Below are 121,356 nucleotides of genomic sequence, written 5' to 3'. Positions count from 1 at the left end.
ACTAGAAATAAAAATGTAGAAAGGAAAATGGCATTAAAACTAAGCTGCTAAAATGATGCAGCATGCAGGAGGTGACTTTGCAGTTTATTATTAGCTCCGGTGTAATGTGCTGGTACTTTGCTGCTGAGATGTGCCATAATGGGCCCTAAACGGAAAGTCCTGACTGGGCATCAAATTCTCTTACCAAAACATAGTGCCAATGACATTATTATGCGTGCCTTACTGTTGTGGGAATTCCTTTCCTGCAAGATTAAATTAGAGTTTTACTCTCCTCATCAGGAATTACCTGAAAGGAAATTATTGACCAGAGAGATAAATACTGATCCAAACTGAATCACTAAAGAGTAATTTCTGTGGGTGCAGACATGACAATCAACACCAGAGAAGTATCAAGAGACTTCTGCATTCCAGCCCTTCTCATGGTTGTAGCATTTTGATGTGCTGTAAATAGCTGTGGCTTCAGCAGCATGGAACAGGATGTTGTAAACTGAAACACTTCCTAAAAAACACAATGCCTGCACAGGTGCAGTGAGCCAGCAGGATGACATAAAGCGTTATTCTGTGACGCTCATCCTCACAAATGTATGTGTCTCCTGATCCCTGTGGCCGTAAGAAACCCTTTGGCCACCTTTTCTCTTAGCATTGAAAACTCCAACACGCGAAGAATGTTTTCAAACAGGATGACAAGGCTACATCCTGCACGGATTTGAAAGGAATTGGTTGCAAAAAGCAGGCAACAGCCCATAATATCCTTCCTGCTCAGTTGGCCCTTCTATCACTGCTGATATCAATAGGGGAAGTCCCAAATAAATAGAAGCTTTAAATTTCCCCTGTTGTGCCGCATTCCTGTTTGGCATCTAAACCCCTATTATTTGCTATCCAATGGGGAGACAAATGGATCATCGATTAGCTCATGGTGTGTTTGAATTGAGGAATGTGAGTACGTGAAATTGCAGCACCATTAGGTCACCCTGGGCTCTGAGCTGCTGCAAGCCAACCTCACCCCACTGTTTTCAAGGATCTTTCCTATTCCCTGTGGAACACAAGTATCCAAAGTAAATGGATCTGGCACATCTAGGCTGTGTCCAGGCCAAGGGCAGATGCCTGCTTTGGTATCCAGTGAGGATCCTGATCCCTCCACAGACTGTCATCTCGCCCTGAGCACATGGCAGCTTTCTGCTCAGTTTCCATGTTGCTTCCTGCAGAAACCAGGCAGGGAGGAAGGAGCAGTGTCTGAGTTTATCTCCTGTACACAGCTGGGAAGTGACTGGGCTGCCCTGACCCAGGGGACTGGAAGTGCTTCTGGATCCACCAGCTGAGACAGGCCTCAGGCTGGTTCTCTGACAACTGCTTGGTTTGACAGGAAGAGTCACCCCCTGTATGTTGAAAACATGAGCCACACCTCGCCCTTGTTTGCCTCTCTCTCAAGATATCCCAGCTCTTTCCAGCATCTGTATCATGCTTCTTGACCTTCCAGCAGGAATGGCCCTCCAGTACCAGCCTTTCTCTCTGCAGATGGGGCATGTAACTTGGGTAGACTGGGGACAGTGGGTGGGTAGGAACAGGGCACTGCCTGATGGCTGCACAAGGACTCCTTGCACTCATGGTGTGCAACCCTGGGGGGTTTGGAGCAGAACAGGAGTTCTGTTCCCTCACGTGCTGGCATCCCTCTGGCCGTGTGGTGAGGGTCTGCCAGGAGTGAAGTGAGGGATCTGCTGCAGAGATTGGGGGTAGGTTTGGCATCAGCCCCACCAGGGCTCTGCTGTGGGCACCTCAGAGGAGAAGCAGGGACTCGATTAAATCTGTGGCTGGCTACAGAGATTTATGTGTTTTCTCTTAAATGTCTCTGCAGTTACAAAATAATTGTGTAACTTTTATCAGGTCGTCTATGTCTTATGTTTTCTCTGTTTTTCCAAGTTTCAAAGAGTGAAAATAGAATTTCTTATGATTTCATGGGACAAGACTCCTACAGTAACTGTGTCTTTCACTAATATGCTTTTTGTCAGCAACCAAATGTGACTATTAGTATTCATTTCCATAGCACAGGTCTCATAAAGAAAATGGCATAATCAAATAATGTGGCATTTTGTATCGTTTAATTAATGTAAAGGAAAGGCTGAGATAATTTACCATTCCATCATCCTTCAAATTAAAAATCTCATGCTTTAGGCCTCTACCCAGAGCTCCTCTTTGTTACTGTTAGGTTAAGGGGAAAAGGAGTAAGCATGGGGACAGGCCAAATTCTGATATAATTACAGTCTTTTAAAGGGTTGATTCTATTTTGATTAAGCATAGTGCAAATTAGAAGGAAACTCCACAGGCTTCAGGGGAGATGAAATGTAAAAACATCCGTTATAATATCAGGATTGTAGATGTTTATAAGAAACAGTGTTTGTGTCTGTCCTACATCAGTTTAGTTTGAAAAAGAAGGTGCAGACCCAAAAGTCTCAGACTGATGGTGATCACTTAATTTGTTTTCTTTTATATGTATATATTTTTTCTTCCTTATATCCATCTATCTTATATTTGGATAATTACACAAACCAACGAATAAGAAAGGAAATAAAAGAGCCTGCACTAAGTAGATAACATTATACTTTAAAAGCAAGTCCTTAGTGTAGCAGGCTAACCTAAGGCATTGACATGAAAATCAACTTTTAAGTAAAGATTAATATACTTTTAAAGTGTTCTCTGTAAAACAGAGTATATCAGAGGAAGTAACTAATTTTTTAGGAATGGCAAAGTGGTTCTGGATAAAAGGCTTAAAAGTGGACTTTGAAGTGATTATTTTTTTCATTAATTGAAGGGGTGAACAAGCTCAGAGCTGATGAGTCATTGCAGGAGCCTGATGGAATGTTGCTCCAGCTGTGTATTGGGATCTGCAGGTGCACATTTCTTGGCCCAGATATTCAAAAGTGGTAGGGAGGCATTGAACATTCAGCAGAATCTTACTAGATGGAGAAGGTTTTCTCCAAAGGAGAAGGGCATGGTGGCTAAACTACTCATGGCAGCATACAGTGCATATTATGGTATGGAAATGCTGTGATTTCTGACCTGCTTTGACTTTGTGCCTTGGTTTCTTTTTTTAGCAGTCCAAACACAATAATGCACTAGTGAGCAGGACCCAGTACCAAGAGATTCCTTGAATGTTTTCCTACTTTTTTTTTTTTTTTTTTTTTTGCTATTCTTGCCTCAAGCCTACACTGAAAGGGAAAGTGAACATCCTGGGACTGGAAACCAGCCAAAAGCTCAGGGACTTCTCACCTACAAGAGTTTGTTGTGGAGTGCCACAGAAAGCGTGTGCAAAAGATGTGAGCTATTGTTACTCAGTTCGTAATCTGAAAAAATGGAATCAGATCTGCTGTGCTCTGTAAAGGATTCTGCCTACAAAATTCAGTTTACCCTACTGGTACTACTACTACTCCAAAAAGATTAAAAATTATGTCTACTTTTAAACACCATGTATTTTAACTATGATTTGTACTTTTTATCACATATCTTGTTTTCATTATAAACAACTATTGAGAGACTTTCTCAGCAGGTTTTATGCTGCTCCTCCTAAGGTTTCCTTTAATCCCAAACAAGAGAAATTACAGTTGTATGCCTTTAATACAGTTTAATGACTTTAAGACCTTTCTGACCTGATCACCAGAAGAAGGTGACTGTAATCATGTAAAAATATGCAATGAATCTGGATTGAGTTGGATCCAATTCTGTCCATTAATATACAATACAGACTTTTGATTACATGATTTGTTAACATGATTCCTTACACAACCTTAAAACACTCATTTGTGACAAGTGGCCAGCAGGAGGACTTGCTTCTGCAAGAGGACTTCTGAAAACTTTATTGAATTTCCAACAGCAATAGCATGCATTAACAGTTGTGAATGATCCAGCAAATTTGCCATTCCTAGCACATTCCCTTTTTTTGTTGTTAATTTTCTGTTTCCCAACATGTGTCCTCTTTCTTTCTACCTGGAAATCTTGCCTGGGCAAATTTTTATCACTTTCTCTATTTGTCTGGGATTTTCAGCCTTCCTAGAGATTTGTGGTGAAAGGTCAGACAGTGTTTTGCATATGCCCTGAACTGACATGTGAGCTGACACTTTTGGGCCTGGCTTCTGTACAGAGGTCAAAGGCTTCTGTTCTGTGTGTGGACGCATAGTATGGATCTGTACCTCAGTCACACAATGCCTGCTGGGTTGGCATTGTACAGCCACCTTGGACCTGTGCAATCAGTTTGACACTTACAGGAAGAATTAGCTTTAATTACTGGGCTTTACTGGGGAGGCAGTAACTCTAGGAAACCCCAAAGATATGTATGTTTGTGCCACATAGATAAAGCATCTGTGCCAGAGCTCACCTGGTCCTATCCTCAACTGCACTTTTAGTCAACTTTGAAACTGTACTTCCAGTTAATGAGACTTGGCTTTCTTGAGTGCTTTCTCAAAGACAAGCTCTCATTGGAGATGGTCTCATTTCTCACTTGACCCAGCTCTAAGGTTTTTTTCAGGACTGCCAGAGATTTAGATACTGCTACCTTTTGTGGCTTATTGTGAATCCACATTTAATTATACCTGAGATCTCACAGAAATCCCAATGATCTCCTGTGACAAGATCATTCATTCTGTGACCTGCCAAGCATATGACCCTCTGAAATGTAGCTGAAACACTGAGGTATAGTTCCTTTTTCAATTGAGTTATTTTAACTGGAATTTAGAATAATCAGCCATTCTATTTCTTTTTTAGATTTATGTAATTATATAAGCACCACTAAGACTACAAATAAAGCCTTAGATGATTGTGAAACAGCAACGAGAATCCAAGAAAAACTCCAAGTTACCAGAAGAATGTTCACTCATGGACGGAAAGATAAATATTTCTAAGACTCACATCATAATTTTAGCAGTATCTGAAAGAATGTTTGTTTTTTTTCAGTTTATCTTTTACCTTTGGTAATTAGAAGTTATGGTTCTTGCCTGGAGGAACTCCGGTTTCTATTTGGCTTTAATTTCAGTGCATGAATGGAATGCAGCCTTCTATGCAAAATGCACATGCTGCCCCATGGCTTTCTCATGACTCAGGATGTCCTTGTCTGGTGCTTGGTGAGCTTGGGTTGGAAAAAAACCCCAAAACCCCCCCTGCATTTTGGATTGTGCAATGTGCTTTGCTTATGGAGGTACGGGATAGATTTGTACATAGATAGGACTGTTGGTATCATTTCCATATATGTAAGCAAGGTAAATAGATGTACTTACATTTTAATCATGGTTGCATTTATACTTATTACATGGTTTTGCTTCATTAACTCTTTCATTCTGGATTTTCAGTCAAAAAGGGGTTCCTTACCTATTCTTTTCCAGAAACACTATTATAGAGGAACAAAGATAAATATTAAAAAAGGAGAATCATCTTTTGCCAAGATAATACATCCTAAGGAATTTAGTCAGTTTGTTTGACTAAAATGTTTTATTTAAAGTCATAACTGCTTTTATGGCACACCAGCTCCCTTCCCAACTAAGCTACTTTGAGATCTGTAAAAGTAGTCAGAAAAACAGATGATACCAATTATAATTTTATCAGGAGCTGGTTTGCTGTGCAATTTATATTGTGTAATTACAGGACTCAGGGATCCAAAAATAATAAGATAGTTTCTCCCCAAATCATAAGAATCTAAGTAATAAAAATGTTGAGGCTGTTTTCATTCCTTGATGTTAGATACACTCTGTGTGACCTTCTACCTAGTCTGTGTCATACCTTGCTCTAAAAACAGCACATGATATTGTATTTCATTCTTCTTAAAAGTTCCCCGTGTCCCTGGACATTCAGCAGGTCTCTCTGACGAATCATCGGTTCCTGTGCAGTTTTATTCACATCAAGAATAGTTATAAGAATCCTTCCATATGTGCATTCAGCTAATCAGCATGAGTTTTCTCATCAGTGTGGTGTCTGTGTGCACAAACACATATTAGCAGCAGCTACTCTGAAGCTTGTGTGCTAAATGCTGTTTAGGCAGAAGTTGGTATCATATTTCTTCATTTAGCCTTACTGATGCCAACGTTTTGTAAAATCTGAATCAAACCTTGAGCTGAGGCTACAAATCATGGTATTAAAAAAGAATCAAATGTACTTTTTTATGTGTGGTTTTTTTTATATAACTTATCTTTATAACTTATTTAATAGTACCATGTGTTCATTCTTTTTGCAGCACAGAATTACAGACACCATTTTTTAAATGAAATGTAGTAAATTTCATAGATGTAGAGTGAAAGGCTATGTTGGCAGCTATATTGCCTTTGTAACATCATTTAAATTGTTCATACTTTCCTACCCTGCCAGCTATATATAAAGACATCCAAAGGGATGCAGGGGGAAAAATAGAGCATTCTGGGTAAAAAGTGCTTGAGAAATTGTCACGAAATCAGTGCCTAGTCTGAAAAAAAAAAAAATAAAAAAATTGTAATTTTAAGTGTAGATTCTACATTTTGGTATGTACTTAAAAACATAGTGAGGAAATATAAATGAAGAAGGTATAGTGGACTGAAAAAAATGATTAAAAAGCAAACCAACATATATTAAATTTCCAGAATATATCTCATTCCTAGAATGGCATGCTTAGTATGGAAATAGGCAAAGTCAGCTAGGATTTCTAGTACTGTGTTCAAGTGTTTACAGTGCCTTTATGTTAAAATGTAATGGGAATATTTTTTTAATTTCTAAAGTTTGGTGCCAAAATCACTTACATTTTTATTGTTAGACTAAACTACGGCTGCTAAAGGGCTCTTTTAATTTTGCCTAATAAAATAAAAATGAAAATTATATTAAAATGTTAAAATCAAATACAGTGACATGAACTTAGACATTGAAGGCTGAGTCGTATCCTCTTGCAGAGTTTAATGCTGATAATAATACTTTGCATTTTTTGATTCAAAGCACACTTGATTATCTACTAATTATCTACTGGTTGTCAATTATTTACTAATTTATCCTCAGTGACATAGAAGTGACTTCCATTTTATGCATGGAGCAATTTTGGTGGATCAGATGTACCTGATACTACATTCTGATTGAATGATACAGCTTGAATTTCTGAGCACATTGTTTTGCACTGGCAGTTAATAATTTGATACTTTTATGTAACTGAGTAAATGTGAACAAAGATTTTTAGTAATTAACTTGTATTATAAAGGATAGTTTTAAATTAATCAAGTACCAATTGAATTTGATCTATTTGACCTGGAAGTCTGCAGCTTGGGTTTTCTTGAGAGTTTTTCTTGGTTGTTTCTGTTGAGAAAAGTGAAGATAAGTTGCTTTCAAGCCTGAAGTGCACCATTTTACATCCATTGTGCACTTCCAGACAAATAGAAGTGGTTCCACAAGTAATGTGGGTCTCTGGACATGAGCCCTCATACTCTAATCTCAGGCTGTAGTGCACCTCACATGGTAAGGCAGACAGAATACATTGCACTGCTCCAAATGTAAATGCTGAAAAACAAAGAATACGAAAGCAAGAGACACGTCATCTCTACAGCACCAACTTGCCTCCTTCAGCAGGGATGACACCACACACCAGAAATGCAATAGCTCTGCAGATGGTGTGGGGACACTTTGGGAGCCAAAGCCAAGACAAAGCACTGAAAGCCAAACACTTCTCTTTGTTCAGACAAATACTCAGCTCAAGTCAGTTATACTGAGCAGGACACACTTCACATAAGCCATCCCAACATCTGTAAATATTATTTTCCTCCTTTCTTCTGCTTTCAATATGACTTGCATCTATTTAACCACCGCTAAAGGTTGGAGCCCTTTCTGCAGGATACTTGCAGCTTGCTTATAGTTTCTGTGGTGACAGGAGAGCGTGTATACCACTGCAGGCACAATCTACAGAGTAAAGTGTCAACAAAAGTCTTGTTTCGTGTACATGCTTACTTCCCCTCTTGCTGCAGGAACAGCTCTGGTGAACTGCTGCTCAGTTTGTTCACCATTCTATAGAGCCACACACAGCCCACGGCTGCACCCGGACTGAGTACAGGGAAATACTGCACTTTAAACCATTAGAATACAACCCCAGGGAAAGCAATTATTTCTGCTGTTTACTTCCCAGATTTTGGACACCTCAGAGATTATGTGTGACCAAAGCATTTCTTTTGAGGAGCACCAAACTCAGCCAGAGAGTGCCTCCAGTTCGCAGCCTGTGGCCGTGGCTGTGGTAAGGACAGGCAGGAGAGGGAGTAGGTAGGTTTGGATGGAAATAGTAGAGCTGCCCTTCTCTCAGCTCTGGCTGCAGGGATTTTCATTGCACTTGGCCCTTGCAAAGCAGGAGCCTCTGACCTAATCATTCAGCAGCTTTATTTGACCACACTCTGTCTCTCTCTTTAGGAAACATGATTATTGGGTCCTAAATGCTTCCTAGAGTCTTTCATCTTCCCTCTATCTAATTAATGCTAATTTCCTTGATGGTACTCCTAAAGTACAGTTGGAGCCTGGATGTAGATTACAGAGCACTTTACCCTATCAGCAGTAAATCAGACAGAGATTGTGAAGCACATATAATATGCATTTCCTGGGAGTTGTGAAGGGTGGAACTTTATCTTGCAGTGCATTAGTGCCCCTAAGATTGCCTAATACTATAAGGCTCTCAGTTATCATGACACTTGGTTGCTTGGAAATCCTCTTCCATTACATTGTATGCCTATTTCATTTTTGTAGACAAATCAGTTTGGCACATGTCAACCTAAAACTTTAAATTTTGTCTTTTAGATAGTTTTCAAGAGTGATTTTCCCAAGGAGCAAAATATGTTGAGAGGAATACAGAGGGCCTTAAATCATCTTCAGGGGGATCACCTTCATATTTTGAACCCAGAAGCATACCTGAGACATAAGAGAAGAATACACATAAAAACTAAAAGATACACTCAGCTTGCACTGTAGGAGGAACAATACAATTAAATTAATTAAAAGAAAATTATCCTCCATTTTAGAGATACTTGCCTCTAGTAAGAAAGGTATATAGGTTATTTGGTTATTTTTAGTGTAATGTTATACCATTTGACTATATAACTTATGCCAAATTGTGCAGCCAGCATCATTCCATGTATAGCTGAGAAGTCTTTTATGTGACAATCTATGACTGCTTGGACAAGCATGTTTCAAGGTGTATCTGGGTATGTACATGAAGAAGTGCAGATAGAATTTGTAGAACAAGCTCTGAATATGTCCAAAATGTTCTAAAAGCCAAACCTATCCCACTCTGTAAATCTGATATCAACTGTTCCATTGTCTGGTCACTTCTGGTGGTGGAAAGCAGAGATAAGTATGACTCTTTTGGCTTGGTCGTATTTTGTCATCACTTCTTACTGATTAGCCACGATTCCAATCAGCCCAGGGAATTCCCAGAGATTTAGTCTCTGCTATTGTGAACAGTATCCCTTTGATGGCAATATAACCCCCTCAGTACAGTTTAAAACTTGACTCGGATTATTATTGTAACTCTCAGTTATAGGATTGGCTCAGTCCCTCTGTATCTTCTCTTACTGCCAAGAATCAGAAAAGCTGTCAGTAGATCTTCCCAGGTAAAACACAGCAGCTTTTAAAATCCATTCAAGGAAAAAAAAACCTCAACCAAATTGACACTTTCTTCCACACTTCCCCACATTTTAACCTGAGTTTTTATATAGATTATAAAATGAGAACAGGATCAGAGCATATGTATATAAATTTAAGGGAAATGCTATATTGAGCTTAATCCAGACATGTTTTTTGAGCCATCATATATGAAAATTCATTTTTTTAATAATAACTTAGCTTCCGTGACCCAAATCCAAATTATTTTCAGTGTAAATTATAATACCCACATTTTACAAAATCTATGTGTTATTTCATTTAAAATGCTACTCCCTTTTAATGAAATACAGTAGCTGGCTCTTCTACTGAAAAAATCATTAAATATTTCCATACTGGCTTCCAGCTTGTCTGGTGTTTTTGCCTGGCAGAATACAGTGCATCTTTGTGTGTTATTAATGGGCTGAGCTTCTGGACAAGACCATGCTTTTTGCCACTGCAAGATTTCCTTACAAACAATGTGCTGTAAACCAGACAGGAACAGAAGCTTTCCTACAACCAGAGGACTATTTTTGACAAAGTAAGTTAAGTATTTTGTAGACAAAAGGTGAAATACCTATTTATTCCCTTCAGAGCATAAATTAAGCATTAAAAAAAATCCCATGGCAGATGCGAAACTGTGAGGAATGTGGAAGACTGTTGATCTTCAGGTCTGGTCTTAGGCCTGAATGAGTCCTCCCCTCCTTTTGGCTCTAAGATGAAGGATAATGGTGTGAACACTGCACGTGCAGAACTACACAGAGGGGTTGCCAGATGTGGGTGGTGCTGACAAATCACTGTCAAGTGTTAGAGGAACCTTTCCAGGAGTGCTGCAGGCTCTGGGATGGGAAATGTGCCATTCCCAGCAGCACTAGAAGACATGTGCAGCACTGCTACATCCCCCAAGCACTCCTGAGATGTCCCAAGAACTAAATACTGAGATACAGCATTTCAGTATTAGGCACCCTTGGTGCACTGGCACCCAGGAATGCTGTAGCAGAGCAGTGCAGATGAGTGTCTGCAGCTCAGCTGAGACCTCTCTGTACTTCATGGCATGCTCAGCACAGGTGGTGGAACTGGAGAGCAGCTGTGCCTGGCCCTGTGCCCAGTGGGCAGGAGCTGGCGGAGATGGTTCTTCTCAAATGGAGGACTTAAGAGGTTTCCTTGGCTGTGCATCTGTCCCTTTAATCCTCACTCCTACAGCTGAGCATGTCTTCTGAAATGAAGGCAATTCAGAAAACTGTCTAGAAACTGTCAGCCCTTTAAGATATTCATACTACAAAGACAACTTTTGGGGCATCTTCCAGAGATTGTCACCCCTGGAACAGAAATAAATATGTGCCTTGGTCTCAGCTGCAGTATGTCATAAGCCTGGGTAATGTGTTAGAGCTGGGTGACAGCACACGAGTTGTTGGGGACTTCATGACACACTTTCCCTTGTGCTGACTCCCTAGTGGGGTGCAGAGGTGTGTGAGGGAGCAGCTCTGTCAGACATGGACAGAAAAATTCTCTGAAATTACCTGATCTAAATTTGCCAAATAATGCCATGCCCCCTGAGAGACAACAGGAAGGTCTCATGGAGCTGAATATTTTATTGGCAGCATTTCTGGCTTCCTTCATTCTAGAGTGATTTGAATTGGGATAAAAACAGATGCAGGTGAAGTGGCCTCCTGAATCTCTTATTCATGAAGTTTAATACAATAAAAAGCAAGGCAAGAGTCACTCATTTAAACTGCCTCAATCACATTCACCACATTTATGTATTTAGCCTTCAGCAGTCTAAATTATTTCAAGTGTGCTTCTTCCTCATTTTTCCATTCACCCTCATCCAAAAACCTACCCTCCTTCCTCAAGATTTCTAGGTTTTGAATAAATAAAAGTGATGTTATCCATTGTTTATCAGAGTGAAGATCTCCAGCTCAGTATAGGATGGAAACTTAGGAGTCTGTCCCTAGCCTTGACTAGGCCACAAAGTGAAAGTCATACAAAGGTAAGAGTTTCAGTGTTAGTTTACTTAAAGGGAAAGGGATGGAGGTCTGACTGTGGTAGACTTGCATTTCCAGATTGCTTGGCATACGTGAATCTCCCAAAATGGTTTTGTGCTCAGTGGCTACCCCGTGCTTAGAAGTCCCATATCCTGGAATGACATGTAAAGAAATGAAAAAGGAAGCAGCAGAGTTGAGTTAAAACAAAACAAAACCAAAAACAACAACAACAACAACAACAACAACAAACCAACAAAACCAGCAGGATATGAAAATGTGTTGTTTTTTTAATGAAAGAAGAGTGTGGTGAAGGTCCTAATGTAAGATCTGCAGTGGAAGAAATAGCCTGTCTTTGATGATAAAGTTTTTATCTTTTTGGTTTTTTGCTGAAAGTTCTTCACTCAACATTGCAAGAAAATAGCATGACTTTTTTATCTACTCTAACCAGATGAAAATCCAGACTGTTTTTTTCTTAGCTGTGTATACCGTCAGCAGTCACTTGCTGGAAGCAACACCCAAAGCTGGGGAACATGCTGCATGTTCTTCAGCACCATCTACTGGTACATGCCCTATCCACCACTTGGGCACTGCATTACCTACAGCCTTTGAGAGAGTCAGGAAGAAAGAAAACAACTAAAATCCTCCAAGAGGCTGCCCATACATAGCAAACCTAAAGACTTAACCTGGCTGAATTGGTGCTTAAATGGATTTTGATTCTAATAAGAAACAGTAAAAATCATCCATTTAGAAGCTGTGTAATTGAGCTTAGGGTCATACATGTCCCCTAACAAAAACATAATGAAGGCCAGGGACAGAGTAAAACAGGTCAAAGTAAAACAGAACTCATGAGGTAATGGAAACACAAGATGAGGTTATCTGGGCAGGGAAAAAAGGTACAGGAAATGTAAGAAGATATTAACATAGAAAAGAGCTTTTGGAAGTTGAGACAGGATGTATTTCCTGAGATCTGTGCCTTAAAAATTGCATTCCTGAACAGGCTTGGACTGTTATTCTCTAATTTTGCAATACTCTTTTTAAAATATAAAACTGATTAAGAGGGAGTGTGACTGTATTTTTGAAAAGACTTTAGATAAATAAGCTTGGACTCCTCTGACTAGAGCAGCTCTACATACTCCTTCAGTAAGACAGATCTGGGGCTGGGTTTATTGAATCTCTATTGTCCTCAGAAACTCTGACATGAAAATAAAAAGGAAAATAAAATGTGGAGCACAACTTGCAGATACTGTAAGTTGGTGCAACTCACTGACATTAAAAGCACTTCCTGATTTGCTACAGTGGAGAAACATTCCACTCTGTTTGATGCCTTTTCTGCCAGTGGAGAAAACCCAAATTCAAGCACAGCCACTGAGTGAGCCCTGAAATATATTCAATAAGCTGTAAAAATTTTGTTGCTAATTTTCAGCATTCATTTAATTGACAAGAGGTAGCATGCCAAAGGTATTCCAGACAGTCAAGAATGAGGTTTTCTTGGTGTTTCAAAGTATGAAAAAAGAATAGAGAAAAATGATATAACATAATGTACTACTGACATATTTGGATAAATACTTGTTGATTTTGTATAAATTTGTTTATTTCTATATCTACAGCACTATCTTCATAGAAGCAGTACAGAAAGGTATAGTCTCCTCACCATAGAACATGATATCAAAGAAATCTATTCCAATAAAAATCCATTGGTAAAATGCTTCTATACACAACTTCCTACTCAAAGAAATTACTGCTTAAAAACTTTCTAAATAACACTCTACTTGATTGCAGCATCAGGAAAATATTGACAAAATGAATATTTTGCAGCATAAGCTTGCAGCGTCTCTTTTTGATGGCAATGCCTTTTTGAAAGATATTTCAAAGTTTTCAGCTTAGTCTTAAGAAGGCAAAATTTAAGCAAAATATAATTTAGCATCAGTGCTTGCTTATGCTGCTGTGGCAAACACAAATACCTCCAGTTGCTAAAGACAGGATAACTCAGTCATTTGTTGTAGCTGGGGAATCCAGCAAGCTGTACTTCCTTGTGATGTGTACAGGCTTGTGAGCTTTGTAAATTTTTTCAGATGTTTTTTCCAAAGGAAATAAAAGTTCCTGAGTCGTCTTCCAAAGTTAATGACTGTAGCTCTGATTGGCAGAAATGGCCGTATGAGTGGCCAACAGTTTAAAATAGATGTCAGTGAATGAACAGACCATTGGTAAAGCAAGACGGGATGAGAAGTGAGATTAGGCAGATGAGGGATTGAAATTAAAAGAGTCAGTAACATTCTTTGAAAAGGCCACTCATAAAGAATGGGCAAAGGCAGCTTTAGAAAAAATTAAAATTATGGAAAAATTTTCCTCAGAAGTTCTTCTGGAATTGATACAGATGAAGCTGTTTACTATTTATGTACTTCTTTGAAAAGACTAAAAGAAAACACTGGAGTATGCTTTTGGGGTTCTGAAACATTCAACAGGCTCCTCTGTTGCAGTGCAGTTTTAGCATGTTTCCAAATTTAGTCATTTTAGCAACTACAAGCTCAAAAAGTTGCTACTGTACTTAACTGAAGATCAGAACTTGGCAACATATGATTCCAGATGGCTTTAAGACAGATCTGGGATGCCCAGATAGGTCTGAAAAGTGTTTGGTGAACATATGGGTGTGAATGAATTGCCTGTAGATTTTGTGATACATTGATAGCAACACATTTCTGGTAAAAGACAAACTACTTGTTCCCGTTTAAAAGAAATGAAAGCATTGATAAGTGTTTGTCTTGGATGACAGAGAGTGAAATGTGCACCAAAGAATTTCCTAGTAGCATCTATATCTGAGGCAGAACAAATCCTAGAACTTTGTGTGAAAACATAAAACAAAGAAACTCCACAGCTGGAGTGCTAAAGCTGGAATTTGGCCAGGACTTGCAGATGTAATGATAATCACATCTTCCTTTAAGGGCTGCAACTCAGTGCGTCAGTCAGTGCTACAATTTGGTCTTCAAGTGCAGTTCAAAGTGGTATTTCAAACTACCATGTCTTCTGTCCTACAGGGACAAGTCAAAACATGACATTAAAGGAAGGTGCTATTCCTTGGTCTGAGCGTAATCAAAGAGATCTAAAGATTCTGAGAGTCAATACCTGAGCAGATGGCCTGTGGTAATAACAGATTTTAGCTCCTATTCCCTTCCCATTCAGTGTTTTACATATCATACATATCTTTTGCTGGTACTAGCATAATATGTCCTATATGCAAGTAGCAGAGCCCAGAATAAGATTAAGGAAGAGTAAAACATGCCTCCCACACGTACATATGAAGGATGGGATTTTTCCATGCGTATCAACAAACTCATCCAAGAATTACAATGAAAGGAATGTAGCTTCCTGTTAATAAAGCCAAAAGCTCGTGGCAAGGAGTATTTATAAATAATCCAGGGCTGACACTCCTACCTTTGGTTAGCATGGGGACATCTGTGCACCCAGAGGATGTATAGACAGAAGGGGGAGGACTCCTTGCCAGTCCTCACTACATGCCACAGGCTCAGCAAATCTCCTCACCTGCCCTGCAGTAATGCCTGTGTCGAGGTGTTGGCCCTCCTGCCCCAACATGCACCCACAGGAATTAGCTGTGGTTCACAAGCAGGTTGCAGTCTCAGACTCTGGTCCACAGTCTACTTCACGCACCCCTTCAGAGGAATTCACGCTCTGGTGAAAGTCACTTCCACTGCTAAAGTGGTCACTGGATAGACGGATGGGGAGCCCTGAAGGAAGACTCATTGAGGGGTAGGTTCCTACAGATCAGTAGGCAAATCACATTATTGTAGCAGGGAGGTAACTGTTCTAGTAGCTGTATTCTGTATTGCTTCTCTAGTTTAAATGTAAAACTGTGGATGACTTTCCAGAGAAAGCAAAAAGAACCAAGCATCCAGTCTCTCGTTTGCAGACTTCCAGCCAAGCCCAAATTTCTGGGTAATTCAACTACACTGTCTTGCTGCTGGGAACCTGAACACTCTAATGAAGCAGAGTAATTACAGCCATGTCCTAGTGACAGCTCCATGTCGTTGTAGATAGGCAGGGTAGAAGAGCACCTGAAACAGTTTTCTAGTACACAGCATTAATCAGAGGGTGGTTGAGAAGATTCTATTGGGACAGCATGAAGAACATTGGCTTTTGGAAGAAAACAAAGTTGGAAATTTCTCTTTTGAATAAAGGGTTAGGGCTAGACTACTTGTAGAGTATTCTATAATCTTTTTTTGATGGAATTTAATAAACTAGTATTCATTGACTTTTAACAGGAAATTTTGTTGTTCAACACAGCAACATATCCTTTTGTTAGTCCAAAGATCTGCATCTCAGCTTTCAACAGGTTCCCATGTGCTCCCGCTCGAAGGCAAAGGAGCTCACAGGAATACTGTCTGGGATTCTGCAGGGAACAGGGAGTCAACCAAAAGTGTATATAATGCCCACTTCAGTCAATATCCCACTGATATCAACTGGGATTATAGGAAGTTGAAGAATATTCAATAGCAATGCCTATTAACATTTTAATGAACTGATCATTTTACTTCAGAGGGCTGTTCATGGTCAAAGAAAGTTGAATTTCTTACAGTCACTGCAACTGCACTATAATAGATAATTTAGTCAGAATACACAGTGATATCTCTCCTGCATGTGGCATGTACATTAGAAATATAATTTACTTAATGGCAGTTTTGTCTTACCTGCAATCATTTCACCTTTTTAGGACAGTATTTGCGGGAACAGAGGAGTCATTCAAAAGGCATCACCCATTTGTGGCAATGAAGAGTACAGATTATTACACTTAAATACTACTTTTAACTCCTAGAATGGATATTTGAGTCTGTTTCAGTCTGATGATACCTGGGAGTTACTGGAGACTTTTATAAACTGAGCCTGTGGGCCTAGAGGAAGCATTCGAACCTACACTTAAAACCACTAACTCATCTGAAATTTTGCTCAAGCATTGAAACACACCATCCACTGTACAGCTAGGACTCACTGGCACCAGTGTATCATAACAAGTGGTCAAAGTAATTTCAAAGAATTCTCAATGTAGAGAATGCTTTGATTTGCTTTTATTTCCTAGCTACCTGTAAAAACTGGCTTTTTGCCTTGCTTTTGACTATGCTTCACTAGCTATGAATCAGAACTTTAAGTTTCAAAGGGACAACAGTGCAGCATTAGAATCAAGTTTAATTACTATCCTAGGAAAAAACTCCAATAAAACTAGTATGCAGCATTTGACAACTTCACTGGAAAATCCAAAAGCACTTATTCAAAAAAGTGCTCTCTAAATTGTAAGAAGAAAAAAAAAATTAAATTCTTGTAATTATATGGTTCTACTGAGCATTTTCAAGAACACCATTTTTCTTTTTCCTTCTTTATTTCTAGACAACTGGGAAAACATGCTTAATACTGGAAGCTACCCTGCTGGGATGGGTAAGTAAACAAATTTTGGCAGACTAAGTTGCTAATTATTCTGCTTGTTATAGCAAGGTAATTACAATTCTTGCTAAGGGTAAAGAATGAAAGACTTTCACATGTATTCAGTAGAATTTAATAACAAAGTAAGAGCATGTGAGCAAATTTTAATGATGTTGGATAGATTCAACTTCAAAGAGTGGCCATACTGAGGTCATTTAATTAAAAACTTATGGAATACTTGGATAAAAAAAATGCTCTTGGCTGGTTATTAGCCAAGAATATGTTCTTGACTGTCTATTTGCCAAGGTAACATGTATATGGCCAGTCTGCAAAACAATAACAAGAGTCTCCTTGTAACAAAAATGTTAATGGTTGAAAAACTTAGAAAGACTAAAGACTATTTTTAAATTGTGAAGAGCAGATAATCAATCAGCCTCTGGCTGCTTCTATGCATATCCTAATTTTATCTGAAAAAATAACTTCTGATACGGTCCATGCATTTCAAATGCAGACTGGAGAGTTGAAAGCCAGTTAAAAGGCTGGAAGAGGAAACAAAGAAACCTGAGCAGTTGCAGTTTTGCTAGGAATATCACTGGTGAGGTAGACTTACATAAACTATGAGGGCTGGACATATACTGCAAACCAGAAGGGTACAGACAAGTTTTCCTGCTGATAGCAGCTCTTTACCTAAATGCATTGTCATCTGGCACATCACTGCTACAGCAGCCATCCACTTCATCCTAAGCAGATGCCCTGACTCTTTCTCTTTTCTTTCAAAGTTTTGCTTTTGGAAAGTGTTTTTGTACAAAGACTCTTACAGGCAAAATTGCATTTCACTCCTTTAAAGGGCTTTCTGTGGCTTCCTGAGCAGCATGGTGCACCTGGTGACAGCAATTAGGAAGAGGGGCTTGGCACATCTCTGTAAAGGCAGGGATTATGCAGTGGTGCACACAGCAGTAACTGGAGAAAATGGGTTTCTATTAAGGAAAAGGGAAAGGCTGGGATAATGAGATGCTGTGGGAGATGAGGGCTTTCAGCAAAGTCTCTCCCCTATTCAGAGGCTGGGAGTGGATAGACTCATTGAAGGAGCAGTAGAGAAGAACTGTGAGAAGAAAAGCAAGTGTACCATAGAAGGTTGTCCTGTGCAACGTAGCCACTGATGGTTTCAAATATGCAAGGTAGAGGGTTGGAGTGTAACACCACCTTGCTTAACAGTGAATGCTGCTCCTCTTGCTGATCAGGTCTGTAGTTACATTAGCAAATTTTGTGAGCCCCTGCCTCTCCCTTGCACAGCAGCCATGCAAAGACCATGGTGCTTGGCTGACCCTGGGCTGATGCACAAGTATCCAGAGGAAATAAAATTTGAGTTCTATCTGATGGTGGCTTGGAGTCACACAAGGTCTTGGAAGATGTATAAACTAGGGAACAGCAAAACAAAGAATAATATCTATGAAATGTTCATCAACAAACATGTCAAACCATATTATGATTACCCAGAGAAGGGCTGGTACATCAAACAGGAGCTTGGCTTTCTGATGAGGGTGGCTTGTTGCGTGTGGGATGTTTGGCCACCGTCTTTGTGGGAGACAACAGACCTTGCCCAGAAGAAAATATGGTGAGGTGCTGTTTTCAAAGATCTCGGCTCACTCCACAGGAGCTGTTTGTGGCTATGATTTCTGTCATATTCCTTTATGGCATTTTTCTGCTTCAACAAAAATGTACGTTGTGTGTCTGCATGTGGGGAACTGCAGATGTGCTGGAGGAGAGGAAAAGTTCATTTCAAACTTGCACGTTGAAACACTTCATGCAGCGTGAACTTATTTTCTCTTTAAACTAAATATATATTTGTGTATGTTTAAAAAGTGCTGATTTTAACTATTTTTGTTTCTGATCTGGGAGCTCAAAGGGCGGTCATCTGAACAAATTTTTGCTTTTGACTGAGCTATTATTACACCTTAGAGACCTGAATGGTTCCAGTGTGTGAATTTGAAGGTAATTTGACTAGACATGTGGAATCCAAGATAGTAGAAGTACAGATAGAAACTCGTTTTCTTGCAGCAAAAAAAAAGATTTAGAATATAACCTGGCCTGAAATGCCAACTCAGCAACAAGGTGCCACAAAAATTTCTTTCCAAACATTATGGCATCTGTTAATGCCAGGAAACCTCACAAAAGTTAAAGAATGTGATTGAGATGTTCAAAGTAAGATCCTGAATTCTACTTCTAGCTCTGGTGATGACAGTTCCTTGTATGTCTGTGCAGGAAAAGAAAAGTATTGTTGTTACATGGGTAGGTCTACCTTGGCAGCATAATCCAGTAGCATGTGTGACAATAATAATCAGGACTCAAAACTCCAACTTATTAGCACATGCCAGTAACTACACTAATAACTTTCCAAGATTCCTGGCCATGTCAGTTTGCTTTTTAGCATGTCCCAAAGGCCAAGCCACCAATTCTTCTTGGCTGTCTCCTGTCCTTGCCTGCTGATGCTGATACAGCTGCAAACACCTTCCCTCATTTTGCTGTGATGCTCGTATCACAGTGAAAATACTGAGATCTGTAGATTTGGATATCTAAAGAGGGAAATTGATTTGCATTTCATTGTGATGGTATCTGAGCCTGCTGCCATGCTCTGGAGGATGAATCACGGGTGCTGGTTGCGGCGGCGGGCAGCTCTCCCATGCTCTTCTCGCTATCTCTGTCTGTCTCAGAGCACGCTCTGTCACCTGGGTGGCCGGCAAGGTTGGCAAATGAAAGCAGCATTTCAGAGCCAGCACACAGAGGTGAGGAGGTGTAATGCAAATGGGTAATTCAGAAGTAAAAACTAGGCAGTTGTTCTAAAGTAATAATTAAGATTTATCATGTGTAAAATTGTCTCACCACATCTAAACCAAGGAATGTTTTTGGAACACCTGTGCTTTGCCGTTGGAAGCTCATTTGAGCTGGAAAATTCTTCCTCCAGAGGCAATTTATTACCCATGTAACGGATGCTATTCTGTTGAATATGTAGCATATTGAGGTTTGGCTATCAGTTTCACTCTTTCAGCACAAAGTGAAAATATGGAGATTGTGGGTTTGGAAGAATCTCTTTTATTGATGTGGAAAACTGAGAATTTAACTTGGAAATTCCTTGATTAACTCTTGATTCTGTTTATTCAGGGAAAAGGCTGTTAATGTTGGAAATTAATTTTAAATGTGTTCAATAACAAATTCCCTTCTTCAGAGGCAGCTCTTGTTTCACCTTTTGATGGGACATCATTCCCTGAACAAAAAGTCTGTCTTTCAATACTCTGCTATCAAGATTTTATATTTTAAAATTTTGCAAAGTTACATACTTTGCAAATGAAAAAAGTGAAGGTCTGAGAGGCAAAAGGGGAACATTTACTCTGTCTTACTGATGTGGTTTTAAACTGTTGAGGGCAATGAAGAAGCCATCAGCTGTGAAAAAAAGCACACTGAACTGTGTTCCCTGAATCAGATTAAATCACTTGACTTTTCTATGAATGATTTGCAGTATATTTCCACAGTTTTAGAACACACTTCCCTGGAGTGCATGCCTACCAATCTGACTGATGCACAAGATTAGAGAAACTCTAAAACTAGAAATCTAATAACTTCATCTTTCCTTCCTAAATTTTTATTTGGAAAAAAAATTCTTGTTTTCTTTTGTATTTTAATTTCAGTAAGCTCAGCAAGACACATATGACTCTGTTCATTCTGTTTATAGAGCTGTGAAAGAATTACCTCACTAGACTGTTCGCATCTACCTGGTGTCTGATTATTTAAAAACACATACAAAAAACTGTGAAATGACTAATCACAAAATGAAATGAATTCATGTGAAACAGCTGTAGAGCAGTCACTGGTCTTTGAATTTCAAATGTTCCAAAGTGATCAGAATTCTACATTTCTTATTCTAGTTCTCCTCAAAATGATAATGGCAAGAATGTTTCTATTATCACTCCACAGTGGCTTGATTTACACTCCATTTAATTGCAGCAGTTTTGATATTGTTCTTAGTTTTGAATGGCTTGCAATTCTCTTTCTTTTAAAGTGAAATATAAGAGTTGCTTTATTTTAGCTGCAAATTAATAGGAGTTTTTAAGCAAAACCAGTTAAAAGTAAATCAGTTTGATTCTTCCCTGGTATGGATAGCCCAGATAAGCTTTTGTCTTGAGGCCAATCCTCTATCAGTCCTAAAGGAAGGACTCAATTTATGTGTTCTCTCCTTACCTCCTCCTTTGTACATTCGAATTTGGATTAATGTCTTTGCAAATGTTCTAGGGAAAATGCCAGATCTGCAAAGACAAAGAACAGGTATTGCTATTTTTGCAGTGAGCTTAAGTTTATATAATGCAGAATGACACGCTGCTTGTGCAAATGCAGCAGTACAAGTAAACAAAGTGGAAGGAAATATCTCAGAAGCCTACACCAGCAGATAAACTTAGCCATAAAAGGTCTGGAGAACAATTTGTGGGCTCTAAGGGGTAAGTGTTGAAATGGAAATTGGTGTGTTCATACAGTTTGTTGCTATTGGGAGAAAAAGAATAGTAACAGTACACAGCACTGATCAAATCCATTTCTGATGGTAGTTATTAAGAAAAATACTGAAAAACTATTAGCTCAAAGGCATGTGGTGACATGGAAGTGGCTTATCAGAATTGTATCATTCTGTAAACAAAGTGGCATACCTTGGATTTCACAATGACTGCTTCAGATGTGGCCTTTCAATTAAAGTACAAACTCTGTTAGTAAGGAAGAGACAGGTTGCTTTGAGAATTGTTTATCAAACAAATAGAAAACCAGAGCTATAGGTTTGTTTTACTTTATTTCTTTCAATTTTTTGTTTAATGCTGTATTTCATGTTGATTATATGGATACTTTGTCACCTATATTTGTCATTCAGGGTCCTTTTCCAAGGCTTGTTATTAAATCAGCTGCAAAAGCTATATTTGCTTCCAGCTGAGGTGACTGCTTCATTCTTGTCACGGAGGCTTCCTAATCACTGGCTTCCAAAAGCTTCAGTCTGCAGATAATAAAAAGAGAGAGACCATGATATAAACAGCAGGGTTCTCCCTTTCATACAAGCCTACATCTGTTTCCTGATTTATACAGGAGTGAGGAGAATTGGGCCTGTCTGGATTTTTCTCCTTCACCCTCCACTTCTTATTTTAGATTCTTTCATCAGCTGTGCAATTGAAAACAGTCTTCTTCCAGGCTCTCAGCATGGACAACAGGAGGTGTGAGAGTCATAACACATGATAATGTCAATTAAATCTCTATCCTGCGTCATTACCATACCTGTCTTGAAATTACTCTTTCCCTCTTGGCTGTTTGTTCAAAAGACATTGTGTTGCTGCATAAACCTGCCTCATAAAAGGCCCCAGTCCTTGTCTGAGGACAGTGACTGGAGTCACCCTGCCATGATGGACATCTCCTCATTCCTGAGGTGGACAGTGAATGACTCTGCTTTTTTCCACTCAGCATGGCTTTCTGTGTTGCCATTCAACTTTGCTTTTTTCCACTCATCATGACTTTCTGTGTTGCCATTCAACTCCATTCTCCTGCTCCCCTCATTGAGTCTGCCTTTGCACTCCTAACTCATTTGCACACTCTTTTGAGTGTAGAGGTGGAATTATCTTGTCTTCCAGCACTAGCCTTGAAGAGTGCACAGCACTAATCCAGACACCACAATTCTCCCGAGGTTTGGACACACAACAGTAAATGCTGTGCACTTGGGGTCAGTTGGGAACCAAAATGGCTGAATGATTTATCCCAGGTCAGCATGGAAGCACAGTGGGGGCTTAAGCCCCTAGTTTCCACATCCTAGGTAGCTTCCATAGACTACTTGGTTATTTCTCCCCTTCTGTGTTCATATTAGAGCTGGAAAGGAAGTGGTGCTGGGGCTGCTCTTGTGTCTTACTTATGTAGTGGGTGCTGTGCCTTCCAACCTCACCGTTGCCTCAGGTACCCCCGTGCAGGGCACAGCCTTACCTTAAATAAACTTCTCGGCATTTAGTGAGTAAACCTCTCTGATCATCTTACAGTATGCTTGTGCAACAACACAGAAGTTGGCACACATTTTTTCTCTTATGAGCCTACCTCCAGGAAGATGAGAAACCACAAGGAATCTGAAGTGCTTTGAACATAGGCTTTGCATGGAATTCCTACCATCTCTCCTGATAAACACTTGGAAGCAAAGTTATTTTCAGATGTCCCCAAAGAATATTTTCATCAGATTGCTGAGATCTTGACTGATAGCTTTATTAGTGAAAAATGTTGTTAATTGCCTGTTCAGCAGCAATAAAAATATGATGGCACATATTTTTTGGCCAGATCTTTCCGACATTTTTTTCCTTCCCTTCAGACTTTCCTCTGGCACACATGAATGAATGAACTGTGCAGCCCTTTGCCATTGCCAAGATCCTTCTTATCCTGCTTTGTAGATGAAAGGATGAGGAATCTATGGATCTGCTTTGCATTTCTCACTGCAGGCAAATGTCCCTGTTATCACCAAGAAACATACCAAGGCTTTGTTAGGATTTTAGGTACACTCTTGCTATGTTCAGTCTCAGGTGAGAGCTCAGCAGGCTGTTGCCAGCTGGATCTAAACCTCATGAGCACTGGAGGCAGACAGGCAGTATTTGAGACCTGAACATACTAAGCTACTGTGACACTGGCATGTGTGCCTCTTTTTGATCCATCTTACCAAGCTAGTGAACACAATTGCTAGTCTTAGGTCTTGAGCTGGATCTTGAATTCCACAGCCAAACCCTACACTTGCAGAAGTGCTGAATTAGTCTCCTGATTGTGCTGGAAGGTTGAATGTTAGTATTTTCAACAAGTTCTGTAAATTAGGTTGTTCAGAGGCATTTGTACTTACTACACACTTTTCAAAATTACGGCCTGTATATTACTTTGAAAAAGTAATTTTTGATCTGCTGATAAGTCAGTGGCACACAAAACATTTAATATGGAGAAAGGACTAGGCTGGAGACTTCTTAATATATAAAGTACTTCATTTCAACACAGCAGAGACAAAATGAGGGCCATTTCTACCCCTGCTCTGATGTCAGTTGACTGCTTACTTCCAACATGAGGGCTTTGATATGTAAGTTGTCTCTATTAAAAATAAGTAAGGATAACAACCTAATCCACTACCAGCAGTCTAACAACAGTGTTCTAGGGTTGAGTATGAATTTTCAAATGCAATTCAGGTGTGACTACAATCCATACAGCACCATTTTTCATTTTCCATTTTTCATCTTGTACATTCTGTACGAGAGATCATCATAGTGGGCTTACTGGAACTCACATCTAACATGACTTCCACTGAGAAAAGAGTTTTAAAATGTTTTGTGAGCTTCTTCACACTTTCCTATAGACTCCTCTTTAAAGTTGCTGTTCTATTGGGACCTCATTACTGAAAACAGCTTTCTTCTTTCCTTTGCTCTTAATACAAAGGATAACTCTGAAGAAGGAAAGATGTTATCTGCTTTTAAAATACATAGCATTTGAAACTGGAGATAAACAACATATCATAAGCTCTGGCATTACAAATATGAATGACAAGTATAAGTGTCACCTCTCAAAGAGGTGACATAAGGTGACACAGCTTTGAAAGTGACTGAATTCTGAGGCAATAGCTGAAGCCTGTGGAAGACTCAAATTCTTATTTAACTGGGAATTTCTCAGTGGTGGACATTGTCCTGTTTCTTGTCCAAAAGCTTCCACCTGATTCTTTACCGGTCTCACATATCAACAAGATTATCTACAGAGAAATTTGATAAGAAAAGGTGGCCTAGAGTTCTATTTTGCTTTATTTTTATTTAAGGTAGCTTCTGAATGGTCTTGCTGACACTGGAATAAACCTGGCTGACTTTTATCTAAGTTTCCAGGTAGGTTAGATTAGCTGTAATAGTTAAAAACAAAATCTGTAAACTAGGTTGACTGAAAGCATTGGCTCTTGGCTGTTCTGCTGTAAGGATTGTTCTTTACCATAGTAATCTCTGCAAAATGCAGCAGACATGGCTCTGCAACTACTGAAGTAGTGGGTTTCAGAGGCAATTTCAAAATTCGTTTACATTGAGAAAAAATGTTTCAGCAGAAATTATTTTTACCTACTGTTTTAAAAATACTTCTCAGAGCAACAGGAAAAGGGATGTGTTGCTCAGCAAGCCACAAAGCATTATTTAGTCCTTAATTTTCTTTACTATTTCTTACTTCTGGCTCTGCATGCAGCTTCAGTGGGTGCAGGCTCCAGCCTTAATGGCCAACATCCACTTCCTTTCTGCTGAAGAATCTAGCCCTACTGGCACTCCATTACAGTGAGCAGGAAAGAAAATATCCTAAAAAGTGCCCCAGCGTAAGGGAATGGGAGAGTAAGTGTAAATAAAGCAGAGGCTGGGCAGGCCAACAAGAAATGTTTAACATTCCATGCTCTCCACAAAGGGCAGGTCAAGGAAAGGGAATGAGTGGTTGGGATGAAGCACATGCCATGGATATTTTTCAAGTACATTTCAGCAGAGTATATCTAGTCACGTAAACATCCACAACAAACAGAACAGCCTTGTTCTTGAACGTGGCAGACCTCCTGAGGTCCCTCTGTATACACAGGAGATGGGTCTCACTATGCAGGGAAGCCACAGCTGCTGAATTCGCAGCTGCAGTTTGAATTCATAGACACCAATTATACTCAAAGTGCTGGACATTCTTGGATATGACCAGCTGAACAATTGCTTGCTCATGCCCATGTCAAAGTAACGTATTTTTGAGCTATGTGTGCCCTGAATGTCTGGGCAGGTAAGAGGTAGAAGAAGTGAATTTGGTGAAAGTTGTATCTCAGGGTTTGGGGGTAAGCTAAAAAAAAAAACAAACAAAAACCTTTACAAAGAATGAAAGTTCCATATGTAGTGTGTTGCATTGTGTTGCAACAGAGTTCAGTGGGTAAGACTTCTTATTCTCAGGTGCAATCCAAATTAATTGAATGAAAATAAAAGTTATTAACTTTATATAGACTTGAAGCAAGAGTTCAAGTCACTCAAGGCTTTGAATTTGTGAGGCTGCACTAATTTAAAACTCATAGGAGATTAAAAATATGTTTATTTTTGGTTTATATTGAAACTTAACCCATATAATATTGAATAGCAGTTGGGAATGTACACATAGGTCTTCAAAAAGCTGCAAAACCTTCAGCAGAGGTAAAATACATCTGTGAATTAAACCCTTATAAATCAGTGACTACCCCAGTCTGACAACTGCCATGCAGATATACAGGAGCAAGAACATGTCACAGAAATAACCTCACTCAATAGGGAAAACATAAACTGCACCTGCAAACAACAGAATGGAAAGGAATACTGAAAAGGTCAGATACCCACAAGGAAGACATCTTGCCCCCTTGCTTATCTGGAGATTATTTTGTTAACATTGTTTGCCCTGCCACCAATTGCTCTTGAAGATGCTGAAGTCTTCCCCAAGCATCCCATGAGTTCACACCATGCTGCACCTGCTGCAGAGGTTCAGCAGCGGCCAACAGGTTGCACTGGTTGGCATAACCTTTTATTTTTGGGGAATGAGGGAGAGGTAACTACATTGGGACTACAGATCTTGACTATGAGGGATTTCAAAGGAACAAAGAGAATGGAAGAGCTTTCTTAATTCCTCTTTGCAAGACTTGAACATGTCCCAAGTTAGCATTGATAGCTCTCTGGAATACCATGCATTTTTGGATGCCATGCTTAGAACTACCTCTGTCTTAGTGTAGAAGAATGCTGTAACTCTATTACCTGGGTCTGTCACAGTAACCATTTTCCTTTTTTAAAATTTTATTTCTTTTGAATTGGTTGATAGTTAGGATTAGTAGCTATTTTGCCTCGTGTGCAGTTTGAAACACCTTACTGGGTAGCTTGCATGGTGATCCAGAGAGAGGTAAGTTTCCTGGAGCCTAAGAGTTTAGCTGACAGGCGATTTTTATTTTTTTTAAGATGGTAGGGTTCAGAAATCTAACTGGAGTTCATGAACCCATTCTTCCTGTAACCGAAACCCATGTTTTACTCGGGGTTGATTCAATTTTTAAAATAAATGTTTTTCTAGTTACAGGGAAAGCCAGTTCTATGTATAAGGGGTAGAATAACACCCTTCCAAAATCCATGTGTCATGGGTGGGTGGCCTATATGCAGGATATGCATGTACAAAAAAAATCTAGCTTAGAGTAAGAGAGTTTTCCTCTCCCCATCTGTTCTCTTACACCTACTCCCTTGCCATATTTTCTGTCATCTTTCTGCCTTGTCACTGAGCTATATCAACGACTGTATTCTTTTAAACTAAGTTTGTGGACATTATTTTCTGTTTCCCTAAATGGAAACTGAGCTTTGATCTCACCAACATAGATTCTTTGTCCAGTTTCCATTTAAGTACCATTTACTTTTCTTTAATGGAGCTGGGTGTCTGAACTTTGATTACTGGCATAAACAGAGTGATAAGGGTTTCTTACTGCTTGGGCATGTCATCTATCCAGTCTGACTTACCAACAGCACCTACTGTCGTGAAGCACCTGGAATATCAGATGTTTCTGCAGACACACAAATGTGGAGAGTAGGGACATGCAACACAAATGTCTCCAACTTAACCCTTGAAGGAGTGGAAACATGGAAATCTCTTACAAGTGCTCTCCAGTCTTTATGTCTGAGTCTTTTGGCCCTTTTGCCCAGTGGAGTACCACTGGTGTCCCATCACTCCCAGGAATAGATCCTTTAGGACAGCAGGATTTTTCCTTTCTTGGACTGTGGTCATACACTTTGTATGAAATTCCTATTCACACTGGGGAAAATTCCATGTACAGATCAATGGCTGCACAATCTTAGGTATGCAGTCATCTGCCAGGAACAGACACTGATTTCTTTCATAAAGTAATGGAATTACCCTCTGCAAAAGAAAGATAAATCATTAAAAGCATGTTAGGACATCAGACAGGAAAATGTAAATAACCATATGTAACAGCAGCTGTTCCTGATCAGGTTCCATTCTTTGATCTTTAGAAAGATGGGTATTAATTAGCAGGGTCAACACTAAGCCTTTTCTTGGTAACAATGATCTTCTGAACCACCCAAATAATAGTTGCTTGTAGTTTTGCTAAGCTAAGCTTGTCTGGGAAGGATTTTTTCAGAGAAATGGGATAACAAAATTACCTTAATATAAACAATTTTGAAGTTAGGTCACGTTTGCAGTAGTAGATAGAGGATACATTTTATTGGTAACCAATCCTGAATCCTTTGAAATCTTGTATGAAATGAGTTCCAATCATACTGAAATTGCACGTAATTGCTATTGAGACTGCAATCACTGCTTGACATGAGTATCTACCTGCTGTGCCATGTTCCATCTGCAACATAAAAGCCACCACATTATGGACTCTAAGATTGCTAAACACTCCCGTTAAGCTGCATTTCCATTTTGTACTACTGGCTGGAAAAATTTTCATTGAATGCATTGGCTAAACTGCAGTCCTACTAATGCCCACGTGATAGGACCCCACGACAGAGTGCAGTATCAGACCCTGAGGCTGGTATCAAATCTGGAACAGTCAAATCCTAAAGCCAAGCAGCAAACCACATGCCAACTGTAAAATCCTGGACACACAATATGTTGCAGATTGGGGTCTGACTAGTCTCCAGCATGCAGTTTCTGATTCCACTTTGGAATTCAGCAGCAAACTGGAACAAGTTACACCTGCAATTTAATTGTGGGTCATAAAATTCACAGGCAACATCTTTCTTGTTGACATGGTATAGTCATACAACATCTTTTCAATGAAAGTCATAGCAACATGTATGGAGGAAGTCCACTGACAGAATGGAAAATTACCTTGATTTCTCCTATTTTCACACAGCAATAGGAATGAGAAGTTCAGGGTCTGTGATTATGTCCCTCCTGTCACAAGACATGCAGGAGACTAATCCATGTGCATTTGCACATATGTTTGAGACAAGCTCAGTTGGCCCAAGGTCATAGATTTAAGAATTAATCTTTCACAATTTCCATGGTCAACTGTTCGGAGAATCGTGGACATGCCATCTTATCTAACTGCTAATGTACTTTGACAGTAAATAGCTCATCCTCTCAAAAAGGATATGTAGTCAAATACACAAACGCTTCCTCCTATGTCTGACTGGAAGAGTAGAAAAAATGTAAACCCATCTGCCACTGGTTCATAGTTAAGGTCGTAGTGGTTGCATAGTTGAAAAGTATTACATTGGATGTCACGAAGGTAAAGATGTGGTACTGTTAAGAATAATTCTTCCTGTTCCTTAACACACACTGCAGAATCATAAGATTCTGTCCCGTTTTAAGCATGCAAAACTGGCCTGCAAATTTCAGCCAGGTCTTCACCAATTTATACATCCATCTTGTTCTCCAGGACCTGTCAGTTCCAAGGCAGAAATGCTAATGTCTCTGTGGCTGCTTGCAGCACCAAGCAAACACAGTGTCTGGCTCCATGCTCCCCACTCCACTACTGTTTCCTCCCTTTCACAGCCACACTCTATGCACACATTACTTCTGGGCATGACTCACTGCCCACCTCTCTCAGGAAGAACCTCTCATTGAGCCGGGGCTCATTGGATTGCAGAGTGTTTGTGACTGTGTCCCCACACTGAAACATTTACATAAAATGCTTGATTTGGTAAAGAGATGAGGTGCACAAATGCCTCAGCCACCTAAGCCATGCTTGTTCAAGAACCTAGCTGGAAACCAGCAAATGGTGCTAAGGAGTTCTTTAATCTGAATTTTGCAATTCATAACTAACATGAACAGACTTGAGTTTTAGGGGGTAATTTAATGCAAAGTCAGAGCTGTACCTTACTTTTGAGTCCCTTGCAGATAACATCAAATTATTGATGTTAAAATGGGTTGATATGTGTCCATTTCCTAAAGTGATACTTTTCTCCTCATCTTCATTCATGTCTTTTGTGCAGCCCTGTAAACTACAGCAAAGCAATATCAGCTCAGAGTGCTTGTGGCACTCTGCCTGCAGTGATGCTCATGTGCATTATGAGTAGGAGTGGAGAGGAAACTTCTAAGAAATAAATATGTCTGTGAAATGTGTTCCCTCTGTGTGGGGGTGGAGATGATGGGTTCCTTTCTCCTTTGGTAGATCCAAGTCCTGAGTTTGTAGTCTCTAACTATGAGGGGATAAAACATACAAATATTGTGTCTTCCTACACCTTCTCTGTTCTCCCATCATCCATGGCTTATAGACAGAGCACTGCTTGGCCCCTTTCTGGGGCTCCTAACTCTGTCTCCAAAAGGCTTTATTTCTGCCCAGGGAAAAAGGGGCTAATAGGTTAAAAATGTGGAGATGTATTTGGAAGAGTGAGGCCTGTAGTTCTTTCTGCAATTTTACACACTACTACCAACTAGTGCATAGCAACAGCCAACAACAGGGACTTCTCTGTGTCCCCTTCAGCCCGAACGCTAAGTACTAAAAACAGATGCTAATTGTATGGTTCCAGGAAAAAAGAAAAAGAGCCTGCTGGGGTGACTCAGGACATATTCCCACTGTTGTGCAAGGACAAATAGTATTTAGATATGTGGAGATTTGTCTGTGGTTAACTGTGGCTTGTTTGGGGGCAGGGGAAGGGTATGATGTGCATGCAAAAACTCACAAGCACCACCCTGAACTATTTTAAATCTTGGAGATGAAACTGGTGATTATCTTCTGAGCTGTTAGCAAATGGCTATTCAGTGCCATGGTGGGACAAATTGAACTCAGTGACAAATAAAGAATGAGATAATAAACAGAATTTTATGTGTTTCCTTTGAAGCATAAAACTTGCTACAAATTACATATCATTAAACAAAGGCATAAAAACTTATTGGAAAACAGAGGGTGGCAACACTTCAACAAAAATGTAAATGTGACTCTGGTGCATATATTTTTACCTGAGGGAAATCAATGCCTGTGAAAACACTCAAGACAAGAATGCTTATGAAAATGAAAACACTCAAGGCAAGAATTTATTACCCTACCATTTTATTTTTTTATTGTATTCTCAAATATCCAGTCAAGTGATAGGAATGCATTGCTCTGCATTGCAGTCACCCCTTTTTTAGTGCTTGACTGTAAGCTCTGTCAAGGAACTTAGTACAACATTTTACACCTCAGGTTAGACATTTTATTTGTTATTAGGCACCTACATAGGTAGGATCATTATCTTAGTGAATAAGCACATCAACAGAAAGCTTCTTTTAAAAAGTTAACTGAAGTTGCTAATTTAGGTGACTTGCAAGTACAAAAGCTTGACAATGGTGTCGAGATCCTCCCAGCACCTTCAGTTACTTTAGTGCAAGGAATTGCTACATGACATTGCATGCTGCAGCTGGTTTTTGTCACTGTAAAACTCCATATGCTGGAGTCACGTTATTAATTAAGAAATATTTTTTGGCACTCTGGTGTGACTTACACCCCAAAAGGACCTGCAGCATGCTTTGGTTCCAAGCAGTTAGCTTCCCCAAGCCCTTTGGAGTGTTTCCTTGAATGTTTGCATAACAAAATCTCTCACAGAACGGTTAGTCTTTTCCTTGGTACGGTCCTTCCTTGTCTCATCTGATTCAAATTCTGTCTTTCAGGCATCTTCTTCACCTTTTGGACAGACATTCTTTCTATGTGCTCTAAACTGCTAATAGGTTTGTTTATACAGATTGTAAAGGGTTGGCAAGAAGGAAAGCTATTTTTACAACCATTAAAAATGAAAATCATGCTCCTGACATCACTTTACAAACTAAACCTTCAGGTATTGAGGTCTCATTTCTTGCAATTAAATGTCAAGTTCATTGCTAGACATTATGCTACTCTCCAGTTCTAACCTTCAGGCTGCAAAATCCTTCCTTACAACCTCCAGACCAGACAGGACTCTGCTGTCAGGTTGAAGCCAGGAGTGAAAGAGTAGCAGCAGGGTATAGTGGAGTTAGCCCTTTAGGACTCTGCAGCAGTGGGAAGCTGCCTGTGTCCAAGGCCATAAGAGCAGTAGCAATCAGAAACTTGCCAGTGGTCATCAAAACGCCCCTAATGACAGAAGGCCACAACTTGCTGATCTCTGGCTTTGAAGTCCACAGTGTGACTGTCTGTGAATGGATGGAATAACCTTTATGCTGGGCCTGAAGATATTATTTTGTCTTCTTATAATGCACTATCCAGTCAGGGCTAGGTATGGAGGTGCAATCTGTATATATACACGAATTATTAAGGCAACCTTGACCTGAATATTTATAAGAAATGTCTCTGGCAGGCCTAAAGATCCCCAGTTTCTCTGCCTGTGTACATTTGGGGGTGCTAGTGGGACCGGCAAATGAAGAACCTGATATTTGAAGGAACCGAGACTTGCTTCCAAACTTTTAGCAAATTTAAGGCAACTGCAGGCACAGAATCAACAGTGGCATCCCACTGTGCTAAAGGCAGGCTGGGCACTCTGCTCGTGGGGTCTTCTGGTATTTGGGGCAACATCTCTATTGTCCTGCTCCTGTCCTGTTACAGCTACAGGTGGTGTTAGGTTGATACCTGTGAATCTGAGCTTTTGTTAAAAAAGAAAATAGTAATTTAAAAGAAAGTCCTCAATATGATAACAAGAAGTTTGAAATTGCAAATCTTAACTGACCTCAAACCATGAAGATGCAAAGGCTATACTTCTGGTTTACTTAGAACTAGAATTTTTAATCCAACTTTTGGTGGATGCCCAGCAATGGTCTCAGTTTCACCAAGTTGTTTGGCTTTCCTTGCACATGTTCTGCCACATAGTTCTGGAACATAATGTCCAACTTTGCTTCTCTTACCAGTGCTGCTGGAGCAAGAGGGTTTGCCACTGGGAGCTTGTGTTTACACTGGCTGCACCATGGCTCATTTTTGTGGTTCTTTCCCTCCTTCTTGCCAAATACTTAGGTTTCCCCTGCCAGAAATAAGAAGATGGGGTGAGTGAAGGGTTATGGGGTGAGTGAAAAGCAAAGATGGGGTGTGTGATGACAAAGGGAGCAGAACTGGGAAGTGTGGGGAGAAAAGGAGATGAGGAGGAAGCTGAGATATCAGGAATGCGTGTAAGACTCAAATGCTATGTGTCATTGAACCTCCAGCACTTCCAAGACAGAGTTCTAAACAACATTATTTTTGTCTGGCTACTATAAATCAATAAACAGGAAATGTGTTATAGTAATAAACAAAGGACAGGAAAAAGGAAACACCACTAATCAAACAGGAACACAGCCTGGGAACACGAAAAAGGAACAAACAAGAGTTATGTTTTGCCCAATTCTCACTCAGGATTGAGAATGGTAATGAGTATGAAAAAACATGGGACAAAAAAGAGGCTCTTGTGGCAGGACAGAAATGAAAATCAGCCTTCTCAGAGACATTTTGCGCCTTGTTTCCTGCTAGGAAAGAGGATGGGAGCCCTTGGTGCAAACTCTAGCTGCTGTTCTACCTCTTACACTGGAAGTTTTAGAAGGGTGTCTGTGTCTGCATATGAAACTGTAACTACCTCACCTCAGACCTGTCTGTTTTGTGTCATTTGCACAAATTTGCATCAACAGAATGAAGCTATTTAGCATGAAAATATGTTCAATACTCAGCAGTCACCAGAACCAGGCTGTGTTTGTGCTGGATGGAAAGTGAAAATACATTTTTTTTCCTGTTTATACATACATTTTATATATATCTATATCTATACACACACACACACACACATATATCTCCACATACATATACACACAGACATGCATTTCTTTGTGCAGGAACATCATCCTATTTCCAGCATTTCTAGGTTTTACTTCAGGGCTAGGGAGTATCCTTTACTGTAGTCTCTGTTCTTTTTTCATATGTTTGTTCTGTGTTTTAGCCACAAAAACCTCTTTAGAAAACAGAGTGTTTCTGTGGAGAAAATTTAGTAAAAAAAAAAGTCCAAGTGTTCCTCTGGATGTTTTTCCATGAGGTTCATCCTGAAAAGAAGACTACTTTCTTTGAAATATTCTGTTACAAATTTGATTGGTATAGGATTCACTTAATAATTCCATGGCTTTACGTTCCACCTAAAACACAGAAGTGAATAATGAAGAATCATTTGGATATACTTTCTTCAAATAGCATATTCATAATTAAAATGCTCAAAGGAGAAAATGAGCTTCCAGTGGATAAAAGCTATCAGCATTTGAAACCTGTGACTGTTCTTCATTAATGATCTAGATAACAAGGCAGACTGCACCATCAGCAAGTTTGTACAGTACCAGCAGGAGTCGTAGATGCACCAGATGGTTTTGGTGTCATTCTGGGAGACTTTGACATGCTGAAGAAATGAGACAACAAGAAATTTAGAAAATTCAAGAAAAGGAAATGGGGATCCTAAGGTACTTAGGCCACAAGCAGGCAGTGTGGTGGTATCCACTGAAAAGAAAAGAGGCAATGGGCAGACACTAAAATACATGAAATTCCATTTAAACATAAGAAAAAACTATTGCTGTAGGGGTGAACATGCATTGGCACAGGTTTTTCAGAGTGGTTGTGGAGTCTCCATCTGTGGTGGTATCCAAAAGCTGACTGAGCAATCTTAATTTACCAGACCCTGCTTTGAGCAAGGCAGAGGGGGAGAGGGGGAGTTTGGCCTTGATGATCATGAGAGGTCCCTCCCAGTGTTAACTGCTTTGTGATGGTGTCAATTAAATAAGAACCCATCGCAATAATGGCAGGCCGAAGATAAATGATTGTCAATTCACAGTGAAAGACAAGAAGGGGAACATTTTGCAGAGCACCTCTGGCTGCCTCACTTCCAAAGATACCAAAAAGCAAGGAGATGCTGCTGAACAGTGCTCTGGAGGTACAGGTGACTGGACAGCTGACATAAGAAGGGGCTAAGTAGTTGAAGATGCAATCTGGGACTTCCTCCACCAGACAGTACAGATGGCTGAACCAAGAGGCAGTGGGTGAGCCAAATCATGGGTTTTGGAGTAAGAGAAAAGAAGTACAGGTGGAGTCACAGCAGGCTGTTTGGAGAGGGTTTACATGCTGGCACAGTAGGTGTGGAGATATGGCTGGCTCCAACTGTGTGCCTCAGTCCTCTTACCTCTCCTGACTGAATACAGGGTTGTGTCCAGCCCAAATGGATGCTAAGCTGCTTGGGAATAGGCATGGGTCTGGCATGAGTGATTTCTCATTCAGCTCTGGTCATCACCTGCTTCTCTCACTTTTCCTCCCAATTGGCTTCAGCTGATTATCCAATTCCTACCAATAATGGCATAATTACTTAGATACTCATCAAGCAGCACTTTGGAAAGTACTACCCAGCACAAGAACGGCAGAAGGATAGGTTGAAGCATATCCATTTCCCTGGTCTCTTTTGAGTCCTTGTGCCAGGAAATAGAACCTTGGAGGTCTGGAGAAAAGAGACTAACCATGGCTGACACACAAACATTCATGACCTTCCCATGTGGTAGTGTAAAGAAAGGGTGAGACAGCACCCTCAGAGACCAAGGTATTTGCAGCTTTAGCAGCAGGCTGTGCCTATAGCTATATTACTCCATCTGGGAGACACGTGTGCTTGCTTTGCTAATGGTCAGGATGAAGGAAATCCCTCATCCTTCCTTCTGTGCCAGAAGCCTGACTCTGACAGGCTGTGAGCACATTTTATATATCTGCATCTTGCCTGCAAATGCCCCAGCTTCAGTCAACAGACATGTCTTTAACTGGCATCAGAAGGTAACTTTAGGTGTTCACTGCTGTCAGCTCATTTAAGCTGTCAAATGCAGACCCTGTTCATTAGTTTCTCTCACCATTGCAGTCTCTGTTGTCTGGTTTTGCCTTCCCAATACAAGTAAAAGCTTTGGCAGAGCAGCATGTGGGGAGAAATAAGAGGTTCCTAATGGACAGCCCAGCCTACACATCAAACCATTTCATTAGGCAAAGGGCTCAGACAGATTGGGCAAATAAAATGTAATTAAGCTGATTTCACTTAATTTGTGTACTAAAGGAACTCATCCCTGTTAAAATGGCAACAGGAGAAACCACAAGTTTTGCCTACATGAAACTGTGCTCAGGTCACAAATAGAAATACCAAGTGTGAGCAGGACATCTCTGAGCACCCAAAACATTGCACGAGGTTTATCTTCAGAGCACGTAAGGATATCATCATGTATCACCAAATATGTCTGTGATTTAAAATGCTAGTAAATTATGATTCTCAGACATATGAGCCAGATCTACAGCTTTAATAAAGTGCCATATTTTTCTTCAGGTCATAGTTTGAACCTATGCCTGATTCAGATAAAACTTCTGACACTCAATTTTTTTCTTGATCACAAGTATGAAGGATTTTGGTAATAATGGTTGAGCATTCACACTGGCCAAGTGCACAGCAAGCAAATCCTTTATGCAGTCCATTTCTTCTCAGTATTATTAGTAAAACTATTTGAAGCTTAATTGGTCTTTTAAGTTCTTGGCTAGGATTTCATTCTGCTGTCTGAATGAAAATAAAATTTAAAAACTCTAATGAAAAATTCCTGACAGATGTTTTGTGCCACTAAGCTGTTACAGGTGCAATACACCATCTCACTAAAGCAAATTACCCTGGCTCTGAAAACTTGAGACATTTATTCTTGAGTCCAAATTTTAAAACCTTTAAAAATCATGTGTTAGAAGTAGAAACCTGGGAGTAAAGCAACCCAAAGTCTGCGTAAGTTTGTTTTGGCAAAATTAGTAAAGAAAACAGAACAAAATAAAATACGATCAAGGGAAGGGAAAACCCACAAACCTAAAGGCACTTACGGTGTAATTTTTTCAGAGTAGATTTTCACCAAAACTAGTGCATAAACTCAAAACTTCATTAAAACATAAAGCCTGAAAGGCTTTAGTGGACAAGGCTCTTGTTTATTATGTGTGACTGTGATGTCAGTCCAGGTGAAGCCTGTAATGAAAATAGTTCCAAGATTTTAGTCCAGTTTATTTGAAGGTTAACCCAAATCACAAATACTTCAAGTCATATAACACCCATGGGCAAGGCCATGGTTTCTTCCATCCAGAAAGCCCTAAGATTGTATGGACAGTACATATAATAACCTACAAGTAGTATGTGGGACAGTGGCTCAGTAAACAGGTTAAACTATGATCAGTAGTTTGGAAAAGATGAATGGCCAGTCTTTCCAGAAACATGTGTCTGTCTTTGGTGTGAAAAATATTCTCCAGGTGTGAATGCCCTCAGTTTTTGCACAAACAAGTACCTGAGATCATCTAATGTGCAGTTTTGTCCTGAGTGCTGTGCACACTTATGTCACACATGATGCAGAACATTAAAAAGTAAAGAAAACAGCATCTTTTTAGGTAATATGATAGAAACCCAGAATGGTGAAGAGGAAGGAGGGGAACTCAGCTGAGACAGGAAACTCACCCACATACCAAAATTTTGACAAGATTTTTATGAGATGCTGAAGAGAAACTCCTCTCAGGATGCCTCATAATGGGCCTGAACCAGCCTCCAAAATCCAAGTATCTCACAAACTTCTTTGCACAAGCCCTAAAGAAGAAAAAGGAGGAGAGAAGAAATTCCTGATTTTGATTTTGAAAAGAAGGAATATTTTCTTTCACGATGGAAATTTTTTCATATGCTACCTCTGTCTGTTGCTGCCTGGGAAAGAAAACTGCAGGGAAATTTTCTATTAACACATTTATAACTTCACCTGGGCTAAAGGAATTGCTACAGGCCTTTTCTATGGCTCAGCCACTGTGCACTGAGGGAATTGTCACACACACGTGCACGCAAAAGGCAGCATTACCTTATTATGGTGTATGCACTACAGCCTTAGCAACATACCTACATTAAACACAATCCTTTGCTAAGGAGGTTTTTATTCCAATGTTTCAGGAAGGAAACCAGTCTCTTGGAAAGCCTTCATTTCAGATTTCTAACTCAGGCTGTCAGGGGTGCTCTGTGTGCCTCCAGCTCTCCCTTCTCTCATGTCCTGCACTAACAGCAGAGGAGATCCACTACTCCCATTTAGTACCTGGGTACCTTGTCAGATATTGTGTATGGAGTCTCTGGGTCTTCTGGAAGCGGAAATGCTGATTGTGAAGCCAGTGGAACATGCTGGGAGACAGAGCAAGACTTTGGGGCAGGTGAGACCTTATTCTGTTGGCTGCATGCATTTACCTCTCAATATTCATCAGCATGTGCCTTTTCCTCAGCAGAGCTCCTAAAACCAGGTCAGACCGTTTTCATGAGAAGAGGGTAGTGTTATTATTTCTTCTACATAAACTGAAAGTCCCTTTTGGGAAAGGTGCGGGACAGATTCTCATGTTTTCCACAGGTTTCACTTGTTAGATGACTCATGAGGAAACACCTTTGCCAGGAACACCGTGTGTCAGACCCTGTGACTGCATGAACAGAAAATGCCTACAGAAGCACACCTGCAGGCAATGTAGATCTGCTAATAGCTTGTTTAAGAAGGGCTTAAACAGGTAACAGCATGGACATATCCACACTTCAGTAGTTATGACATGCTGAGAGGCAGTAATTTAGGCAGGCAGCTCCATTGCCTCTCCAGGCAGGTGTGTTGGAAAAGCTGCTTGGAGATTTGAGGGCTGAATTCAGGTAGCTGAAGTGGCAGGTGGGTGCCTCAGCCCCTCTGGAGCCTGATCCTCCCATGGTTTGCTAAATATAGAGTAGGAAACTGAAATTTTTCTGCATGACTGAAAGAGAAATTGTGCTTTTAGCAAAAAACCCCACACTGCTACAAGTCCTTGTGATTTCTGCAAGGAAGACCATGCCACAAGCCCAGGCAGCTGTATCGCAGCACAACCTTTAGAGACAGATTTATGGAGCTCTGCCACTGCCCTCCACTGAGTGTGAGCCCCTCCACTGCTTACACAGTAACATGGAGCACATTCAGACTCCAGCTAGCCCTCAAATATCCAGCTTCAGATGTATTTTCCTGACCCATTTCTCATCACTGTGGCAGTCTTTGGCTCTGGTTTGTAGAAGCCAGCACCAGAAGAAACTGTGCATGGATGATTTTCCATCTGGCAACACCAGACCTGCCCTGCAAAGTAGCAAGTTAGAAAGACTTCTGCTAAAAGTTGCCACCTAAATTAGCTACTACTAAATTCTTTTAACTGAGCATTTTTGCACAATGTATGAGGGACCCAGAGTTGCCTGGCGGCTGGAACTGACTCAGCCCAGGTTTCCAGGCAAGTGCTGCCTGCCTGGCTGTGGTCCAGACCTGAGTACTAAGTCAGCCCCAGGCTGAAGTAGGAGACCACACAATGGTGTGGTGCTTTGCTTTGGGTACACACAGATTCAGGGATACAGTGTACAGGCCCTACTAACAAATGCAGAATAAAACAAATCCTGAGGTCTTCTATAATTCAACATCTTTGTAAATGTAATGAGCATTGATAAATTGTACAGATATCCCTTGGATTTTATTTAGAATTAGAAATTTTCATATAATTAAAGACTTACGTTGGTTAGGACATTCAAAGACTGAGTAAAAGGACTTACATTTGAAAGCCAAATGCCATATGCTCCCTAATTCCTCAAATTATCTTCTCTGGAGAAAAGTAGCAAACATATCTGCAGTTCTAAACATTTCTGCAGTTTTAAACCAAAGGAGGAATTGATGCTATTGTCAAATACTTTTTTGATGATTTATGAATAAGAAATGATGGCAGAATGGCACTTGAGTCATGGCCAGCATATGAGGGGAAAGAAGAGATTGCTGGGCACAGCATAGCTCTCTTTCAGAAGTTCTCTGAGTCTTGAGAGGGTCCTCAGAGCTCTCCTTCCCCATAAGCATTAATTAGTTTGTTGTTATTGTAAATTATTTATATTTTGAGCATCCAATAGCAGTTATGCATTTTATATTAGACCTTTGTTGGAAACTTTATCTCTACTGTTCTTAGACTGAACTATTGTTTTATTAGACAATTCCAAATAAATTGCCTTTAAAAAGAAAATATATTTTTGCAAGATTATTTTTTAAGGGAAAACAAATGCAGTTTAAAAAATGTTCTCTGTGTTTCCAACCTCATTTTTATGTTTCCTTCCTTCAAACTAATTGCTCATTCCTGACCAGTTCTGTTTCCCAGTATCCCATCTGAACATCATTACACTCTGGATGTATTCAATACTCATTTTACCAACTCAGAAAGAGGGGCTAGTAACATACTATTTTCTCTAGCTTACTTTTATTCAAAGAAAAATAATATGTTACTACAGGGACCAATAATTTTTTTTGTTCTGGCTATTGATGTTATCATCTGATATCCATCAATGAAGCTTTTTTTTCCTGTATCTATCCATGTATAATTCAATTGTCTGGAGAATCAATGTGGACTTTTAAAAATAATTAAAACACTGTACAAGCTCCTTTATAGGTGATAGCAAGTGAAAGCCTTGTGCAATTAAAATATCGGAGCTGGTGTGGTTTGTTTCCCAGATGTGCATATTCCACTTCTCCCTTAACTCTCTGAAGACCTCCCTTTGGCTCAGTACAGCAAGTCTATTAAAAAACTCCCCTGTGACATCCATGTTAGTGCAGAACTGCTTGGCTACTAGAAGGATTCCAGAGTTGATGTTTTCCTGTTGGATGCTGGGCTGTGACATCAACTTGTCCCAAATCCTACCTTTCTGGTTTAAACTGCTCTGCTTTTTCGTACTTACAACAGTTTAATCTCCTCTGGCAGCTTGTTAGGTCAGTGGAGAAATTTTTGACTCTTTCATCTGAATATCAGCACATGTTGGTTATGTAGGATGAGGGGAGGGCTTTATTTGCTGAAGGCTGCCTCTCAGGGGAAGTTTATTGCCATATTTGAAGAACTGAGGATGTTTGTGTAGTACAGAAGCCAAGCTGATCACGATAAGACCCTGTGGGGTGGAACACCAGGGTATTTTCTGTGTTTAGTTAAACTCTCATATCTGTGAGTTATTTAAAATGATGATTAGATTTTATTGAAGACTTGTGATTCCATTTTCTCCAGAGGCCTATAAAAATGAGGGTCATCTTAGTCTATGAACAACTCATATTCCAACGCCAAGATCTAAAACAAACAAACAAAACACTAAAATCTAACTAAGACAATAGTTGAGATCCTAAAGACCTATAAATTAATAAGGTTTCCAGAATGAAGAGAGGGTGAGGTCTAGGAGAGTAAATGACTTCCCAAAACAATGTGCTAAGCAAGCCAAGGTCAGATCTAAGGCTTGCTGAAGGCACCAAAAGCGCTCTTTTTAGTCGGACATGAATCTACATGAATCTAAGGACTGACTTAGAATGAAAAGAATGAAAAAGAACTTCAATTTCATATACATGAGACTATCTTGACATAGATCTGTGGTGTAGCAGAAGTTACCAGTGGCAATCATTGCTTGAACAGTAATAGGAACCCTTGCTTTAGTTTGTCTCATCAACACAAACAGAAAGAGCCCACAAATACATGAGGCAAAACTACTGCCAAATTCCTGTGTCTCCTTGCTGAGGGATGCTTATATGGTGTGTGGAATAGGTACAGCACTGTGTTGTGCACACAACCACAGTGCTGAGACTGCCACCCTGTTGAAAAGTGCCGTTCACTATATAGCTACCATACAGCTAAGAAATATTCATGCTAAACATTAGTCCTGTTGGAAAGAACCTTCCATGTTTATGACAGTCACCAAAAGAATTACAGATGTGCAACAATTCTGTACATTTTGAATCTGAAATACTCCACAACTTACAAAACTATTAGTTCCATCATTTCCAGGAAATCTGCCCTGTTTTTTCCCATTGGCTAACACATGAATGACTTTCATTTCTACCTAACCCACACTGTTTTCTAGTGACAAACACAGAAACCTCTCTGTAGCAAAGGTTGTAGTCATCTACCTATATAAACTATGGAAACACAAATTAAGTGAGCTCTATAATACTTTGCTAGTTGTATGTTGGATGTTTTCCCGTGCTAAGCGTCTCTGTTTCTGTAGGATCACAATTTCACACCACTTGCATATCTGCTTTAAACAGCCATATAAATAGACATCGTCTGGAGAGGAGAGGAGGGGATGCAGTTGATGGGATTTTGACCAAACCATCTACAATGAAGAAGGAATTGTGTGTGACAGAAGAGGATGAATTTGTGGGTTTAGATTTGTAGTATTAGTTTAAAAACCTTTCTCTAATTAAGAATGTTTTAAAAGTCAACTTATTCAGAGTTTTCATTTTGCAATATCATACTCAAAACAAAATTGGGAACCTAAATATCTAAAGATGTGCCTCTGATTTTCATATATTTGAATCTTAATTCATGAGCACCCATCTGCTACTCTTGACTATTAACTAAAAATAAATAATGGTATTAGGAAAAGACAATTATTTCTCAGGGGGGTTTTTTTGTTTGTTTTGGAAAATGGAACTTACATGGTATTCTAGGGTATTTTTGCTACATATGCTATGTTAAGGACTCTGAGAAATATAACTTCAAGCACCAGGGTTTTTTCAGTTCTAGAGCTGAGGGATTAAGCAGCCAGCCAAAAAACACCACAGAGGAATGTGTTGAGGGAATAGCAGTTCAGGTAGATGGTTTGGCATGTTTCCTTCCCTTGCACTGCTAAATTCCAGAGGCCTGTGCTTGCCAGGACTCAGTGCAGCCTTCTGCATAAGTTACAGCCTGATAGGGCTCCCAGATTCACTAGAGTCACACACCAGAAACCTGCGAGCAATGCTGCAAAAAAATGTAACTCTTTGAAAACCAGATACAGTCTGCAGCAGTAGAGAGGCTGATACTGATATTCTCACAGTATGCCCAGAAAATCCCTCCTCATCAACCCCTTGCCGTCATCAAATTAAGAAACCTTTCCAGAGTCTCCAATAAATTATTATTTTTTTGGAACAATATGTCTTTCATGGGGGTGGATAGCTTTTGTCACAAATGCAAGACCCTGAGAAGTTTTCATTTTCTTTTAAAATGCTTTAGAAGTTCTGCAGTAATTTGTTTAGGTCCCTTTCTGGCTTTATCTAGTTTTGTGAAATACTTTAATAAAGGAAATAATTCATTAATGGTGGTAGACTTTAGCACAGGTCTAAATGAGGAAGGGAAGTCTGGGTTCCCTGTTGCTGATGATGGCAGTACATAGGAAATCCTTGCCCAATCCTCCCACCCAGTACTTGGCATGGACATGGTCAGAGAGCAAGAGGTCAGAGCCCGGGGAAGCGCTATATTGAAGGTGATTACGATTTATTAAGGCTATACACAAACAAATCCTCTGCACTAATTAGGAAGACTGGCAGAGGAGGGGGTAAATTGCAGCTGAAAACGAAGACAGGAAGGTGAACTGATAAAAAGTCTCCCTGACCAGCAGCTTGCAGGCACTGCTGTGAACACTGCCTTTTTCTGTCCCATGCTGAACTACCAAGTTAAAATCAATGCTGCCCATTGCATGTCATGGTCTCAACAGGACCGTCGTTTCAGCTGTCATCTCTAGAGACTTTACTCAATAGGAATGAACTTGAGCAATATAAAGACAGAGGAACAATAGGGACATTCCATAGAATTCTCCAAAAGTTCATGCAGAAGAAAATACAGGCTGTGTGGCTTTAAATTACTTGTAGGTTGTCTCTGTAAAATACTGCTACAGGAAAGGATCAAGGCTTTTCAAAAGAGCAAAAAAGATCCTTTCTCACATTACTTCCTTTGGCATCTAAATATTCCTTTGTCTTATATTTGGAGTGACAGAACCAGGTTTTCCTACTTTCACTGAACCTCAAACCTCTCTGTGATGGAAAATTGTCTTGTTTAATCTTTTCGCAGTGGCTTACATGGTCTTTGCCTTTGTTGGTTCACTCTGATTCTATAGTCTCCATCCGTAAAGCACACTCAGTGTAGCATTGTCTTAAATTTTGTCTGCTGTTCTTGTTACTAGGAGCATGATTTCATTGATGAATGTTTATAACACAGCTTGAGGAATTTCATCCTCCCCTGGTAAACTGTGTAGGAGATTGCCTTAATGGACAAAGAAAAGAAAAATGTCAGCTGGACTTTAGCCAGAAGCTTGGACTTGCTTATAAAGAAGAAAATACAAGAATAAGCTTTTGTTGCTGTGTACAGGAGACATACTTAAAAAATATTCACCTCTCTTCTCACAGAATAAAATGGAACCAGTGAAAGATTAATGTGGTTTTCACTATTTTATGTCAAATCGCTTAGTTGTGACAAGCTTAATTCCACTTCTTGATCAGATGTCTCACAAGGCTGTACTGCTCTATTTTCTCCTACAAATACCTCTAACTGGGAAAATAAATTACAGATGGCTGTGAAAAAAATGAAGACAACTTAAAAGTTGTGAGAAGAAAAAATGGTCATATGTTTCATTCACAGGTGTAAGGAATCCAATTTGAAACAGCAAATCAAAAGTTGAAGCCGAGTTTTACCTTCCCTGAATAGTTTACTTGAGCAAGACTTGGGATATGAATTCAGCAAAGCCATAATGTTAGTTTGATTTATGCTTGTTCAGTTTGTTTAATCAAGCCCTGAATAAAGACTTTGGAGTTTGAGCTGTTCTGAAGGGTACGTGAGACTGGGTGTTCCTGTGCTTAAGTAGAGCAGATTCTAACCTATGCTGAAGAGAAGCAGAATCACCCTGTGTTATCTGGCTAATCTGTTGTGTTGCATTTATGGTAAAGGAAATATACATGCTATATTTCACTGCTTGCTGAAGCAATCTGTAGATGCCTTGTAGTTTTAAAGAAGAGTTTCAAACAGGATGCAAGCATCGCTGAGCTAGCAGCCAGAACGCACTAATGCCTTTCTCAGCCTGAGAACAGTAATTTGGAACTATGAATCACTCTCTGTGTTTCTTCCCCTCAGTCCCTGGTGGAGGTGAAATGCCTGTTAACTGTATTCCCATGGAAAATGTTATGCCAGGAGTGGAAAAGCACAGCAGCAATAGTCCCATGTAGCTGATGCAATGATTAGAAGTCGATGGGTGGCTTCTGCCAGTGCATCTATAGCACCTTATCCCTGCTGCTTCTTCTGGGTTGGAGAAGGATGGATGCTCTTTTGGCTGTTGGCCTTGTCTGAGGTGCTCTGGAACCAACTGCTCTTTGCTTCATTGGAGCAAAGAGCCCTGGAGAACTGAGGTGTTTCTCCCACATTTCTAGAAAAGACTAGCCATCCAAAGTGGAAATGTGACCTTGAACATACGCCCACGTGTCAAGTTCATAGGTTCCCTCACTTTCCCTGTTGAGCTGTCACGAAGCCCAGAAAGCATGTGAAATGCTGATAGAGAAAGCCAAGTAAGCTTGCAGGGGAAGCAGGCAGCTTGGGATCCTGCCTGGCTTCTCTCACAGCCAATGTGCTACTCAGAAACCTGTCAACTACAGTTTAGGTTATTTTTTTTACCCAGTGGAGAAATTTGCTGTCAGAAATTTCCAGCCAGCTCTGCTCTGTGCTGCTACTGCTGCTCCAAATGAGAAAGCCAAAATGGCCCAGAGTGCCTCACACAGGGAAGGTGCTGGACCTTGGGAGCCCTGGCATGACAGCAGGTCTGCAGTCCTGGCTGCCACAACCCAACCACGAATGCACTTCCGAAATGTCAGATGTTCCCTCCAGAATTACGTGTGCGTGTTCACTCCAGCGTGGCCGCCAAAACAGCGCGTGTGCCTCGCCAGGGACTTCAAAGGCTTTTGTACAATACTCTAGTCCTCTGATAAAAAGTTCTGCTTCTTATTAGAGTCCTAGTCCTGGTCAATATTTTTTGAATTTAAGAGGAAAGTGAATTCTTCTGGGTTTTTTTGGCATAAAGAAGAATATGCTTTTAAAAAAATTAAACTGTTTAATAACTTGCACTTTTTGCCCTGGCTGTCTGAAATAGCCAAGCTGGACAATGGTGTCTATCTGAAGTATACAGAACTACCAAAATTACCGGGTCCAAAACTATTACCACTGAAGCTGGGCTCTTCAAATGAATCGGGACAGTGGTCCCAATTCATATTGTAAAAGTGTTATTTTTACAACACTTTCTTACAACACTTTTTTAAACAAAAGTAACACTTTTACAGTATTCCCATATTGTATTTATTTTCTTAAATAATAACTCTCCATGTAGTACCCTTTTCCACATATTGGAAAGTGAAACATGATGAAAATTATAATGAAATGTGATGAAAATATCTGTTTAGTGCACTAAGTTTTTTACTTTCTCATGGTATTTAGAAGTAGATATACAAAGTAAATTAAGTAGGATCTGAGTAGTAACTTGCCTGGTTAATAAAGTGCCTATCCTGATGCTGTTTTCTAGCTCAGTTTGAACTAATTTTTATTATGCATTACTGTTGAACAGTGATTGTGGTCTTAGAACCAATCCAGATAAAGATGGCCATTGCCTCAGAGTAATTGAAGTATTTTTAAAAAATGGAAAGAAAGATGCAGATAAGAGAAAATGCATTGAGAAACCCATGTTTGTTTATAAATACTGGTCAAGCTTGTTTGCTGCAGCAGACTGCTGTTCAGTACAACGCTTGAGGAGAAGGCAGCCAAGATAAGCAGGGAAGTCACCACAGCTTCGTGATATTCTGCTTATCCTCCTGTTTCAGTTCAAAATAGATTGCAGGACATTTTGCCAAAGGTTGTAAATAAAGTCACCCTTTTTACTACCAAAGAGATAATGAGGATCACATGGGCTGGCCTCTCATATAACGCAATCCAATACGTGCCTCAAATAATTTCCAAGACAAGGATGTCTTACAAGTGGCAGAGGTCAGTGTAGCCTAGGCACATAAAGAGCAAGTCTGAAGTCTACAGCCTGAAGCACTTGGACAACTACTGACACTGAACTTGAAGAGTTGTTCCCTTTTCAAGGGGCCTTTCTCCCCAGAGAAGTTACAGAAAACTTGTAGTTATGTATCCTGGTGACACAAATAAATTCAGGAGGTAGGAATCTAGGTCATGACTACCTTTGTTGCAGAGACAAGCTCTCTTGGCATTTTAAATTTTACAGAGACTTTGTCCACCTTCTTTGCTTCTACCTTTACATTTGTGGTTATTCTACTTCTGAGCATCTGTTCTACTGCTTCCATTTCTCTTTAGATTTTTTTTTTTTTGTGTTTGGGGTTTTTTGTTTGTTTGGTTTTTTGTTGTTGTTGGGGGGTTTTTTTGGTGGTTGTTGTCGTTTTGTTCATTTGGTTGGTTGGTTTTTTTTTTTTTTTTTTTTTTTTTTTTTTTTTTTTTTTTTTTTTCATATAAAGGGACAGCTAACACAGAGCCACACCATGATAATGCACTTTCATTCAGATCTACACTAGAAACAAGAGCACAAACTACAAATATACACTGCTCTCTTGACTAGTCCTGAGATATCTGATAGTCTGCCTCTGGCACAGGTACAGGATACAAGGTGTTGTCTTTCCTTCTCAAGTTGTGTCTCTTGTACCCTTTCTCCTACATCCATTGCAATTAGAGATACGCTTCCATAAGATGAGCCAAATCGGTCATTTTCTCCTTCAGCTCCTGCCTGGTTTGCTCACAAAGGGCTTTGTCTTGAGCTGATTCAACCCATCAACCTGGCAGGACAGTGACAACAAACCCGCGGTTTTCTCAGCCAAGGCAGTGAGCGGAGCTATCAATGAACACCGAATTCAGCGCAAGGAAGGGTGTCCAAGTACTGCTTTAGGTGGCAGAAGGAGCCCGTAGCACGCCGCTGCCATCTGATCTCTCCAAACGCAGCCGGACGAGTGAGGAACACCGGGGATGGGCGTGTTTTAGGAGGTTTCCTCCGGGCTCCGGGAGAGGAACAGGGAGCGATGGCGCCGCGGCGCTCGGGCGCCACCCAGTGGTCTCCGGAGAGGCGGAGGACGGGGCGGCGATTCCTCAGGGACAGTGTCCTGTGCCGTGCTGGGCGTCTCCGAGAGCCTGTGGTGTGTGCGGGGACACTCGGGGACACGGCAGGCTCCGCACCCTCCTGCCCCAGAAGCACGCCCGCCACGCGTGGGGCAGTACACGGTGTGTCCCCTGCTGTGCCAGGCGGGGCCCGTCCCCTCACGGCAGACCAGGCAGCGCCATTGCCCGGCTGTGGTGTAACCCGGCTCCTCTGACAGCTCAGTCTGCCGGCTGTGCCTGCCATGGCCTTTGGCCAGGTGTGTGCTCTGGCACGGGGAGCCCGTGTCCCGCCTCCCCCGGCAGAGCCCGGCCCGGCCCCGGTGCCAGGGGGGCTGTGGCCGCTCTGGGCTGAGGCAGGAGATGGCGGCAAAGGCCGGGGCGGTGTGGCCGTGAGGAAAGTGTTGTCCCCAGGACTGTGTGTCACCTGTGGGCCACGCGTGCCTCACACCAGCCCTGCAAAAGCTCTGCTGTTGGGAGGGCGCCAGGCTGGGCATGGGGAGCCACTTGATCCCGGCGTTGCCTTGGAGGCCGCCAGTACCCGGCCTGTGCCCTGGCCTTCCTACCCTGGGGTAGCTCGGTGTGCGCAGCCCCAGCCTGCCCAACAAACTCCCGCCTGCAGGCCCGCAAAGGCTGTTCGTGCATCATGGCCCACAGGCGTCACTGCATCGTGACACTGCCATGATACTGTTTTTAGTGAAAATATCAAAAAATTTTCAAATGTTATTGCTCAACATTAGTTTGCAGCTCAACACAAATGAGTAGGCAGTACCCAGAGATGAAACGGATTTCCTGTTCTGCATGTTTACAAATTCCATTTTCATCCTCATTTGGGTTAATGCCACCGTAAGTTTAAAAAAAAACTCACCACATTTTTTAAAGCATTCTTTCTGTATTTTGGGATCAAGTTCTGATGCAAAATAGTGCAATGGATACCTTATCTACATCATTTGATGCCTCACATGCTGTTGGCTCTTCAGAGTAACTCTTGATGAGTATCAGGCTTGTTCAGGGTATAGTGATAAATTTTATGTATACTTCAAACTTCTTGCTCAGTAGGACTTGTAGTTGTGTGAGGAATACAGATTTATAGATTCCTTTAGAAGTGTTTTAAATTTTAAAAACTGTTTTTAAAAAATAGGAATGTGAGAAAAGGATTGTTTCACAACTGGAAGAGAGACCATATTTTAGTATATATCAAATACATGATAATACTTTTGGGAATTATTTTCTTGCCCTTTGGGAGGGCAGGGCTGTATTTGACTCTTCTAGGTGTTTTGGTTGCTTAAGTCCTGCTTTCACAATCCAAGACTATTGAGTAAAATATAAAATATTTATTTTATGAAATCAGATGAACTTGAAAAGCTGCTTAGTAACTTGGTAAAGTGGCTTATAACAGTAGGCAATAGAAGTCTGTCAAATATCTTATGTGCCTGTTGACATACAAATCTGTATTTCCATGTGCTTTTGAAAACTGGAAAACAAAAAAACAAACCCAGTAAAACATCTTTCAGTTGTTGGTACAATTTCTTCCTAGCTCTGGAATCTTACTCTGTTTTTCTCAGAAAAAAACCCCACCCTGGTATTTTGGTTTGAGTATCAAAGCACATGCCAATGAAAATGCTTCTAAAACAACTACTGTGGCCAAAATTCTGCCTGTTTCAAAGAAATACTGTGATGCTGCCCAAGATGCTTTTCTCTCTTTTCATTAGATATGGATTTTTGAAATTGCGTATTGCACAGTCATGCAGTAGCTTTAAATAGTGTCTCCAAGAAGTGACAATAAAAGAAACAGTTTCTCTGCTTCCGAGGACAGCAGTTCTGCTTGTACTCCCTGGGACGGGTTTTGTTACTTCTGCTAAAATGCAGTACAAAGTTCTGGACCACACTGAAGAGATCCCAAATTGCAATCTGGACCACACTGAATAATGGTTCCGCATGTAACCTAATGGATTAATCACACTAACACAGTTTTTCTAAATTGGAAAGAAACATGCAGACATTTAAAAGGCCATGATTTCAATTCTTGACAATGACTCAATATCAACTTTTGCAAGTGCTGCAGTTGCTGCTGCCTTTTTTCCCACAAGGTAGCAGCACTGTAACTATGAATGAGCAAAGGGCTTGTGAGCCCATCTCACCAAAATTCAGAAAGGCCACTTGGTTTATTTACTCTTTAGGAATCTGCAGCTCAGAATCACAGGGAAAGTTTCTTAAACACCAGGATGGGGTGCAAACACCAATTAAAAGAATAAAAATCTACATTTACATTTTACTTTAACAGACTTATCTCCTCATGAAAAAGCACATCAGGTGTCTTGAAACCATCTGCAAAACTAAAATGCTGTGTACATAAATATATTTGTGTGTGTATATGTGTGGGTGCATTGCATACAGCAATAATCTTGTCTTGTTATTGTATATAGCAAAACTCTTTTAAGTGGTTAGGTGTTTGTTTATGCTTCCCCTTAACTCACTGGGTTTCATCACTTTTCCTCGTGCTTTCAGCTGCACTTACGGATCATCATTGTTCAGAAGTGATCCCTTGATGGGATCAGCCAGCACTCAGCAATTGCCAAGGGGAGGTGCACTCCTCCCTGTATTCTCTCTGTCCTGAATGATTGTGTAACCCACATCAAACTCTCCCAGTGTAAATATGTATGTATACAGTAATGATTTGGGTTGGGTCAGGTGTGCACCTCGGAGGCAAATCTCCCAATTGTCCCAGCTTGGCAAGCTTTGCTTTACCATGTACCAGGCATGGAACACCTGGTTACACTTTGGGAATATCCATTGCAGAAGCACAGCCAAGGCACTGCAGCAACAAATGGGCACAGGCTGGAGTTGGCAAAAGTTAACCCGAGGCACAGCATGGATGTCATGGCATCAGCACCAGCTGTTTGGCCCAGAGGCCCACTCCTGTCAGTCCTCACTGCTTGCTAATGTACACAAAGCCTTAGTGCCCTAGATGGAAACTTGAAATCAGAAAAGAAATTTTTCTATAAGCTCACAAGTGGTAGCAAAAAAGAGGGACAGAAATGCTGGAAGAACAGACCACATTGTCTGGAAGATGTTTTGGGTTTTTTTTAATGTGAAATTGCAGACATCCTAGGGCCATTAGGTAATATTTACTGGAGTTCATAAAGGGGCATGCTGCCATTTGTAGGTGGAAACAGTAAAGCTCTTCAAAACACTTCAATATGCTCTGAAATAGCAGAGAAGCTATTTTATAGAGAAGCTGAAATAAAAGACATTTCATTCAGTAAAAGAAAATACAGAGGGTGATGTGGAATACAGTGTGTACACACACATCTTTATAAAGAGTTTGATTCTTTTGGAGTTTTGACTCCCAAGGAACATATACATATACATGTAAAGTATACATTTATACACATATATTATTTTTCTTTTTATAACTGTTCATATATTTTTCCTCTTTTTACCCAGGCACTCCAAGGACAATTTCTCTTTGTGAAGAAATCAAGCAGTGCTGTGGAATTAGATCAGATGTAGCCTTGCTTATTTTTTTCTAATGTTGTCAACACAACATATACAAACTCTTTTGGGCTGCCAACTCTCATGTCTTACATTAAGGAAACTGAATCATGTACCTTGGCCTAAAAAAATTAACACAGTTTGTATAAATGTATTTTGATAATGTCATTGAGATGCCTGAAGACACAAAGAAGCAGGAACAGTACGTACTTTTTTTTTTTTTTCTTTTCCTATTTGAAATGCCATGCCATCAGTGACCATTTGTACTTAGCTGAAATTGCAGCACTGGATCCTATCAATGCAATAAATAAATAAACAGATGGTTGTGAGTGCAGTTGAACTAATGAAGTCAGGTCTCCTATCAGGTTATAACTTGTAGTTCTGTTTGTTCACATCTGATAAAATGTGAGCTCTGCTTTAGCTTTTCCTATCCTTGCAAAATGCTTTTCGCCTGTGTGGATTCTCAGTTGTGCACCAAGGGATTAGCAATCTTCCCCATAGCAGTGACTCTAATTCAGGGATTTCTTCTTTAGACAATCAATGAACTTATGGAAATTTGTTCAAGTTTCTCTGTTGAATTTGACTGAGATTGGCCAAAGATTCAAAAATACTGGGGAGGAGGGAGAGGTGTAGTTACATTTGTATATGCAGAGGCTTAAAGGCAGAGGCAGCCTCATCTCCCCAGGGAACTGTGCTAAGCAGTATATATTTATTTCAAGAAAACAGAAAAGATCAGTGTGCCATTTATAAAACCTATCTCCTTTTAACTTCAATTGATTAATTTTTCATTAGGGGCACTGGATAACTGTTCAGGCCAAAAGCAGCAGAGAATACTGACAAGTCTGACAGTGAGTGCTTTCCTTTAAGGTAAGATATAATTTTCTTTATTTTTATAGCAAAAAATTCAGAAGAATTCAACCAAACTCGACAGAACAGTGATTTCTGACTGTTCTGACATCCAGACAGGATTTCTGGCAGGATGGTTGCAAATCTGGTCAAAGGTATTTAAGCTTTCACAATGTTTGGTGACATATTAACAATGTTTGACTTTACGCCTACAAGCCAACTGCTGAAGTAGTAAGTATGAATTGCTACTAGCTCATTAAAGGTTTCTGTTTCTGTATCTGTTACTAGCAGCAGATTAATCTCTGGGGGGCAGGGGAGGGAGGGACATTTCAGAAAGAGCAGCATATCACAAAACAAAATAGAAGAATTACAGCTAAAGAAAATGATGAGAATGGTAAAATCCAAATGCTTTCTGTACAGAAATGAAACCACCAGTAGATTATGTTTCACCTTGTCTGGAAACAGCATGCATCCATTAATTACTACGTAATGAGTCTCTGATCCATTGCATATAATCACTCAAAAATGTGCTTTCCAATATGACACAAAAATGCTGTCCAAGTTCAAAATTTTCCAAAAAAACAGTAAACTGCCTGTCTTGGTTTTACAAAAATAGTGTTGTAAGAAGGCTGGTGCCCTGTGCAGGTGTGTCAGTGTCACAGCACTGGTGTGCCAAGCTCATTCCTATGCATCTCCCTGGGGCTAGGGGTGGAGGGAGGCAGCATGTTCACAAGGTCTTGCCACTCCAAAGCTGCTGGCCTTCTTGAAACTACCTGGAGTGGCCTTCCAATACTTCAAAGAGTCTACAGAAAAGAGGGAAAGAGGTTTTTTAGTTGGGCAAATAATAGTAGGACAAGTAGGTTTAGATTAAAAGAGGAGAGATTTAAATTAGATGTTAGGAAGTAATTCTTTACTCAGAGGGTGGTGGGGCACTGGAACAGGGTGCCCAGAGAAGCTGTGGATGCCCCATCCCTGGAAGTGTTCAAGGCCATGTTGGATGCAGCCTGAATGACCTGTTCTAGTGAAAGGTGTCCCTGCCCATCACAGAACAGCTGGAATATGATGATCATGAAATTTAACCTTTCAACCCAAAGCACTCTATGATTCTACAATTCTATGATCTTGACATATTTGTTCTGTCACAATTGGTTGAAATTAAGCTCCATGTTCAGGAGCTACTGGCTGGAGAAGGTCTCATGGTATGGCGTGTCAGAAGGGCAACACATGGACAATTTGGGTTCATAAACTTTGTGTTCTTAGGAAATAAGGCTGAAAATACACTAAAATATTTGGGGCTAACCATTTTATAACAGATGCTGGTCTGGACTTGTTTTTTAGGACTTCAGGTACAAAGTTTCTTTTGAACTAGGGAAAATTCAGAAGCAGAAGAACAGTACTTTTCTAAAAACATTTATTTCAGTTTTTTAGAACATATGTCATATTTAGGCCAATTGAATTATGTCTGATCTAGGTAAATTAATGTTTATTTCCCCAGCTTGGGAAGCTGCTGTGTTCCAGCAAGTTTCTACATCTATGCAGTAACTTCTATGATTCCAGGCTGATCTGCCTGGGTAAAACAGCTGCAGGTAAAAAGCAAACAAGGATTTGGCAACAGACAGGTGACCTGATTTTCACAGTTGCTACATATCCAGACAGCTGTAGATGGTTGTTCTCCTGGGCCATTATTTTTGAAAACAGTCTCCTTGTCTAAGGCCTGCAGCCTGAGACAGTAGCTTTGGAAAATCTTTGAAAATACTCACTTAGCTTTTTGTATCCATAGTATTTTGTTTCAGCTCTGTGCTATGTTTGCCCTCCAATTAATTCTCTTTTAAAATCCTTTCCTGTTTTAATTGGCTTATAGAAGGATTTTGGCAGACTATACTGAAAAAAAAGAAAACAAAAATTAAAGGTTTTCCAACACATTTATATTACCATCTTGAACACTTGAAACACTATCAGCATATGGAGATTTCTGTTTTCTTGTTCCATTTTAAAACAATGAGGGATTGTGCATCTTAAAACCATTACTTATAGTGAAATTTGTTTAAATATTTTGAGTTTAGTGAAGCTTCCATAAAATTGAGGAGATTTCCATCCTTGGCTTAAAAATTTCAAATTGCAAACATAAGAACAGATTATACTTTTTGTTACTGTTGTATTGTAACTGGGAAACCTGTAAAATACTGAAACAGTATTCATTTTTTCATTCTAACAGATTTCTACCTTTATCTCAGATTGTAGTTTGGTCTCATAAGGGTAATTTCATCCTCAGGTTCTTAATGAAGAATTAGTTATTGCTGTAATTGTTTTAAACTAAATTCTTTGGAGATAAATAGACATTAAACAGATTTACAATTGCTTATTTGTACTAAGACTGAAAATTCTTGAGTTCTTGGTACCTGTTTTAGGTACTTTTTTTTTGTTTTGAACAGCACTCTTTTGACTTTTTAAAGGCAATTAGTATGTTTTTAAAGAATTGTGTTCATTTGTTTCTGATTGATATAGCTGAGGACAATTTCAGCTGTTGAAGAGCTTCTTCTGTTGCACAGACACAGAGGCTTCCATGATGGTTTCCTTAAACCCTCACACAGAAAAACATGAGTTTTATGTTTGTAAATGCTGTCAGGATGTTGTGCACAGGCCCTCCACAAGCCTTCAGGAAGACTAATGGTCAGAGCAGGTTGTCTGTAATGATCCTTCTTCCATTCAAGGCCAGAAACAGGAGCCAGATCCTTTTGACATAAAGGGCAAAGGACAGTCTTATTAGAGTCAGTAATAAAAGTGATCTCAGATGGGGCAAAGGAGCAATACCTCCCCACTCCGATAAATCCAAATTCTGCCCCTCTACTCTGCCCTGGTGAGACTCCACCTGCAGTTCTGCATCCAGCTCTGGGGTCCCCAACACAGGACATTGAACTGTTGGAATGAGTCCAGATAAGGAACTCCAAGTTAATCAGAGGGATGGAGCACCTCTCCTATGAAAAATGCTGAGAGAACTGGGATTGTTCAGCCTGGAAAAGAGAGGAAAGATGGGGCAATACCATTTACGGGAGCACGGAGGGACAGGACAAGGGGAAATGGGTTCAGATTGAAAGAGAGTAGTTTTAGACAGATTGCCCAGGGAAGCTGTGGATGCCCCGACCCTGGAAGTGTTTATGGCCAGGCTGGATGGGGCTTTGAGCAGCCTGTTCTAGTGGAACGTGGCACTGGAAATGGATGGCCTTTAGGGTTCCCTTCAAGCCCAAACCATTCTATGATTCTGTGCTAAGTTCCTCCAGACTTTGGGCAATCTATAATGTACTTCGGTGAAACCAGCTTTGGGCCCTTACATGGCTCAAACTGCAATGAAGCTTTTGTGCCGGGACCGCCCGTCTTCCTGGAAAATGGGCGGGGTTTTCGCCGTGATTTTGCAGCTTCAGGTCTCCACCAAGGCAGTGGAAACACAATTTCTCTATGGCCTAGAAGTAGCAAAAGATTAAACCGGTGCAATCGAGCGGCCCCCAGACACAGGAACAGGTAGATTTGCTCTAGAGGGGCGCGTTCCGAGCCGTGTCCGTGGCAGGTGCAGGCCGGGATTCCCAGCGCTGGGGATCCCTCCTCCGGCGGGCAGCGCGTCACCGGGGCGGTCAGGCCGGCGGGGCCCGGCCCCCTCGATCCGGGTATCACCGCCCCCTGTGCCGCGGCGGGAGAGCTGCGGGCTCCTGGGCCGGACGTGCCGCTGCTCCCGGCCCGGCTCGGCCCGGCCGTACGTAGGTACCGGGGCGGCGCTGGGCTCGGGGCCGGCGCTGCCGGGGCTGGGGCCGGGCTGGGGCGGCTGCGGGGCAGGAGGGAGATGGGCGCGGGGCTCCGGAGCCCCTGGGCGCGGTGGGGCTGGGAACCGCCGGGACGCCCCTCCGGCCTGACAGCTGCGCTTCTGCCTCTCTGCAGTGCCGCAAAATCCGATTAGATGAGTTTCTCGCGTTAAAACAAACAAATCCCGGGATGCCGGGACGGTTCGGAGTGAAGGCTGAGGTCCTGCCCACGTGCCAGCGCCCTTCACACTCTCAAACCCACTTTTTTTTTGCTGCCTTGTATTGCAGAGCCTGCAAAAAGTATAACTTTGTGTCTGCAGTTCTTCCTGCCTTACACTTTGGTGATTTCAGAACAGAGTAAGTCGCTTGCGTAGAGCAGGGAAAACATCCTAAACTCTGTTATTGTTGTCTCACAATTCTAGGAGCGTGCAGAAATGTCTCCCTTCGAAAATAAAGGACTAATACTGGGCATAATGGCAGGGACTGCTGGATTAAGCCTGGTGCTGGTTTGGTACCGCAGGCTCCGGAAGCCCCGCACAGCCGTGCGTGTTCGTGCCTTCCAGGATATAGGTAACAAAATCAGCTCTGCGGGATGGCAAAATGAGGCTCCCAATGAGCAAGGAGCAGTAATGGTTTTACATGGAAGGCAACTGCAGATCCTAGAAAAATTGAATGGCCTGCTGCTAAGCGTGGATGAACTGAAGAGAGAGGTGGAATTTCTGAAAGAAGCTATTCCAAAACTTGAAGAGCTTGTTCGAAATGAGCTTCAAGGAAAGGGTGATGTTCAAAGGGTTAGCCCGTCACACAGAGCAACGAGGCGGAGAAAAGCAGACACAGCTTCTGGTGCAAGAGAAACTACCAGCTCTGAGGAGGCAGAAAGTGAAGGAGGGTGAGTTAACGATAATTTGTATATTCTACTGTACGCATGCAGTGCAAGTTGCATCATTGCCTATATGGAACTGTAAGCAGGAGCCCTGTAAAAGTTTTATATAGATTTTATACTTCTGGAAAAAAAAAATGAAACATTCAGATTATCAGTTTTTAGATCAGAGAAGACTCTTGGTGACCATCTCTGAATCTGCACTATGGCTGAAGTTGGCTTAATGCTAAGCATAATACAGATTTTTAAAAATTTTTTTAAGGGTGTATTTGGTAACACTGATGCAGTATTGCTACATAGCTATGCAATGAGAGGCAAAGTTCAGAATAATGGTGTAATTTTGAAAGTACTTCTAGTGCAAAGTGTCTTTGACATAGTTTGTTCAAACTGTACGAATGCTAATGTGCTTTTCCTGATAATTGTTTTGGTTTTGATCAGCCTCACAGGTGAGTTATTAGTGTTCTGCCTAGAGGCATTGCATCCTATGGAAGCTACATCTGAGCAGAACCTCTGTACAAGTGGCAATGTTTATGTATATGTGCTGTTGTATACACTTTCTGGTGGCTCAAAAAATGACCTTGAGGAATTTAGGGTACTGACTCAGTAAAGCAGAAAGTTCCTAGTTTTGACCACATCTTGTAGTCAAGTTGTGTTAATGGGATCTTTTATTGTCATGAGCTGGGGAACACGCCTGGGGATGATGTCTACCAGGAGTCAGGAGAGGCACCGTATTTTTGTCTTGACATTAATCTCCTGTAATTACAACTTTGTTTTGGTATAATCAGATTAGATACTTACATGCAATTTACTAATACTATGTTTATAGCAACTGAGTTTTTTGAGCCACTTGTCAGCGTGTCTTACAGGTCTGTGTAGGCAGCATTATGTCTGTAAATTGCCTATCTTATGTCAACTTTTTCTCTTTAAAAATATTTTAACTAACTGTAATATTCTGATGACAGCTAACATGCTGCATATTAATGGAATTCTATATTTAAGAGTTTCCCCACATTCATTTTCAGTTCCTCTGAGCAGAACTTCTTTTTGTGTTACATCCCAACCCACATGGTTCACAAGTCTTGTGTTTTGATACCATATTTTAAGACCTGTCAGTTCTATTATGAACCAGTTCTTTATTTTAAGTATTCAGGATTGGCATAAGTATTCAATGACATTCCTCCTTCATCTGGTATAGGAGCATCTTGGTTCTCTTAGTTTCTTAGATTATTTCATCCATTGGTTGGTTTGCAGAGGCCTTCATGTTACGAATAAAATATTCAGAGATGCAGATAAGGCAAAGGGACTAGTTTACAAATTACAAGGTCCACAGATGCAATGCAGGGGTTATTCCACATGTAACATTTGAGAAATTCTGTTTTCTGATCAGGAGTGATGTGTTGCTCTTTGAGAACAAGCCAAGGAAACTTGTGTGTTCAGGTTCTGTTGTGTGACGAGGAAGCTGATGTGGTGATCCAATACAAGTGATTATAGTGTGCAAGAGCACTGAATGTGTCCTTAAGAGAGGCCTTCTCTGAGAAGTATTTGTGTACAGTCAGAAGCAAGGAAGATAATTCAAGGTTATACTTAGCATTAGTCATTTGGCTATGTTCTTTCCCAATGCTATTTTTCAATCCATTTTGAAAAGAGGTGGGCTTTTTTCCTATTAACACCTCGTACTTGATGTGCTTGTTTTTCACATCTTCTCTATATTTGAGATAATTTGATTTCATTTAAGTAAATAATTGATTAAAAAAAAATCCTGACGTGTATAGTTGCAATATGTATAGCTTTTCCTGAGGTCTTCTGTAACTTCAATGACTGTGGTGAGTGGCCAGGAGGATCTGTAGCAACACTTGGGTTTTTTCCAGTTGCTGTATATCACCACTTCATATGCTGTAGGCATTACACCCTGTGCATCGTTTTGTACTCTTCTGTGGTGAATTCCACACACAATGGTGCATTCAGGTGCTTCTTTGTGCACTAGAGAAAAAAAAAATTGCCCTTTGTTACTGATAAAACATTTTTTCACCTTTCTGTACTCCCATCTAAAGTGCGTGCAATGTGTTTCACTGCCTCAGCAGCAATTTCATGATCTAGACGATAGGATTTTGCTTGAGTTAAGCACTTCTGGTTTTAATTGACAAATGGGTAGATGCTGGGAATTGACAGATAAACTAATCTGAAGAGTTTTATGGATTTGTGCTGGATGACTACATTGGTTTCAGGTTTTTAAACTTCTTCCAGAAAAGCTTTTAGTACTCCCAAGTTTTTTCATTAAGTATTGGAAGCTGACAGTGTCTGATAAGGCTCTCACTGCTTTGATCTGCTCTGGGCATATTCTCAATGTCACTGTTGGTATTCAACACCCTGGGAAGAGAAGCTTTCTGTTTTGCCTTTCAAAAATGATGTATTTCTGTAAGTTTTGAAATATGACATGTGTTTTAATAAATGAGCTATATTTTTGCGTAATGCCAGTCTGAATGGAAGGTGCACTGAATGGATGAGACATTAAATAGTAAAGAGTCTGTGGCTTCTAATCTGTGCTTTTCTGTATGCTATTTTTTTTAGTTTGTTTCAGTTCAATGTCCTAGTGAAAACTTCAATGTTTAACATTTGAGAATGTGTAACAAGCACTCATTCATTTACAAATACAATAAATTGTGTCCAAATGATCACCTGAAATGGAGCATGTCACCCAATTCTCCTCTTTGTGATTTTTAAGTTGTTCCCTCCCTGATATGGCAGTGATGCACCCTGGACATCAGTGTCATGTTTGGCCCCCATCTTCATCTGGCTCAGCATCCAAGGTCTTCAGATTGCATTGGACATCAGGCACCAGAAAGATTCACTGCAATAAATTCTTTTCTGACAGATGTTCTATTTATACTTTTTCCTTGAAATAGTTTAGTCAACAGGAAAAAAAAAATTCTCTTGCCTTCTTCTGAGTATCACTTCACTTAGCATTTTCTAATCTATTTTGCTGTTCATTTATTTTAAATGCAACCTTCAGTTGGCTTAAGAATCCAGTTTGCCAAACTTTTCCTTGAAAGCCACTTATCATTACTGATGGATATCACTTTGCTGGATCATGCAGATTTGATCTAGATCCATCTGTGACATATAATCACCTTTCTGTGGAATTAGCCAGAGCAGATGAGAGGGTGTTTGTGTCAGCTTGTGATTTTTTTCTAAGTTGGCAGGGAGACGCCAGATGATATTTGATCTGTCTAAAAGCTGAAGTGTTGTGGACAAATGATACCTGGTTAGGCCCAGTGTCTGCCAATCTACAGACACCCCAACACAGTTTTTGAACCACCCAAGTGTGTTTATAGCACAGGGGTGTTTTATACCATGTAGCTCAGGGTTTGTTTTAACCCAGTACTAGGTGCTGGGATTTACTGAACTGCTTTGCCACAGTGGAGTGTGTCTCCAGCACAGTTTCCATTTGTTCTTTGAACTTTGAACAGTCAGTTGTGATACAGCTGGGTCCTGTTGGTTGATCATTGTTCCTCACATTCTTATCACTGTTTTTTTCTTTTATTTAAAATCTATTGGTAATAAAGGTGAAAACAAGTTGGCACTGACTCCAGACATTTTTTAAATGTTCATCCATTTTCTCAAATATTGATCAATGTGTTTATCACTTGTAAATGCTCGCTTTTCCGTTTGTCATCTGATAAAACCTCTTGCAGGAAAATGCCAGGTAAAATTGCAGATTTCTGCTCAGTGGAATATTTGTAAAACAAACCTTAATTACTGTTTCTTGTTTTCTGTTTATTTCTTTTTTGGAGTGGAGTTATCAGTCCTTCAAGTCCTGGAGGTTTTAAACTGTGTTAAGAAGAATGTCCACTTCTGTTTGTGTCAGTACTGATTTTAGTGCTTTAGAAGGCGTAGAGGTATAAGACTGTTAGCTGCTTTGTTGAAGGCAGATACTGCTCAACAAGGAATTGAAGTTTGTGATGTTCTAATCAGTGTTTAAGAGGGTCTGTTCCACATTTAAATTCTTTGAGGGCTCATAAAGCAGGTAAATAGAGGAGGTAGGAGAGAATTTGCTAGGACAGTGGAGAGGAGGGAATGGGTAAGAAATGACCCTGCTGTCTCTGCTGTTTTGTAATTAGCTCTGTATGGGTTGACGTGATCTGTTAGATGGTGACACTTTTTCTGTGAGTCTCCCAGTAAATATATGACTTACCTATGTCATGTGAATTCGATGTTTGGCCTCAAACATTTGATATTTTGTCATGACATTTTATGAAGTGCTGCTGGAAATCTCTGCTGGGCGTGTTTGGACTGACAGCCCAATGGATTTGGGTGTCAACCCAACCTTGTATTTGTCATCAAGCCATTATATTTTTGCTGAGAATAGCATTTTCTAATAATTATTTTTATCTGTTATCTAACACTAGAAGAGTAGTGATCATAGAAATTTTAGCAGATGTTTATGCAGCAAAGGTAGAGAATACAACTTCAACACTGACTCTTCACTTTCATATCTACCTGATTAGGTACATTTGGTGCAGTGCCCAAATTCCTGTAACTCAGGGTATTGTCTTTACTGCTTAGTTGTTGCTCTTTTATATTATCTAGTGCCCTTATTTTCGGTTGGGAATTGCCCAAATCCTCAGTGCATTTATCTTTTAATTAGGGGGAATGGAGTATCTAAACCATGTGAGGAAAGATATTTTCCAAACACACTTTACGTCATAGAGTTTTGTATTGGAGCTAAATGATTGTCCCACTCTCCAGGAACTCCCTTATACATTTGATTAAGTTGGGGCTCTTAGAAGGGCAGCACTGGTGTATTTCTGTGTCCACTTCAAAATAACTATGAAAGAAGGATAGGCTGTGTTTTTAAACAAGCTTCAGAAAATGAAAATAAGTGTTCAGTAACTGAATATAGTCTCTGCAAGTTACAGCATAGGATGTGTCATCAGCTTCAGCATCATCAAGATTATGTAAAACAAATCTGTAGAAACATTTGAAGTTTCCCATCTCTGTTCTGCTCCATGATATTTTTTCAGTTTGAACATGTACACGTGGTCTGTGTATATATTGCTTTATCCAAATGTATTTTTGACTCTTCTTTCCTGTGTCACTGGTTAATTTTGCAGCAAAACTGTCATGCCACATCTAGCACTTCTGTACCTTCATAAGCGGTTGTACTTCACAGTATATTCACAGGCTGTAAGTGTATCTGCTCTGATACACTGATCTGTTCTGAAAGCAACATATTGAAAACAGAGTATTTGAAAGCCATGATTAATAACCTTCATTTTGACTGCTAGTGTTCTGTCCTGGTTAAATTTCTGAAAAAAGAAACAGATTTTATGTATTCTGACTGTCATGGCCTACTTTGATTATTCAGTTACTTAATGTGTATAGTACATTCCATGCTTTTTGTACTCAGAGTAACCATTTAGAAAATCTCTGAACCTGGCAGCTGATAGGTTTATATTATTACTTCTCCCCAGAATAGTGTTTTCAAAAGGGGAAATGCTGGAGATGAGGCTTCTCTGTCCATTTTTAGTTCATAAGCAAAAGGCTACTTTTTAAAAACAATGTCATCAGCTGCTCCTCTTTGAAATTGGAGTACCCTAATGTATTCTCATCACTTTGGACAGTAAGGCCACCTGCTTATCTCTGTGTGATATTTATGCTTTTGCAAATATTTCTTTGCCCTTGACTTGTGCTGAGTACTTGTGCACTAAGCATCATGAACTAATATAAGCTCTTTTCCAGTTTCACATACTCTGAACTTCAGAATGCTTGGAAGAAATAAGGAATTTATAACAATGGTGTTATTTTTATTGGCTTGTATTTAGATCATGAAAGTGTTTAAGAAAATATTGTATAAGGGATTGTCATAGCACTTATATTTTGGTTAGTAAGCTCATTCCTTTTTCAGAAAATAGGGAAATTGAGGTAAAGAGTTTAAGAGGCCTGTTCAGGGTTACAGAACGTGTCTTAAAACACATTAATGATTTCAAGTGCTCTGAATTTGAAACACAAGGCTACATGTGTTTCTAATATGTATCTGTGGTTTTTTAATGGAGTATTAGGCAACAGGACAGTATAATTACTTACCTGTTATGTTTGGAATATGACTGTGCTGTCCCTTTGAAGATAAAGGTTTTGTAATAATAACAATGAGCTTGATATCATTAATAAAAAATCCTTTGTTGTTGGACAAATGGGATAAATTGTGCTCTGAATTTTTTGCTTTTTAATTTAACAGTGCCCCTTTTTTTTTTTTTTGAGAAAAAAAATGATTATTATTTTCTGTGATTTTAGTTACCTTACTGCTCATACTGATTCTGAAGGAGACTCCGAGGAAGAAAGGAGATGTATGAAATCACCTGATGCCATAGTGAAATCAGAAGAAGATGAAGACTTATTTAATTTTTTACAGCAGGTTGACAGTTTGCACAAGGGTTCAGAGGATGATAAAAGGGAGGGCTTCAGACTGCTGCTGGAGAAAGAGGACAAGGTATTATGGGTAAACTAAATATTATGTCCTGCTTTTGAGAACTAAATAGAAGCTTTAAAATGCACATAGAAATGGATGATGAAATTTCAAGCATGTTTTTAAAATACAGTCAAAAAGCAGTATTTCAAAGTGGTATCAACATTCATGTTGTGTGGGCATAGAAGTTCTACTATTTTATATCTCATTCAAATTCAATAACTTTGAGGCTTTGTTTGACATAGGAATTCTTGCATAAAACAAAGAAAAATCATGAGCTTTTTTTTTTTAATGTAAATTATACTTACTTCTGCTGGTTTTGGAATAGTCTGTGTGAGAAAATCCTGTAGAATTAAGTAGTAACCAGACCTACTGTTGTCAAACGATGAGCATCTAATCTGCTCACACTGTTCTAATATCCTTCATGTGAATTTTTCCTTTGACTTTACTGGGCCTATATGTAACTCCAGATGAAATTTAAAGGTGGTTTGATGTGCAGTGCTCAGTTCAGTGTATCATTTTATTCTGGTTTGGGAAGCATTAGTTCTGATTGTATTTTCATCTGAATATTGGAACACCAAGAAAGGTAAATGAGATAATGTGAGTGAGTGTGGTGCTTATGGCTTCCCTAAAGAAAATATACATCACTTAGTTCAGAGATTTGTTGTGCTTTACTGGATTACCTTGTCAATGTTTTTATTAAAAGAGGTTTAAAGTGGTTTATAAAATAAAACCTCTTTAGACAATCTAGGGTGTTTCTGAAAGCTTCTCTTTTGTTCATGTAAAATTGGTCAATTGGTTCTCACATGAACTACACATAGTATGTAGAAGGATGGAAAATTAACAAAAAATTATGCCATCTTCTGATTACTTGCTTTAAACTTGTTATTAATTTTAAGCATTGTGAAAGTAAACTGTTTAAATCACGTTCTGATCAGTTTAATTATGTAGCTGTCCTCCACTTTCAGTACGAAAACTGTGTGGACTTTCTTTGGAGGCTTGCACGTGCTTATGGAGATCTGTTTGAGATGACTGCTGATGCTGAGGAGAAGAGGAAATATGTAACTGATGGTAAGAGGAAAAATCTTTATGAATAATGCCATATGAGTGTAGTGAAACATGCTTTAAACTTTGGTTGAGTTTTCCAATATAAGACATTTGCAATCCAATAAATGAGAGCATTTGTACTGTAATGATAATATTTTGTGCAGTAAACCACCACAGTTTACAACTTCAGTTCATTCTTTCCTTGATGAGAGATCCAGAATCAGTGGCAGAGGAGTATTATGGGTCATAATTGGAGGCTGTTGTCTCTGCAGATTGTCTTAAAATCCTGTGTTTTGTTGAGAAACAGATGGATACAGAATGTGAAAACTCCCAGATGCTGTCAGCACAGTTTCTTAATTACATCTTTGGGAGAGCAAGAGGAATAAATAAATGCTGAAGTTTTTCTGCTTTCCTGTGGTCAGGGAGCACTCCTGGATATCAGCAGCCTCTCTTGTGGTGATGGTGGGGATGAAACTTTGTCAATCTGGAGGAACTGTTGACCAGAAACAGAAGTTGCACGTGACAATTCATTTTGCTTCCAGACATCTCTCCCCATGTGTCCTGTTTGACATCTAATCTCTACAAGACTTTAATTTTCTTCATCATAGCGCTTTTTTTTTTGGTTGCTTTTAAAAGCATTGCCCTTTCTTTCACTGTCTGGATGGATATTGGCTAGTGGAACAGTTTGTTTCCCTTTTTATTTTGGGTCTTCTTTTTATTACATTAAAACCTACATCTTTACAATGTGTCACTCTCCTCCAGTCAAGGCACTGCTCTTAATCCTTTTTGCCTTATCTTGGAGTACTTCTCTCTTTCTTTTATCTCTCCATCGCCCCTTCCTTTTTTGCTGCACCAAATCAGGTTTTGTAAGTGTAACCCAAGCTGAATTATTTTGTCTTTTGTGACACCTCTCATTGACTTTTTCTTCTGTTGACAGTGACAATGTCACTGACACTGCAGTTTCAGCTCTCCTTTGTCATCCTTAAAGGGAGTGTCATGCCTTCATGCTGTTGTAACATATTCCACAGACAACCTCAGTTTGTTCAAGGTCCTTCCTTTTTCCAATCCTTTTGTCATCTAAATACTCCTGAAAACTTGCACTATCTTAGCAACTTAATTGATACTGTCTTTGCTTTAGTAGCAACATGGCTTTGTACATAAATCCTACAGTGCAGTGAGGATTATGACACAAAGTAAATGAAAACAGTAAATTCTGTTGTTGGATCCTTTGCTTTTACCAGTGATTGGACTTGAAGCTGGCCAGGACTGTGGGGGACAAGAAAAAGAGTTTCTTCAAATGTATCAATGTCAATAGGCAGCGTAAAAATAACATGAACCCGTTACAGGATGAGTGTGGTCACCTCTCAAATGGGGACATGGACAAGGCATAGATATTTAATGTATTCTTTGCCTCTGTCTTCAACATGGGTGATGGAGCAAGGGGTTGTCAGTGCCCTGAGCTGGAGGACCGTGGCTGCAAGAATGAGCAATTCCCAGTCAGCCTGGAAAGTGTGTAGGATCTGCTGCTCTAGCTGAATTCCTAAAAATCTGTGAGGCCTGGTGGGATTCATCCAACAATCCTCAAAGAACTAGTTGGTGTCATCTCAAAACCTCTCCTGATGATTTTTGAGCAGTCTTGGGAGTCTGTAGAGGTCGCAGCTGACTGGAAGCTGGCTGATATTGTCCTGATTTTTAAAAAGGGCAAGAAGGAGGACCCTGGCAACTACAGGTCTGTCAGTCTAACTTGAGTGTCTGCTGAAGTTATGGAGAAGATTATTCTGGGAGGTATAGAAAAACATCTGGAGGACAATGCAGTCGCTGGTCACAGCCAGTGCAGCTTCATGAGAGGAAAGTCCTGCTTATCCAACCTGATTTCCTTTTATGACAAAGTACCCTCTCCAGCTGATCAAGGGAAACCAGTTGATATAATATTTTTGGACACTTGTAAAGCTTTGGATACTGTCTCTCACAGGATTTTTTGGGACAAAATATCCAGCACACAGCTGGATAAACATGTCATGGGATGGGTGAGCAATTGGCTCACAGGTCAGGCACAAAGGGTTACAGTGAATGGGGTGACATCAGACTGAGGACCTGTCACTGGGGGAGTTCCACAGGGCTCCATTCTCAGCCCTGTGCTCTTGACATCTTCATAAATTACTTGGACATAGGACTGGAAGGGAAACAGAGCAAGTTCACAGAGGATACAAAACTGGGAGGAACTACTGAGTTTCTTGAGGGCAGGGAGGACCTGCAGAGAAACCTTGACAAATCAGAGAGCTGGGCAATCACCAACTGTATGAAGTTCAACAAGTCTGAACAAGGTACCAGATTCTGCAGTGGGGCAGCTACCCCTGGATGTATGGACAGGCTGGGAATGAGATGCTGGAGAGCAGTACCACAGAAAGAGACCTGGGGGTCCTGGTTGATGACAAGCTAAACAAGAGTCAGCAGTGCCCTGGCAGCCAAGAGGATCAACCCTGTCCTGGGGGGGCATCAGGCACAGCACAGCCAGCTGGGCAAGGGAGGGGATTGTCCTGCTCTGCTCTGCACTGGAGCAGCCTCACCTCCAGTGCTGGGGGCAGGTTTGGGTAACACAATGCAAAAAAGATGTTAAGCTATTGGGGAGCTTCCAAAGGAGGGTCATGAGGATGGTGAAAGGGCCTTATTGGGAAGTTGTATGAGGAGCAGCTGAAGTAACTTGGTCTGTTCAGCCTGGAGAAGAGGAGATGCCTCATTGCAGTTACAACTTCCTCATGAGAGGAAGAGGAGGAGCAAACATTGATCTCTGTGGTGCCCAGTGACAGGACCCAAGAGAATGGCCTGAAGTTGTGTCAGGGGAGGTTTAAGTTGGATATTAGGAAAGGGTTCTTCACTGGAGTATGGTTAGGCACTGGGCTCCCCAGGGAAGTGGTCACAGCGTCAGCCTGAGAGAGTTGAAGGAGCATTTGGACAATGCTGTCAGGTGCATGGTGTGACTCTTTGGTGTGGTCCTGTGCAGGCCAGGAGTTGGATTCAATAATCCTTGTAGGTCCTTTCCAACTGAGCATATTCTGTGATTCTGTAACTGCATGTAACCTCTGCTGATGAACAATAATGGCACAGCAAAAGACAGAGAGAGATAAAGAATGATGGAATGAAAGTGGGTCTTAGGTGTTGAGTAACCAGCCTAGTTTGGCTCATTCTCACAAAGTGGGGGTGGCGGCAACCTTTTTCATCTCAGTTTTTGGAAGTGCTGCTGAGGCCTTGAGACTGCAGGAGAGCTGGCGGTAGTTTCGTGGTTATTTTTCATTTCACTGGGTTGGAGGACTGTGTATGCTATTCTTTGTTTTTATGAAGTTAACTTACAATACAGAAATGTCAGTGCAGCTTAATTGGTTGCAGCTGAGACTCTGCAAACAATAAGAATCTCATGTGAACTTCTTACTGGGAACGTGGGTTTGATCATATCGCCTACTGTCATCTTTATTCAGTTTAAAGTGGAACTTAAGGGAAGGCTTTGTGCTAGAAAGGAACTTTGACTAGCTTATTCCTGTACCCAAGGCAAGAAACAGCTTTGGTGGTTCTTTTGACAGGTGCTTGTCTGACCTGCTTTTAAGGCTCTTCAGTCTTACAGACATGACAGCTTCCTTTGGCAGTCCAGTCTAATCCTTCCGTGATTTAACTGCATCTGAATTGGATTTTAAAGGAAAATACTAAAATTGCATATATAGTTTATATATACTTATATGTAAGTGTATGACTATGTAAATGAAATAAAGCCAGGATGTTACATTGTTCATCTAAATGTTTCTAAGAACAGGAAGCAATTTCTTTGCTGCTACAGTAAATTAGATTGCTTTGTTCTTGGAAGTCACCTAAAACATGGAAGAGTACAATAAATCCTTTCATATATTGTACTCCATTTACAGGAAAGATTAAAGCTGAGAAGGCTGTTCAGCTGGATGCTGGGAGTGCTGAGAGTCACCAGTGGTAAGTTTGAGAAAGTTTCTACAAACTTGTGTGCATTTATTAAGTTCAAGAAAAAAATCCCCAGTCTGACATGAGTTTTATGAATTAGTCATTAATATTTTTTCATAGCTTTATGAAACTCAACTATCACCAGTTGCTGCTAAAATTACATTGAAATATTCTGTGAAGCATTTATTATAGCATGTGAAACAACTCAATAACCATACTTTAATAAGTACCAAGAAACATAGATAAGAGTATTTGCTTAAGCCACTATTTTGTTGCTTGGAGAAGCCATTTACCTTCCCTTTCAACAATTCACAAAATAATGTAATTTGACCTTGAATTTTGTCCTTTCCTTTTCTTGTAAGAGCCTAAACTGTAATAATTAAAAATAGAGATAGAGGACTATGGAAATTTGAATTAATTTCTCAATTTTTGCTTTATCGTATAGTTTTTCTCCAAGCGTGACACTTAGTTTAGTTTTGTAGACCTTGCCAGAACTAACAAACTCTGCAAATGTAAATATTTTTTTATCAAATCAACATTATCAGGTAAAAGATAATTCCGCTGAGTTCTAGCTGATAGTTCCTCACCATAGTATTTTATAAGTCAATTTTACTGAGCTCCTGATTTCTTTTCTAATATTATTAGCTTTTCCTTTCCATTTTGGTTTCTACAATCTTCATTAATTTTTTTCTTTGCGCTTGTGGGATGGGAATTCACTAAACTTCTGCATATCTAAAACAAATATTTTTTACCCCAGGCTCCTTTCACAATTTAAAAAGAAGCAACCACTTCTGGAACTGTTCACTAGAGTCAGTTTTGCCCATTTACTCTTGCATGAGGGTGAGATTAATTTCTCCTGAGGCTCAGTTGACAACATCTTCATTGCCTACAAAGGGAGTACATGTCAGGTATCTCAGGTTTAGATACTTGATTAGACACAGACGTTGTCATTTAATTAGGTAATTCTGTGTCTTGCTTTCTCTCTTTCTGAAAGCAATTTACAGCCATTTTTGCTCTTTGCTTCACCACAGTCATGGCCAATTCCTCAGGGTAGTGCTGATTTACCCCTCTCAGTTTGAACTCTGTGTATAAACAACCACAAAATCACATTTAAGTATGAATCCTGCGCCTCCCTTCCTCCTCAGCCCACAAGACTGACAAAATATCCTAGTATAAATACAGCTTCACTGGCAGAAACTATGCTGATAAACCCTTACATATTGTTCAGAGAGATGTAGGTGGTCTGCTGGACTTCACATGTGAGATCCTGTCCTGGCAGGCACATCTAGTAGGGAAAGAATCCTGAGTGTAAGGAGATGTGTTCCAGAGGTTACCTCAGAAAGCTGAACTGAGATGTTTAAGAGGAAAATCTTACATTTTTTGAGCTACTGCTTCTTGTAACAGGCAAAGGATTTCTGTATGGTTTGCAGTTTTCATATTTCATGTATCTGGGTTGCAAGTGAACATGAGGTTTTTATCAGTTGTTGTTCAACTGATGTCTTTCTAGAAGTATAGATGGACACTACAGATTAAAATAGTTCTCTATAAATTTTTTTGAGAATGTATTGTCTGCTTGTCTTTATTTTCTGACATCTTTCTGACTTGCTGCAAGATTTTTGAAGTGTGATGTAAGTGTAATGGTTGTGCCCATCTAATTGAGGTTGTAAGTACTGCGCAGAATGGGCTTCCATGCTCCAGAGGGACATTGGTATGTTTTTGTTTAGCATAAAAGTAGTTGTTCAATATCTACTGTGGCTCCAGTAGATATTTTTCTGCTGTGCTGCTGCTTAACCAGTTGGACTTCTTTTGTAACTTTTTTTAAAATCTGTTTTATTCTATTTTATTCTTTATGAAGTGTTTAACACACATTTAATTGCTTTCATGTTTATTTCCGACCATTTCTCAGGTTGGAGGCCATTTAGGTTTGTAAATGCATTCCTTCCAGGATTAACATTTTATTTCAAAAGTGGTTTTTTGTTGTTTGGGTGTTTTAAAATCATTGACTTAATTGATGAACTACTGGAAAATAATGGACCCAGCACTAAACTTTGGGTGACACCTATAGCGATGCTCAGGTTCACATGAACCTGGTTCTGCAATCTCTACAGGTGATTTAATCTAAACAATATTTCCACGGTTGGTTTTTTGAGGAACATCAGGTAGGACAAAGTCAAAGGCCACATAAACAAGGTATATCTCATTTGCTGCGTTCCTCTCATAGTCCAGGCTTTTTATCTTGCCAGAATTATTTTTTATACTGTTTGTTCACAAAAATCTTGTGTTAACTGCTTTGTATGTTTATGCTTCAGGTTAGGTTGTGTTGCCTGTAACACTTTTCTTTCTTCTCCTTCTCCCTGAGAGCAGCCATGTCTGCCTTTTTCTTGCTGTTGGGGCTTTCTGCATTACCCACGAGACTTCTGTAGTCAGCTGTGTGTCAGATCTATATAGTTTGAGTCTGGCCTAATGCAATTTTTTCCAGTTTATCTAAACATTATTTCACATGTTAATCCCCATGAACAGGAAATAAGACTTCAGGGAATCTTCCCTGTAAAAAAATCTGTTCTCAAAATTGTACCAGAGGTTATAAAAAGACTGTGTATTAACAGATAACAGTGCAATACAATTAAGTCATGAATAAATAGTACGTGAAATCCATAGTTAATAAGAATATTTATACGAGAGGAAACAACTGAAAAGAAAAAAAATAGAAAAAATATTTATACAAAAAGACACTAGGATCACTAGTGGTTGGTCTAGATCAGAGCTGAAGAGCAGTACCCAGGCCCAGACAGACACTTGGATGTTGTCTCTGTCATCTGTGCCTGCATGTGGGCAAGGGCCTGATCCTGCACTTATGGGGGATGGAGAGTTGAAAGGCAGCATGTGCCCTTTGATGTGCCAGGGTATTTACAGGGCATGACAGATACCACACTTTGGGGTCCCTACACTTCCAGGCCATCATCCGCAAGTGGTGAGAAACCCTAGGGCATCTCCAGTGGCAGTAGGCACCTGTGTCCAGGCAGGGATCCTGTGAATTGAATAGGGTCTCTGCTGGCTGTAATAGGAGATTAGATACACAAATGAGAAGCTCAGCATGAGTGCAAGCTCAGTGTGAAAGCAATGCTGTCTCAGACCAAAATCCTTCCTTTCATTTCACTGCCAACAGAAAATTTTCTAAAGCTGTACAAGGTAAATAATCTTAGCTTCTGTAAGATGAGCCCATCTGTTTGTGGCATGTTAAGGCTATGTCAGTCTGTATCAGCTATTGATGACCAAGCTGTTTTTCTGACCTTGACTGAAGAAAGTTTTTGTTGATTTCTTACTAATTTCTGAAGGGTTTTAATATTTCCTATCAGCACAACTGAGGTTTTCACTCGTGTTTGTTATAGCTGCTATCTATGTTGTCCACTCATACATTATTTCTAGGGTTCTCTTAAACTGCTTAATATATTATGGCTTACTAAATGAGTGAGGATTAAATGATAGCCTATTCTTTTCCTGGTCCTGTACCTTGCTCTCTACTTACAGTTAACCCTTGTGGAGCAGAGGGGATATAAGTGAGGAAGAAATTGAATTCAGCCTTGTTGGTTTCATCTTTTGCCATTATTTCCTCATTGCTAATTGTTCTGCACTGTCATTTCCTGGTTTTTTTTTTTTCCTTCTGGTGTATTTATAGAACCTCTTATTGTCTTACCAGTATCCCTAGCTTAGATGTGTACTCTTGTTTTCATTTTTAGAATCAATTTCTTTTGGGTTTTAAGTTAATTGAGAATTCCTCACCGGAGCTGAATTGATCTTTAAAAATATTCCCTGCTATGACTAAAGGGTCATTTGCAGCTGTGCTGTTGGATATTGTCTCTTACTGAATCTTCTATAGAACTTTTTCTAACATGGCATTTCTTAACTATTTCATTTTTTCCATTAAAAACATACACTGTGCCTGTCATGCAGTGTTTAGGTCTATGGACCCATTTGGAAGTTTCTTTGGGAAGCTTATCCCTGCTGCTTGAAAGCTCCATTTACCAAATAAGCAAGGTCTTGTGACACGTTGACCCACAGAATTGTCCTAGTGTAGACAGAGTTATACAAGTAAAAACATCCCTTTTCCAGAGCAGGTTTTTTTCTGTTTTGTGGAACTGCTATAACGAGTCTGCAAGACAGAACACGTTTTTTGTGTCCACCAACGGAATTTAGTGGGATGGTTCCATGAGCAAACCTGCTAATATAGGCTTAGAGTTCAGCACTCTTGCCTTACTTTTGATATTTTAGAATAAAATATCTTCATTTAAGAACAAAAAGATGCCATGTATCTTCTTATTGTATCATCTGTATTTTTCTGTAAAATTGTGTGATAAAATAGATCAACACTCCAACTGTTCAACGTACTGACTAGAATACTAACAAGTAACCAGTATTCAGCCTCAAATTAAATTTGAGGAAACATATGCAGAACAAAGAAAGCAAAATATCTTGAAGTAGTCAGTTGGTTTGGTAATGAATTGCAGCTGCAAATAACTTTCATATCTCAATCCAGATTTTTGAAAACATGTGATCATACTTAATCTCATAGTTGCCAGTGAGATCAAAAACCTTCAGACTTTTTGAATGCTGACCTCTAAATAACTGAAGTAAATGGCAACACTGGAAAGGAAAAACATGGCTTTATTATTTGTATAAACACCCTAAAGAAAGACATGGTAAATATTCTAAGTGATTTGTGGCTTTGTTCAGCCAGTGTCAATTTTTCAAGTTGTGGAGGAACTTGCATACAAAAGTTATCATCAGCCATTGCAGGTTCTCTTGTTTTTTCCAGGCCTCAAACAAATTCATTTTGTGGGTCAGTGATTCCCAAGGGACAGCTGTGAATCCTCACAGCTCATCTTGGATCATGGAGTGTCTTTATCACCCAGATTTTAATTAGAAGTGCTATGTGAACAATTTGGTGCTACAGTTCCTTTATAGTTGTGCTGCTTTACAGCTTTATTGTTACAGAAAACAAAATGTAGATGCATATGAACAGTGCTTTTATTTAAAACTAAACAATCGCTTTTAAATTCTTCTGCAAAGCCAGTGATTTTTTTTTTGTTTGTGGGAGGTTTGTTGCTGTTTTTTCTTTAAGAGTTTGGGGAAGAGATCTGGAAGTTTTCTCTGCTGTTGTGCAGATCCCCACACTTCCTTTTTTGTTGATGAGAACTTGTTACAGGCTTTGCAAAGAACAAAATGTTACTGTTATGGCAAATTTTCAGAACATTTTCTTAAAAAGGTCATTCTTTGCATTGAGCTTTGGTTTGTTTGCCACAAACAAACTTGGTGCTGCTCTTAAATTTGTGTTACTCTCTAGAACTCACCTGTTGATGGGAGTTACAGAGACATCTCATTTAAGTGCAAATGAAGTTAGCAAGTGGAAACACAGTATCTTTAAGGGAAGACACCTCCTGAACACACCACCTCTTGGTGAACACACCTGGAGTTTTCTGTCATGTGTATGAGTGTTAATCAGAAGCACAGATATTTTCCCAAGCCCTGGGTTTTCCATGGAGGTGAATTCTAGAGCTTAGGGACAGTCTCTCACTGGCAGGCAACACCACAGAAGAGTAGTACAGGTTGGTTCCATCAAGGACACAAATAATCATTGTTATTTGGGTATTTTGATGATTTTACACAAACTTCCCACAAAAAAGTCAACATTCCATCACAGTAATAAAATTCTAACATAATTTGTCAGGTTTGTAAGGTGTAATGGCATAATAATTATTCTCTAAAACAAAACTCTTGAAAATTTCAGAATATGTTGTAGGGTATGGTCATACTAGCAAGAACTTTTAAAATTAGGTCTTCACCTGTTTCTAACTGAATTTTTGTAACCTACTGCCCCTAATTATCCCTTATTTAAACTTAGATAAGGCAGATAACTTGCAAGTGACAAGAGTCTATCATACAGTTGGATTTTTCAGGAATGATAGTTTGTGCAGAAATACAAGGTTTCCAGCTAGTAGTTATTTGCCGTGTATTTGATTCATGAAACAACCAAAGAAATTTTACAGCAATCTTTATTGTTAATTATGTGTAATCTTAGTCAGTAATCTTTGAATTATTTAATAGTTTTTTAAAAAAGAATTTAAAATTTCAAATTCAGACAGCATTTCTCAAAAACTGTAAGCTGTCCTGAAGTAAGTGGATCAGTGAAACACTGCAGCATACTCATGCAATGCAAAGGAGGAAGGTTTGACATGTGAAAAGATCTGTTTACTACAAGCTTTTTGCCAGAATTGTCACAAGGAAATAATTCTGACAACCTAATGATCCCTATTACATTTCTGTCAAGGAGAATTTTTGTGTTACTGTCTCTGAAAGCTGTTGTTTCACTCTGTTTCTACACTTGTGAAGACTATCCTGCTAATTTCTTCAAGATTGTATTTCCATCTGTAACAACTGTCTGTTATAAAAATAAAAGTTAAATTTCTGGAAATAGGAATTTAACACTGTTGTGGGTTTCACAGCCTAAGGAATGCCAGAACATGGCATCCACATGTTCTACTAGTGAACTTCTGTGAATACACATTAACAGCAGCATTTTCCCTTGATTTGGTGTTCTGCATGTGTTGCAATAAATTAAGCCAGAATTCTTAAAGTCCTTACCTTTGAGGTTTTACAAACCAAAGTAGGGATTTGTTTCTCATGTTTTTGCAAGTGTTACCTACACAAGTGTGTGCTACATCTGATGTTTCCCTGGAGCTCAGCTTCAATGCTCTGGTGAATTTTTAATATGAAAAGTGTATTTCTGCCAATTTCTACAGTGTAGACTCAATTATATTCCAAGAAGAAGGAAAGGGAAATGAAATCTCCATTAACGAAAAAAATCTCTTCAAACAAAAAATCACCTAAACACTTCACTTTGCACCTTGGCACATCTTACTTGGTGTGTTGGCAATCTTAGGCATTCTCAGCCACTGCTTCCATATCCCCATGTGTTTTGATTATGTTAAACCAATACTTTACCTTTGTATGGAAACTTTGTGTCAGATGCATATTTTTAGATTAAATATCCTGGTAGCGAAGTGATACAATATGAAGTATGCAAAGCTGGGATCTCAGGAAGGCCAGTGCAACAGGGATCACAGTCAGTAATTTAAGTTGCAAAATCTCCCTATGCAGAAGTTGATATCTCATTGAAATCATGTCAAAAAGAAATCCTGTGGGTCTCACTGCATTGCAGAGACTGTCAGAATATGTAAGTGGGTGAAACTGGTGAGTGGGGGAGTTGAGGGCTAAAAAACGAGATGGCATGCACAGAGCTGAGCTGTGCAGAGATGGGGAGATGCAAGAACACATTCAGAACTGGAATGGAAATGAACTTTCTTTTCACTGGGCCTCTTATGTGCTTCCCACATGTTAGCCTTTGCTCACACACATTAAATATTTCTCAGATGAGGAGGAGGGAGTGAAAACTATGAAACACACAAATTAAACTTTGGTGGTGGTAAATATCACAAACTCTCCTCCCATTTGCAAAGTTTTGTCAGACACAGTTAAGAAAAATTGATATTTTTCTTTCCTAGTGATACTGGGATGCTAAAATGGAGATCTAGGTTTCTAAGTGTAAGCCCTATACCCACACATTTCCAAATTCTACATGATATAAAAGATTTTTTTTAAATTTGGGATACATAAAAGGGTATATAGAAGAGGAAGGAACAAGTCTGGGAAGATGTATGTTATTTCTGATTTTTGCCAAGTAAATTTAAATTTACATTAGAAATTTATCAGAGGAAAGATAAATAGTGTTGTATTTAAATGCCCTAGTGTGGCTTCATCTTCATTTGAGACTTCAAAATCTTTTCTGAAAATCTGTCTCATGTAGCATAAGTTGTGGATGACAGAGTCTGAAGTGTTGGTATAATTTTTGATATTAAAATTAAAATTGGCTTGATAAAATTATTGGATCAATCTGCTTCAGTTTTTTTTTTTTTTTTTGTGTTTTTTTTGGTTTTTTTTTTTTGTTTTGTTTTGTTTTGTTTTTTTGTGTTTTTTTGTGGGTTGTTTTTTTTTTTTTTTTGTTTTGTTTTGTTTTGTTTTGTTTTGTTTTGTTTTTTTGCAATAGGTAAGATACGGCCCTTACAGTTTTGCCTGGCCTGAATACAGAATAGAAATTCTGTAGCACCAGAAGGGAAAATGTTAATTTACTTTGATCAGGACCTTCTGTGTGAGGGCTGTATAGGTACTTGGCATCCATCTCTGTCAGTTAGAGTTTCTTGCAAGTCTGAGTTTCAGGACATCATTTGTAACAGAGCAACATGGTGCTGACTGTTATATTGAGTTTGTTACATTGTGTTTATGCTTAATAAAAGTTTGTTAATTGTGGTGATTAATCATATGCTTCTACACTGTATTCAGTAATTTTTCTTCCATCTGGGAATAACATTTTTTACACCAGCTGAGGTATTGTGTCTGTCTTAATGAGATAATTACTGTTGTGTTTATCAAGATGAATGAGTCTGGGACTTGTTTTTTTGCATTACCCAGGAGTAACATCAGCTCGGCATATAGGTCATTTCTGGCAGCTCTTTGCTGATACAATTTCCTCTTCATTTTTCTCTGAAAGCTCTGTAAAAGCAGCACTGTGATATTTAAAGAGTGCGAGGGGGGTAATGGCTGTGCAGAGAACCAGTATCGCTTGCACTTCTAACAGACATGTAATTTTTACCCATTTCATTAGATAGTTGCATGTTGTTGTGTGATCATCTTTTTAGTATTCCCCCTGTCACCACGAGATGGGGCAGGTGACCAGGGAGCGCTGGGGCTGTGAAAAAAACCCGATACAAACTAGATGGAAGTGTTCCTAGTTACTCCCTGCCTTGGTTTCTTTGGTCATTTTCTTCACCATCAGAGTGGTGAGACATTGGAGCAGATTGCCCAGGGAATGGGAATCCTTGGAGGTGTTCAAGGCCAGGCTGGAGGGGCTTTGAGCAACTTGGTCTAGTGGAAGGTGTCCCTGCCCATGGCAGGGGTGTTGGAATTCAATCTTTAAAGTCCCTTCCAACACAGACCATTCAATAATTGACATTACCCTTTGCACCATTGAAAATAAAAGTTCGCCTTGTGTTTTAAGCTCTTTGAAAATTATTTAAAATGTGTAAAAAATCTTTTCAGGAAAGAAAGGACAAGTTTTTTGTTTTGTTTGGGGGATTTTTTTAGAAATGAAATTAATATCCAAAATGACACAGAATTTAAAAAAATTAAATTATTATTTTTTATCAATTGACTGTCTAGCCCATTTCAAAAGTATAAAATTAAAAAAAAAGAAACCAAAGTAAATTTAAAAAAAAGAACCACAAAACCCCAATAAAGACATTAAAGACATTTTTATTTTTTCCTTGGAAAAATAATGGATATTTAAAGTTAGTAGGTTAGCTTACTTTTAATTCAGTGAAAATTTCATTGGGATTTCCCTCCCAAGAGATTTTAGCTGTAAGTAGAAGTTTTTCTTTGAACTAGTTTAAACTAAGGCCCTCTTTCTTGTCACGCACAGACAGGGAAATACTGCAAGATGCTGGATTAGCTTGTTCGCTTTTCATTGTTTTCTTTTGTAGCAGCAATCCGTTTAGCTATGGTATGCTGAGTTTATCTGATTAGCACTTAATGAGTGAAGGGAATAGGGGCAGTGTTGCCTGAATTACTTAACCCTAATAAAGTTTTCACTACCTCCCCCCTCTTTCTAAATACCTGAACTTTCCTGACCCCCACCCCTTGCCTTTTCCCTCAACTGCAGCTCATTCCCATAGGAAACACACTCTGGCTGCAGCTCTGTCAGCAGTAGTGCTGCCATTAGCTGGATTTTGTCCAGTGCACATTGGTCACAACAAGCACCCTGCTCAACAGCGTTTGACAGTCTGGTTGGAGCTCTTAAAACTCAACTGCTGTTCTGCTGACTCCCTGCCTTACCTGGGAACACTTCCTGACCAAAAAATGCAACAACATGTAGCATGAGCATTTCTAACTTAAAACCTTTAAGTATAACTGTAAGATATAAAATAATTTGTTGGGTTGTGTTAGCAATGACATTTTAATGAGGATTCACTGGAGCTTGAATAATTACATTATATAAAGAAATTCAAGAAAGCTGATGTTTAATAGTGCTTAAAACTTGTGTGTGCTGTACAGATTGTGATTGTGTTACCATAATTCAATAAGCTTCTTGCATAACTCATTTCTTGCTCTTCAACTTGATTTCCCTCTTTTAGGATTCTTTTTTATTTTCATTTGGTGTTGCATTGTAAAACATTTGATTAAAAAAGCAAAATTCTGAAAAATAATAGAAAAATAACCTACATGAGGTTTTGTTGCTTAGCTATTTCTTGGTGGTTCTGTTAGTTTTATACAGAGGTGCAAAATTGTCTTAATATCAATGAAAATAGGTTCAAGGAAACTATAGTTGATATCTGTGCAAGAGATTCCTTATGCATAGAGGTTCTATAACTTTTGAAGAAATAAGAAGAAAGCAATAAAAATTTAGGTAGAATGTCAATAAGATACTAGCGTTGCTTAGAAGATCTGAATCTTTATAGGCTTACCGCTGAAAATATTTTCACTTATACCTACTTAACAATACAAATATTTTATAGAAATTATCTCACATTTCTTTTACCACTCAGTGCCCCCGATTTATGATAATCACAGTAATAATAATAATAGAAATAATAATGATCTTAGCAATAGACATCTAGTAATAACAGTAGTGATCCTGTTAGAGCAGGATGTGTGTGTATGTTTTCAAATTTCAAAGATGCGAGAAGGATGTCAGAAGTGCAGGAATGCACTGGGGTACTTGAGAAGGGTAAAAGGCAACTGTGAATATTTCTGAGGTGTGTACAGCTTCCTACTGGGCACACCCTAAGCATTTGCCTTCTTGAGTGAGGTTCTGCAGCTGGAAGTGCTCACGGTCCCAGTGAAGTGCAGAGCTCAAAGTGTCAAGGGGAACTGCTGTCAATGGTAGAGCCAGTCTGGAAGTGTCACACTCTGAACTAAATGGCTGACATTTTGGAGGAGAAATCTGGTTTTTCACTTAACTGACAATCCAAATAATGTCATTTAAACTTCTCCTTGTTTCCATTGTTTTGTTTTGGTTTGTGTTCTTGTCTGTTCCTAGATATGTATAGCTCATGCCAACTTCCGTCCAGCCATCCAGATGGAAAAAAAACAGGTGTAAATGTGTGCATTAGGTATTGAAATATTTTGTAATTTGATTCAAAGGTTTATTTAAATCACAAAAAGTATGTGTGTGTGTTTTTCTTTTCCCCTCTCAGGTTTGCAATTATGTGTGGCTATATGTCTCAGTTTGAAAGTGTACAAAACAAAATCAGGAATGGTTATCTCTTTAAGGTATGTTTTTGTAGGATTTGGGGTTGGTTTTTTTAAGCTATTCCTTTAAGTTATTTCCTTATATACTATAAAAGTTAGATTATTCCAGCGCAGTAATTCGGCCTCACAGGTCTATTTTGGTGCTGAAGTTAAATCAAAAAGGTTATTATTATGTATACAAATAAATTATATGCTTGCAAAATATAAGAATTTTGGTATGATTCTGGGAACAGCATTAAGATTTCTGATTTCCTTTGTAGTCAAAAGGGGGAGGAAAGGCAATAACAATTCTGTTTAGAAAATCAAAACATATGAAATAGTAAGTGATGAACTAACAGAGTTCCTGCAGTCATCCTTCATGTCGCCCTTAAGTAGTGTTTGTTTTGACACTGTAATTGTGTTTTTTAGAGTTAGCTGTTTGTGTTACATGTGCTACTCTCCCCCTCCTTGTCTCAGCATGGCTTAGACACTTCCCATCCATCCCTTGCCCTCCAAGCTGGCGTCCCCCCTTTGTGGGTGACAGTGAAAGGCAACAGACATGTTGCAGTCCCTGGGGAATGCCTGGGATGGGCTCCCCTCACATTATGTCCGTGTTAGGACTTGGAGTGTGGCGGAGCTTTCCAGTGAGAGAGCATTAATTACATCTGAGCCGTGCCAAGCCAGCTAAGCTCCGAGCACTGGGACAAGCTGGGAACGAAGGGAAAATGACAAATAACACAAGTGCTGCAGCTGTTCAAGGATGGAGTTTTAAAAGAGTCCACGGTGTGAACAGTAGCTGTTTCAGGGATGTTTTCCTACTCACGAGTAAATCCTGAAACCTGTTGATTTGGGAAAATGGTAGTATGAAAACATAGCTCCTATCTGAATAGTTTGTGGATATGATAATATAATAGCCTCTAATATATGTGTAAGTCAAATACTTTTGTGACTGGCTTAATTAGAAAGACAGATATGGAGGGGCAGGGAGGAAGAAATGTTTGAATGAATTTTTTTTTTTGAGAGGCAAAGGGTAGGCTGAAATATTTATTTTTCTTCCGACTCAGGTTGAGCAATAAGAGCTTTCTTTGTATATTAAAAAGAGAAATAAAGGTATTCATGACCTGAAATGAAAATGGTTTTGGAAGAAGAACCTCATTCGATACTTTATAGGTTTTGTAGTTTCACTATAAACAGAACCATTTTATTTTCTGATGGGTTACAGTTCATTTTCACATTATAAAAACAGTTGGTTGTGTCAAATACCATTTCATTGGGGCAGTCACATTCCAAGGTGGAAGGAACTATGCTTCAGTAATGGGTGCTGGCATGTAAGATCTATTCAAGAGTAGTTGCTTACTCACTAATTTGATCTGTGGCAGTTTCCTAATACTGACTGTAAATGAAATGGATTAAATTGAAGTTGTTGCCTTTTTAAGACAAAAGTTCTTGAATTATTTAACTGAACTTAAGAGTTATTTAGTCATGTTCTAAATACAGCATGCCTTCTTGCATTGTGTGCAACGTTGCTAAATAATTTTGTGGTTTCCCTCTGTGAGGAAGGGATTTGCTACTTAAAATATTTTCAGGTTGTTAGCAGACAATTGCTGCAGAAGAGAATTTCTGAGTTTATTTCTGACTTGCAGCAAACTACTTAGAATTTAAGCACACTTGCCAAACAAGCATCTAAAGTGATACTAATTTTCTTTCCAATAGGAGCACCTAGACAAGGCAATTGAACTTAAGCCTCAAGATCCCTTTTTATATTACCTAAATGGAAGATGGTGCTATTCAGTAAGTTGTGTTTTATTTACCTAACATATGAATCGAGTATACTAAAAAGTGATAATTAAATTGTGGGACTTAAGACAAAATAGGTGTTAAGTAGATGTTTTGAGCTAAATGAAGCAGAAATCTACAATTCCTGAGTTCAATACCAGATGCATGATGCTCACAGCTGACCATTCCTGAAATATAATTAGGGAAGCTGCACTTGTATGGCCTTTGTTGTGTTCAGGTTTTTTATCTGAATGAATGAATGAATGAATGAAAAGTAATTGATATTTGGAGGGGAGGAAGGATGACCTCTTGAGTTCACTTCTTTGTTCTGCCATAAACTTTCTGGGCTGGGAGTGAACCTGGCCTGGTATAACATAGCCTTGTGGTAACTTTATTTCCCATCCATAAGTTAAAGGCACTTGCATGCTGTGTGATTATGTCTATGGCAGCAAGGCTACCATACTGGCTTGGTAAATTCCAAGGGAATGTCCAAAAAATATTCTTGCATAAAAATCTATAATTCACTGATGAGTTTTGCAAGAGATGCAGTTTGTGTCATACCAGTTCAACAGGTGCTTTTAAAGATTGTTTTATTTATGTATTTTTATTTATATTTTATAAAGATCATATTAGATTGTAGTAGATTCTGTAGTGATAATTACTCATCTATGAAAAAATAAGGTAATTGGTTTACAAGATTAACTGTTAATAAATTATTTAGAAAAACTGCGCTTTAATAAGAGAGTTGTCTTTTTGGTAATGCATATCTTTGAGGGCTCAGCTGGCTGCCCATACTGGTTCATCTCTAGGTCATTGAGGAATCTTTCCTTGGAAGAAAACATTCTTGCATTGTCTATGCTGTAAAACATCACCGTGAGTCTTCTCAGCATAATGACTGCTAATGCACAGGGAATTCCAGCCAAGCTTTTTTCTTTCGGATACTTCCAGTGCAAGTCACTACAAAGAGCCTGCAAACTGGAAAGAAGCATTTGCTGTGACACATTGCAGACTTTGTCTTTATCTGCAACAAGACTTAATGCAAAGTAATCTTTCAGCAGTTTTTCTGTTCATGTATTAAACTTTCAAAGAGCTTTCAACAGCCATGTTTTTTCTCTGTTGATTTGAATAAGGAATGACACTAGCTTTTTCAAGGAACTTGGCTTTTTGCTTTTTGTCAAAGTGTACTCTTGAATATCAGCATTAGCTATGCAAAAATAAGTCGCTGAAGATGGTCCTATGGTATGCCTGCTGTCCTGCCTCTGAGAAGCATCTCTCTCACCAATGATTCCTTAAGCATTTTTGTACTGTGCTGTGCCCAACAGCTAACTGCAGCTTCCATTTATGCCAAATACTCCCAGATGTTTTTCATGGCTTATTTCTTATATGAGCTGCTGCTTTTTGGAAACACACAATATCAGTATACCTCATTTGGTTCTTATTGCACTTTTTTTTTTTTTTTTAGTCCTGTTTCATTTTCATGATAATCACCACTTCCTGACTGAGTAATAATGCACGTGGTTGGTTTCTTGTACTGTATTGTTACAAATTCATGTCCCACACTTGCAACATCTATGCATTGAACTACTAAACATTGACTACTAAATATTGAAACCACAGATTAGCATTTGCTTTAGGTTATGACTTGACCTACATTTATTTAAGTGAAACAATCTACCTAAACAGATGTAGCCACTGAAATATGTAAGGATTGATTTCAGATTTCTGTTGGTGGTGGTTTTTTTTCTTTTTTTCTTTTTTTCTTTTTTTCTTTTTTTCTTTTTTTCTTTTTTTCTTTTTTTTTTTTTAATTCTTGCCTTCTGTGACTGCCATGACAAAATAGCAACCTGAAACACACAGAACAGATTTTAATACTCTAAATAGATGCAAGTATAGGACTGAATAACATCTTGTTCAACTTCTGGGGCTGTTAGCTCTTAAAAACTTACTGTCTTTGCACACTTTCAGTAGCAAGATGAGGTCATTTGGAAACATTAGTTTTGAGGCATTTTTTTTAACTGTAGCCCAGTGAGATTAGTAATATCCTCACTAGTTTTAGCAGAGTGAGTTGCTTTCTGTGCTGATCCACTAACTCAGGTTTTGGCTGTACATGTGGTATAGGTAGTCATTGGAGCTTGTGGAAGATATGCCAAATTCCTTGCTCCTGTTCTACAGACTGTGAACTTTCATGCTGTGGTAATTATCCCAAAAGAAGACTATTGGCTATAGCTTTGATTCCAAATGCTTTGTCAAGGTAGAGATTATGATGGAGTGTTGAAAAATTCCTTCGTCACTTGTCTGTACCAGTACCTGTAGGTTGAGTGCTAATGCTCCTCTTAGATGCTCTGTTTTTATTGTTCAGTCTCACTGTTGTTGAGGCTGGGAAGGTGTTGCCCATTGTGAGAGAATTAAAGCAGAAAAGGGATGATTCAGCCAAGAAGGTTAGTTTTTTACATGTACCCTAGCTGACTTTGGGATCAAATTAGTATTGGCCACAATATTTGTTTTTTCATAGGTATTGCTTCCAAGGGGGTTTTTGTCTAATTTTGTCACATAATTCTTTTACTGAAGCAGTGTAGTTTAAAAAGATAACAAGTTTTTGCTATTTATTAGGGTTTGATAGCAGTTTTGTAAAATCTGATGTACTTAAGTCTTCCTACTATAGTCAGATATTTCCCATTCACTCCCAATTTAATGTTAGGGGATCTTGTTACTACTGTCTAGCATATGCTTTTTTTGGATGACAAACAGGAATTGCATAAGACACTGTAAATGGGGATGCTTTAAGTCTAACTCAGGGTTACAGTTCATTTTCACAAATGAAAATCCATTGAAAAGACTTTGTGGTAAAAAGTATAGAATCATAGAACTGTCAATGTTAGAAGAGACCTTCAGGATCATCTTGTCCAACTGTCAATCCTGTCACCCCTAAACCAGTGGAGGAAAATGCAGATTTATTGAAGGCTGAAATCTATATGCAAAGACTGCATGCTGTACTAGTAAAAGCTATTTAATTTGTGGAGTTTAATCTGTCCTGACTGCCATTTCCCACCTTCCTCAGTGTAGTGCAGTCCTTTGCAAGGAGCAGTGGTACAGCGCTGCCAAGTTTCTTACTCAGTAGTTATTCTTGCTGGGCCAGAAATGAAGCTTCTGCAAGGTGTCGTAGCACCTTCCAGCAGAAAGGATGGGCTGGGTTTTCACTGTCTCACAGCAGCTGGGGTCTGTAATGCAGAGCCAGTGACAGCTGTACACTACCTTGCCTGAAAATCAGGTTTTTCTGTTTCTTATTTCTCTTACCATTATATAGTCAGTAGAGCTGTACAAAAGAGGAGGATCATAGGATCCTATCAGATCTGTTAAAAAATTACTTCTGGTATCACAATCAGGTAGGCAAGATTTTCACCAGTCATTTCATAGATGTCATGGTGGGCAAAATTTTGCCTGTGAGACCTGCTGTGTATACAGTAAGTGAATGGATCTATGGTGCATGGTATATAAGAACTATTTCCTTAAAGTTTTGGGCACAATTATCTGATAATTCTATTTGATTGTATGTTTGTGGGGGAGAGGTGAGAGGTTAAGTGTTTAAAATGTTTCAAATAGCTTATAAAACTATCTGGTTAAGACTTAAGTCTGCTTGCCATTACAGGACAGGCACAGAACAGCTAGCACCCAGTATTTGTGAAACTGAATCAGAGTCCCTGGTAAATGCTAGTAGTGTGTTAAAAATTAAGTCTCCTGGGATTTTCTTTCTGCATGTTGCATGCCATGTTTTGGATTTTTCTCTGGTGTATCCCAGTGTCTGTTTGGGTTACATCGGGGAACAAACTGATCCAGTTCCTTTGTGTGCTAAGTGGGTTTCTCTTACTGGAAAGTGAAAAGCCCAATTCAAGTTGGATAAATACCTAAATGCCTCTAAAGATTGTCTGGGTTCCTCAGCTGGCAAGAAAGAGAATATTTTTGTTGGAAGCCAATATTTCAAAATTGGTGTCCAGTTACTTAATCTCTTCCAGAAGTCAAAACACTGCAAAATGATTTAATACAATTTTGCATTAATACATTGTAATGAAAAAGAAAAAGAAACTCTCTGGGGGTATTTAATTAGGTGCCATTAATATTTTACTGAAGCTGGATCCATGGTGTGATTTGCCTTTATGGAAGACAGTTGTGTGATATGTCTTCAGTGAGCTATTAGCAAAGAAGCATTGGAAGAGGATGTCCTTTAGGACTGAAAGTCATCTCTGGATGGTTTTGCAATTCAGGCGGGTTAGTTTCCTTTGTACCAACATCCTGGAATTTGAAAGGAGCTGTTAGTGGGGGCAGGGTTTGCTTCTCATAGAAAACAAACAGAACATAAAAATCCAGCCAGTGTTTCAGGATATATATATGATTTTTGCTGATCCTAGGCTAAGGAAGAGAAAGGGATATTTTGAAATTCATTTTCCCAGTATTTAGGGGAGAATCACATTTTTTGCCTTGGCCCACAGAGATACAGGAGGCCTGATGGAAAAGTGCCGAGTATGAATTTAAAGTTCAGCCGCAGTTTAACTCTAGGAGTGCCTTCCTTCCATCCTTGGATATAATAGAGGTTTTCTGTAGAATAAATGGATGACAGCTTGTTGACAGATCTGTAGGAGAGGTTGGTTGAGACAAGCATCTCTCTTTGCTCTGGGATACTGTAGAGTGGCCTCCTCTCCTTGGCAAAGGCCAGGCTGTCAGAGTGACCCCACTACCTTTCAGCTCTAAGGGAGACCTGCAGCTGGCTGATGGTTCCTCAGGTTTGTTACTCTTGAGTGGGTGGGACTACTTCTCCTTATGTATGGCAGCTGGGGAGTGATGTTCCTTGAGTGACCCAGTACATTAAAACCTGATATTCTGTGGAAACAGTGTTCCTTGCAGTGCTTCTCTGAATTTTCAGGCTTCTGGCAGGACTGACATCAGGGTTTAGGAGACCTAAAAAACCAAAACTCACTTAACATTTGGAAACCATCTGTAGGGGAATACCAATCTTCGTTCCTTAATTTTGTTGTTGTTGTAGCTATTACTTGCAACAGTAGCTTTTTGACTTATTACCTGCTACACTCTACCACTCTTGGAAGTGAAATCATGGTTCTGCTGCAGTTGATACCAGTTACCCCCTCTTTATACTTGATTTTGTACAGACCGCCAGATACACTCTGCACTGTTGGAGTAACCTTGACTGTAGCAGTCAATTCTGCACTACACTGGAGCATGTTACGCCCAGGGTTCCGTTCCCTGTGCTTGCTCACAGAGAGAGACTGATTAATAACTTGGTATAGTAGAAGTGAGGTTTCCATTTCATTGAACATGGTGTAAGAGTTACTCAAATAAAGTTATTTCAGATTAAAGACTTATGTGCATTTGGGGGAAGGGTATAATTTCCTGCTCATTATTGCTCTGGGACACAGAGTATTAATGTATTTGTGTATTACATATAACAGGTCTTTTACATTTAACCCACTTCCGTTGTAGAAGGGTGCAGACAGACTCAGGTGGGGCACAGTTAAGCTGTTGTGATGAGATTCACCTCAGCTGCCTTTAGCTATCCCCAGGGTCTGTGCTCCTTTTGTAATTGAAGGAAAGAGAGAAAAGAAAGGTAGGAGTGCTCACCCTAGGCTAATGTAGTTGAAGAGGAATTGCCTAATCAAAGTGCCTCCCTGTATTGACCATCCAAGGAACCTGTACAACTTGTGTCGACTAGACACTTCATATGGAGGGCTAGAGTTGCTGCAACAAATTCATCAAGCCAGTGGTGTATAAGTCTGACTGCGGAAACTTTCAGAACTTGCACAGAACTCTCAGATTCTTTCTGGAATAGTCAAAAAGTAAAATGCTGGATAGCGTGCACATTGAAAAAAACTCACTATTGCCATAGAATCATAGAGTCATTAAGGTTGGAAAAGACCTCTTAAGATCAAGTCCAACTGTTAACGCAGCACTCTCCTGTTCACCACTAACCCATGTGCCCAAGTGCCACACACACACATCTTTGAACACTTTCAGGGAGGCGGTTATATCACTTCCCTGGGCAGCCAATTCCAGTGCTCGACCAACCTTTCAGTAAAGGAAATTTTCCAAAGATACAGTCCAAACCTCCCCTTGTTGTCGTTTCCTCTGGTCCCATCACTTGTTACCTGGGAGAAGAGAAATTAAACAACCTCCTTTCAGTGTGGGTGTTTTTGTGTGAATGTGCTTACATGCATTTCACTTTTAAACGTTCTAGCTTGATGGGATTTGTGAAATAAAAATGGCCAACTGCATATATGTTTGGGCTTTTTTAAAGTTTGAGTAGTGCAAAGCAGCACCCAAGCCAGACAAAATAGAGACTGAAACCTCAGTAAATCAGTTCTGATTAAATCTCATAAGAAAATAAAGTAACTGCCAGGAAGAACTTATGTTTTCAATAGTTAATTGTAACTCCGCATGGAAAAACTGCAGTTTTGTTTCCTCATTATTGCATAACATCAGACACGAGTGTGGTAATTGTATCTGTGCAGTGTGTATCTTCAGGGAATTATGCGTTCTTGCAGAGAACAGTGTAATACATTCCATTTTTTTTTTTACCCCCTGTCTTCCTCCATCTTGATGTGATGGCCCTAGAAATATAGAAACCCCCTTCCTCTTCCAAAAGAAGAGAGAACAAGGCAACAGTAGATTGATGTGAAGAAAACAGCACTTTGGCAAAAAGTCTTTTAATAACTCTTGCAGAATATGTCTCAAACTATACAAGAGTGAGAGAAATGAAATGGGGAAAGAAATTATACGCATACCTACAACTAGAAGTTTTAAGCAGCATGCTGCAGTTTGTAAAACAGTGGGAAAGCATTGCAGGGGCAACATCTTGTTGCTTCAACGAGTAAGAACTCCATGATTGCTGGAGAGGTTTTGGGAAAAGCATTTTATGTTCTTAGAAGAAGCTTCAAGAGTGAGATGTGTGAAAGAGAATGAAAACAAAAGCTTTATTTTTGTAATATTGTTTCTGTCTGGATTATAATTTTTGCTTTTGTGTGAGACACTTACTGATAACATGTAACAGATAAGGCATTGGGATGCTGCTGAACACCTAGCAAGACTTGAGCAGGATGCCTTCTGTCTCCAAGCAATGCTGCTATTATGTAACTAGAGACATTGGGGCCAGATGAGCAAACATGATCCTGTGTGTTTTCCTGTTGCATGCTGACCTGTATTTCTAGTCTTTGCAATGGTATTTTTAGGGCAGTTTGCAGCAAGAAGTATATAGAACTTGATGTCTGTTCAAAGGAGAAGCATTCTGGTTGGTAGCTGTGGATAGTTATGAGAGAGTGGATTCTTATATTTTACAATTGTTAACTGACACCTACTGGAAAATGGCTGGATGTAGGTGGAGCTGGTAGAGGGAGCAGCAACAGCCCTGCAGATATTGAGAAGCCAGAGAATGAGGGAGGAATAATCTAAAAGCAAGCAAAACCATTCTAAATTTTATAGCAGTAGGAGAGACTTGACTTCAAGGTGGAACTCTGTTATTTGAATTGCAGCTCCTTCTCAAAAATAAATGTCCCTATGTGATTCATATTTCATCTCCAAGTCTCTGATGAGAGGTTCTCTTTCTTTGCCTCTGTGTGCCTCCTCTCTGTGTTGCCTCTGCATAGATCAGGCTAGAAAATACAGAACCTTGTTTTTTACCATTTTTGACTCATCTGCTCTGTGACAGGAGCCATCAGTGCTGTGGTTAAAAGACTGATGTGAAGGAAAAAAGTCCTGACTTTTCTTCACAGATGTGGTAGAAGTGTCCAAAGAAAAGTAGCTTCCCTCCTCCACTTAAACAGGCTCTTCTTTCACATTGCATTTCTTAGCAAGTCCATCCTTTGCAAGAGTTGTGAGGGTTGGGTGATGGATCCAAATACCTTATGACAGTAACCAGAGCAGGTTCTGTCAGGTGTCAGTGTATGTAAGGGAAGAAATCATGTGCATTGTGTGGCAATATGACAGTTCCCTAAAGTCCTTTTATAGCAGCTCATCTTCCTGAAATGAGGAGAGGTCATTGGCAAGTATTATTTGTCAGACTGGAAGAGCTAAAAATGAAGCCTATTTCTTAGCAGTGGTTGTCACCAGCTTCTCTGTAATAAATGAACTTGTTATACAAGCTCCAAAAACTTCACATTTTTACTGCAGCAACAGCTTTTTGTAACATAGGGAAGTAGTCAAGTGCATAGACTATCATGCAAAGCTGTCTATCTCATGAAAATCTTAACAGGTTTTGAGCACTATTTCTAGCCTTAGGTTTTTTAAAAAGGCAAGTTGCTGTGAAACCTAAAATGTACTTTAAGCTTTTAACATGGGAGTAATCTCATATTGAGGATATTGGTGTTTGGTTATATGACTCTAAAATCCAAAAGACTGCTTTGAGCTGGCCAAATTGACACTATAAAGCATTTCTTTACAGGTGCTTTCCCAAAATTCATTGTGTAGATACTACAATATAAAATATAGCATTTACTGCAAAACTGAGAAGCAGCTCTAAAGAAATCTGACTTCTTATTTTTATTTTTTTTAATTCTAGGTAGCTCAGTTGTCTTGGCTTGAAAAGAAAGTAGCTACTGCTCTCTTTGGGACTCCACCAACTTCAACAGTAGAAGAAGCATTGCAGAATTTTCTTAAGGTAAGTCCTAGCCAAGGGTTTTCCTGTGTTGCTGTTTACCAGCTCTTACATATGAGTAGTGTCAAGATGCTTGTTCAACAGGTTATGTTCAGTAGCTATAAATTCAGGGCTCTTCTAAACACCACTGAACTTTCTATTAAAATATTTTTTTTTCTTTTCAGTTTTAAAAATGATTTGGAAATGAGTGGTTAGCGCCTCTCTTTTCTTTATTTAGTTTCAGGAAATTCTCCAATTAATTGCCATGGTTAATAGTTATTGAATTGAATATGATATGGATATAGATTAGTTATATATGCTGTTGAAACAAATGAACCATAGTGATAGTTGCTGATTTGCCTGTTTCTGCAAGAGGGTTGACATAGGCAAGGAAAACTTTGACATTGTGATGCTTCTCTTTTTTCTGATCTGGAACTTTTTTTCATTGAATTTCAGTAGAAGCCTTTTCTACTTGAAGAGATGAAGTGGCTTTTGTAGTGAAGTAGAGAAGAAAGCTCTGTCATGTTTCTGGACATTGTATTTGAAAATAGTTATGAGAAAACACCACATGAACAAATAAGTCTATCTTTAGTGCTTTCCGTATGAATAATTTCTGCTTCTGGAGCTCAAAAGCATACAAGCTTTTCACATGACTGGATTCAAGGCATAAACTTCTATCATTACAATTACTTTCAGAAGGTTTTTCAAATCAATTGGACAGGCATATTTTTCTCACTATCAAAAGTGCTTCTTTTCTGTGTTCTTAGTCTATTTAAAGATTGAATGATCTCCTGAATTTTGGACAGTACAATACATTACCATCTTCCCAGTTTAAGAGATTTTATCTTGAAGGTCAAATTCCACAAGTGGTAGAAATAATTTGAAACATTTGCTTTAGCTTCAGGGTATTTTGTGGTTGGCTGCAGTGTGACTGTGGTTTTGAGTCATCTTCAGCAACAAAAATCAAATTACTGTCTAAAAAACAACAGTTTGGGTTTCTTTTTCAGTTGTTTGATTATACACAATTGTGGTGAAAGCAGCATTGTTTTGGTCCAAGGGTTACAGCTACTATAAATTTCACTGATGTAATTTTTCCCTCCCAGAAGCTGTTTTTTGATTAAAAGATGCTTTTCATTAGTAAGGGTTATTATTAGTAAGGGTTTTAATCATCTTGCAAGCTTCTATATCCTTGATTTGTTTAAAAAAATATTATTGAACTTTTTTTAACTACCTGAACTTTTCAGAAGATGAATATTTGAAAAGAAGGGTGAACCCAGACCTAGAAGATAAGAGTCTGTGGAAGAATAATTGTAAAATTGATAAACACTGTTCTTTACTCATTACACAAAGCGTGAATGGTTGGTTGCTTTCTTATTTCTTTGATGAGGAAATAAATATTAATAATCTAGAGACAGTAGTATCTTTAAAACTACCCTTTAAGTGAATGAATCCAATAGATGACCCTAGATCTTTACAGAACACTTAGGGAGAGAGGAGAGCAAGCAGTACAGAATGTTTTCAGGTTTTCACTATCAGCATCTCATGTGCTTGGTTTAGGGTTTGAGTTTTGTATTTTCTTGTTTTCTTAATTTTTTTTTTTTTTGAAGTGCTACAAAACAGATTGCATTACACAGAGTAGGGATGATTCCATTTGCTGTTTGAGGAAATGTAGTGCATTACTAAAAATGTTACGCAGACCACATCAATCTCATTGTGCAAGTTTTATGTCACTTTTCTTTCCTGTTTTTTATTATTTAGGCAGAAGAAATGCATCCAGGATATTCCAAATGCAATTATGTGTATTTGGCAAAGGTAACCAAATTCTTTTAAAAATAATGATTTGTAGACTCTGGTGCTCTTACAGTGGTCTGATTGGAAACAAAATGTTTTTTCTTCTCAGTGCTATAAAGATCTTGGCCAGAAAAACAATGCACTGAAGTACTGTGATTCTGCACTGTCGATTCTCTCAGTTACTAATGAGGTGGGTATTGAGAGTGATAACTTGTTCCCTGGTGGCTGCTCTCTTGTCTTTGGCATCCATTATTGCACTGCTGGTAACAACATAATGTTTCAGTTTTTCCTCTGAACACAGAACATTCCTTTTTTCCTCCACTCTAGGCTGGCTCATTACAGTTGTCTGTATCAACAACTTTAAAAAAATCTTTGTTTGGGGAACTGTCAGGGACTTGTCTGTATCAGAAATTGAATTGTACTCTTTGTAATTCAACCCTCTTCATTAGATCATTTTGAGTATAAGCAGTTGAGTGTGTCACTCTAGCTGTGCTGAAATTTTGCCCCAGACCTATGTTTTTCTCTGGTGAAAGCACTCTGGATTTTTGTCCTACAGTCTCTATCTGCTCCTGAAAGCCTCTGGTTTGTGATTCATGTCAAGGGCAGTGTGTTAACTACAGCAGAGGCAGATGGATTATTCAAGATTGGCTTTCTCTGCAACCACAGGGCAGTTAAGGAGTCACAGTTCTTCAAGTCACATCTGTTGGCATGTAGTTTGTTTTCAGAGATTACTAGATTCCTCCTGAGGCCCATTAGAGTATTTTAGGCCCATTGGAGTATTTTTGGTATGTGGACACAAAATTTCTACAAATATTTGAGAGATTTTTAAGTCATTTAATTTCTCAAATATAAACCAAGTCATGGCAAGAAGGTTCACTCTGTCTGATCTCGTGTAGAAGCAAGTTCCATGACTGACCTGTGACTGGAAACATCTTACCATCCTAGAGCATGACAAGTTCAAACCTGAGCTTTTTAGGCCTAAGGGACCCCCTTTGAGCACAACAGATGTGGTGTGGAGAAAGAGAGGTGATTCCTGAGAGGAATTGGCCCCCTCCCATTTAGTTCTTTGAAGTTAAGGAAAAAGACCATTAAATAACTCTGTAACTTGATTGACAATAAATGCTGTGTGTGGAGCACTAACATGTTTATGTCAAGTGTTCCTGCTGGGAAGAAAGACCCCTGCGTGCCTCACCAGCCACTGCTCCTGGGTGGCCTAATTTTTGGCCTCAGTTATAATATGTACCAATCATAAATTAAGTAATCATTGCTTAATTTCAGTGTTTCTTTAAATATGTATTGATACTGATATGACATTAACAATGATTTAATTCTCTTTATTCTTTACTTACTGTTAAAATATACCTTCAGCTTGCCTAATACAGAACATAGGAAAGGCTGCTATAAATTATTTGTTTAATATCTCATCATATTTCTGAATTATCAGCAGACCTCAGAAAGAGAAGGAACCCTGAGGTGAGGGCAGGAATTCAAGAGGAGTCTGAGGGATAGGTGTATGTATTCTGGCAAGCAGGGTGATGATGAGAATACGAATTACACTGATTTGTGAACAGAAGAGCAAGCATCAAATGGGCCCCAAAAATCTTCTTGTCCATCTGAAAGGGACAAGATGATTTCACCCCTCCTGTTTTGACTAATTCTGTAGATATCACAGATATGTCTTCCTTGTCTTGTTTACTTGAGATGTGTTTTGAGTTAAATTTAGAAAAAAAAAAAGTCCAGAGGAATATGGCATTAGGGCAGTAGTCTGTAATTCAATTTTATAAAAACCAACCAACCACTCAGCTCAGGGTAAAAAAAAAAAACAAGTGCACACTGAAAGAAATTACTGTGAAATGGAGATCTGGAACATGAACTCTGCTGTTGCTGACTGTTACCTCAAATCCCATCTGAATTCGAATATTACATGTTGTTTTGGTTATTGTGTTACAGAAAGACTGTTACTGATTTTTGGGAAAACGTGTTGGAAGTAAAGTGGTTCAGGGCTTGGAGCTGTATGTAGGAATAATATTTACTGAGATTAGTTTAAGAGGGGAAAGAGACTGTAATAAGACTGAAGAGGCATTGGGGAGAGAGTAATAAACAGATGCTAATAAAGTGCCTGAATTGACTGCAGCCCTGTAGAAGATGGAGTTCATGGTCTGAAAAAAGCACACAGATCAGCAGCAGTCTGAGGATTTCTTTCTGTTTGCCACAGCTCAGGATCTCAAGGTTGTCAGCAGTGTGGTGTTTTGTCACAGTCATGTGAAACCCATCATTCCCAAGTGTAATCATAGTTTCTCATATGAGTTTTCTCTTTCTTCAAGCAGGGGAATTCCTTTACTGTTTTTAAATGTTGGCTTCTACTGAGAAACATATATTTGTATAAAGGCATAAAATCAGGAGCAGACTGAGAGACAAAGTTGCTGGAAAGGTGCCACATTGAGGAAATGTATAGTATTTCATGATACAAATCATCCTGCAGAAAAATAATCATAGACAGTGGTTTACTTTTTATTGCTTCTGAGCATCCACAGTTTCCAGTGACTTTGTGAATCAAAGGTGCTTGGCATCAGTAAAGTAGCCCATAGCTCATTTTAATCCTCAGGTCAAATTGTCAGCTGCTGTAACTCAGGACACTTCTTTGACACTTTTTCTAGGATTCATTTCATGTAACATTTCAAGTTAAGTTATCTTATTTTTGTCTTGAATGTTATGTCACATCCAAATATCCCTTCTGTACATCTGTTCTACCATTTACAGAATTTGTTTTAATTCAAGGGGTAAAGGGGCTTCCAAACATAGCTAATTCTTGTTAAAGAAAAAATAAAATCAGATTGCCTGTTTCAAACCTATTCTGAATCTTAAAATGGATACATAGAAATTATAAAAAAGAAACAAGTTCTGATTGATTGAGTCCTGTAAATTAAGAGTTACAGGAGGATTTTTAAAAATAGGACAGACAGTTTTTAAAAATAGTTTGGCACATTTTTAACTTACCAGTCAATGCATTTTTTTATTTTAAAAGGAAATATGTGAAATTTGGTTCAAATTACAGCTGGAAAAACAAAGCTGATATTACAGTGCAATTTTAAAGACCTTTCTCTGTCCTTTCTAAACATAAAACCTCCAATGAATCATGCAGTCTTTCCTTGGCCATAAATAGTGTAGAGTGGTACTTCACTGCTGGAGGTGCATGGGACATTAAGCTGTCCAGTTCTTCTCTGTTTGCTACCCAGGTGGATAACCTCAGGGTCCTGGGAAACATTTGCCCCTTCAGTAAAAGAGGTCCCAATGTTCAGGGCTGCTGTGAGTTGTTGTTAAGTGCTTAACAGCTGCTCTGTTCATCCAGTGGATGTTTCATTACCCTTACTGAGACTCACTGCTTTGTAGTGTGCTCAAAACCTTGCTGAGTGTGACTACATGAAGGGCTGTTGAAACCAGATGTGGTGGACTATTGTGGTGGAAGAAAATTGCTTTTTTTAATTTGAAGACAAAAATGTAATTTAATTCTGAAATCACGAGTGTCTGTCTTGCATACAGAAAGACAAGAACAGGTGTGTGTGTGTGTGTGTGTGTGTGTGTATGGTTAAACACATGGTCCTTTGCTTGTATGGGGAATAAGACCCTAATTTCTTGTTTATAATAAAGATTGTTGGAAGTTTTCAAGGCTAGAATTTCAAATCTCAGTGTAGGATTATAAAGTAAAATAGTTGCAGAATTATTTTTTCTTGTGTCTGGAGACAAGCATGAGCATGAGAATGAACTCTGTGCTTGTAGGACCAGTAAGCTCACCACAAAGGAGTTAACAGCCTAGCAGAGAAAGAGATTAAAATTTCAAGGTTCTAGTCTCTATTACATTTTTTTAAAAAAAATTAATCTGAAAAGCATCAGTTGCATTACAAAAAGCGTAGTCTTGGAAGAGATGAAGACAGGAAGGCAGGAAAAATGCAAAGGAAATCTATTTGCACTGAGTTACTGAAAGTCTTACTTAAAATGTAGATTAAAAACTTCCCTAAAGCTAAGAAAGTGTTTTACAAAATCATTGGTGATTTTGTGCACTCCATCCTTCCCAGTAATTAGAAATTACGACAATTCAGAGTTGAAATTAACAAGTGAGAGAGATTTAGATATTACAGAAATTTATGATTATGGCATTCAGTTCTTACAGGTGTAGAATGGCAGGAAGCAGAGACTTGTTAAAGACTGCCTCAGTGACATCTGAAACTCATATGGAGGAGGTGATAAATGTAATAATAGGCAGCAACAATGGCTAAATGTTTACACAAGAATGCAGTTGCTGAGGAGAAATCATGCTCATACAATTTTCTTACACTTTTTTTTACAACACCATAATTGATCTCCCTGGCTATTAATTTCATTTTTAATATTTTCTGTAAGTAAAAAACGTGGTAGTTACAGAGGAATGGAAGAGAGGTCAGAGTATAAACTTCAGCACCCATCAGCCCTTCTGTTCCAATAGACCATTTGTGCGTCTGGATTTTCAAGATTTTCCAAGAAATATCCACTCCAGCCACCATGGATTGGTCATATGAGCAGGCATATGAGTTGTGGTATTTCCAACATATTTTATTTGAAGCTACTATTGTAATCTGTCCTTCTAAGTAAGACTTTGAGGAGAAAAAAGTAATTTACTCTTGCTTTTAAAGTGAAGATTACAAATTATGACTTGTTTTTGAAAAAACTACCAATTAAAACTGAGTAATTTGGGCTAATCTAATAAAAGTGTTATTCTCATCAACTAGAGTATTTTCTTTTCACATCTTCAGCTCAAATGTGTTATTCTTTTCAGAGAATACTCGTTGCTTTAGATTTTTTGCACATTTGTCCTCCAAGTGGCCAGCAAGTCAGTGGTGTTTCAGTTGAAAAATAATGGATGTGTTCAACTTTGTGTTCATTTTGAATTCTAGGCTATTGTTTTCCTGCTAGTACTGTTTTTGGAGTTAAACAAGAATTTCCTAATAGCTACCACCAACTCACAGCTAAAATACTTCTCGAGTGTGCTTAAAAAAACTATTCCTTAATTATGTTTTGGATACAATGAATGTGACTGCTTCAAGCTCAGGGAATGCACTTTTTAAAAACTTATTATTAAGAAATCAAATTTCAACCCAAAATTCGAGGGGAAAATGAGATATTTGTTAAAGAGTTGCTAAAATAATTTGCTACTGCCCATATTTTACATTATTTTGCACTTTAAAGAATAGTCTACTTTTCTCTTAGTGATCAGATCAATTTTCTCTCTGCATGTTTTTGAAGTCCTTGAAAAAAGGTTTGTTTGCACTGTGTACTTATTTCTTCTCTCCCTCTGAAAATGATTCTGAAAAGTGATGAAGATATTTTTGATGGTGTCACAGTTTCATACATGACTGCTAAATATTCTGAATTGTATTCTGCTGTTTTGTAATTTTTCAACAGTAGTCCTTGAATGAGCTGAATTTTTTATTCATATTCTTCTGGGTGTGAAAGGGTATTTTTCCTACTTCTTGAAGTAATATCCAAAAATCTGTAATTATTGACAGCTGCATATTTTAAAGCTGTGCTTGCCTTGATCCTAAAAGCCTTGAGAAGTTATGATTAATCCCCAGAGAAGATAGTGACAATATGAAAGAACATAGAATGCCCTGGCTTATGACATACAGCAGTCATGTAGAAGGTAGCATGTGGATAATTGCATTGGTGTATTGCAATATTGAAGGGGGAAACTAATGGTATTATACAATTGTTAGTGCACACTACAGTCACACCGTGAGAGTCTGTCAGGAAACTGAGAAGGGATAGGATAGCATTTAGTTTTGTATGATTTATACTGTCCCCAAGAGCTATTGCTCTCTAACAACCCTTGTGCATGTTTGGGAGTCTCTTCTGCTACAGTTCAGGATTTCTCCTGGAGCTGTGAGGGAATGATACAGCTGTACCCAAAAGCAGGAGTGTCTCTCAGCACCTCATTGCTGTTACCACGTATCAGAGTACAGCTTTGGACCACCCTTGCAGCCCAGCTTATTTAATATACCATGCTGCCCTGCTGACTTCAGTGAAACCTTACAGGATGCATGTCAGCTTGGGATTTGGCAGTGGTTGCACACAATTATGTTTTCGTTGGCTGGTGTAACCATTTTGGTTGTGGTCATGGGGGTGTAGTGTTCTCTGTTGACAGTTGGGACTTTGTCAACAAGTGCACACATCTGCAGTGCCTGGGTTGAGTGTGTTACCACATAAGGAAATAATTAGCAGAGATGGAAGGTAAAATCATTATCTTTCTGTCTTGGCTTTAATTACCATTTAATTTTTACATGCACATTTATATGTGTAACTCTCCATGTATATGTATCAGTAAATTTTTTTCAGCGAAAATGAACTGTCAAATTGTGGACTACTTCCAGTTAAGCCAACATTCCCTTTTTCCCACTAGCTCTCTCTTCCTTCTAGCACTTGCTTTCAACTCCCTCTCTCCTCTTGTTCAGTCCCTGGCCTCTCAGGTCTTTTTTTCCTGTGCATATCCCCTGTGAATGATGAAATATAAAAGTAAAGCAGCAAAATAGGAATAAGGGAAAATACAGTCCCTGACCCTGTAATTTGAATACCTTTTGTATACCAGTTTGCAGAACATTTTGAACTCATATTCAACTCTGAAAATGATATAAGGAGTGTTTAATAAATGTAAGTCTTGACAGTAGAAAGACAAGGTAGAAAATGGCTGTATATTCAGTCTGTGCTGAACTAAGCCTCAGGGTGAACAAATGGGACTGACGCAAGTATATTGCATTCCTCCTACAACTTGCACATCATCTTGTACTTGCCACCCTCTAAAGAGAGAGCCTGCTGTCTGGAGAAAAAAAACCAAAACTGACTTACTGTTCATTTTCGGAAAGCCACAGACCCAGAAATCAACAAGGAAGAGAGCTGGCCCAAGACAGGATTTATAGCTTTTTCTTTCCATTAGCAGTCAAGCTTTGGACAATAATGAAGTTTTCACCCTTAAAACCAGAAACTAACACACTGAACAGGATTGTGGCTTCTCTCTCCTTTTAGCATGACACACCTCTTGGTCTGGAAGGACTCTCTCCAAAGGTGACATAATAGTTCCTTTCACTAACTGTTCTCAGCTTTGTTTTTAATGCCGTTACTGATTTTTTTCAGTGCTTTTGCCATACGAATTCTTATTGATTGGAAGCTGCTGGCTCAATTCATGCAACCCATTGAGCAGTTTGCAACAACAATTCCTGCTTTGACTGATGTAGTCCTGTTTAGAACTGGCAAACCAGAGGTAGAACGCTTTGCACGTTTGCAGTTTCTTCTCCAGACAGTTCTTAGAACAATCATGGGTTTGTTCCGTTCTTTTTCCTAAGCCCAGAGGAAGATTCAGGGAAGATTGCCCAATGTTTTCTGGACCTTTGCAACTAGTAATGCTCATTTCCCAATATAATCCTTTACTTCTAAAGAGAGAGACAATTATCCGAAGTTGTTCAGAAATAGATTTTTAAAATGTTGTATCCTGCAAAATGAGCAAAGAATCCCATCAACTCATGAAATGTTGAACACTATTCAGATATGAGAAAACCTGCACCTTTATAATTTTCATCTTGGGAAAGTGTCATAAGAGTACAACCAGATACAATGAAACTTTTCCATTTCTTATTAGCATGGGACAATATCTGAGTTTTTACTTTTTTTATTTAATGGAGTTTAGAGTAATTTTTACAAGTTTACCACCGTCAGTACAGAAAAGAGTGTATTTTCCCTGAATTAAGGGAAATTTTTGAGATTTTAGATTTTTGTTGAAAGCAAAGGCATAGTGCTCCAGACAGCCTGTAGTGACGTGGAGTTTAAGGGGTGCTTAATGCCATATGACATTTCCTTCTGTTAGAGTATTTTGGCCAGAGTTTACTGGCTTTGCAGTGTGTGCCTTTTAAGGCCTCTGATAAATGATTAGGCAGATAGTTTAGCCTATTGTTGCCAGTAGGACTAAAGCAGTAACTCCAAGAGAAGTGTCCAGCTAATGTATTAATGCCTTAATCCAGACCAATAATACGATGTAGTTTGACATGTCTGGCATATGGTTTCTATCATCTCAATATTCTTCTCTGTTCTTCCATGACATTATAGACAACTAACCAAAATAAAGAGAAGCAGGAATTTCTTCACCCATAAAATATATTCTAAAATGTTCTGTATTTTGTTCCAGCTCTTTGGTTGATTGGGTAATGAAGTGATCCTGAAATTTAGTGATTACTTCACTGACTGTCTACAGTATTTTCTTTCAGAATATTGTGTGGTACTATCATTCATGGTCCCTGTCTTTAGAAATACACAAAATCTGTGACGTGCAGGCACTTTTCACTTGCACTGTTAAATATCCATGGATGCATGTCCAAACACCCGTGTTTGGACCCTTACGAGCCTGCAGGCATGAGGCACTGACATTTTAGAAATATGATTTTAAACCAAGGTGCATTTTGCAAGCTAGGAGTTTTGCAGCAGCAGCTAAAGGAAGCAGATTATATCCCGAGGACATTTAAAAATAAGTAGAATAATGGAGTTTTTGTACCATAGTTATATGCTTATATGCATGTGCCCCTTTCCAAGGACATTATACATGGAATTACCAAAACATATGTCACTGGGTACCTGTGATAGTCTTAGGCCTGGCTTAGGTTTAAAGCCCCATGCAAAATGTACACTTAAAACATTGGCCTAAAAAGAGCCTTTTCCTAGTGCCCCAGGAGTACAGTGTAGTGTTGGCTCTGAGCACAGCAGGTTACTTGCCTCTTTTCCCACATTGGCCCCACTCTGCTGTGAGCCCAGTAGCACAGGCAGAGCCCAGTCTGGAAGATACTGAGGGTGCAGTCAGCCCATGGTGGCTACTACAGGTAGGTATGGCTGGATGCACAATCTGACCTATGTCATTAATTACATTTCCCAGTGTTTTCTTCTTAGTTGCAGAATAAATCATTAGCAAAGCAGAGAATGACTTTAGAGAAACTGCATGTGGTCAGGATGCAAGATTATGTCAGGTATAAGGCAAGGAAATACTTTTTGCAAAATACACCAATAAAAGTTGTATCCCAAGCTGAAGGGCTTACTGGTCTGCTGAGAAGGCTATTTGTGGGCTAACATTTTAAGTGCTTTAACAGAGCTGTAAAGGGAGGGCTGCCATCTGGCTCTTGTTTTCACTTCAAACTTTATTTTTGTATTCACTGATAAATTAACTTACTATGCAGTCTTTACATTTTGTGGCTGTTGCAGTTGTGTGTTATGTCTGTTGTTAGTAAAGAAATGTGGATAGGCACGTATTAGGCAAGTGAAGGGATTTATCCTCTCTAAGTTGATGCATGGTTGTCTGTTTCTTTCAGGATAAAGAGGCCCAGAAAGACTTGGAGGCATTACTTCTTACACTGAAGCTCTGATACTACATACTTTTAACTCTTCATGCTGTAACAAAATTGCAAAACTAAAATGAGAATCTACGGTGACTGGGAATTGCGGGTGAATTTCAGCTAAGTCAATGAAAAAACAGTCATTGATTTTGGTTGGCTTGGATCATGGCCTTTAAGTATCTGGCAATTACGGTATTAAAATAATACATTCATTTTTGATTATTTATAATCTTGTACTGAAGTTTAATTTTAGATTTCTGACACTGTGAGTCTGATTCTCTGAACATGAAGTCCACTGCTGGCAATGGGCATACTGGGGGTTAGAATGCAAAAGGAATAAATCCCACTCTTTGAAAGATTAATCAACTAGTACATGATGCCAGCATAGAACTGTGTGTAGCATAAACAAACAAAAAAAATGTTTCTATAGTAAATTATATTTATATCAACTAATTTACACAGATGTGTACAGAAGAAAATCATGAATATTTATGTTTACACATTTCTCTACTCTTAGAAAAATTACAATCTTGAAGTTAAACAAAGCTGTTGCCGCAACAAAGCTCTTTTTACTTTAAACCTATTGTTGGTTTTACAAAGAAATGTGAAAATTTTATAAATTAAATATTATAATTTATTTGTAACATCAAGTACAATATTAAAGATCAATTAAATGAAGTGGTTTAAATTTATCTATTACAGCTGTGATGTTTAATGGATTTGTATCAGGACCTGGCTCTCTGTCTTTAAAGAGTTGCCTAATGTGGTTTCATCAGAGTGTCTTTGAAGAACCTAGTCCAGCCTGTGTCCATCACTAACCTTTTATATCATCTATATAACATAACCTGTACATAAAAATAGACTGCTAAAGACCTACTACTTCTGTCTGTGTTGTACAGCAGCGTTTTCAATAAAATGTAGCAGAGGGGGAAAGAATTTCCATTCACCACTGGAGTGATCCAGAGAATACACCAGAGTCTGTAGAAGGACAGAGGCCAGTTGTGATTGGCCAGTTGTGTGGTTGTGATTCAGGATCTTAATCTAGATGCAGGGGGTGCATCTGGAAGAAATAGGCATTTCTGTTAAAAATGTATAAGAATTGAGTAAGGACAACTATATATTCCCTTAATCTATTTGATGTGTAAGATAATGTGGGCCACTTTATGGCAAAGACAGGGAAATCTTCACAAATTGAAATATGCATTTTAGTTTTTTTCTAATGTTCATCCTGTGAAAAAGTAGTTTCTATGTGTCTTTCTCAATTCAAGAGCTCTTTTTTTTTTTTTTTTTAAATACATAATTTCAGAGAAAAGGGAAAATACCATGAAAGACTAATCGTAACAGTTCCCTCTGCAACAGAAGGTTGTGATTCACACGGAGTAATTGACTTGTGAATGGGGAAGCTGGAAAGGTGATTTTGGTAAGGGGCTGTTGGTAAAGTCTGCTTTTGACATTTTCATAGCCAATGCAGGAAGCATAGTTTAAAATAATCTACAAGAGTGATTTGTACTTAGGGTTGTTGTTAACAATTCACTGTCACCTAGGAAGATGTAATAAGGAGGCCTTTACTGAAAACAGTTTTATGCTAATTGATATCCTTTATAAAATAAATTAGATTATGCAATAGATACCTCATTTACAAGTAATTATTGGTGATAAAAGCTGAAAGGGTATTGGAGGAATAGATTAGAACAAGAAGTTACTTATATTAATTACTGAAATTACATGATGTAAGTAGAATTTACTTCATTAAGGACAAATATAAAGTCTTGAATTGAAGTAATTAACAGAAAGAGATTGGAGGAGAGCAGACTAGTTGTGATTCTTTGGAAAAGGACATGCAGATTCCAGTGAGTGGCAAGTTAATCATGGGTCAATAATGTTGTTTTTGTGAAAAAGCAAATTTCATACTAGACTGAATAAATAAACGTTCCCCATTAAATTCACATGAAATAACCTTTAACTCTAATTAGGCCTAATAAGTTCTAATGAGGTCTGAGCTGGTATACTGTATCTGGTTTCAGGCACCACACTTGAGGGAGGTTGGGGGTGAGCTGGAAGGAGTCCAGTGGAGAGAGAGACAAGAAAGATGACAGTGCTAGAAAACATTATTTTGCATGTATAACATGAAAGAATTTGGTGTGTTTAGTCTGCAGGAGCAAGGACTAAAGGAGTATTCACATTTGTAAAATGCTTTTGCCGTGAAGACATTAAAAAAAGAATCCCAAACCTTGTTCTCCAAATTCCCTATTCATAGGACAAGAGGCAATTGCCTACCTTCAGATTAGGCATTAGGAGAAAATAATCCTGATGGTAACTTTGCAAAGCCCTGCAATACATTTCCTGAGAACATTATAAAATCATTTACTTAAGTTTTAGTATAAAAGTTAAATCAGATTTCATACATTGGCAGTGTTTAAGGCACAGTTCATCCTCTGGCTGAGGTTAGACTAGATGACTTCTTAAGATCCTTTCTGGCCTTGCTGTCCCTGGCGAGTGCTCAGCTCCAGCTCCCTATGAGCCATGGGCACTCCTGCAGGGGTTCAGAAGTTGGTGGACTGTGTCTGCACACACCGGCTCAGTGTTTGGGCCCAGACTATCAAATGAGTTTGTACTCTGAAGTATTTATCAGCATGTTTCAAGATCTGAATTTAACGGTGTGCGTGACTGCTGTTGACAGTTTATTTATTATAACTGTGGTTTTAATCCACATGATTACATTTTAAAAGAAGTCTATGATTTTATAAATGAAATTACTAATCTTTCAGTCTTCTGAATTAAGCTCATTTTTCTGTTGTTATTTTGTTCATTACTAGTGTATGTGTAGAATTACAAATTGACATCTGCAAAAGAAAAGGCTGGGCTTAATTACTTAATTCTAAATTGTTATTTAGAACTTAGTAGTTTAGTAGTTTGCAGAAACATTAGTCAAACAGGTAAGAAAGGGCTAAGGTATTTTGTGCTTTTAAAAGTTTTTACTAATTAGTATACATGAGCATCCTCAATTTTTTTTTTGTTTCTGATTTGCTAATATGAGAACTTTTTAAATTGAAGCATGTTCCCTAATTGCTCCTTGGAATAAAGCTTTTGCATTTAGTTGTAGGCCCAGGCTATCTGTTCTCTGTGTCATACCAGCTGGAGAAAAAGTAAGTATAGCTCCAGAGGGCCATATGTTTTCTTTTTTGTTTAAAATATCCACAAGCAGACAGTCACTTCCGTAGTTTTGTCTCTGTGGAGGAGCTAGATTCTGTGATTCTCTATTAACCCCCTGCGGGTTTGAAGCCATATGGAACAGATGGGACTGCAGGCTTCCTGAAGCCACAGTACCTCCCTCAGTTCTTCTACTGTGGCATCTCTCGTTTGGTCTCTGTTGCAGTACATACTCTGTAAGTCCTCAGTGGTAATTTGTCTCTTTACATACTTGAAAAAAAGTGAGCGCAGGGGACCTTGACCTGGTACCATTTATGTGCTTCATTAGAGTTGAAACTACAAGTTCTGCCATCCGTGATGATTGAGGTAAGTTGTGAAGCTAAGGTTTCTGTCACCAACTGCTAAGGGTCACCTTTGCAGTTGTCCCTCTGCAAGACACAAAGCAGGTGATACATTTTTTGTAGCAATGGCACAGACATTGTGGAAATGGTAACAGAGATATGGTCTCATGCTTCTTTGCTTAGAGCACTCTTTCCTTCTGCAGAGTCGAGGTGAGATACGCATTAGTAATAGCAATACACTGACTTCTGCAATCAGTTACAAAGCTGTCCACCAGTGGAAAGTAGCTGATGATCTAGAAAAGAAAGTTACAAGTCTTATATCCAATTAAAAAAAACCAAACCCATACTTAAATCCATGCCTACAACTCTGTTATTATAGTAGTAAAAGCCTGAACTAAAAAGCAAACAAACAAAAGACACCCCCCCCAAGCAAAAAACAACACTGAAACCAAAGCAACAACAAAAGAAATGCAATGAAGAAATGGCTACCAGAGATCCAGCCATGTTGAACCCAAACAGAGCAACTTATTTGGATCTACTTATCTTCAGCCATTACTACCGATCACATTCTACATGAAGTACCTAGAACTGTAGGATGGCATTGTGAATTCCAGCAATGGTGGCTTTTCTGAAATTTTCATGGACAATCTGGAGGCTAGTCTTGCAGGTTTTTTTTCAGTGGGCACAGTAGTGCATTACACCTACTCCAAATCAGAAAGTCTTGTGGTCATATGACAAAATTGTATCGCAGCATTCATCCAGTGCAAACTCAAGAAGGAATGACTCTGAAGGGCCAACATTATTATTTGCTCATTTTTTCTTCTGCACATAAGGTTAGATTCTCTTTTTCCGGCACTTTTCCTTCTTAGAGGCTTCCAAGTTCCTTGGAGAAGAAACAAATCAAATTGTCTTGACAATACCAAAAGAAGTAAGCTTTTCTGGCCCTGTCTATGTTTGTGTAACCCATGCATGTGTGATGCTGGGAAATAAAGCACTGGAACTAAGAATGTGAAACATTAATAATTTTTTTTTTAGGAAATATTTTACTCATTTAAATAAACAACCAGTTACTTTAGAAGTATCTGTGGGATCCAGTGTGAACTTGAATATGAACAATCTGAGCTCTGTGCTTGGTAGTGCTGCTGACCCATGATGTGACTGTGGGGTTAAGCTACTTAGCTACATACCCAAGTTACACACACGCAAACACTGTCTGTCCACTCTTCATATGTTTTGTTTGTTAAGATTAATTATGAGCTGGCTTGAGTTGCCTACGTGTATAAGCCAAAAATAGAGCCACACAATATTTACAGGGAATATTGTAACCTAAACATATGTTAAGTATATGGGCATGAAAATGGATGTGCTTTTTCCAAACTAAGTTCAGGTTTCTGATTCTTGGATAAAGGTAACCAACATGGCTGTTGAAATTTCAGTCTCCAGAGAGAAATGTTCTTGTTTGCCGTTCAGAAAAATGTAGCAAATCAGCAAAGTGGGTTCAGTGATTTATTTGTGTTTTCCTAATCTTGGAAGAGAATAATTTATGAAGAAATGAAAATTCATTTGTAAAGCTCCTGACTGTGGCTCTGGGTTAAAGATTACTGTTTTGCAGAATGTTAGGCCAGCTTATATAGTGCTCTATAAAATCATATATAAAGTCTTAAAACAGTAATAAAGTACATGTTTTTCAAATTAGAATAGCAGAATACATCTAATGCAACACCTTTAAGTGCAGGAAGGGGTTCATACAAAAGCACTGCTAGAATGTGTGTTGATTTTGATACCACCAGTGGCTGGGTTTTGGCAGTTTCAAGCACAACAGTGTTCCTGATGCCTTCACTCTGAATCCCTGAGCAAGAATTACCAGTGCACACTGGCACAAAAGACCATAATTGAGTGTATGATCCCACAGTCATTTGACATCTTTCTTTTAGAAGTGTTTTTCTCACTGAAGAGCAGTTTCACATGGCTTGTCCTATGACATTCTGGTGCTATTGAGAGCATGGCAACACAGCCTGTGGACATCAGTGAGTCCCAGGCTTTGTGCCAGGATGAGGTTTTTAAAAGTACCTGCATGACCTTGTGTGACATTTGCATCTGTACATCCTAGTACTCGATCCAGCTTGTTCCAGCGGTGCACTGCTTTCATGGCCTTTTACAGCCAGTCCTGCATGTCCAAACAGGTTGATTCAGGAAACGAGAAGGCAGGTATTTTCAGCTGTCATGGGAGAAATTCAGAACAATAGATCAAGGGGGAAAAAATCCCTCAAACTACTGGACCTGGACCTGTATAGTTATTTGAGCAATACTTTTAATTAGTTGTCCACTATACATGATTTCTGTAAAGGTCATTAGTTTATTTTTTCTAGAGGGGGAGTTTTGTGACTACTCTACCCTATTGCACACCACAGAATTTTTCCTCCCTCCCACAACTTATTTCCCGATCTGAAAAAATGGGGCTGACAAGGCTTCTTTCACTCACGAGGACTGAGGATGGTTTGAAATAAAACATATAAGAAAAACACATGGGGAACGCACAGAGCAATAAGTGATAAAATAGCCTCACTTTTTAGGCCTCTTTTACTCTTTCAATCAGCCCCTAAAATGCTGAAGATGAAATCTTGGGAAGCATTTATGCTGGTTCCAGGCTGGTTTGGAGCATGTGGAAAGCCTGTGCAGCTCTGTCTGCAGGCACTGAGGTGTGTGAGCAAGTGGCCCAGCTGGTGAGCAGCAGCCAGCCAGGCAGGAGAGGCAACACACCCGCCTGAGCAACGGGGTTCAGGTGGGCCCTGATGAGCTTCAGGTGGGCCCTGGCAGTGAGGAATCACCACATTCGGTGTGTGTGGTCAGTGGCTGAGCGCCTTCGGGGATGTGCAGCTGCAGGAGGCTGCAGGAGGCTGCTGGTTCGGAGGCTGCAGGAGGCTGCTGGTTCGGAGGCGAAGGAGGGGTGAGTACGTGCTCCGTGGGGTATTTAGCTTCACCCTGCTGTGTTTATGTCCGGGATACCTGTGGTGGGTGTTGTAATGGTGGGTGTTTCAAAGCCTGCGTGTCTGCTTGTGGCACAGGCCGGCATAAAGTTAAAAGAGAAAATCTGGAAGCTGTCCCTTGGCGAGCTAACCAAAGGATTTGGTAACTCCTGTGGGAAGGCGTGTTAAGTCTTGAGCCTTAACTACCTAGTGTAAGACTTCCTTGTGTGTGGGGCTCTCACTGCCCTCAGGCCTCCCCTGAGACCCGAGGGGATGCTCCAGGCTCTGTCACTGCCTTTGCTGTGGGGCATTGCTGTGTGAGCCAAGTGACAGTGAACTGGAAATGGTCATTTTCTACTTTCCTTGCTTCAAAAGACGTGTCTGTTCGTGTTCATCAACTTAAATTTATATGGAAAATACAAGGCAGAAAAGAGTTCAAATGCATGGCCTGTGAGCTGCCGTTTTGCTGTAGTGAGAGCTCGTTACTGTTAAACGTGCACTCAGGATAAAGCCACCACACCAGTGTGAAAACATCGCTGTGGCTCGGCTTTGTGGGGTAGGATATATTTTAATTGCCAGCAGTTTATTCCATAACTGTTCCAGGAGTGGATTAAAATCCCCCAGGGCCCTGCAGGGAGCCCGGGGTGGGCGTGAGGCTGCTGTGGCTGTGCCGGGCAGGGCTGGTCTGCCATAAGTTTAATAGACAAGTTAAAGTAGACATTACTTGCTGTGTTTTGTTGTTTCAATAAGCAACTTGATTACTTTGTGAACTTTCTAAAATTTCTATCCATGTGTGAAGCGAAAACTTGAGAAGGACTCTTCCTGCACATCCTTTTATATCATAATTTCTAAATGCAGAGTTAAAACATGAAGGGGAATTGCCACAGCCCATAGTTGGACCTCCCTCTGAGAGGAAAGACAGGAAAAATATCTGTTGAACACAGGATACCTTGTGTGCCAGAGAGGAAATGCTAGATGATAACCCTGCAGGCTCATCTTCATATAGAGCTGTCAGTTCCGAATGGAAGTGTCTTATGTGTTTGATTAGGGGCAGGCAGATGGTAGAGAAAAAGGTAAAAAATGCTGTAAATGAATATATTAGCTTTCTTTGCCTTGCCTTCTCCAACTGTGAGCTTGTGAACTCCCTGAAGGGGTTACTGAGTCAGTAGGAATCAATACAAAGTACATCAACCCTTTCTCTATCATCTGGATGATGGTTCCCAAAACATCATATCTGCTTCCAGGCAGTCTGTGGCTGAAGGAGAGGATCAGGATCGGGGGGAGAGCTTTATGTGTTGGGGTGGGGTTCTGTCTTTTGGGGGTGGGTTTTTTGTTTTTTTTGATGGGTTTTTGAGTTTTTGTTTGTTCGGTTTTGGTTTTTTTGTAAGTAAGGATTATGGTTTGCAGAGAAACGCTCAAGGAGGAACGTTTAATACCCATCTGTGGTATGTTTGACTTTCTTGGGTTTTCTGAACTCAGTACTTGTTCACCAAAAAATGAAGTAAATCCTGTGAGAATGGGGAGGAGAGAGAAATTTCAGGCAAAGCTGAAGCTGTCTTAGTTAAGTATGTGGAGACTGAAGTGCATCCCTGAGCGGCTCCAGCTGAAATGCTAATGACTGGTCTGCTCACCCCTATTACACTGAATCTCTCCCAGTTTTCTTGCCAAAACGAGTGGTATTTTCAGTTCAGTCATATTCCAAGTAAGGAGAAGTCAAAATGTAACCTTAAACCAGTGAGCTTTAGAGGCAGCTTTGCAGGGTCTGTGAAGTGCTTTTTCTGCCGAGCATTTGGGCAGAACTTTCAGCAGGAACCACAGGCTTGTCTAGGTTTGACCTGGGACAGTTGGGGCCCTGTGGCCAAAAGGGAAAGCATCCATAAAAATTAACTCTGCAGCAGAACTGTGTACATCTCCAGGACTTCAGTTGCAATGGGTTTTGACAAATTCTGTTTTATGATGTTGATTTTCTGTGACTCTTCCTCTCTGGAGCTGGCTTTGATTTTTATTCTGATTTTTCTGACACTTGGCAGTAAAACCAAAAAAATTTGGAATCTTAGTTCAGCATTTTATTTCTGCACTGGTATCTTCATTATTGTGTACAGCCTCCAAAATATTTAATGCTTAGTGCATACAGTATGTCTAACTGGGGGGGGGAGGGGGGATAATGCTGTGTTTACTGAGTTACTTGTTCATATTTTTAATTACTTACCTGTTTTATCAGATAGGGTCCCTTCTCATCTCTAGGATCAGTTTTTGCAACTTGAGTGGAGCATCTCTCTTTTTCAGAAACTTATAAAAGCTACAAAAGGTGGTTTTTTGGGGTTTTTTTTTTTGGTTTTTGCACCAGAGATGTGGGAAATTGCAATCAGTTGCTCAATATAATTAAAATAAAATACAGGTGATGTGGAAACTTGGCTACAAAACAATCCAACTGCTCAAGTCCACGTTTTCTTTTTTTCCAATGACATAATAGATTTTCCGGTTGTTATTGACAGATTTCAGAAGGATATATCTCATATTCAGACAGCTTGAGTAATTCTTGATACTGCAGGCATTGGGGCAGCCTTAGAGAGATTCATGGTCTTTCAGCACAGATGGAATTTGCTGTTAGATTTTTCACATCACAAAAACTGCAGTTTCTAAACTGTTGTAAACTTAAGGGATGGGAGGAGCCAACAGGTTTTCTGGTAGGAAAGAAAACAGTTTTCAGCACAATGTTATCATAGTGATAATACATAAGAACTTAAGAAAAATCATATTAATACCAGAATGAATGTGTTATCTTTAAGTTATATTTAACCCCTTTTTTTCCATCATGAAAGTAGCTTTAACTTTTTCTTGAAACTGATTTGCAAGGAGGCATGTCCATCAATTACATTTAAAAAGAAATATATAAATGCACCGTTACTACACTTCCATTAAACAGAGATGACATGGCAGCCAGTAGCTGTATCCTAATAAGAGACACATGTGGGGGAAACAGTGATGTTGGGCAGCCACTGAGACACCAGCCCTGTGCTTTCCTCTCTGCCAATGTGCTGCTTTGCAGAAGCCACATCCATTGTTTCACTTGTTCTCATTGATCACATTCAGGACAGTGCTGCAAACATTCAAAAGGAAAGGAAGGAGAAACTCTGACGTGTACCAGGATTTTTGCTTTGAGTCTCTTGTGTTCCCAGCTGTCATTTGGCTGGGACAGGGGGACACTGAGGAGACTCAGTCTCTCTCAGTGCTGGGCAGAGGTTGCTGAGGTGCCTGGGGCACAGTGCTTGTTCCAGGAACACGGAGTTTTGTTGATTCCACAATTAAATGCAATGGGATTTTAATTTGCTCTTTATTCATGTTTCATTTCCATAATTTTTGGCATTCAGATGCAATTTTATTGAAAAGATTGCCCGAGGACATGAACACTTTCCTGGAGCTGGAAATGTGATTAGCAAAGCACTTCCCTAGCATCTCCTCCTTAACACCCATCCCTTTCCCCAGGGAAGGACTGGGCTTGCTATGAAATGCACACATAAGAGTTGTGTTACAGGAAGCCCCAGAGAGAGGTTTGGTGAGGGACTTGGCTGCACTGATGTGCTGGTGTTACAATTCACTCTTCTGTTTCTAGATTGTGGACTAACATTCATGAGCCTGCTTGGGATCCCAGGCCATGCAAGGAACAGAAAGAACTAAGGCATCTCGCAGTGTAGCAGCATGGTGGTGTTCCTCTCAGGGTCTGCAGCCTTCCCTGTTCAAATGCTGTGGCATGTGTGTCTGCATCCTGTGATGTAGTAGCTCTCAGTCCATGCTCTAAACCTGGCAAGGAATCCCCTTATTGGGGAAACTGATGTATCTGCCCTTTGGGAATGAAGAGACTTTACTGCCTCTAAACCCCATGATTGCCCTTGCCTTCAGTGCATAAGTGCTACCCTGAGTTTGTATTACACTTGCATTTTGTCAGATGTTACCAATGGAGTAGAATTTTTAAGGGATTATATTTAACTGTTGGTGACTCTGGGTTGGTCTCAAACAAGGTGGTCTACTAAAATCACCTTGTGTTTGGGAATTGGCCCCAGCATTATTTACTAATTCCTGAAATGCAGGGGAGAAACAATTCTAACATGCATCTGTGTGGAAGATGTTTGGCAATATAACATTTTTCTGGGATAATTCCTTCAATGAATAATTATTGCAAGGGCTATGTAAAATTTTTGTTTTCTTCTTGCAACAATATGAAACTCAACTGTGGCACTTTTATCTCCTTACATGAAAGTTTTCACAGAAAGATTATGGGCAGGCTGTTGTCCTCCTTTCATATGGGAGTTAGGTGTCTAAAGGACTTCTAGGGCATATTGTCTTGAAAGCTTGAGAAGTCCACCCTGAGGTGAAGCAGAAATGTATTGGAAGCATCTGGTATTTATTGTGGTTAGGCATAACCAGGAGTTTTGTCCTGCTAATGTAATCCATCTTCTGTTACTGTAAGGACCAGCTGAATTTCCTTGGTAACAAACACTCTTCCTCTACTCCCAGAAAGCTTGGGCTTACTTGCAACATCTGGAACCAAGGAAACTTCAGATGACTTAACTCTGTAGTATCAAAATCTCTGTGTGATCTGTTCACACCAGCCCTACTGGAGCATCAGGCTGCTTAATAGGACATGTGTGTCTTTTTCCAAATAGGAGTGAAGTATGAAACAAAACATAAATCTGGCCTTTTATTTCTGCAAAGGGAAAAATGTATAAAACAGTCTGGTGATCTCATTATTCCTATTGTTTTTTCATTGAGAAATAAGAACAAAGCTTTTGTGACCAGAAGAAGTTCTGTCAAAAGAATTGGGCATCTCAGCTGTGAACCAGGACATGAACCAGGACAAGAATGTTTAAGGTTTTTCTGGCAGCCAGCTGATGTGTACAAACTCTGCTACTCCTTGGAATGTTGTTATTAGTAAGAACTAAACCACGTACTGGTTCTTTAATTTACCATGGACTAATCTCTCAGATTTCATCTTGCTGGCCAGACTGAAGAGCAGAGAGATGTCTGGCTGCAGGTGAAGAGTGCTCTTTGCTAGGAGATGCTGAGGTCTCTTTTGAAAGGGACCAAGACGCTCTATTTCTGCTATATTCCTGTAATTGCCTTTTGCTGTCCCCTGTGCCTTGCAGACCAAGATATGAGGGGCAGATCAGTGAACTTCTAACACCAGAATGTCTTTTGCTGGTTATAACTTAATTTTTCCCTCTGCAAGGGTGACTGTCTGTGAAAACCTCTAATACTGGACTTCCTGAAGCTGAAAGCCCCAACATGATTACAGGGTTATTGCTTTGCACCTGTATTTCTAGTCTGTAAAAAAAGAGCCTGTAGGCTGTAATGCTGTGGGTAGCCCAGCATGAGGGAGATGTTTCAGCTAAGCCTTGCTCCTTGATTATCAAGGGTATGATAACATTATTTTGTGTCCAGGTGCACCAGACTTGGAGCCAAAGATGGAGTGTGAGGCCTCTCTTCCTGGCCCATGTGCTCATATCATTTCCAGCAAAGGTGTTGCTCCCTCTTGTGTAGTCTCTGTACCTTTCCTTGTTTAAGCTCTCTCCTGGGGTTGGGGTGGATCCCAGATAGTCTTGCCTCCTGAAGGTGGTATCCTAAGATGAATGAATGTGTTTGGTTTTGCATGTTCAAATTTCTCAGCAGATTCACAGCCATAGATGTAGGACACCAAGTTCTTGTCCCAGCTTTTCTAGCAGTTTACCCTTTAGATGCAAATGCTGCAGGAGCTGAGTCTGGTGTCACTGCAGCCCAGGGGCCCATCTGCTCTCTCTCAGTTTTTCTGTCAGTGCAGGATCACTCTGTAGGTAGCACAAACAATTCATCACAGGTATTGAGAGCAATACAGGGACATCTGGGTAGCACTCTAGGTGCTATGTTATCTGTGAAACTGCATTTTATGTTGTCATGGCCAAGGCTATAGCTGGATAATTAGAAGAATTAGCTAACTAGGATGCAAATTGAAGTTTTCTAGGCATTTAAACAGTTTACAGGATAGTGCATTTTAATTGATGTAAACCCTTCCAGCAAGGAGGCAGAAGGGGATTTACCAAGCTTGGAAATAATTAAAATCATGCTGAAATTTCCCTAACAGGTACTAAATGTGGCATGGTGTGTGGTCTCTCTGACAGGGTTGCTTTTCTCTATAAATGGAAAAGTGCAACATCAGATGTTTCAATGCATGCACATAGATAAACTGTTCTTTTATGACATATTAAGAACAGTTTGGTTTATGGCTTTTTAGATGTATCTTAAAATCTTGTTTTCTAATGACTTTAGCAGAGCTGTCCAATTTCCAAGATGTGCTTCTAAAGCAGGATGAGGTTTGTACCTGGTTTTTATTAACTATATTACCAGCTAAAAATAAACCAAGTTGCAGACAGCTGACAGCAATGTGGACCCTCAATGTGTTTCATTAAAAATAATAATAATTCTTGGGGGCATGGAGGCAGAAATCAAGCTTTTTGTCTCCAGGAAACTGGTTTGCTCATCTGGGAGAGAGAAGAAAGTAACCTGACAGTCTTTGTAATTTACTGATATTCATTAAGATCACTGGACTTTGAATGGAGCTTTGGCTAATTATGACCTTTAACCCCATGTTTTAGTGTATTCCTGGACAAATTATGTGGCTTTGTCATGCCTTGCAGGCTACTGACAGAGAAGTTCTCTGGTAGGGTTTATAAAAGGATCCTGGGATTGTATGTAAAAAGTTGAAAACTGCAAGTGCAGAATTACAATTAGGATGGTCTGATTTTTTTTTTTTTTTAAACCAGCATGGGGATGTGATGATTCTTTCTAATTTGTTCTTTACTCATATCTGAGTGTCTTTGTGAAGAAGACACTCAAACTGACTCAGGAGTTAAAGTTCCAGTGGAAGAATTCATAGAACCTCTGCAGGAGTCAGAGGTTCCTGTTACTGAGCACAGGGTGAGGGCCAGTACCTTGAAAGAAGCAATATAAAAATATATATATAGTCTGGCCAAAGGTAGACAAAGGAAAAGAAATATTCTAGAAAAACACTGGGCTGCTTTCCAGCCTTACTGTGTAAGCCTGTGCTGCTACTGAAATTCATTTACCCTAGAGTCATATGTCACTGAAGCCTGTCTTTTCAAATACTGCTGTTATTTAGCAGTCACAACTAAAAGGTAATAAACCACATGAATTTAAGCTGAAAACATGATGTAACTCCTAATAAATTTGGAGACTACTTCTGTGGCACAGTTCAATCATGCTGGGTTTGGTGAACATCTGTAAACATATGTTTTTGTGTGTTGGATAAAAAAAAGACTCTAAAAATTTGAAGTAGAATTTTGATACCTGTTTTTGATCACTGAATAGAATGTTTTTGGAGCCTGGAAAAGCATGGATTCTGCAAGGGATTTTGACCAATACCTATGCAAGAATGAGAGAGTAAAGGAAAAAATTCCAACCCGCAAACCAAATACTGGACAGGAAAAGGTAGAATTCTAATTTCTAGTTCTCTTGAAGTGTATTCAGTGGCATGAATTCCTCTGCCCAGATTTGCTTTGGCATAAATTTTAATTGGTTTCCTATCTTTAAAATGTAACTTTCAGTATGCAGTAAATAAAAAAAAAAAAAAAAAAAAAAAAAAAAAAAAAAGTCAGTAAAAGGTAATGACCAGATTAGAGACTTAGGTATTTGCAAATGTGTTGATTTGTATGTTTTCCTCTCTTAAAGCCTGACCACAAAGTTTGACTGAAGACATGCTATGCATTGACTGTAGTTGTATTGATATTTGAAAATATGAGAACAGATAACAGTATTTTACAAGGTATTTGTTTTTTTAAAAACTAAAGGGAAAGCTTAGATTCTTTGACTACAGGATGACCATTACAGTAAACACAGACTTCTACACTAGAACTCACTGAGCAAACAGGGCACTGTTTATTATCCATGTCTTCAATTGCATGGCTGCTTCACCTACTGCCATAGATATGTTTGCTGCCTCTAGTGCTTAATTGATACTACAAGGATCAAAGACACTGAAGTGCTATTTAGACGTTTAAAAGGATTAAAATCTTTTGAAAGTGAGGGGCATTTTCAATACTTGTTCACACCTGTGTGTCCTCTTCCCAGTTGTTTGGGAGTGGTCTTTTGTTGGAACCTTCACTTGGGGAGCACCCTGGACCAAGCCTGCTCCTGCAGGCCCCTGGTTCCTGAAGTCAAGTGGGGAATTCCCCCCTCCTCTGGGTTGGCCCAGATCTTCAGGGAGAGCCAGGAGTACATGTGGTTCCTATTAGGTCAGAAAACAGAAACATCTGGGGAAGACGTGAATGACTTACTGGCTCAGTTCAGCAGGAGGAGTCTCTGACAGTTCATTCTGGACAGAGAGATCCTCTCTATTGTGTGCTGAAGTGGGAGCAAATGCATATAAAATCCAGCTCAGAACAGCAGGAGGTGGGCACTCGTGCTGTCTTATATGGCCTTTCTCTCTTCCTGCCTATGAGGATGCCCCCTAAAGAAAGTGAAAGGAGGGATTTTCTCACCCAGCAAAAGAGGGGAAGGATGCTGTGGAAGAACACTTTCTAGGGACAGCAATGCATTTCCCAGGGTGATGCCCATGTGGGTTTAACTTTAACAAGAAATCAAAGTGAACCAGTGGTGAACATATTTGCTCTGTTTACTGTAAAAATAAAGCACCATGGGTTGTTGTTGTTAACATGAAAATAGAACAACTAGACCAGCTCCAGGAGGAGATTCATCAGGGTGTCAGAGTGTCCAGAGGTTCCTTCTCATCTGCACCAGTCTGTGATTCTTTGACATCAGGAGATTGGGTTAGACTGTGCCACATGGGCTAGCTAAAACAGTGTGCCTTATTTTCTCAATCCCTAAGGAAATGTGTCCCACCAGCATAAGAGTATTGGTTTTTTCCTGACCTAACTGCACCATCAATGATGTTCTGTAACTTAACATCTCTGTTTCTAAGCAGGGCAGGACAAAATACAGTTCTCTAGCATTTGGTGTGGGAGTAGCAAGGGCAGGAGAGAGCACATCAATAAGCTGAATGTGTTTGGTATGAGCAGGCTGGCTGTGCTCTCTTGCCTGGGGAGATAAAAGGGCAGATGGGATGAATTGCCCTTTGCGGGGGCATGTGTGCCACAATCACATCAATCAAACCTGTGGTCCCTGGGGTACCCTGGAGAGCTGTTGTACATGGGGATGGGGCAAATTACCATTAGCAGCTGCTCACATTCTCTTTCCTCACTTTCATTCTCCTCCATAGGATAAAATATTTCTTTCTTTTCTCTTTGGCCTGTTATCTCTCTGCTTCTGATGCATTCTTTTTCTCACTTCTCACCTGTCCCAATTTTCCCTATACTTTTTCCTCTGAACACAGAGAAACACTTTGCTATTGACCCTGAAGAACAACTGCTTCTATAAGCATATGATCAAGTTTTGCTGGATTTCCCCAGAGAGTAGAGTGATTTTATCAGAAAAATAAATATTGGTATCTTTGGCTTGGGTTAAGTGAGATAATTGACTTTTGCTACCTAGAGATGAGTGTATTTCAGGGAAGTTTCTGAAGAAAAGAGAGGGATGACAAATCCTCAGGGAGGAACTTATTCATAATTACATAAAGACCTTGGCTGTAAGGATGCAGGAAGATGTGCTAACTGGATCTTTGCTAGGGAAAATGTTATATGCTGATGACAACACAGTCCGGAGGCCATAAAAAAAGCTAAAGAAGTCCAGTCACTTCATTAACTGACTCTTCATAAATCCTAGGAAAAGTGATCTGTCCTCTTGAGAGCAAAAGTTAACCTTACTATCCAACACTCAAGCATCTCTACTGCTTTCACTGTTTCAGTCATTCAGACAATTGATGGAGCATCTATTTTTTCCAGGAACTTCCCTTTCTGTTCTGCTGAGCAGTTTTATGACTTTATACCAAATAAAAACTACTGCATACACTTAACTCTGGGAACAAGCTCGAGCTATTTACTCAAGCAGAAAAGTATTGCATTAGGGTGAGATCTCTTGTGAAGATAGGAAAGGAAAAAAATCTTGCTGGCTTTAAGTAAGGCGTGAAGATATTTGAACAGCATTGTATACAATGCTACATTATGAGACAAATGTTTTGTATTCTGTCTCTGCTGATGACTTCAAGGAAATTAGTACCTTAACCTTCAAATGCGGAGAACAAGATTGTCAGTGTGCTGTCAGTCTGCACACACAGGTGCTAAGTGTCTTGGTGTTAATGCCATCAGGAGTAGGGGTTCTTTTGCACAAAGTTTCAGTTCAGGTGTGATGTCACCGGAGGATCTGCTTTGCAATTCTGTGGAGAACCTTCTCAATTTAAATATTTATTTATTCTGGGTTGTTTTTTCTTTCCTTCCTTTATGGGATTCTTCGTTGTTTGATTTTTTTAGAGACTGTTGTGTGTGGTTTCTGACCAAAGCCCCACTGGCTGATCTGCCCTCAGCTCACTGTGGCACTCACATACTGGAAAGTTGCACGCTGGGCAGGATGTTAGGCACATGAGAGAAAGAATTCTTATCCTGAGAAAAACGGTGGAAAACACCTCTCTTGTTTTTGTGCCACCCAGAAGGGTTGCTCAGAAAGCTTCCCTGCAGGGCATATTGTTCTGTACTGTAGGTACAGTTCTGCCTCTCTTCTGCCAGAGTTATGTCTTGGGACAAGTTGAAGCACAATGCTATGTCCCAGCAGCAGTGCACATAAATGAAGGGAAGGAATAAATGAACAATGAGATAAAGGTTCATTTAGCAGTGTCATTTTTTCATTAGGGTAATTATTGTGAAGTTTAAGTTTACTTTCTGGTGGCACTTTTTAAAACTTGAATTATGTAAATTTCCTGAACTACAGAAGATTAATAGCCTCACAATTTATGTTTTTCCTCTGTAGAGTGAAAAAGTGTAATTAAAAATAAGATATACAGTTGAAATAAATTTTTGAACTGCAGCTTGGAAATATTCCACAGAATACAAAGCACAAAAGAAGCATGGGGTATTGTTGCATGCTCTTCTGCAGACAATTGCAAACCATACTTGCTTTGTGAAGTCAAACTTTGTCTTGCTTGGTCAATCTTGCTTTTGCACTGGGAAGCAAGGTGTCTCACTCCACATGTCCATTTCTATTATGATGAGCAGAACAGTCTAAATGAGTGGAGAATGATCTGTTAGTTTTAGCAGAGAAAACGTGATTATGTGAAATCCCATTTGTTATCATGAGAGGTTTAGAAGCCTGTTTCTGCATGATAAGTTATGCTCTTACCAGAGGTCAGGTTGGGAGAAGGGAGACTGTAGAATTAAAGCCTAGTCTGAGCCACCACTGAAAACATACCAATAATTTCAGAGATTAAGCCCAGTTCTGGAGCATGCCACAATATGTATGCCATTCTTTCCTGGGAGTATTGAGCAAGCCTAGATACAGGTGAAGACAAAATTATAGTGTGAGAATAACCAACTGATACCAAACTCTTCCTGCTCAGCTCGCTCAGGTAAATGACACTGAACTGCTCTGAACAGACCCTCTAGATCAGAAGTGTTTCTGGTGTAGTGCCAGCTTCTTCTACTGTTCTGTCTGAGTGTCAAGAGGAAGATTCCCCAAAAGGTGCTCAGACTGTTGCAGCTGGGCTGTCTCTTCCTCGTTCTCAAGTACTGAGGATGTCAAGGCAAGGAGAATGACAGACTATCCATGACCTTTTGTTGTAGACTTGTTTTGTTCTCAAATCCTTCAGCCAATCCCTTGTGTTTAGTTCCTCTTCCATGTTTGCTGCCTCCCAGTCTATTATTTGAGTTAACAGGCAATTGGGACTTACTTTCTGGACGTTCTTTTTTTCCAAAGCTTTCAGAAAAACAATCCCTCATCCTGTCTTCAGCCTGCTAAGATTTGGTCCTCATGCTCTCAGTTGGATGTTCCCTGCTGCTGATGTGAATATCTTTAATACCATATGGATTCTTATCACTCTAATCCTAGCATATTGTGTCTGTATGTGTATTTACAAGCAATGTAAAATCACCATCTATCTTTTCCTGGAAATCAGAGACCCTGTGCACATTTCCTTCCCAGCTGAAAGCTTGCTGCAGTCCAGACATAAATTTTCCTCTGCCAGCTCTCAGCCACTCCAGCAAACGACTCCTCTATTGCTCAGCAGCTGATTTATGCACTGCTAATGAGTCCTCTGTGAATCCATTTCCTTCTCTGCCTCTGCCCATGTGCACTTGAAACACCTGAGCATCCTGTATCTCCTCAGTTAACTAAACAGATGGATCATTGTCCCCAGACATCCAGCAAAGACCCAGAGCATAGGGACTTAGGCTCTGTTTTGATTTGGGTAGCCCCAGCTCTGCTTTCAGGCTGGAGCAAGATCTGCACTAAGTATTCAAGGAAAGGGCAACACTAACTGAGCAACATTTTTTTTGGTTTGTGGAGCTGTCTGAAAAGTGGGCAAAAAGCCCAAAGGGAAGACTGTCAAAGCATCAACTACAGCTGTCTTAAATGTTCCAGACTGTGCTTAACACTGAGCTTGTTTTCACCTGACAGTTAAGTGAGTTGGCCTGGTCTGAGTACAAGTGACTGAAACATGGAAAAAAGTCAGCTGCAAAAATGCAGGGTAGTAAACAGCAAAGTTGTTGAAACTCGAATCACTGTATCTGTGTTGTGCCATATGCCAAAATAACAGCACCATTCAGAATCCAATCATTCTCTTCATTCATGAAGAAAGCCAGATCCACCTTCAGTGTTATCCTAAGCTGAACTCGTTTTGTGGGCAAATGAAAGATTCGAGTAATGTTTAACCAAATTAAAGATGCAGCAAAGGCAGATGTTAACTGCTTACTTTCCAAGGCTAATTCCTCAACTTTTCTCAGGTCAAATGTGAGTTCCCAATTGCCTAGTCTCTGATTCCTCTGGTTGGATATTCCTACATACAGACCTATGCATCAGTCCCTGAAACTCATGAAAACCCACTGGGTCTGATGCAAAACTAACTGGCATTGCATTTAGTTGCATTGTGCCATGTCTATGTCTGTGCTGGTACCAACAGCTCCTGCATAGATCCTGGACAGTTCCCCCACACTTTTACAGCAGTGCTTGTTGCTCAGGCTCTGATGAGTCCTTTTCCTTATTGTTATACTATTGGTGTGGGTTTCAGCAGCTCTGAACCAACTCCTGCTGAAGCCAGCAAGTTTTCTTTGGCTTCATAAGGACTGTAATGGCACACTTGGCTGGTATAAACATATCCTGTATGAACTCTGCTAGTTCAGCCTACTTGCTCCCTTTCCTTGTTATGTAGTGGGGTGGTCTGACAGCTACGGCCTCTCCAAGAAATGTATGCTTAAGTCTAGGTATCCAGGTTTGGGGTTTTGTGGGCTTTTTTGCTTCTTATGGTGTTGGTTTTTGATTTTTATTACCTTATCTCAACCTGAATAAAGGATGTTAGTAAAATTCTGGGAGATGGGCTGAGTGTGTGGGTGCCACACACAGAAAAAGCAAGTGTGAAATTACATTTGGCTTTCTCAAACCATTGAAATCACTACAACCTGAGCAAGAATACTTTTAAAGGAGAACTCTTGTCTTGAATACAGCTGCCTAGATT

General features: G+C 39.5%; 1 protein-coding gene across 3 annotated transcripts; it reads left to right on the top strand.

Annotated features, from left to right (window-relative positions):
- The first annotated feature begins 55,889 nt into the window (after positions 1-55,889).
- Positions 55,890-101,977, top strand: RMDN2 (regulator of microtubule dynamics 2). 3 transcript variants are annotated; one of them, XM_083858321.1, is made up of 11 exons: positions 55,890-55,976; positions 56,441-56,907; positions 63,190-63,385; positions 64,330-64,432; positions 68,320-68,380; positions 79,672-79,747; positions 81,419-81,500; positions 90,043-90,137; positions 91,872-91,925; positions 92,014-92,094; positions 101,276-101,977. In XM_083858321.1, the coding sequence occupies exons 2-11, from the start codon at positions 56,453-56,455 to the stop codon at positions 101,327-101,329; spliced, it is 1,257 nt and encodes a 418-aa protein (XP_083714447.1). In that variant the 5' UTR covers positions 55,890-55,976; positions 56,441-56,452; the 3' UTR covers positions 101,330-101,977. The 3 variants fall into 3 exon arrangements, with proteins under 3 accessions (XP_083714447.1, XP_083714448.1, XP_083714449.1); XM_083858322.1 differs by having other exon boundaries at positions 55,915-55,980; XM_083858323.1 differs by having other exon boundaries at positions 55,926-55,972.
- Positions 101,978-121,356: the final 19,379 nt, after the last annotated feature.

Source organism: Zosterops lateralis (assembly GCF_965231275.1).
Source record: "Zosterops lateralis genome assembly, chromosome: 3".
Taxonomy (NCBI): Eukaryota; Metazoa; Chordata; class Aves; order Passeriformes; family Zosteropidae; genus Zosterops; species Zosterops lateralis.
Note: the sequence above shows the minus strand (reverse complement) of the source record. Positions and strands in the feature narration are given on the sequence as shown.

Bases quoted from the DNA above. Each gene is read 5' to 3' on its own strand.
- RMDN2 (XM_083858321.1), top strand. From the start codon at position 56,453: ATGTCTCCCTTCGAAAATAAAGGACTAATACTGGGCATAATGGCAGGG. The intron at 81,501-90,042 runs GTTGTGTTTTAT...AATTCTAGGTAG, and splicing joins AAGATGGTGCTATTCAGTAA to CTCAGTTGTCTTGGCTTGAA. The intron at 92,095-101,275 runs GTGGGTATTGAG...TGTTTCTTTCAG, and splicing joins TTCTCTCAGTTACTAATGAG to GATAAAGAGGCCCAGAAAGA.